Source organism: Haliotis rufescens, unplaced genomic scaffold (genome assembly GCF_023055435.1).
Source record: "Haliotis rufescens isolate VD_foot unplaced genomic scaffold, xgHalRufe1.0.p SCAF_14, whole genome shotgun sequence".
In the NCBI taxonomy this organism is placed as follows: Eukaryota; Metazoa; Mollusca; class Gastropoda; order Lepetellida; family Haliotidae; genus Haliotis; species Haliotis rufescens.
In genome coordinates this window covers 20,955,875-21,071,760 of record NW_025963824.1, presented here as the reverse complement: position 1 = coordinate 21,071,760, position 115,886 = coordinate 20,955,875, and the positions used below count along the sequence as shown (strand labels likewise).

Genomic DNA, 115,886 nt, shown 5'->3' with positions numbered 1-115,886 from the left:
CGCTAGCAATTGTGCTTTTCAAAGGAGGACTATATGATCCGCCACCTGATGACAATTTTAAACTGAGACTGAAATGAGGGTATAATAATCTGCAAGATTGACATCAATTTTGTAGGGAAACAAAATCAATTTTGAATGACTTGGGACTGCCAAGTTTAGTCTTGTCCCTTTAAAGGACATTTCCTGACACATCATTATCTCATGATATTCAACATCGGATAGGCAATGTAAGATAAGACAACATTTTAAGATGGGTCGTTTCCTGTCAAGTGTAAGAAGCATGTCGCGCATCCAGAAGCAGTAACACGTCAACTAAAGTGACAAGTCCATATTGCTGTGTATGGTTGTGTATGGATGTGTATGTTTGTATATAGATATGTATCGTTATGAGTTGTTGGTTGTGTTTGACAGTGATTATTCTGCAGGGCTTTCTATGGCCTACATTCTTCTCCGTTGATTGATGTGGCATCTCCTTTTGGTGACAAGAATTATTCATACATACATACAGACCCAGTTTTTACCTTTCGGCTTTGCCATATTAACAAGAGACAACTTATATTGGTCCAATATGATAGACCGAGGATGTGAAAACACCCATGTCTTTAGACTGTCGTATAGATAAACTACTAGGTCAAAGAGTTCAAGAAGCTTAACCAATAACAGCTCTCTGGGTCCAGTTGTTAAAAACCCGCTTACTTTAAGGCCATGTTAACGCATAACCAACCATCAAATATCTATTTTTGAATCAGCTTTTTCTATAATCATAAGAAATATGTGATTATTTTATAACATACACACCCACATTACATGCTAAATACAAAGTAATGCGGGGACTATGTGGCATACACACAGAGTACAAGCTATATACACAGCTAGGTAGGTACCATATCATACTCATCCACAGTACATGCCATATACACATTCAGGTAGGTACCATGTCATACACATACAGTACATGTCATATACACATGCAGGTAGGTACCATGTCATACACACACAGTACATACTATATACCCAGCCAGGAAGGTACAAAGTCTTACACATACAGTACATACTATATACACAGACAGGTAGGTACCATGTCATACACACAGAGTACATGTTATATACACAACCAGGTAGGTACCATGTCATACACACACAGTACATGCTATATACAGAGTCAGGTAGGTACCATGCAATACACATCCGCAGTACATGATATATACACAGTCAGGTAGGTACCATGTCATACACATACAGTACATGCTATATACACAGCCAGGTAGGTACCGTGTCATACACACACAGAACATGATATATACACAGCCAGGTAGGTACCATGTCATACACACAGTACATGCTATATACACAGCCAGGTAGGTACCATGGCATACACACACAGAACATGATATATACACAGCCAGGTAGGTACCATGTCATACACACAGTACATGATATATACACAGCCAGGTAGGTACCATGTCATACACACAGTACATGCTATATACACAGCCAGGTAGGTACCATGTCATACACACACAGTACATGCTATATACACAACCAGGTAGGTACCATGTCATACACACACAGAACATGATATATACACAGCCAGGTAGGTACCATGTCATACACACACAGTACATGCTATATACACAACCAGGTAGGTACCATGTCATACACACACAGAACATGCTATATACACAGCCAGGTAGGTACCATGTCATACACACAGTACATGCTATATACACAACCAGGTAGGTACCATGTCATACACACAGTACATGCTATTTACAAAGCCAGGTAGGTACCATGTCATACACACAGTACATGCTATATACACAACCAGGTAGGTAACATGTCATACACACACAGTACATGCTATATACACAACCAGATAGGTACCATGTCATACACATCCGCAGTACATGCTATATACACAGCCAGGTAGGTACCATGGCATACACAGAGTACATGCTATATACACAGCCAGGTAGGTACCATGTCATACACACAGTACATGCTATATACACACCCAGGTAGGTACCATGTCATACACACAGTACATGCTATATACACAGCCAGGTAGGTACCATGTCAAACACACACAGAACATGCTATATACACAGCCAGGTAGGTACCATGTCATACACACAGTACATGCTATATACACAACCAGGTAGGTACCATGTCATACACACACAGTACATGCTATATACACAACCAGGTAGGTACCATGGCATACACACAGTACATGCTATATACACAGCCAGGTAGGTACCATGTCATACACACAGTACATGCTATATACACAGCCAGGTAGGTACCATGTCATACACACACAGTACATGCTATATACACAGCCAGGTAGGTACCATGTCATACACACAGTACATGCTATATACACAACCAGGTAGGTACCATGTCATACACACAGTACATGCTATTTACAAAGCCAGGTAGGTACCATGTCATACATACAGTACATGCTATATACACAACCAGGTAGGTACCATGTCATACACACACAGTACATGCTATATACACAACCAGGTAGGTACCATGTCATACACATCCGCAGTACATGCTATATACACAGCCAGGTAGGTACCATGGCATACACACAGTACATGCTATATACACAGCCAGGTAGGAACCATGTCATACACACAGCACATGCTATATACACACCCAGGTAGGTACCATGTCATACACACAGTACATGCTATATACACAACCAGGTAGGTACCATGTCATACACACACAGAACATGCTATATACACAGCCAGGTAGGTACCATGTCATACACACAGCACATGCTATATACACAGCCAGGTAGGTACCATGTCATACACACACAGTACATGCTATATACACAACCAGGTAGGTACCATTTCATACACACAGTACATGCTATATACACAGCCAGGTAGGTACCATGTCATACACACACAGAACATGCTATATACACAGCCAGGTAGGTACCATGTCATACACACAGTACCTGCTATATACACAGCCAGGTAGGTACCATGTCATACACACACAGTACATGCTATATACACAACCAGGTAGGTACCATGTCATACACACAGTACATGCTATATACATAGCCAGGTAGGTACCATGGCATACACATAGTACATGCTATATACACAGCCAGGTAGGTACCATGGCATACACACAGTACATGCTATATACACACCCAGGTAGGTACCATGTCATACACACAGTACATGCTATATACACAGCCAGGTAGGTACCATGTCATACACACAGTACATGCTATATACACAGCCAGGTAGGTACCATGTCATACACACACAGTACATGCTATATACACAACCAGGTAGGTACCATGTCATACACACACAGAACATGATATATACACAGCCAGGTAGGTACCATGTCATACACACACAGTACATGCTATATACACAACCAGGTAGGTACCATGTCATACACATCCGCAGTACATGCTATATACACAGCCAGGTAGGTACCATGGCATACACACAGTACATGCTATATACACAGCCAGGTAGGTACCATGTCATACACACAGTACATGCTATATACACAGCCAGGTAGGTACCATGTCATACACATACAGTACATGCTATATACACATCCAGGTAGGTACCATGTCATACACACTCAGAACATGCTATATACACAGCCAGGTAGGTACCATGTCATACACACACAGAACATGATATATACACAGCCAGGTAGGTACCATGTCATACACACAGTACATGCTATATACACAGTCAGGTAGGTACCATGTCATACACACAGTACATGATATATACACAGCCAGGTAGGTACCATGTCATACACATCCGCAGTACATGCTATATACACAGTCAGATAGGTACCATGGCATACACACAGTACATGCTATTTACAAAGCCAGGTAGGTACCATGTCATACACACAGTACATGCTATATACACAGCCCCGTAGGTACCATGTCATACACATACAGTACATACTATATACACAACCAGGTAGGTACCATGTCATACACACACAGTACATGCTATATACACAGCCAGGTAGGTACCATGTCATACACACAGTACATGCTATATACACAACCAGGTAGGTACCATGTCATACATACAGTACATGCTATTTACAAAGCCAGGTAGGTACCATGTCATACACACAGTACATGCTATATACACAACCAGGTAGGTAACATGTCATACACACACAGTACATGCTATATACACAACCAGGTAGGTACCATGTCATACACATCCGCAGTACATGCTATATACACAGCCAGGTAGGTACCATGGCATACACAGAGTACATGCTATATACACAGCCAGGTAGGTACCATGTCATACACACAGTACATGCTATATACACACCCAGGTAGGTACCATGTCATACACACAGTACATGCTATATACACAGCCAGGTAGGTACCATGTCATACACACACAGAACATGCTATATACACAGCCAGGTAGGTACCATGTCATACACACAGTACATGCTATATACACAGCCAGGTAGGTACCATGTCATACACACACAGTACATGCTATATACACAACCAGGTAGGTACCATGTCATACACACAGTACATGCTATATACACAGCCAGGTAGGTACCATGTCATACACACAGTACATGCTATATACACAGCCAGGTAGGTACCATGTCATACACACACAGTACATGCTATATACACAACCAGGTAGGTACCATGTCATACACACAGTACATGCTATATACACAGCCAGGTAGGTACCATGTCATACACACAGTACATGCTATATACACAGCCAGGTAGGTACCATGTCATACACACACAGTACATGCTATATACACAACCAGGTAGGTACCATGTGATACACACACAGAACATGATATATACACAGCCAGGTAGGTACCATGTCATACACACACAGTACATGCTATATACACAACCAGGTAGGTACCATGTCATACACACACAGAACATGCTATATACACAGCCAGGTAGGTACCATGTCATACACACAGTACATGCTATATACACAACCAGGTAGGTACCATGTCATACACACAGTACATGCTATATACAAAGCCAGGTAGGTACCATGTCATACACACAGTACATGCTATATACACAACCAGGTAGGTACCATGTCATACACACACAGTACATGCTATATACACAACCAGGTAGGTACCATGTCATACACATCCGCAGTACATGCTATATACACAGCCAGGTAGGTACCATGGCATACACACAGTACATGCTATATACACAGCCAGGTAGGTACCATGTCATACACACAGTACATGCTATATCCACAGCCAGGTAGGTACCATGTCATACACATACAGTACATGCTATATACACATCCAGGTAGGTACCATGTCATATACACTCAGAACATGCAATATACACAGCCAGGTAGGTACCATGTCATACACACACAGAACATGCTTTATACACAGCCAGGTAGGTACCATGTCATACACACAGTACATGCTATATACACAGTCAGGTAGGTACCATGTCATACACACAGTACATGATATATACACAGCTAGGTAGGTACCATGTCATACACATCCGCAGTACATGCTATATACACAGTCAGGTAGGTACCATGGCATACACACAGTACATGCTATATACACAGCCAGGTAGGTACCATGTCATACACACAGTACATGCTATATACACAGCCAGGTAGGTACCATGTCATACACATACAGTACATACTATATACACAACCAGGTAGGTACCATGTGATACACACACAGTACATGCTATATACACAGCCAGGTAGGTACCATGTCATACACACACAGTACATGCTATATACACAGCCAGGTAGGTACCATGTCATACACACAGTACATGTTATATACACAGCCAGGTAGGTACCATGTCATACACACACAGTACATGCTATATACACAACCAGGTAGGAGTCATGTCATACACACAGTACATGCTATATACACAACCAGGTAGGTACCAAGTCATACACATCCGCAGTACATGCTATATACACAGTCAGGTAGGTACCATGGCATACACACAGTACATGCTATATACACAGCCAGGTAGGTACCATGTCATACACACAGTACATGCTATATACACAGCCAGGTAGGTACCATGTCATACACATACAGTACATGCTATATACACATCCAGGTAGGTACCATGTCATACACACACAGAACATGCTATATACACAGCTAGGTAGGTACCATGTCATACACACACAGAACATGATATATACACAGCCAGGTAGGTACCATGTCATACACACAGTACATGCTATATACACAGTCAGGTAGGTACCATGTCATACACACAGTACGTGATATATACACAGCCAGGTAGGTACCATGTCATACACACACAGTACATGCTATATACACAACCAGGTAGGTACCATGTCATACACACAGTACATGCTATATACACAGCCAGGTAGGTACCATGTCATACACACAGTACATGCTATATACACAGCCAGGTAGGTACCATGTCATACACACAGTACATGCTATATACAAAACCAGGTAGGTACCATGTCATACACACAGTACATGCTATATACACAGCCAGGTAGGTACCATGTCATACACACAGTACATGCTATATACACAGCCAGGTAGGTACCATGTCATACACACACAGTACATGCTATATACACAACCAGGTAGGTATCATGTCATACACACACAGAACATGCTATATACACAGCCAGGTAGGTACCATGCCATACACACACAGTACATGCTATATACACAACCAGGTAGGTACCATGTCATACACACACAGAACATGCTATATACAAAGCCAGGTAGGTACCATGTCATACACACAGTACATGCTATATACACAACCAGGTAGGTACCATGTCATACACACAGTACATGCTATATACAAAGCCAGGTAGGTACCATGTCATACACACAGTACATGCTATATACACAACCAGGTAGGTACCATGTCATACACACACAGTACATGCTATATACACAACCAGGTAGGTACCATGTCATACACATCCGCAGTACATGCTATATACACAGCCAGGTAGGTACCATGGCATACACACAGTACATGCTATATACACAGCCAGGTAGGTACCATGTCATACACACAGTACATGCTATATACACAGCCAGGTAGGTACCATGTCATACACACAGTACATGCTATATACACATCCAGGTAGGTACCATGTCATACACACTCAGAAGATGCTATATACACAGCCAGGTAGGTACCATGTCATACACACACAGAACATGATATATACACAGCCAGGTAGGTACCATGTCATACACACAGTACATGCTATATACACAGCCCCGTAGGTACCATGTCATACACATACAGTACATACTATATACACAACCAGGTAGGTACCATGTCATACACACACAGTACATGCTATATACACAGCCAGGTAGGTACCATGTCATACACACAGTACATGCTATATACACAACCAGGTAGGTACCATGTCATACACACAGTACATGCTATTTACAAAGCCAGGTAGGTACCATGTCATACACACAGTACATGCTATATACACAACCAGGTAGGTAACATGTCATACACACACAGTACATGCTATATACACAACCAGGTAGGTACCATGTCATACACATCCGCAGTACATGCTATATACACAGCCAGGTAGGTACCATGGCATACACAGAGTACATGCTATATACACAGCCAGGTAGGTACCATGTCATACACACAGTACATGCTATATACACAGCCAGGTAGGTACCATGTCATACACACAGTACATGCTATATACACAGCCAGGTAGGTACCATGTCATACACACACAGAACCTGCTATATACACAGCCAGGTAGGTACCATGTCATACACACAGTACATGCTATATACACAGCCAGGTAGGTACCATGTCATACACACACAGTACATGCTATATACACAACCAGGTAGGTACCATGTCATACACACAGTACATGCTATATACACAGCCAGGTAGGTACCATGTCATACACACAGTACATGCTATATACACAGCCAGGTAGGTACCATGTCATACACACAGTACATGCTATATACACAACCAGGTAGGTACCATGTCATACACACAGTACATGCTATATACACAGCCAGGTAGGTACCATGTCATACACACAGTACATGCTATATACACAGCCAGGTAGGTACCATGTCATACACACACAGTACATGCTATATACACAACCAGGTAGGTACCATGTCATACACACACAGAACATGATATATACACAGCCAGGTAGGTACCATGTCATACACACACAGTACATGCTATATACACAACCAGGTAGGTACCATGTCATACACACACAGAACATGCTATATACACAGCCAGGTAGGTACCATGTCATACACACAGTACATGCTATATACACAACCATGTAGGTACCATGTCATACACACAGTACATGCTATATACAAAGCCAGGTAGGTACCATGTCATACACACAGTACATGCTATATACACAACCAGGTAGGTACCATGTCATACACACACAGTACATGCTATATACACAACCAGGTAGGTACCATGTCATACACATCCGCAGTACATGCTATATCCACAGCCAGGTAGGTACCATGTCATACACATACAGTACATGCTATATACACATCCAGGTAGGTACCATGTCATATACACTCAGAACATGCAATATACACAGCCAGGTAGGTACCATGTCATACACACACAGAACATGATATATACACAGCCAGGTAGGTACCATGTCATACACACAGTACATGCTATATACACAGTCAGGTAGGTACCATGTCATACACACAGTACATGATATATACACAGCTAGGTAGGTACCATGTCATACACATCCGCAGTACATGCTATATACACAGTCAGGTAGGTACCATGGCATACACACACAGTACATGCTATATACACAGCCAGGTAGGTACCATGTCATACACACAGTACATGCTATATACACAGCCAGGTAGGTACCATGTCATACACATACAGTACATACTATATACACAACCAGGTAGGTACCATGTCATACACACACAGTACATGCTATATACACAACCAGGTAGGTACCATGTCATACACACACAGAACATGATATATACACAGCCAGGTAGGTACCATGTCATACACACAGTACATGCTATATACACAGCCAGGTAGGTACCATGTCATACACACAGTACATGTTATATACACAGCCAGTGTGGTACCATGTCATACACACACAGTACATGCTATATACACAACCAGGTAGGAGTCATGTCATACACACAGTACATGCTATATACACAACCAGGTAGGTACCAAGTCATACACATCCGCAGTACATGCTATATACACAGTCAGGTAGGTACCATGGCATACACACAGTACATGCTATAAACACAGCCAGGTAGGTACCATGTCATACACACAGTACATGCTATATACACAGCCAGGTAGGTACCATGTCATACACATACAGTACATGCTATATACACATCCAGGTAGGTACCATGTCATACACACACAGAACATGCTATATACACAGCTAGGTAGGTACCATGTCATACACACACAGAACATGATATATACACAGCCAGGTAGGTACCATGTCATACACACAGTACATGCTATATACACAACCAGGTAGTTACCATGTCATACACACAGTACGTGATATATACACAGCCAGGTAGGTACCATGTCATACACACACAGTACATGCTATATACACAACCAGGTAGGTACCATGTCATACACACAGTACATGCTATATACACAGCCAGGTAGGTACCATGTCATACACACAGTACATGCTATATACACAGCCAGGTAGGTACCATGTCATACACACAGTACATGCTATATACAAAACCAGGTAGGTACCATGTCATACACACAGTACATGCTATATACACAGCCAGGTAGGTACCATGTCATACACACAGTACATGCTATATACACAGCCAGGTAGGTACCATGTCATACACACACAGAACATGCTATATACACAACCAGGTAGGTATCATGTCATACACACACAGAACATGCTATATACACAGCCAGGTAGGTACCATGTCATACACACACAGTACATGCTATATACACAACCAGGTAGGTACCATGTCATACACACACAGAACATGCTATATACACAGCCAGGTAGGTACCATGTCATACACACAGTACATGCTATATACACAACCAGGTAGGTACCATGTCATACACACAGTACATGCTATATACAAAGCCAGGCAGGTACCATGTCATACACACAGTACATGCTATATACACAACCAGGTAGGTACCATGTCATACACACACAGTACATGCTATATACACAACCAGGTAGGTACCATGTCATACACATCCGCAGTACATGCTATATACACAGCCAGGTAGGTACCATGGCATACACACAGTACATGCTATATACACAGCCAGGTAGGTACCATGTCATACACACAGTACATGCTATATACACAGCCAGGTAGGTACCATGTCATACAAATACAGTACATGCTATATACACATCCAGGTAGGTACCATGTCATACACACTCAGAACATGCTATATACACAGCCAGGTAGGTACCATGTCATACACACACAGAACATGATATATACACAGTCAGGTAGGTACCATGTCATACACACAGTACATGCTATATACACAGTCAGGTAGGTACCATGTCATACACACAGTACATGATATATACACAGCCAGGTAGGTACCATGTCATACACATCCGCAGTACATGCTATATACACAGTCAGGTAGGTACCATGTCATACACACAGTACATGCTATATACACAGCCAGGTAGGTACCATGTCATACACACAGTACATGCTATATACACAGCCAGGTAGGTACCATGTCATACACATACAGTACATACTATATACACAACCAGGTAGGTACCATGTCATACACACACAGTACATGCTATATACACAGCCAGGTAGGTACCATGTCATACACACACAGAACATGATATATACACAGCCAGGTAGGTACCATGTCATACACACAGTACATGCTATATACACAGCCAGGTAGGTACCATGTCATACACACAGTACATGTTATATACACAGCCAGGTAGGTACCATGTCATACACACACAGTACATGCTATATACACAACCAGGTAGGAGTCATGTCATACACACAGTACATGCTATATACACAACCAGGTAGGTACCATGTCATACACATCCGCAGTACATGCTATATACACAGTCAGGTAGGTACCATGGCATACACACAGTACATGCTATATACACAGCCAAGTAGGTACCATGTCATACACACAGTACATGCTATATACACAGCCAGGTAGGTACCATGTCATACACATACAGTACATGCTATATACACATCCAGGTAGGTACCATGTCATACACACACAGAACATGCTATATACACAGCCAGGTAGGTACCATGTCATACACACACAGAACATGATATATACACAGCCAGGTAGGTACCATGTCATACACACAGTACATGCTATAAACACAGTCAGGTAGGTACCATGTCATACACACAGTACATGATATATACACAGCCAGGTAGGTACGATGTCATACACATCCGCAGTACATGCTATATACACAGTCAGGTAGGTACCATGGAATACACATACAGTACATGCCATATACAAAGCCAGGTAGGTACCATGGCATACACACAGTACATGCTATATACACAGCCAGGTAGGTACCATGTCATACACACAGTACATGCTATATACACAGCCAGGTAGGTACCATTTCACACACATACAGTACATACTATATACACAACCAGGTAGGTACCATGTGATACACACACAGTACATGCTGTATACACAGCCAGGTAGGTACCATGTCATACACACACAGAACATGATATATACACAGCCAGGTAGGTACCATGTCATACACACAGTACATGCTATATACACAGCCAGGTAGGTACCATGTCATACACACAGTACATGTTATATACACAGCCAGGTAGGTACCATGTCATACACACACAGTACATGCTATATACACAACCAGGTAGGAGTCATGTCATACACACAGTACATGCTATATACACAGCCAGGTAGGTACCATGTCATACACACAGTACATGTTATATACACAGCCAGGTAGGTACCATGTCATACACACACAGTACATGCTATATACACAACCAGGTAGGAGTCATGTCATACACACAGTACATGCTATATACACAACCAGGTAGGTACCATGTCATACACATCCGCAGTACATGCTATATACACAGTCAGGTAGGTACCATGCAATACACATCCGCAGTACATGATATATACACAGTCAGGTAGGTACCATGTCATACACATACAGTACATGCTATATACACAGCCAGGTAGGTACCATGTCATACACACACAGAACATGATATATACACAGCCAGGTAGGTACCATGTCATACACACAGTACATGCTATATACACAGCCAGGTAGGTACCATGGCATACACACACAGAACATGATATATACACAGCCAGGTAGGTACCATGTCATACACACAGTACATGATATATACACAACCAGGTAGGTACCATGTCATACACACAGTACATGCTATATACACAGCCAGGTAGGTACCATGTCATACACACACAGTACATGCTATATACACAACCAGGTAGGTACCATGTCATACACACACAGAACATGATATATACACAGCCAGGTAGGTACCATGTCATACACACACAGTACATGCTATATACACAACCAGGTAGGTACCATGTCATACACACACAGAACATGCTATATACACAGCCAGGTAGGTACCATGTCATACACACAGTACATGCTATATACACAACCAGGTAGGTACCATGTCATACACACAGTACATGCTATTTACAAAGCCAGGTAGGTACTAGTCATACACACAGTACATGCTATATACACAACCAGGTAGGTACCATGTCATACACACACAGTACATGCTATATACACAACCAGGTAGGTACCATGTCATACACATCCGCAGTACATGCTATATACACAGCCAGGTAGGTACCATGGGATACACACAGTACATGCTATATACACAGCCAGGTAGGTACCATGTCATACACACAGTACATGCTATATACACAGCCAGGTAGGTACCATGTCATACACACAGTACATGCTATATACACAGCCAGGTAGGTACCATGTCATACACACACAGTACATGCTATATACACAACCAGGTAGGTACCATGTCATACACACACAGAACATGATATATACACAGCCAGGTAGGTACCATGTCATACACACAGTACATGCTATATACACAACCAGGTAGGTACCATGTCATACACACAGTACATGCTATATACAAAGCCAGGTAGGTACCATGTCATACACACAGTACATGCTATATACACAACCAGGTAGGTACCATGTCATACACACACAGTACATGCTATATACACAACCAGGTAGGTACCATGTCATACACATCCGCAGTACATGCTATATACACAGCCAGGTAGGTACCAAGGCATACACACAGTACATGCTATATACACAGCCAGGTAGGTACCATGTCATACACACAGTACATGCTATATACACAGCCAGGTAGGTACCATGTCATACACATACAGTACATGCTATATACACATCCAGGTAGGTACCATGTCATACACACTCAGAACATGCTATATACACAGCCAGGTAGGTACCATGTCATACACACACAGAACATGATATATACACAGCCAGGTAGGTACCATGTCATACACACAGTACATGCTATATACACAGTCAGGTAGGTACCATGTCATACACACAGTACATGATATATACACAACCAGGTAGGTACCATGTCATACACATCCGCAGTACATGCTATATACACAGTCAGGTAGGTACCATGTCATACACACAGTACATGCTATATACACAGCCAGGTAGGTACCATGTCATACACACAGTACATGCTATATACACAGCCAGGTAGGTACCATGTCATACACACACAGAACATGCTATATACACAACCAGGTAGGTATCATGTCATACACACACAGAACATGCTATATACACAGCCAGGTAGGTACCATGTCATACACACACAGTACATGCTATATACACAACCAGGTAGGTACCATGTCATACACACACAGAACATGCTATATACACAGCCAGGTAGGTACCATGTCATACACACAGTACATGCTATATACACAACCAGGTAGGTACCATGTCATACACACAGTACATGCTATATACAAAGCCAGGCAGGTACCATGTCATACACACAGTACATGCTATATACACAACCAGGTAGGTACCATGTCATACACACACAGTACATGCTATATACACAACCAGGTAGGTACCATGTCATACACATCCGCAGTACATGCTATATACACAGCCAGGTAGGTACCATGGCATACACACAGTACATGCTATATACACAGCCAGGTAGGTACCATGTCATACACACAGTACATGCTATATACACATCCAGGTAGGTACCATGTCATACAAATACAGTACATGCTATATACACATCCAGGTAGGTACCATGTCATACACACTCAGAACATGCTATATACACAGCCAGGTAGGTACCATGTCATACACACACAGAACATGATATATACACAGCCAGGTAGGTACCATGTCATACACACAGTACATGCTATATACACAGTCAGGTAGGTACCATGTCATACACACAGTACATGATATATACACAGCCAGGTAGGTACCATGTCATACACATCCGCAGTACATGCTATATACACAGTCAGGTAGGTACCATGTCATACACACAGTACATGCTATATACACAGCCAGGTAGGTACCATGTCATACACACAGTACATGCTATATACACAGCCAGGTAGGTACCATGTCATACACATACAGTACATACTATATACACAACCAGGTAGGTACCATGTCATACACACACAGTACATGCTATATACACAGCCAGGTAGGTACCATGTCATACACACACAGAACATGATATATACACAGCCAGGTAGGTACCATGTCATACACACAGTACATGCTATATACACAGCCAGGTAGGTACCATGTCATACACACAGTACATGTTATATACACAGCCAGGTAGGTACCATGTCATACACACACAGTACATGCTATATACACAACCAGGTAGGAGTCATGTCATACACACAGTACATGCTATATACACAACCAGGTAGGTACCATGTCATACACATCCGCAGTACATGCTATATACACAGTCAGGTAGGTACCATGGCATACACACAGTACATGCTATATACACAGCCAAGTAGGTACCATGTCATACACACAGTACATGCTATATACACAGCCAGGTAGGTACCATGTCATACACATACAGTACATGCTATATACACATCCAGGTAGGTACCATGTCATACACACACAGAACATGCTATATACACAGCCAGGTAGGTACCATGTCATACACACACAGAACATGATATATACACAGCCAGGTAGGTACCATGTCATACACACAGTACATGCTATAAACACAGTCAGGTAGGTACCATGTCATACACACAGTACATGATATATACACAGCCAGGTAGGTACGATGTCATACACATCCGCAGTACATGCTATATACACAGTCAGGTAGGTACCATGGAATACACATACAGTACATGCCATATACAAAGCCAGGTAGGTACCATGGCATACACACAGTACATGCTATATACACAGCCAGGTAGGTACCATGTCATACACACAGTACATGCTATATACACAGCCAGGTAGGTACCATTTCACACACATACAGTACATACTATATACACAACCAGGTAGGTACCATGTGATACACACACAGTACATGCTGTATACACAGCCAGGTAGGTACCATGTCATACACACACAGAACATGATATATACACAGCCAGGTAGGTACCATGTCATACACACAGTACATGCTATATACACAGCCAGGTAGGTACCATGTCATACACACAGTACATGTTATATACACAGCCAGGTAGGTACCATGTCATACACACACAGTACATGCTATATACACAACCAGGTAGGAGTCATGTCATACACACAGTACATGCTATATACACAGCCAGGTAGGTACCATGTCATACACACAGTACATGTTATATACACAGCCAGGTAGGTACCATGTCATACACACACAGTACATGCTATATACACAACCAGGTAGGAGTCATGTCATACACACAGTACATGCTATATACACAACCAGGTAGGTACCATGTCATACACATCCGCAGTACATGCTATATACACAGTCAGGTAGGTACCATGCAATACACATCCGCAGTACATGATATATACACAGTCAGGTAGGTACCATGTCATACACATACAGTACATGCTATATACACAGCCAGGTAGGTACCATGTCATACACACACAGAACATGATATATACACAGCCAGGTAGGTACCATGTCATACACACAGTACATGCTATATACACAGCCAGGTAGGTACCATGGCATACACACACAGAACATGATATATACACAGCCAGGTAGGTACCATGTCATACACACAGTACATGATATATACACAACCAGGTAGGTACCATGTCATACACACAGTACATGCTATATACACAGCCAGGTAGGTACCATGTCATACACACACAGTACATGCTATATACACAACCAGGTAGGTACCATGTCATACACACACAGAACATGATATATACACAGCCAGGTAGGTACCATGTCATACACACACAGTACATGCTATATACACAACCAGGTAGGTACCATGTCATACACACACAGAACATGCTATATACACAGCCAGGTAGGTACCATGTCATACACACAGTACATGCTATATACACAACCAGGTAGGTACCATGTCATACACACAGTACATGCTATTTACAAAGCCAGGTAGGTACTAGTCATACACACAGTACATGCTATATACACAACCAGGTAGGTACCATGTCATACACACACAGTACATGCTATATACACAACCAGGTAGGTACCATGTCATACACATCCGCAGTACATGCTATATACACAGCCAGGTAGGTACCATGGCATACACACAGTACATGCTATATACACAGCCAGGTAGGTACCATGTCATACACACAGTACATGCTATATACACAGCCAGGTAGGTACCATGTCATACACACAGTACATGCTATATACACAGCCAGGTAGGTACCATGTCATACACACACAGTACATGCTATATACACAACCAGGTAGGTACCATGTCATACACACACAGAACATGCTATATACACAGCCAGGTAGGTACCATGTCATACACACAGTACATGCTATATACACAACCAGGTAGGTACCATGTCATACACACAGTACATGCTATATACAAAGCCAGGTAGGTACCATGTCATACACACAGTACATGCTATATACACAACCAGGTAGGTACCATGTCATACACACACAGTACATGCTATATACACAACCAGGTAGGTACCATGTCATACACATCCGCAGTACATGCTATATACACAGCCAGGTAGGTACCAAGGCATACACACAGTACATGCTATATACACAGCCAGGTAGGTACCATGTCATACACACAGTACATGCTATATACACAGCCAGGTAGGTACCATGTCATACACATACAGTACATGCTATATACACATCCAGGTAGGTACCATGTCATACACACTCAGAACATGCTATATACACAGCCAGGTAGGTACCATGTCATACACACACAGAACATGATATATACACAGCCAGGTAGGTACCATGTCATACACACAGTACATGCTATATACACAGTCAGGTAGGTACCATGTCATACACACAGTACATGATATATACACAACCAGGTAGGTACCATGTCATACACATCCGCAGTACATGCTATATACACAGTCAGGTAGGTACCATGTCATACACACAGTACATGCTATATACACAGCCAGGTAGGTACCATGTCATACACACAGTACATGCTATATACACAACCAGGTAGGTACCATGTCATACACACACAGTACATACTATATACACATTCAGGTAGGTACCATGTCATACACACAGTACATGCCATATTCAACTTCAGGTAGGTACCATGTCATACACACACAGTACATGCTATATACACATCCAGGTAGGTACCATGTCATACACACAGTACATGCTATATACACAGCCAGGTAGGTACCATGTCATACACACAGTACATGCTATATACACAGCCAGGTAGGTACCATGTCATACACAGACAGTACATGCTATATACACAACCAGGTAGGTACCATGTCATACACACACAGAACATGATATATACACAGCCAGGTAGGTACCATGTCATACACATCCGCAGTACATGCTATATACACAACCAGGTAGGTACCATGTAATACACACACAGTACATGCTATACACATAGTCAGGTAGGTACCATGTCACACACACACACACACACACACACACACACACACACACACACACACACACACACACACACACACACAGAGTACATGCTATATAAATAGTCAGCACCATGTCACACACACACACACACACACACACACACACACACACACACACACACACACACACACGCACGCACGCACACACACACACACACGCACACACACAGTACATGCTATATAAATAGTCAGGTAGGTACCATGTCATACACACACAGAACATGCTATATACACATTCAGGTAGGTACCATGTCATACACACACAGTACATGCTATACACATAGTCAGGTAGGTACCATGTCACACACACACACACACAGAGTACATGCTATATACATAGTCAGGTAGGTACCATGTCATACACACACAGTACATGCTATATACACAGCCAGGTAGGTACCATGTCATACACACAGTACATACTATATTCACAGCCAGGTAGGTACCATGTCATACACATCCGCAGTACATGCTATATACACAACCAGGTAGGTACCATGTAATACACACACAGTACATGCTATACACATAGTCAGGTAGGTACCATGTCACACACACACACACACACACACACACACACACACACACACACACACACACACACACACACACACACACACACACACACACACACACACACACACACACACACACACGCACACACACACACGCACACACACACGCACACACACAGTACATGCTATATAAATAGTCAGGTAGGTACCATGTCATACACACACAGAACATGCTATATACACATTCAGGTAGGTACCATGTCATACACACACAGTACATGCTATACACATAGTCAGGTAGGTACCATGTCACACACACACACACAGAGTACATGCTATATACATAGTCAGGTAGGTACCATGTCATACACACACAGTACATGCTATATACACAGCCAGGTAGGTACCATGTCATACACACAGTACATACTATATTCACAGCCAGGTAGGTACCATGTCATAGACATCCGCAGTACATGCTATATACACAACCAGGTAGGAGTCATGTCATACACACACAGTACTTGCTATATACACAGTCAAAGCCATTCTTAGAAGGTTATGTGTGCTGATTATGCAATTTGATATGCAAGAAGATCTGTGACAATAGTTGAGAATCGTTATAGATAAGTCGCAATTGCAAGTGGCACCACACAGTGCAGAGTTCAGCTCCTGTTATTTCGTGTACAGGAAATAGCATTCATATTCTGAGCCATCAGTGACCTAAAACTGAACCACTTTTATTCAAATAAGATAGATCACGCAACCACTTTTGAGTAAAACGAACCTAATACTTCATAATAATTCTTTACCTAACAGTGTGTACGGGATATGCCATACATCATTTTAAGTGTACGCGAGTGGGGCCATGATTGACAGCTGGTACTAGTTCCTGTGACAATTATATACAAAGAGCTTAGGTCCAAATTTAAACTGAATATTTTACATCCTTGCGCATGAATTACACACTATCACAATGGGAGTTTATCGAAAAAAATACATTGTCCTAGAAAATGCCTGGGAAAAATAATTATGCTTCAGACTGGTTAAAAACAACAAAACTGCCAGACACAGAAAATACATTGTTGCAAGACGTTTTTATCATTTATGATTTAGTATCATAGTTCTAATATAGAAATATCTGGTTTTGCAGCTGTAGCTGAGCAAAATCCCAGCTAGCCCCCCTTCGAATGCGAGGTTAAAGCCGTATCTACGACTACAGGGCATGTATATTTACTTTCCAATGCGAGGTTAAAGCCGTATCTACGACTACAGGGCATGTATATTTACTTTCCAATGCGAAGTTAAAGCCGTATCTACGACTACATGGCATGTATTTATTTACCTTCCAATCCGAGGTTAAAGCCGTATCTACGACTACATGGCATGTATATATTTACCTTCCAATGCGAGGTTAAAGCCGTATCTACGACTACATGCCACGTATACATTTACCTTCCAATCCGAGGTTAAAGCCGTATCTACGACTACATGGCATGTATATAAACCTTCCAATGCGAGGTGAAAGCCGTATCTACGAATACATGGCATGTAATTATTTACCTACCAATGAGAGATTAAAGCCGTATCTACGACTGCATGGTACGTATATTAACCTTCCAATAAGAGGTTAAAGCCGTATCTACGACTACATGGCATCAGAGACCATATAATAGATTATATGGTCTCTGATGGCATGTATATATTTACTTCCAATAAGAGGTTAGAGCCGTATCTCTGGCTACATGGCATGTATATTTACCTTCCAATAAGAGGTTAAAGCCGTATCTACGACTACATGCCATGTAATTATTTACCTACCAATGAGAGATTAAAGCCGTATCTACGACTACATGGTACGTATATTTACTTTCCAATAACAGGTTAAAGCCGTAGCTACGACTACATGGCATGTAATTATTTACCTACCAATGAGAGATTAAAGCCGTATCTACGACTACATGGTACGTATAAATACGTTCCAATAACAGGTTAAAGCCGTAGCTACGACTACATGGCATGTAATTATTTACCTACCAATGAGAGATTAAAGCCGTATCTACGACTACATGGCATGTATAAATTTACTTTCCAATGAGAGGTTAAAGTCGTATCTATGACATCTTCCCGAGGTAAGAGAGTTAACTGACTTTCAAAGTCCAGTTTCCACCCTTGCCGAACTAGACTGGAAATACTGGGATCGACTGTAGCGCCACCAGTGGCTATTACCAGTTATGTCCCTTCTAAACCTCTCCATTGGACCAATCAGATTCCACCTCTCGTATCACTTGCATTTGCTTCACTCAAAATGGTGGCGCCGAGTCAGGACGATCTGATCGATAATCAAGATCTATATTGTAATAAAACGTGTCTTACATCGCGAAATGCATCAAATCACGTGAGCACCTTGATTAAAAACATGAAAAGATTTCGAAAATATCTGCTGACAACGAGTTGGCGGTGCACATGCTTTGCAAATCCTGCAATCGACCGAAATCTGCACGACAGTTTACGAACCGGATTTCGATTTTGGTGCGCGATTTTGATTTTGATGCATAGACTCGTTAGTCCAGCCAAAATGTAACTCCGTAATACCAGTCTAGTTCGACAAGGGTGGACACTAGACTTTTATAGTCAGTTAACTCTCTTGCCTCGGGGAGATGTATCTATGACTACAGGGCATGTATATTTGCCTTCCAATAACGCGGACTTGCTCGTGGTTGGACACTTTCTCAATGTGTAAAAAATTTCTCATTTTAGCAACACCTGTCATATAATTTCAGTTAAAAGAAAGGGAAAAACATGTCCAAGAACCTGTCTTTTAAAAGTGCTCATTAATTCAACATTTGCTTGTTCCAAAAACAAACCCACTGTTTTTTCGTGTAATACGCACCAGAATGAAGTATAATGCACTCATGTATATGCTGCGCCCTGATACAATGTGTTACAAAGGCACTGTCTGTCCAGGTGTCATATGTAAGTTGTAACCTACAGCGTGCAGTGACTAAGTGAGTGAGTGAGTATGGTTTTACGCCGCTTTTAGCAATATTCCAGCAATATCACGGCGGGGGACACCAGAAATGGGCTTCACACATTGTACCCATGTCGGGAATCGAACCCGGGTCTTCGGCGTGACGAGCGAACGCTTTAACCACTAGGCTACCCGACCGCCCCGCAGTGACTAAGACACAGAGACATCTCAGAGTGTGGGTATCCTCTCATTGGTTAGACAGATAGTTGTTAGTCAGCCCAAAACAACATTTCCTCATCTCATATCTACTGGGATTTTAGTATTGATACAATTTCTATTTTGAATTGAGAAGATTTCTATTTTCGTATTCAAATTATATGATTTTTAATTTTTATAAAACGATATAATTTTTGATTATATACGTTCGTTTATTTTTATAAAACGATATATTTTTTGTTTATATACGTTCGAGTAGATTACCGCCTTTCAGAAATAGTGATAGTTTGGCCTTCGCTATTGCATCTCGTGGTTTTAGAAGAACTACGACAGATAAAGCACAACCAACTGAAATCCTTGTTATAACCGAGTCCAGGGCATGGTCTTAACATTCCACTAACAGGTGAGCAATGGATTCAAGTTGATCCTGTCATAGTGCTTTTTGTGACCAAATCGGATGCGTGATAGCTACTTCAACTTTCATTTCATTTGAGTAGGAGTCAGTCATCAGTGCCATCAACGCGGTTGTGTCATGGTGTACCCGCATACATGATGCGTCTTTAAATGGCACGTAAAAGTTGATATGACGAACTTAGGAGATGGTTCTATGGATATGCAACAATGAATGCGACGTTTCAATGTACATACTGAAACAGTCTGTTTTAAGGACCGTTTATGCCTAGAATAGTTGCGGGGAATTAACCCCGGGATCTCCACGCCTTCAAAAACAGACAGAGAGATTCCCTGGCGAGATGCAGGAATCTTTATGATATATGATCTCAGAGGCAACAACATACAGTCAAACAGCATCTAAGTATTCCATTTCATAGTTAAGACATTATAATGAGCAATTAACTAGTAAAGCATTTATATATATTGAAATTAAAAGTTAATAGAAATGATAATGAGTTATATAAGAGTTGACTCATTAAGGTACCATAGTATAAGTTCCATGGTCACTTACAACATTGTGCTCAGTGAATGTCAGTCATATTCATAACTTACATCATTCATAAATTCACTTAAAATATGGACATAAAAGATGATCTTACAATACTCTTCTTGAACAATGAATTCACCATTACAGTAGAGTAAAATACTTTCACTTAATAATTCATTCCGAATATTCTTAAACTTAATTACCTCATATTTTGAATTTAATAGTACAAGTAAAAAATAGGTGAAGTACATTACTGGTGCCTTGTTGAAAGTATTACAATGATAACATAGTTGTTGTAACCAGGGTAACTGCGGGACAGATACATGGGGCTAAATACAAACCATATGTCCGACTAAGAAGATGTTAAAGTTTTTGGCAACTGAAAATGCCAGATTTTTCACATTTTTTTTCAATTTTCAAAGAGTGTTTTGTCGCCTTAAAATTCACCATTCGAAGACCAAATAAGAATTTTGACATCTGTGGAGACTGCTCTAACGATATGGAGAATAAAAACCATATGTCCGACTTAGAAGATTTCGAAGATTTTGGCCCCTGAAAATGCCAGAAACTTTTAAATACCCGTAACCCGGCCACCACTGGTCCGATTTCGACCAAATTTTGTAAGTGTATGCCGACTATGATGTTAGATTGAAGACTACGGAGAGAAAAATAAAACATATTTCATATATAACAACATCTTTTGATCAATTGTCCCTCAGTAGGGGGGCACGGGTGGCCCAGTCGTCTAAGGTGCCGGGATTCGCTGTGGCGGGCACGCCAGAAACCTATGATTGTGGGTTCGAATCCCGGTTCGCCCGGATTATGTTTCTAGGTTTGTCAGCACCATACCCGCGCTCGTAGGTTTCACCGAAGTGGTAAACGTCTGAGACCTTCATCACTTCGGGCTTTCCTCCCAAATTAAGCTGACACGCGGTGATATAACTGGAATACTGTTAAAAGCGGCGTTAAACCCAACTCACTCACTCAATCCTCAGCAGATCATCCAACAACTGTCACACTTGTCACTGTTTAGTATTTACGTCTCCAAATCGATATTGCAATGCATCTACAAATCCTATGTATGATGTCCATATGTCCTGGTACACCAAACTGTGATCTGACATGTTTTGAACATTGTACGACAGTTCAAAGTCTTCAGAAACTTACTTTTCAACTCGTATCTTCAAGGGTTCTTTATAGAAAACATTCGTTCTTGTGTACATGTGAAAACTAAAGCCTATTGGCTTTCAGTTACATCTAAACAAATCATCCTGTACAGATACTGCACTATCCAGTGTGGCCAGTGGCTGTGTAGACAGGTGGAGTAGTATAGGTAATGATGGTTCTGGACCACTTCCACTGGAGCCGGATTTATATACCTATACTGCTACTACAGGGGGATTTTTTTATGCGTAAATGATGATGCGATTCAATGATAGTCATGAGATTAACTTAAATTGGGTCTAGCTCACCAATACCTGGGGCCAATCATTGCTTTAGATGAGCCTAAATGGTAATAAAAATATTCTTCATTATTTTTATCGATAAAGCGATATTCAACATTTTTATTAAGTTCTTCGTTCATTTTACTAGGAGACCAGACTATATAACTACACTCTTTTTGTAAATTGATAAGAAACAATTGATAACCGTATTTGGTTGGTTTGACATCACTGATATAATAAAAACCTTGTGGTAATTCTCTCCATTTAATAGCTTTTTTCGATCTCCATTATTATATATATTTATGTAAGCATTTGTCTAAATGTGATCAAACGATAGTAAGCAATCTATTTTTAATCTCCAACCAGTTCTTTGGTTTTGGCACGGAATAATTGACGCGCTTGTTGCCTCCCCTGTTCTATGAACTTTTTTTTCTCATCTTCGCTAATACCACTGTTCTTACAAGATTTTGATCGAATCTTCTGCTTCATTTCATTGTATTTGGTGAGTTCTGACAACACTAAACGAAACTCATCCTCGGATATCTTACAATCGACCATTGCTGTCGAAATATGATCCTCAATGCTGTTCAACTTTGCTTCGGCGAGTATCCGAATACTATCGTGTTTTAATGCTTTCTTTTGTAATCTACGAGAAATTAATTTTATCGCCCTTCCTGCCAGTCCCAAGACTCCAGCGGCTATTTCCATGCCGAGCATGATAGGCGCGGCGATTATAGTTGATAGTAAACCGACACCGGCTACACTGAGTCCCATGCCAGATACTAAAAGCGCGGTGTCAACTCCGTCCAGAGCATTCACGGCTCTGCGATACTTTTTATACAATCCAAGTCTCAACTCCCTTTCCTTCTCTATTCGATGTTTTATGTCGCTTATTTGATGTAATCGAAATCCATCAACCGTTTCCATCTTTCATCGAGCGCCGGATATAAACTCATAGTGTATATTACGATCATATAATAGTCTTTAATTGGTCTTGCTTAAATGTTTTGAGACTATACATCAATCTTATCAAATGCATATTATACGGCAAGAATATCTTAGTAAGAGAAATACTACCACTTTTAATAATTTGAACCCCCTCGAGGGTTGCAACGGGTGATGCTCCGACATAAATAATACTGCAACGTCGACGCTCGTGTTTCTTGAGCCATTTAATCGATAGACCTGGTAATATTTCGAAGGCATCTTCCGGTACATCTCCGAACAAGACTTCAATAATAAGAGTAGAAACATTAGGTATTGCACTCAAGTTCTGTTTAATATCTTCGAATTCAGTAACCAAATTTAAAGTAACATTTTTTAAGACCGGACGACTATATAACATATGACCTGGGTTTTCTGGCAGGGGGGTAACTAACACACTTTTTCGTTTTGATAGGATATAAGCCGCGAGTATGATGCCACTATTTATTATCTTAGTTAAATTATGACCCTTACCCATCATCGCATAAGGTGGGGTAATGACGATATTCAGTAGCCACTCGATGTTTGCTTCGACCATAGTCCATTTATTCTCACTGTTGAGAATAATATTGTACAAAGTGTTTTTAATGAGTCTACTAACGTCGACATCGCTTAAATCTTCTAGATTACCTGTGAATGTGACTTCTTTCCGCTTGTATACATTATCGTGTAAGTGTAAAGCGTATAACTTACCATTGTAACCGGGTTTATCAAATCCTTCTGTGTCTCCGAGATCGGAAAGCGCAATTGTATTACATTGTCTGAGCGTTCCAGGGCCTGATGCATCAACCATTATTTATAATATGGAGTGTTACACTTAAGTATCCTATATGTACTGGTTGGTGTTTTACATCTAATACAGAAATTTTAAGGTCTGAAATAATACCACGCTTCAATTTTTTATATTGTAATGACGAGAAAGATTCCGTTCTACCGCTATTATATTTTTCATTTTTCACTGGAACACATCTATTTTCACTGTCCCATTCGACTCATTTTGTGTTAGACTAACTCCATTAGGCTTAAAAATTTCATCATTGAGTGAGCTTACGCTGTAATACCCATCAGGTATAGTAATGCGTTTGATAATAGTACCATTAGTGGAGTCATTAGCATTATCCTATTATTATTTTTTGCAACATTTATATTGGTCCACCGTGGATAATACGTTACATCGCATAGAGCGACTTCAAGCTGACCATCCGAGTTATCGATAGTACGAAGCAGTTGAATAGACTGGCCATTTGTTATTCCCGGGAGTGTAACATACATATCAAATATACAATGATACTATATCATAACTTAAATATGGAATCAACCATTATTTATAATATGGAGTGTTACACTTAAGTATCCTACATGTACTGGTTGGTGTTTTACATCTAATACAGAAATTTTGAGGTCTGAAATAATACCACGATTCAATTTTTTATATTGTAATGACGAGAAAGATTCCGTTCTACCACTATTGTATTTTTCATTTTTTACTGGAACACATCTGAGTAGAGTTGAAGGACTTTCTTGTTGAATATTATCCGTCGTACTGATCTGATCAAGATGGATGCACAACTCTTTATAGGGAACTAAATCGGGTAATGCATATACAGTCACTGTTGTGTTGGGTGGTAATGTTACTGATACTGACTGTCCAAATCCAAGTGTAATTGCTAAGTTCTTACCAATAAGTATACTTGTTTCTCCAGTGTATATTTTCACTATCCCATTCGACTCATTTTGTGTGAGACTCATTCCATTAGGTTTAAAAATTTCATCATTGAGTGAGCATACGCTGTAATACCAATCAGGTATAATGTATTTTGTACCATTTATTTCTGTCTCATTATTATTACCCCTTGCAGCATTTATATTTGTCCACAGTGGGTAATATGTTACGTCGCATACTGCTACTTCGAGTTGTCCATCCGAGTTATCGATAGTACAAAGCAGTTCAATAGACTGACCATTTGTTATTCCAGGGAGTGTAACATACATATTAAATATACAATGATACTATATCATAACTTAAATATGAAATCGAGACAGATTACTAATCTATCAATTATGGTAAATTCCTATGGTGATGATTTTTTCGTTAAATTACCTGATATCTTTGAAAAGTACAGGGTCACGGCAACTAGCGATAAAATGATCCACGATTGGTTTCACAATCCGATGCAAATTTGGCAGAATCAGTTAAACTTTGCCGTATGGTGTGCCACAACGGGATGTGGCGTATCTGTAAATGCCCCAGGATATATGCTAAATAAGTCTGTTTTATTATTTCACGTGTACTATCAGATTAGACGTTTACTTAAAGAAATTAGTGCTCCATTACCGCAGGGTCGAGCGTGGAATTCCACAAATAATAATTATGATAGGTCCGCGTATGAGCGTATTTGTCTGGAATTTAATGTTTCTACGAGTAAAGATTGGCGTATTAAAGGAGCAAACCATGGTCTAGGAGTTCCTTACACAGAGGAAAATATATCCGTCAAAGAAGAAAGCGATTATGTATATAGAGAACTTAATAAACCTGGTCTTATTCTTGGTAAGTTGTATAGTACCAGCAAACTTTACGCAAGAATATATGATCATTGGAATAAAACCAAACATTGGTATAAAGGCTGGGAACTTTATAGTAACGATTGGAGAGGGGATATTATGTGTTTTAAGAGTGGGTTAATTTATATTGTTAAAAAATTTGTACAACTGAACGATGATGCTTGGAATGAATTTCTTAATGATAAAACGGAAAATAATTTTACTAACCCAGGATTTGTAAGATTTAATGAATCTATAAGAACTTATGTATGGGCAATTCTCGGTGCACAATCGCACACACGAACGGGAATCATCGGTACTGGGACGGCGTTCGATGCACAAAAACAGTTTGTCGCAAACTTGGAGGACGCCATTAATTCACCAGTTGACATACCATCGTCTATAAAGCGTTTTCAAGATGTATTACAGTACGCTCAATCCAAAGTGGACTACGTTTATGCGCAGGGACTATACATGTCTCCGAGTAATATGGAACTTAAGATCGGTCAAGTGATAGGTTATAATAATAAAATTGTTATCACTACCGATAAACAAAAACCAGGTATAAATTCAGATATGAATGTCGAATTAATAACGCAAACAATCACGGGTGAAAAGGGAATAGTCAAGCCACAAACACCACAAACATCTACTAATGCTCAAACATCTACTAATTCACAAGTGCCACCACATATTGAGGTTAAAAATCAACAACATATCGATGAAAAAAACAGCGCTTGTAGTGGGTGGAGTCACGGTTGGTTTACTCATGATTTGGTGGTTAAAGGGGCACTGATCTAACGCAATACCCCGGACTGGTTGTTGCCTTTGTTATTGTTTTTTCCCCCGTGAGTACCCGGATGATACGCAACGCAACTGAGCGTGACCAGAGACTGGGCTACCGTCTGCAAGGACAGCTAAATAAACTTGGAGGCTGGAGGCAATATTTGTTTTACGCATTTTTGCATAAACACTGATTGGTTAACTGTGATCTATAAAGATTTCGACAAAGGGCGCATGTTAATTAATTTCTTCAGCCTAAACAAACAGACAAAAAGAACAGCGGAGCTCATCGGATGTCGTCATTTGGAAATACCCCAGATGGTCATAGTTTAATACTAAAAAAAGTATCCATGCAAGGAAAGCATTTTCGGATTTCGGCTTGCGTCGATTATACGATTACTACTCCCTTGTTGTCATCCACGTTTTCTCGTATAACCCCTACACTTGTGTATTTGTCCTCATTCACTTGTTGCTCAGTTAATGAATTTATTACAGGTACAATTAGTGGTAGCGCCACTTAGATTACCTGACAAAAGTTCCCATTTGGCATTTATTGTGTCTGGGGTAATTATTCAATCTAAATCCAGGTTTGAAGTGAGTTGAAATGTGTGTTATGTAATATGCACGTGGCAGCCCAGCAAGAGATGAATGATCAGTTGATTTACTTCTTTTTGTAAATCAACGGATCGTTCCTAGTCATCAAAGGATTAACAGAAAATACGTTGATTGATTAATCACTGTTATCTTGCACAGTGGATATGTCAAGAGTGAGTGTTTATATGTCTAGGTTTACTAAAACAAAGAGAATACACTCATATCATGGCGTGAAGTGCCGATGTAAAAACAACATACTTTGTTCAAAGGGTTAACTGATAATACGTTGATTGATTGATCATTGTTATCTATCACTCAATGGATTTTTTAGGAACCGTGGGCTTTCTCAGCCGACCCTTGAGACTTGACACCTATGTAAAACACCTGAAACAATCCAAGTGATCAGTTGAGAAACGAACACGGGTTATAATATCCCGAAACGATATATATCTTTTAAAATATCATTTTTGATTGTTACTGAGACACGTGACATCGAATAAGTTTCTTTGTACAGCTACAGACAAGTGGGATATTGTTGCTTTGTGTGGATATTCACGGATACATTCCTCGAACAAGGAAGCTACCTAAAATTTATACACATAAATTTGGTAGGTTGTAATTATGAAATTTGCATTTTGTTTTCCTTCATTTGAACGGATTCGTTCTTGTTTCTCTACGACTTGGTTGGGACATTCTTCAATGCGCGATAGACGTTGTTTTCACAGGTCTTTTCCTTTGTAAGCGTGTATATATTACCGTCAATTTGTAAAATGTGATTCTCTCAGGCAAGTTATAAAATGTGTAAATATTTCAGTCATTTTGACTAAAAAATCTGCCCAGGTGGATTAAGACGATCAAAAGGGCCTACAAACATCCCAACAGATTATTATGTAGGATTAGAAGCCAAACAACATAGAAATGTACTTTTCAACGTAACATTTTCAGTCTCTTGGTGATGACATTACACATCAAAATGTTTGGAACTCGTCATAATAATACAGATGGAAATGTATTTCAGTCACTTTGTAAAATAACTGAATATTTAGACGTTTAATAAATTTGTTACACATTTGACAGTAAAAAAAATATACACACTATAAAAAAAGCAATGCTCAGGTGAAATATTAACTTTGTGTTGCAAGTCAAAATAGTGAAAACGAAAATCGCAAAATTACCAAGCAAGTGACTTATCAAAACTTCGTCACCATTACCGATGCTACCCACAAAGATACCTACATTTCCTTATTATCTCGAAAACTGTATTTCATTTTGTTGATCAATGTGACCATACGCCCTTATTACTACCCATAAAAGTGACTAATGCGCTTACGAATGGCGCAGCAGAGGTCGCGAACTAGTCTAGATTTCTGCTATACATCCGGGTACTCACTGGGAAAAAACAATAACAAAGGCAACAACCAGTCCCTGGGAATTGCGTTAGATCAGTGCCCCTTTAAATAGTTCTTAGTGAATACATACAACAGCCCTGCAATTGCTACGATCAGCCCCCACAAGTTTTGACTAAGCCAAGTGGTGGTCTTAGCTAATAAATTTTATATTACTCTTCTGCATATGCAACGCGGCTAAGTCGATATCGAATATCTTGCTTCTGTTAAAAGCCGGACTGGCTATAAGTTTCCTGAGTCTTTCTTCCTCATTAGATCTGACTAATTTAACATCAACACGCTTCCTTAGATTCTCCATAGTTTTACCAAATACTGAGTTATTCATGAGCTTATACAGATTCTTTTCGAAATCGCTGGTAGCTATCTTTCTTAATTCTGTGTTCAACCTTATATAGGGCTCCATCCAAGGGCTTTGATCAAACTTTAGAACTCTGTGTATTTTCTTAAGTTTCATACCTAACGATAGATACAACTGGAGATTTCTGTAGTGAACTATATATTTTGTTTTATCCATCAAATTTGGTACGAGTTTTTCTACGTTAGCTAACCTACTATTACCCATCAAGGAGCGTTGATATTCCAACATCCAATCTTTATTAACCGTTAATCTTTCGGGAGCTAGCGGATAACTGTTATGATCTTTATGTAACGAACTTGGATATTCCAAGTCAACTACTAGTAAGTACCCTTTATTCTCATCATTATTATGGATATCATTCACTTCGATATCGTTGACCCACTCAAAACCACCCGTGGGTAAAGGTTGACTCATAGCCCATCCGTACAAATTGTTGGCCTCGGATCGTATGCTTCCACTAATTTATTATTAGCCTTAGAATACCTTTTCGATGCCATCGATATACCACCTCTTAATCCTTTCTCAATAAACAAGTGCATATCGTAATCTGTGAGTAGTTTTAGTTCTACGCCGGTCTTCTTCAACAATGCATCCCACGATAGTCCGGGACTGGAATAGTACCATGCCGGGTCCAAGCCGTATTGTTTTAAACATGTCTTTCTAAATATCTCGAATATATCGGCGAGTAACAGTACATCGGTTTTTACAGATCGTGATAATCGCCTAAATTCTTACAACCTAATTTATCCCAGACCTTCAGAGCGTGTTCATAATCGGCATCTGTTATTTTAGATTCTGTTAAGTTACTATAGAATGATTCGAGGGGTAGTAATTCAGTTTCTTCGAATCTAGACCAATCATCCATATATTCGTAAGGATATACACCTTTTCTCAGCAACAAATGACGAGTTATCTTATCGGTATATTGATTTGTTATCGCGAAGTCATCGCGATTGTTCCCATTAGCTAAATTGTCCAGGGAAGATAACAGAAACTGTACGGAGTCTATGAATCTAAGCCCATTACTTTGCTTTGTTCTAGATTTCCCATCCTTGTCCCTATAATGTATAGGTTTAGTCAACGAGAACGATATGTATTTTTCCATATTATTAGGAATGCACGTTAAACCGCCGTCGGTCTTTGAGATAGCTTGCATAATGAGATGTGAATCGTATCCCCTAAGGTTATGAAACACAACGGGGATGGGTATTGTTTGAGAATTCATTTTTAGTTTCAAGTTACACTCGTTATGAGTGGCTCCCCGATAATTACCCGTGACGTGACAATGATCTCTTACGGAATCCCCATCCAGGGGTTTATTACAAACGTGACAACTCGTTGACTTCTTATGGGCCCTCCAATCATCCCTCCTCATACACATGGGTTTCTTACACGATAATTTTTCCCTGATTATTCTCTCTTCATTTTGTAGATATTCTAGGAACTTTCCCGCTGCATCGGGACCTCTGTAAATCACGGGCAGGTTTGTTTTCCCATCATACCTTACAACTATATATCCAAACCCACAAGGAATATGTTCTTGAGTTTTGTACGTAAAACTACTATCTTGATTATTATGGTTGGTATTTTCTATGGGTTTGATAAGCGCTTCGAAGTCGGCGTAAATTGAGTACGTAACTGGCATTTGATTACAATAATGTTCAAATTTTAATATATATTTTCCCTCTTTAGGCATATCGATCCTGATAGCGGTCTGTCCAACACCTCTACAGTCTTCTTTATGCGCTTCTAATAGATCTTGTCTGCTGTACCCATGCAGCCATCTTTCGCAGAAATATTTCTTTCTAGCATGTTTTGTTTGATCGTATAATAGCCTGTTTAAACTCTTTATCCACGTATAATGATATTTACCATCTTTTTCGATCAGAAATGAATTGATTATGGGGATATGTTCCGGAGTGGAGCTTATCCTGTGTACAACAATTCCTTTAGAATGTCCGAAAACATTTATAGCTAAATTATTTTGCTTTTCCACCTTATCAATTTGTGATATTGGTGTAGGTTCGTCTATACCATCGAAGTTGAGTCCATCGTTTTGGGGATAGCTAGAAGGTCTATCCAGATGCTTGTCTACGGGGAACAATGCAGATCTTATCATCATTCTTAAACAGTCATCGGATTTATTTTTTACGTTAATTATGGCTTTTTTCTTCTTATAATACGGGGGTAAATCTATATAAGATCCACCTTTGAAGGGCATATAATTTGCTATATCTAAATATAAACTATCGATTTTATCCACACCCCAACCCGAACCTCTATTAGTCAAGCGTTCTAAAGTTTCCTGTATCCTCTGAATTGATGTATCTAATGATGCGTTTATAGTATCGGTTTCGGTTATAACTTCTTGATTGCTTTGGAAATATGGTTCCGTATATTCGGTGCTATCGTCTGTGTTACTTTTACTCAATAACATTTTAATCGTAAGCTGGTATTTTATACTATGTAAATCATCTAACTCCTCGTTAATTTTACTCGATATGATGGGCTTAATATCGTTAACATCCATGTTGGAATTAATATCCATATTCCAACCTCTTAGATATTTACCAACGTCGGAGGATGTGGGTACAAATATTAATTCTTGTTGTTTATTCTCAACATCGTCATTATTATCAATATCAACATTATTATCTAGTAAAGCGATCAATTCAGCTCTTCTCATTCTGGAATAACCTCTCAGCCCGCTGTTTCTCGCTCGAGCTTTGAGTTCCCTAACAGTCTGGGGTTTGTTGTATTCCAAACCGAGTAAATCAATCAATTCAGCTTTTCTCATTCGAGAATATCCACGTAGGCCACTTTGCTTTGCCATAGCCTTCAACTCTCTGACATAAACCATTGTGGTTGAATGGTATATGCAAAATGAGACAAATGTCCAATTGGTTGTTTTCATATATCTAAATACGTATTCTCCCCAACCTATTCCTCTCATTGACGTAATCTCTCTTCCTAGCATAATTAATCTGGTTCCTGACCCTATCAGCACCGTGTTCCTTACATAAACAATAACGACCTTTGACCCCTATCCCGCATACAGAACACGTATAGTTTATGTTTCCTCGCTTGATGTAATAATTGTGTATACCGCAGTAAATTTCAACACAGCGTCGGTTACATAGAGTAGTCTTACCCATGAGTGTAAATTTGCAATTATTCATGGTTTATACATCTATCATATCATTTGTCTAAATGCAAATCACATCTACACTGGTGATGCATAGCCACAGCTGTCACTCTGACTTATGCATAATTTAAAAGCTGAAAATCAATACAGAAGTCAATCCAATAATCACAAATGCGACCTTGCGTTTTTTCTGAGCCTCTGACGGTGTATAAAACTGACTCATTGTTGGTCTCGGTATTGGGTCGAGTTTTTTCCCATAAATGAGGTAGTATACGTGCATGGCGGATTCGACATCCTTAAACGTTTGAATTGAATGTCCTTCCTTAAGCAGTTTTTTATGAATAAAGTCTAATCTCTTCATTCTCTGCCGCGTATATTGTGACTGGGCTGCTTGGAGTTGTTCTAAAGCATTGTTATGTCGTTTACACTCCTCTTCAACTTCTTTAGCGTTTGATTCCCTCATACTAGAAAATAAAAAATTACTCCCCGAAAAAGCTAGAGCATTAACAATAGCTCCACCGACCATCATCGCAATTGTTGCCATGGTATATGAATATAAAATATTCAAATCTTTATATGAATATAATACATTCAAATGTTTAATTACTTCATTATGTCTTCCGGGATAAGCCCTTGTTTGATGAGCATATCCTTCGTTGCCATTGCTAATCCAATATCCAGAATCATCATACCTATATCAAATCCATTAAAATCTAGCTTGGGAGGTGTGGCTTTAGTAATCATTTCAGCCATACGAGCATAGCCAATGGCCAAGCCGGTGACCACCGCTGAATGATACGTCGCGTTTACCAACTTTTTACCATCTGTAACTGGAGTAGTCATGCTTATTATAGCATTATATGCGGGCTAACCTCTAATTGAACTTGTTGTTGCGGCGGGGGTGACGTTTTCTCTTCTCCGGTCTTATAAAAGAACCATACAGCCGCTATACCAGCAACTCCTACTAGTGCCCATGTTTTAATCGGATTAATATTTGAATTATTTATTATATAAAAAGGTGTAAGGTAAGATGAAGGATGAATGTGCTGGGACCCCTATAGCGGAGTATGTAGGATTAAGACCTAAGATGTATTCTATAAAGAAGTCCGATAATGGAGAGATAAGAAAAGCTAAGGGTGTTAAGAAGTATGTTGTAAAAAAGCATATCAAACACGAACAGTATAAAGAATTATTATTCAACGGTAGAACGTTCAAACACGAGATGAACTTTTTAAGAAGTTACGATCATAGGATATATGGATTAAGAATGAACAAGACATCATTATCCCCCTTAGATACAAAGAGATGGATTGATAATGATGGTGTAACTACCTATGCTTATGGTTATGGTGGTAATACCGTACCGTCGGGAACTATGAACAACTCTTCTCGTACAAATGCCCTACCTGGTCCATCTTGATCTACCGGGATCTACTTGAAATAGCTTAGGCCATTTTAGCGGTCCGCGTTTATATATGTCACTCAGTGCATTAGCTACTTCTGTTGATTCTTTCGAGGTTAATGGCTCAGCCTCTTTGTATCGACTAGCCACATCCACTACTGTTAAAGCGTATTTATACGTTTTGCATATTACCTTATCGTGGGGAAGAAACAAGAGGTCAGCCTGATGAACTTCATTCGTTGTAAAAATATCAAACTTCTTCCTCGGTATATAACGCGGTGCCGGTAAATATATCTGCCACATCGCTTGTTTCTTTAACCAATCCTTGGCCACATCTTTAGTTACCTTAGCCGCGGTGGCTAATTTTTTTATTGCTCCTACACCTTTCCAATATCCTCGTGGGCTATAGTAAATTTTATCCATTTTTAATTAATATTGATGTTTCGTTTAATACAACTTATGACTATCGTTGAATCGCATCATCATTTACGCATAAAAAATTCCCCCTGTAGTAGCAGTATAGGTATATAAATCCGGCTCCAGTGGAAGTGGTCCAGAACCATCATTACCTATACTACTGGTGGTCTTATTGTGATCATCAGACGAAACAGTTCCTGACCCATGGTAATAAGAATGGAGACATCCGCCATGCATTCTTGTATTTAATGACCACGTGGTGGTCATAGATCGGACAGTTGCTGACCAGGCGTTTCCAGTTTATTGTACCAAGAACTTGTTTTGACCCCCCTAAAGATTTGAGTGTTATTCAATGACCAGGTGATGGTCATAAATCGGACAGTTGCTGACCAAGAGTTTCCAGTTTATGGCACCACGAACTTGTTATGACCCCCTAAAGATTTGAGTGTCACAGCTAATCAGCTAAGAAACCCCTATATAAACAGCACCGTCAGTGAAGTCGGGAGAGAGAGAGAGGCAGAGGAGGGCGCTGAACACTGAACAGGACTAGACCGACAGAGCAGTCCAGAAGTAACGGCATAAGAACACAAGCCAACGGCCAACAGCCAACAGTCGACTCATCAACTCATCGCTCAGAAGGCCAGCACACTGGATGCCTCTATATTTTATCTGGCTGTCGCCAGATACTTCCACTGGTGAGATCATCTTTCACTGGATGCCTCTATATTTTATCTGGCGGTCGCTCATGGCTCATCAAGCAGGTTATACCTTCTTTATAATCAAAGCTCAATCTTACGGATACAATCTCCAACCTGTCGATTGCCAGGGCACTGATCTGGAAGTCACATGTGGTATGCCAATTTGAAAAGAAAGGTGTCTGGCAAAAAGGCCACCAGTAAAGATATAGAGTAATACAGGGAAAAATGATCTCACCATTGGAAGTAACTGGTGGCCGCCAGAAAAAATATAGAGGCATACAGTGAAAAATGTTCTCACCAGTGGCGGGTACTTTGCGGCTCTATTTGATTTTCAGTTGTTTGTTATACGCTAATGCAGTAAAGATATTGAAAAAGCGCCTCACCGTGGTAGCAGAAACGAACTATAGACGTTTACGCTCGTATCTTCAACGGTTCTGCTTATAAAACATTGCAATACGGTATTACATATCAACATCGTATTTTTGGTAAAAACTAAAGCGACTTTGCGGTTTATTTAAGTGTCATAGCCAGGCTCACACAAAGGGTCACTCCCTCAGCGAACCAGTAATTAGTGAGTTAACTTCACGTCACAGGGCCGGCACACATGGTCAGTCCGACTGTGAAATAAAGGTCAGTTAGGCAATATAACAACCTACTTGAATAAATCCTTAAATAATGACACAACCATCCATGGTTACAGCCGATCAACCGCTGACACCTGGGATGTTGTGATCTTTAGTTATGTAACGTAATGAAGGCCTGAGTTGTATATATACGGCGGTCGGTGGTAGCAAACTTCAAACCCCTAGAAAATGGCACTCCCCAGGGCAGTATCCTCAGCCCCACACTCTTAAATATAATGATAAATGATCTATTCGAGGGCCTATCCCCTAAAATAAACACATCTAAATTCGCGGATAATGGAGCCCTCTGGATCCGCACAAAAAGCATTAAAATGGCCCAAAACCTACTTCAAAAGTCTCTAAACAAAATACAGCAATGGGCTGACAAATGGGGCTTCTCCCTTAACTCGGAAAAAACTACAGGAATAGTATTTAAACACAAAAACATGAAACCCGCCTCCCCAAAACTCCAGCTAAACAACAAACCAATCCAATTCCTAAAACAAACCAAATTCTTAGGACTAATTTTCGATGAACATCTCTCCTGGGACGCTCACATGAATAATCTAATAACTTAATGTAGCAAAGATCTAAATACGCTAAGATGCCTAACTGGCTCAAACTAGGGGGCCTCCAAAGACACCCCCCTTTCACTCTATATATCACTAATTAGATCTAAAATAGACTACGGATGTGCCATATACGACACCCTAAACCAATCCCTAAGCAAAAAACTAGACTCAATCCAATATCAGGCTCTAAAACTAATAACACGCACTCAACATGGCACCTGCTACACATCACTCTAGGCCATAACAGGAGAAATGCCACTAAATCTACGTAGGGAACAATTAACCCTAAATTTCTGGGCCGCGTCTCAATCCAAACCCCTAATCCAAAACCTAATAAACAAAAATATTAGCCCCAAAAACCAAGCCCTAGCTCGAAAATGGTTATATCCCATTAGTTAGACGTCCCAATTGTTAGACATGGGCAAAGAGGGAATACACCTACAGGTGTAATGGATCGGTCCTAATTAGATTAAAGTACTGGGTAGGGATAGGGGACTCACAGTTTAGGGAGTATATATGTTATAATTTCGTTTAATTAACCTAAATTACCAGGTCGCGGTCAGCAGTAGACATTGAAGACAAATGGTCAGAGACAACAGATTTACGTGCCTTTCTACTGTTCAGCGACGGCGACGATGACAAGATCCTTGCGTTCTCCACTGCAGAACAGATACAAGCACCCCAGGAAGCTGACACCCTTTACATGGATGGTACCTTCACAGCATGTCCAGGTTTATGGGATCAAGTATACATCATTCATGCCAGAGTTGGTCCCAACATCTTCCCTCTAGTGTTCGCCCTTTTGCCAGATCGCCAAGCAACAACCTATGGCCGGCTTTTTCGACAACTGAAGACAGAAGTTCAAGAGCGACTCAACAGACCTCTGTCGCCTAGCACACTTGCTTCGTCTGGGATAAATAAACTGTAAAAGTTATTAAATGTAAAGTGTACATTACCAAAAACTGTCACAAAGTGTTGTTACAAACTGTATAAAATTTATCAAATGTAAAGTGTCATTAAATGTTAAGTATAATATTAAAGTATCTATTTAAAGCTGCTTTGCTTTGTTTGTCAGATCTTATCTGGACTATTCCATTTTAAAGTCTGAGGTAACAAGCATAAGGATTAGTGTGCACTCAACCGTTTAAAGTGTTGTTATAAGCTGTCTAACTATTGGGACGTCTAACTAATGGGAGGACACCTCGAAAACACCCTCTACTTACTCCAATAGCCCAAAGAATAACCAATTACTTAAATGAACACCAATAAACAATCTTAAACAAAACTGTAAAAAATCAAATATCTTCACCCCAAAACTTAAAACACCCAAAATAGACATAACACTAGCTAGCACAATAAATAAACAAACCGACCCAAACATAGCAAAAACCACCACACTAGCATACAAACATGAAAATTGGCCAAATTGGTGTCGCATTTACACAGACGGATCCTCAGATCCGATCTCCAAACACACAGGTTTCGGAGTCCACATCACACAACCAACTAAAGCCACACAATCCTACCGACTCCCAAACAATAAATCTATATTCACGGCCGAACTAATGGGCATGGCCTCAGCCCTTCATAATCAACAATCTAAAAAACAAAACAGAATCCTAATTCTTACCCACTCGCTCAGTGGACTACAAGCCTCCCAAAATAAAAACACCAAAAACAGCCCTGAACTAATAAATCAAATACTAAAAAAGCTCAAACGATTTAACTAAGGCAGGCAAACAAATAGTATTCATTTGGATCCCCGCCCACGTAGGAATATACGGCAATGAAAACGCCGATAAAGCAGCTAAACTATCCCTTAAAATCCCAGAAATAAGCTTAAACCTACCCATCTCCAAATCAGAAATTAAAAGTGTCAACAAACAAAACATCACCAAAAAATGGCATAACCTATATCTAAACTCAAATGGCCTAATCAAAAAGGTTCTAAAAAAAAACCTAACCAAACCAAAAGTTCTACATCCGTCCAAACAAATCGACAGAGTAATCACTAAACTCCAAACAGGACATACCAACCTAAATAACCACCTCAAAATAATTTTAAAAAAACACGCAACAGGAACCTGCCCACATTGCAAACAAGAAACCCCAGAACACGCACTCATACACTGCACCCACTACATAACACACAGAACTACACTACAAACCACCCTAAATGTAAATAAGGCTCTTACTCTAGAAGCAATCCTAAACCCACAAAATAAAATAGAAAAATTCAAAGCCTTGGGCGTATACTTAGTCAAAACAGGACTAATAAATCGCATTTAAAACCCAAATAAACTACCAAAACCAAACCACATAAATAAAACAAACTTCCATACTCAGGTCCCTTAGTTCGCCCCACAAACGCTCTTGGCATTTTTTCCAAATCTCCAAAATTCTATATAACCAACCACTAAAACACCCCTACTGGATTGCCAAACAACTTTTTCCCCTTTTCGGAAACACATTAAATGGCCTGGTCGGGCCCGTGTCCGAAATACGCTGCAGTCGGAAAGCGCACGTAAAATCTCCGATATAAGTAAGCAAGTAGCAAACTTTGCTCTACTTCCACCGAATAAACGCCATCAACTCCACAGCCCTCTGCAAAACTTTTGCACTATGTCAGACAAGTGATTGGAGCAATTCAATTGTTATTTATCATGACCTGTGAAATGCATTTCAATTTATCGTTTCATACACATGCCTCGCCCTTTACATTCTATATCAATATGTCGGATATCAAATTTGACAAATTATGTAGTTATTGCCTTATTTGTTTTAGGTTTGAGAATGTTACAGGGGGACAAGTAGTATTTTAAAAAGACTAAATCAAACTTTTTAAACGAAACTTATCATTGTCTCTCATATGTATTGTCGAATCGAAATACATTAATAATTATGAAAATATTTTGTAAAACATTCCTAACTGTAACTAATTACATTAAACATATGTATGTTATTCGGCAACAATCATAAGAGGGAGGTTGTCGTATGAGGCGACTAACGGGATCGGGTGGTCAGGCTCGCTGTCTTAGTTGACGTATGTCATCGTGTCCCCAATTGCGCAGATCGATGCTCATGATGTCAATCGCTGGATTGTCTGGTCCAGATTCGAGTATTTACAGACCGCCGTCATATAGCTGGAATATTGCGGAGTGCGGCGTTAAACAACAAATACAAGAGGAAAGCACACTGTCCTAGAGCGCTTGCGCCGCCCCTCGCCTGCAGCCGTTAGGGGGCGAAATGCAGGGTTCCAGTCGAGATCTGTCTGTTGAGAGGCCTGCAGCGTGCCCTTATGCGGGAAAGTTTGACCCAGTTTCCATGTAGCGAGATATTAGCACTTTTTGACATTGTGAATAAATGACGTGTCAGGCTACAGGAGTAAACATATAACCATAAGAATGTCCGTATCCCCCCCCCCTCCCCCCCCCCCCCCCCCCCCCCCGAATTTCCCATCTCCCGCCCGGCTTGATTTTTCATTCCGACGTGAAATAATAAAAAGCGTTCGTATCGGAGTTTTCACCGCCGCTCTGGGACGACTCGATCTACGTAAAAAATCAAGACAGGTGCCATATGTCCTAAACTTTAAAATGTCGACAAACAAGTTACACAATGAATAAAATACATTTAATTTTCCTGGGTATATTTTATTTTGCCTGACCGCTGGCTGAGGTTGGAGATGAGAAACATTAATATTATCAATGGCCTTAGGGACGAAACTCGCAAAGAGAAGTTCATATGTTGTGGGTTTCTATACTGAACCAAATTAAAAACTTCACATCCTAAAATTTTAACATTTTGACCAGTTATTGTGGGCCCTTATTGTGTATTTAAACAGTAATGGCCACGTATTGTCTTCAGATAACACCCGTTTTTGTGCAGGTGAATCGATCAAAATCATGTGCACAGCACTATAGTGGCAAAAGTGTTTTTTCACGTGCAACTGGTCACGTGGCCATATAATACCGAACGTGTTTTCAGCCATACTTGTTAGCAGTTATTAACAAAAAAAGAAAAACACAAGAAAACAAAATTCTTTACGGCCATTTGTCATGCCACGCCTTTCAAATGTGCAACGTGAACGTGCCATCGGCATGTTGCAGACGTGAACGTCCGTAGCTGAAGTCGCAACGACGATGGGTTGTAGTCGACGGACTGTTTATGATTTACAGACGCGTCTACAGCAAACGGGTACCACCGCTGATCGCCCTCGGCCTGGTCGACCACGTGTGACGTCACATGCAGAGGATCGTCACATTGTCTTACGTCACCTCAGTAACCGATTTTTGACGGCTACATCAACCAGAAATGAACTATTTAGTGGTAGACTGAGTGCGCAAACTGTTCGAAACCGTCTGAGAAATGCTCACCTTCAAGCACGACGGCCATACTGCGGGCCGATTCTGACTCAATTACACAGACGTCATCGTCAATTGTGGGCACAGCGACACTTACGATGGACTCGGAGGAATAGGAATCAAGTCGTCTTCAGTGATGAATCCCGATTTAATCTTCGATTTGCTGATGATAGGGCGAGGGTGTGGAGGCGCCATCATGAACGTTACGCCCAGTGTTGTGTACGGGAAGTTGACAGATTTCGAGGCGGAAGTGTCATGGTGTGGGGTGCTTTTTGTGGCAATACACGTTCCAGGCTTCTTGTCATCCGTGGCAACCTCAACGCTGCTGCTTACCGCGACCAGGTACTGGCACCAGAACCTCTGCCTTTGATGGCAGCACATGGACCCGGTTTGATCTTCCAACGACAATGCCAGACCCCACACAGCAATTTTGACACGAAATTTCCTTCAGAATGCGGGAGTCAACGTCATGGACTGGCCGTCAAGGTCTCCCGACCTCAATCCCATCAAACACGTCTGGGATGCTCTTGCCAGAAGTCTGCGCACTCTCCAGAACCAACCACAGAATTTGCAAGATCTTGGCACCATTTAGCAGCAACAATGGCGTCGTCTTCCCAATCATGTGTTCACAAGCATCACAAGGTCCATGCGGAGACGTTGTGTGGCAGTTGTCAACGCACATGGTGGCCATACACGCTACTGAACTTGTTTGCCATCAGATTCTCGTGCTTGGGACTTATGATTTAAACTGTTGATGTTATTACCGAATACCGTAGGTGCTTGGAACAAATTATGGTTACCACGGTTAATTAAAATCCTTCTTTGGACATTAATGATTAAAAATTAGCTTCTCTGATACATTTGTCCGTTGTATATCATATATGGGATTACTTTTAAAAATGTGAAGTTTTTAATTTGACTCACTATATTTTGACAATATTTGCATGTCTCCACTGATTTACTGCAATATAACATAATATTACACCAATGTAGCTATTACTTTGAGAAGATTACTTATGAATATAAATATATATATGACTTTACCACTGCAATGTCAACATCATCATGTATACCACTATGACTGTGTCAACTTAATACCCTTTGTGCCTTGAAAACAACGAATGTTTGAGAAGTCATTGTTGTGAACATATCTACTAGTTTTGTTTCGATAATGTTTGTTTTCACATAACTATCAACACTGAAAATGTCAATCCTGATCCTGAAGGTACCACATGCAAATTACAATTTGTTTTATCTTCTGGGTTACACATGTGCGCTTTATGACAGTATAGGTACTTGCATCAACAGGTTGGCGTGCCACAAAAGACATTGGAACTGATGATACTGAAGGTGTAATGATGATATATGTCTGTAAAATTATTTTCGGACATGTAGATGAATAGGTGTTGTGTCCTCCAGGTTGGGTGACTAATGCACGATACTTTGATGGCATACTGTTGATTAACTTGCGTATGGGTGCCCTTGGTATTGCCCGCCATTTCGCCCGAAGAGTTACCCAAAGCTGGGTCACGTTGGCGTGTAGTGGGTATCTGATGGACTCTCTCGGGCTGACATCTCACATATCTGTAAGCCTTCTCGTCTGAGACAACTGGTGACGACTTGATGTGTTATCCTGCAGTTCAAAATTTCTGCTGAAAATTTAGCCAAGGAACAACCACAGCACGCAAAATTTTCGTCAACATATCGCTGGCCAATCAGATGTCCATTCACAACAACCAAATCAGTCCGCCTGTGTTAAACCGCCCGTCACCCTGACACCTTGATTATTCTATATACATAGTGTAACATCCCTGGTTATGCCTAGCATACCCTAATCTTTGCTGCCAATGTCAATCTGTTAAGGTCACACACCATTCAAAGGACGCCTTGATTTCAGGCGGGCTGCATTCAGGGTCGCTTCGGTAAAAAGACCAAAGTATAACGTCAATAGAGAATACTACACTCAATCTCGTAAGATACGATTTGTACGAAACGTGTGGTCTTCCTATGGTATCTCAACGAAACAAAAGCGAGGTCAGAAACGATAGAAAGTTCAGGAGTTTCGTAAAAATGGTATCTAACGAGAATGAGTGTGGTATTACATTTATTACCCACGTTAAAGAGTAAATAAATAACACTTTTTGTTCGTTAAAAGACCAAACTGAAACCGGTTGCAAATCTGGAATATGAATATTAATATATGTCCAAACATGGGTATTATTGACATTTCTATGCATACGCATTAACAAAATGTTCCTGTGGTTGTGTGTGCAAAACTGGTAGCACCAATGCTCAAAATCTTTTTGGTAATTCAGTCTGCATTGTTTTTACTACGCAGGACAACTGAAAGTAAACATAAGTCAAACAGCACCGCGCTTTGAATCTTGGACCAAAAGTCGGTCACAGTCATCGCCGGGATCCCAAATGTGCATTCATAATGCTTCAGTTTCCTTTGTCTAACAGCTGAAATTATATCCAGTACGTACCTTCTTGGAAGAGGGAAACCAGAGTGCTCGCCAATGACGTCCATGTTAACTGTACGACCCTGTAAGAATACCCGTGAAGGTCCAGGGTAAAATAGCCCTTCATCAACCCATGCTTGCCGTAAAAGGCGACGATGATTGTCGTAAGAGGCAACTGACGTGACCGGGTGGTCAGGCTCGCTTACTTGGCTGATGCATGTCATCGTATCGCAATTGCGTGGATCGAGGCTCATGATATCAATGTCTGGATTGTCTGGTTAAGACTCGATTACTTGTAGACCGCCGTCATATAGCTGGAATATTGCTGAGTGCAGTGCTAAACAAATAAACAAACAAACAAACCACACTCATCCCATGGTTCAGCAGTTTCTGAGAAGTATTTTGAAACATTGTCTTGATGGCCAAAGCTTGATGTTCATGCCTCATTTGAAACTATTCTGTCATTGTTACATCTTCCTGAGGCATGGGAGTTAACGGACTTTAAAAGTCCAGTTTCCACCCTTGCCGAACTAGGCTCCTATTTTGGAGTTATATTTTGGTTGGACTAACGAGTTATGCATAGTAGATGAAAATCGCATAAAGAAATCAACATTCGGTTTGTAAACTGTTGTGCAGATGTGAGTCTACTGCAGGATTTGCAAAGCGTGTGCATCAGTGTCAACAGATATTTTCCAAATCTTTCCATGTTTTCAATCAAGGTGCTCATGTGATTTGATGCAATTCGCTATACAAGACCTGTTTTATGACAATATAGATCTTGGTTATCGATCAGATTGTCTTGACTTGGCCCTACCATGTTTGATTTTTGGTTTGGTTTGTTGTTTAAGGCTGCACTCTGCAATATTCCAGCAATACGGCGGTGTGTAAATAATCGAGTATGGACCAGACAATCCAGTGATTGACATCATGAGCATTGATCCACGCAATTGAGATACGATGACATGCATCAACCATGTTCGAAGCAAATGCAGGCAATATGAGTGGTGGAATCTGATTGGTCAATAAGCAGAGGCATAGAAAGGACATTACTCGTAACAGCCGCTGGCGACGCTACGATCGAGCCCAGAAATTCCAGCCAAGTTCAACAAGGGTGGAAACTGACTTTTGTAGTCAGTTAAATCATTTGCCTCAGGAAGATGCCATTGTTTTTTATTTCAAAGTTTCCAGGGTGTCTGAGCTGCAACAATTAACTGAGCAGAGTTGCATCTCTTAGGCACACCTGAAACCTACAATTATGTTTCTTGGTTTATCAGCACTACACCTGTGTTCATAGGTTTCACCAAAGTGGCAAATGTCCAAAACATGCATCTCTTCGGCTTTTCCTCCCCCATTAAGCTGACACATTGTGAAATAACTAAAATACTAAAATATTGTTCAGAGCGGTTGTTAAACCCAACTCATTCACTTACAGTTTCCAGTCTTAAAAAATGTGCTTTCTTTCAAGATGTTGAAATATATTCGTCCTAATTTTGTTTTTCAAAAAGCTAATTCTAATGAACTTGTCAATCTTGAACTCATTAATTTTGTAAGTACATACGTACACATTTGGGAACAGTCTCTGAGAATTCTTGTCTTTTTTTTTTCAGCATCCTCTACAACCATTCAAGTCGAATATCAATCATAAATCTACTAAACCATTTACTGCATTGTAGTTTCTGAGATGTTCATAAATATCGTTTTTTGTTCTTTCTTTTGAACAAAATGTCACACAAAAAATTAAAAATTAAGTTGTCTTCAAATAAACACAATGGTGTTGATAAGCATGCTATATATCAGTTCATGTGCCGACTCAGGCAGTGTTTACAGAAGCAACGATTGACAGCAGGACAAACATGTCATGAATTCAGCTGACATGGCCCTCACATCAAGTAAGCCAAAAATGTATGTTTTGCACAGCATAAACATGATCTTGAAGATATGTACATGGACCAAATGGTTTGTGAACTCGAGATGATTTCACAATCTAGAAAAGGACCAAAATGTAATGTCAGATTAGACAGATTGTCAGATCATTTAATGTTGGGTTGATACAAAAGGTAACTGTATTCACTACTGATATAATAAAATTAGTAACAATGATTTGTTGGTCCAATACTGTGACCCTGTCTTGTTGATCAACTAGGTACCATGCCATGTTTTGCAATATCATGAGTTATTTTTGAAAAATGTACACACATCTCAAAAAGGTATGCTATTATAGGGAATGATTACTTTGGACAAGAAGCTACAGATCTGAACTGTTTCCCAAACACACAACACACTGTTCATCAACTTGGCTATCAACATGAATGTACAACTGACAATTGCCATAATAATTTAAGATGATCACAAGCCATGCATTTGTCATCTTCTTAATAATTATAAAGTTTTATGATCAAGTTATCAACCGCATAGCTGCTTTGATAACATGGAGTGAGCAAAAATGGCTAAGAGCTATCTGCTGGACACATTATTTGTAAATGACCTCATGCTACTCTTTTGTTCTTGAGTATCAGAGGAAGCACTTGAGTTTGCAGCACCATCCTGGTCTATTTGGTTAACAGAAAGGGCCTGTGACTGAAGCTGCAGTTCATGCTGAGATGAAGATTGATGTGATTGCTGTAGAGAGGGCTGCATGGTGTCTAGGTCTAGGTCAGACTGAGAGAAATACTGACTGTCGAGACTGCGAAGGATCTCTAATGTTGACTGCAGCTCCTCTTCATTTATTGTCTGTGTGGGCTGTAATGCCTGCATCAAGGTAAGTCTGCTTCGGTCACCGCCAGCACTATCACTGGCGGTATGAAGACCTCCACCTGCTCCCTGTTTGCCTTGCAGAATACTCCCTAGGTCAATATTAGGGGCATTGCCCATATAGTTGACGTTTGGTAAATCAAAAGTAGCAAATGCTGTTGGTGCCAGCTGCCTAGGTTTATTGGTAGATAACAATGCATTGGATGGAATAGAAGGCACCAAATCTGTAGAGAATGTGCGCGGATATGCTGGACTTGCAGATGGTTTTATCACAGTTGTTGATGCTTTCAATCGTGCATTTGTACTTGACACAGGCATGCTTTGGCTTAATGATGAAAGTTTCTGTGCAGCAGTGCCATAATGATGGTGTGTTACATTAGCTTTACCATGAATTAAGTTATCATTTGCCTCAACAGTGGAATCTACTTGCTGGGGATCAGGCAATTTGGTCTCTTTTGATTCATTGGCAAGTGCACTATTACCATTTGAAAAGGTTTTAAGTTCTGAGGGCATTATGTTCACTGCAGACATTCTCTGGACGGATTGCCCTTTGTTGTTATTACCTTGTTCACTTTTATTCTCCTTTCCAGGAGGATTTAGACACTTTTCTCTAAGTAATGCAAGTTGATAAGAGAAGGGGTATTCACTAGTTGAGATGTGTCTTCCATCTGATCCTGTAGTAGTTCTATCTTGGGTGTCCGGACTGTTATCTGGTTTTAGCTTTAAATCATTTTCAGAAACACTGATTGACCGTGTAAGTGAAACATTCACAGGCTTACTCACATTGACACTTTTGACAACCTGTTTTTGAACTTCTGTCTCTAAACAAGGATTTGCAACTGATGTCACCCCAGTGGTACCACTTGTGCCATTTTCCTCAAAGTTGATCCTGCCCAAGTGGTGTACAGCCTCTTCATAGCTTGGCAAACTCTTTGAATTGAGTAGTTTATGCAAAACACCAGTTTTAGCACTTGACTCCTTGACATCTGTGGTGTTTGAAGATGTCTTCATGTCCCTCTGCTTATGCTGGTTATTGGGTGTGTGATGGAAGAGGAGACTGGACTTGTGATCTCCATTATTATTTGATGTAAGCTGCATCAAAATACTACTACTGAATGTAACTGATGAAACTGTACTGGGTGAAGCTGCTACAGTCACCATGGGTTTGATGGGAGTCACCAGCTGTGGACTACTCAGTGTTGAACAGCCCGTTGTCAGTCCACCCTGAATTGGGATAAAAGAATTTGGAGAAGTGATGTTCTCACTCGGGCTTGTGTTGATACTATTATGGGATGCCATTTGTGGCGACATAATAGAACTAGGTGTGGACCGTGCACTGTGAACTTGAGGTGATGCCAGTTGTATGGGACTTTGCACAACAACTGACTCATTAACTAAGCTCTGTGCTGAATCAGATCTCACAGAATTTGTACTTGTATTGCTGGCATTATTTGTCAAATTATCACTTGTTCCTACTGGAGGAATTGGTGTAGAATTCATCACAGGACTTGCATCAAAGCTATGGTAACCTGCATCTGACATCGGAGTATGGTTACTGAGACGGTCAATTGAATTTTGGCGTTGCCTTCCAGAAGGATGACGGACACAATTAGCAAAACTTATGGGAGTTGTCGATTTTTGAAGCAAGGGCTGTGGTGAATTTGAATCTATCACTCTGTTTGGGGGTGCTGGCATATCCAGCCCTTTTCCAAGTGTCATAAGAGATGTTTGGCACTGATTATTGGCTAAAAGTGGAGCAAACATTGGTAGAGAGGCACTCCTCTGTACTGTAGCAAACCTTGGCTTAGAACTAGTTAGCTCCTTCTGGCGTGGGGGTGGGGTGGATGGAACAGTAAATTGCTCGGTGGATCCACGGATACCTGCATCATCAGTTTCACATTCGCTTTGATTCTGAGGGTGATCTGTTTGTAGCAAGTGTCTCACTTTGTTGGATGTTCCAGCAGTGTGTTTACTTTTCATTTGTTGATTCACAGGATCAACTGGCCCAGTCGAATTGTCTCTGGCAGCCATATTTTCTGTTATAAAATCTGCAACATCTGAAGGTAAATCTGAACTGTCCTCACACATATCAACAGTATTACTATTCACTTGTTGGGTATCCTTGTTCACCACTATCTGGGTGCTTACTTCAGAGGCCATTCTCTGACCTGAATTCTCAATATTCAGACAAACTTCCTTTGTTTTGCTTACAGAACTTAACACTGACTTTTTACTATCAAACACAGGTCTTTGAAGTAATGACAAGAGGTTTACTGGTTGATTGTTTGGCATTGGGGTTGATTTGCTTGGAAATGCTACACATGATTTCACATCAGGCTTTTGCTGATGCTGAATGTATTGTTGCAGTATTTGCTCAACCCTTGATTTGTCTACTACTGACAATTGCTGAGTGACCGATTCTATCTCCTTGTTGCTTTTATGACCTTTACTAAGATAATTACTGACGCGCTGATCTAGCTGCAGTTTTTGCTGCAGAAGTTGTTTTTGTGTTGATCTCATTGACTTTGCACTGATGCCAATAGAAGCAGTCTGACTTGTGAGAAGATTTGGTTTTGAAAGAGAAGAAACAAGATCCTGGTCCACTGCCATGGGTGCACTGTCAAGCAAGGCATCACTCTCCAGACTCTCCACACTCAACTTGCCACCAGATGCACGATTCTCACAGCCACAAGACACTGCCTCAGCTTGAACCAACACAGACATCGTCTTTGAGTTTGGATCAACTGTTCCTGCTGTCTGTGTTTCCCCAGGAGGAAGAAACACTTCATCTTCTTCATTTCTTACGTCGGTGGAATTCATTCTTTTGGTTTTACTTTCCACATCTCTGTCACTGGACTTGCGTTTTCTTCCTGATGGTGTGTCAGTGTCTCTTGAAATGATCATGTCCTGAGATTCATCAGATTTTTGTATATCATTGTCAGTGATATTGCCATTATCAGATAAATCTGAATTGTCCTGTGAGTTGCTGTCCAATTGTCTACTACCTTGAAATTGCATTTCTTCTTGTTTTGCTAGCAACAAAGTTAATGGAACTGAGGATGGCATTGGTGCTGTCACATTTGGGGGGAACTGAGTGTTGCTCATAATGTCAAATGCTCCCTGGGATACTGTAATTGACTGACTATTTACTTTTGATGTTCCTGCTTTTGGGGATCCAACAATAATGAAAACTTCATTTGAATTTGAACAATTCCCTGCAGGTAGTGGCAATTTAAGGACATCTGACGAAACCGAGGAAACAGGTCCAGAGACATTCATGCCTTGAGGTAAAGGACTGCTTTGCAACTGAACATTGCTTGCCAATTGAGTCAAAATTTCTTGAGCTTCACGGGCACGTTTTTCTTTCAGAATAGCCGAAACAGGTCTGCTGTCATATGCAGGACCATCACCGTTTGCATTCTTGTGGTCTTTGAGGATCGATGATACAGTCTTTGTTGGTGTTATTTTAGGGCGTATTGGTGTAAAGCGACTTCGAGACTTCTTAGGTGTCTGAGGTGACGAAGGAACAGTACTTGTGCTACTTTCACCACTGACAATAACAGGTGAGTTGCTGGATTTGTTATCAGAACTTGTTTCTCTCTGAAGCATGTCCTTTAAATAGTTTGACTTCCCATTGGTCTTTGAATCAGTGTCAAAAGATTCAGTTAGTAAAGTATGCTTGTCTTCTCCTGATTCCTCTAAGAAGTCTATCAAACCTGAATTAGGATGTGTTGTTGTGGAACAAAAATCCTTTCTTTGATTTGATACAGGTACAAAAGCACTGCGTGAAGGAGTTGTTGGCAAAGCAAAATGTCCATTTTCAGAATTTGTTTCAGAATTAGAGTTTAAAGGGTTTGACTTATGGTCTGTTTGAACATCTGTCTTCTGAACTGCTTTATCTGAAATATCTCCTAACTGGCTAGCAGGCCTTACAGCTGGCTTTTTGACAACATGGTATTGGCCATTATCACTCTGCCTTCCATTAACACTACCATTGTCAGCCTGAACATCCATATCACTGTGGCCATTACAATGGTTGTCTATGGTAGCCTCCACACCAGACTTTCTGTCTTGTTGCTTTATCATTTCCTGCAGAGTGTGGGGGCTTGTCTTGAGACAGTTGTCCCCGGCTCCTGGAGACTGCAGAAGCTTGGTTATATTGCGAGCAGCACTTTTTGCAGCTAACTGAAATGGTGATGGTGAATGACCAAGAGATTGTGAACGAAGGTGATCATTCTCACGTTCATTCTCAGATCGCTGTTGTTGTAGTCTTCGCTTCTGTTCCTTAATAAGTTCTCTCTCTTGCAACTTCCGTTGAAGCTGAAGCTGAGTCTCCTTGTGTTTGTTGCCACCAGACGTGCATGTAAACAGGCTTGATACAGGAACTGCAACACACAAAAAGCATAAAAATAGCAAGCAAACCTCAAAGCAAATTGATGTCAAACATTTCTTTTATCAAATACATATTGACACAGTTTCTGCAAACAAAAACAGCAACACATTTTAGAGACATTTTTAAACTTTCCCCTGTTTGTGGCATTTTCCCTTTCATCATGGTTGTACAATAACAAGAGGGTGAGGACCCTTCCCTGTCATACAGTAACTCACCATACACTTGTAAAGTGAGAACCCTTCCCTGTCATACAGTCACTGCCCAATACACCTGTAAAGTGAGAACCCTTCCCTGTCATACAGTAACTCACCATACACTTGTAAAGTGAGAACCCTTCCCTGTCATACAGTAACTCACCATACACTTGTAAAGGGAGAATCCTTCCCTGTCATACAGTAACTCACCATACACCTGTAAAGTGAGAACCCTTCCCTGTCATACAGTAACTCACCATACACTTGTAAAGTGAGAACACTTCCCTGTCATACAGTCACTGCCCATACACCTGTAAAGTGAGAACACTTCCCTGTCATACAGTAACTCACCATACACTTGTAAAGGGAGAACACTTCCCTGTCATACAGTCACTGCCCATACACCTGTAAAGTGAGAACACTTCCCTGTCATACAGTAACTCACCATACACTTGTAAAGGGAGAATCCTTCTCTGTCATACAGTAACTCACCATACACCTGTAAAGTGAGAACCCTTCCCTGTCATACAGTAACTCACCATACACTTGTCAAGGGAGAATCCTTCCCTGTCATACAGTAACTCACTATACACCTGTAAAGTGAGAACCCTTCCCTGTCATACAACCACTGCCCATACACCTGTAAAGTGAGAACCCTTCCCTGTAATACAGTCACTGCCCATACACCTGTAAAGTGAGAACCCTACCCTGTCATACAGTCACTGCCCATACACTGGCTGTGTGAGGACCCTTCCCTGTCATACAGTCACTGCCCATACACTGGCTGTGTGAGGATCCTTCCCTGTCATACAGTCACTGCCCATACACTGGCTGTGTGAGGATCCTTCCCTGTCATACAGTCACTGCCCATACACCTGTAAAGTGGGGACCCTTCCCTGTCATACAGTCACTGCCCATACACTGGCTGTGTGAGGACCCTTCCCCGTCATACAGTCACTGCCCATACACTGGCTGTGTGAGGATCCTTCCCTGTCATACAGTCACTGCCCATACACTGGCTGTGTGAGGACCCTTCCCCGTCATACAGTCACTGCCCATACACCTGTAAAGTGGGGACCCTTCCCTGTCATACAGTCACTGCCCATACACTGGCTGTGTGAGGACCCTTCCCCGTCATACAGTCACTGCCCATACACTGGCTGTGTGAGGATCCTTCCCCGTCATACAGTCATTGCCCATACACTGGCTGTGTGAGGACCCTTCCCCGTCATACAGTCACTGCCCATACACCTGTAAAGTGGGGACCCTTCCCCGTCATACAGTCACTACCCATACACTGGCTGTGTGAGGACCCTTCCCCGTCATACAGTCACTGCCCATACACTGGCTGTGTGAGGATCCTTCCCCGTCATACAGTCACTGCCCATACACTGGCTGTGTGAGGACCCTTCCCCGTCATACAGTCACTGCCCATACACTGGCTGTGTGAGGACCCTTCCCCGTCATACAGTCACTGCCCATACACTGGCTGTGTGAGGACCCTTCCCCGTCATACATTCACTGCCCATACACTGGCTGTGTGAGGACCCTTCCCTGTCATACAGTCACTGCCCATACACTGGCTGTGTGAGGACCCTTCCCCGTCATACAGTCACTGCCCATACACTGGCTGTGTGAGGACCCTACCCTGTCATACAGTCACTGCCCATACACTAGCTGTGTGAGGACCCTTCCCTGTCATACAGTCACTGCCCATACACTGGCTGTGTGAGGACCCTTCCCTGTCATACAGTCACTGCCCATACACTGGCTGTGTGAGGACCCTTCCCCGTCATACAGTCACTGCCCATACACTGGCTGTGTGAGGACCCTTCCCTGTCATACAGTCACTGCCCATACACTGGCTGTGTGAGGACCCTTCCCCGTCATACAGTCACTGCCCATACACTGGCTGTGTGAGGACCCTACCCTGTCATACAGTCACTGCCCATACACTGGCTGTGTGAGGACCCTTCCCTGTCATACAGTCACTGCCCATACACTGGCTGTGTGAGGACCCTACCCTGTCATACAGTCACTGCCCATACACTGGCTGTGTGAGGACCCTTCCCTGTCATACAGTCACAGCCCATACACTGGCTGTGTGAGGACCCTTCCCTGTCATACAGTCACTGCCCATACACCTGTAAAGTGGGGACCCTTCCCTGTCATACAGTCACTGCCCATACACTGGCTGTGTGAGGACCCTTCCCCGTCATACAGTCACTGCCCATACACTGGCTGTGTGAGGACCCTTCCCCGTCATACAGTCACTGCCCATACACTGGTTGTGTGAGGACCCTACCCTGTCATACAGTCACTGCCCATACACTGGCTGTGTGAGGACCCTTCCCTGTCATACAGTCACTGCCCATACACTGGCTGTGTGAGGATCCTTCCCTGTCATACAGTCACTGCCCATACACCTGTAAAGTGGGGACCCTTCCCTGTCATACAGTCACTGCCCATACACTGGCTGTGTGAGGACCCTTCCCCGTCATACAGTCACTGCCCATACACTGGCTGTGTGAGGACCCTTCCCTGTCATACAGTCACTGCCCATACACTGGCTGTGTGAGGACCCTTCCCCGTCATACAGTCACTGCCCATACACTGGCTGTGTGAGGACCCTTCCCCGTCATACAGTCACTGCCCATACACTGGCTGTGTGAGGACCCTTCCCTGTCATACAGTCACTGCCCATACACTGGCTGTGTGAGGACCCTTCCCCGTCATACAGTCACTGCCCATACACTGGCTGTGTGAGGACCCTTCCCTGTCATACAGTCACTGCCCATACACTGGCTGTGTGAGGACCCTTCCCCGTCATACAGTCACTGCCCATACACTGGCTGTGTGAGGACCCTTCCCTGTCATACAGTCACTGCTTATACACCTTCCCTTGTATACCCAAACGTATGTAGACAAAAATTGGTAACTGGAACAGATGCAATGCTGTTATTGAGCATGTTGAGAAACTATTTTACCTTTTGAATTATGAAGTCCTGCATCTTGCATGGCAGCTAACACAGTGAATGCTGCAGTTGATTTACTGTTGACGTACAGATTCCCAACCAGAAACTCAGCCAATTCTCGTAAATTGTTGAAATTTGTTCCCAAAAGCTTATGTGCCCATTCACACACAAGCTGACGTGAAGCAGTGTAAACCTCGTCTTCCTCAGTCTTTTCTTCCTAAAACAAAGAGAGTAATGAGTTGATGACTTTAGATGTGTGCAAGACCTTGTAAAAAAGCATTACTTTCATCATTGTTTCCTCAATGTGTTACTAGGTTGATAAATAGCTGGGCAAGCCCTCATGTTGTATGCAACTTCAGTCAGATCCCACACTTCCACCTTGATAGGAACATCAAATGCAAATCCAATCTGATAAGGGGATAGCATCACTTCTGGATTTAGTGAAACATATGATTATACAAGAGTAGGATTTCACACCAGAAGTCGAATGCATATCTGGAATACTGAACATTGACAGATGCATTTGTGCTCCACATTTGAAAATGATTATGAAGAAGCCTGTTACATCATATCCTTTAATGTTTATATTTGCAAATATTCAGGAAAATGAATGGAACAACGACATTTTACAATTATCTGAACTGTGACCTTGACAGAAATGCCATTGGCATACAATTAGGTAATATTTGTTAGAAACATGCACGTATCAAACAATAGTTGTCGTTAATAATTCAAAGAATACTACTAAAAAGATAGTATTAGTATCCCCCACCTGAACCCTGCGCTTGGGGGGGGGGGGGGTAAGGAGGGGGGAGTACTGGATGTATTTGAGACTAATATTCTTTGAATTGATTTTGAATTTATAATACTTGCAAATAGAAAACGTGTTTCATCAGCACCAGAATACACCCAAGTGATCGGTGGGTTCTGCCATCTAGCAATACCAAGGAAAGTTAACGTAATTCTGAATCCTACTGAAGATAAACCCAAATTCTAGCAGTAAAGTCAACCGCTGTTTGATCCAGATATAAGTGTGTGTCCTTACTCCACACCATGCCAAGGTTGGTCCACAGACGTCCTGTGCCAATCCGAATCCTGACTTATGTCACAAGCCAATGGTAGCACTATGACTAAATCCAATATCCAACAGTCTTTGACCCAAGTCATAACTAGGTTGATTGTTCTCCTTTGATCTGAAGAATCCTTCTCCTGGTCGGGCGGCAAAAGGCCAACCACAACCCATTTGAACAGTAGCATCACGCAATTCAAGGGTCCTTGGCTGTCTACGGCCCCATCCAATAGTGTCCTTGGTATAGTCAAAAGATCCAAAACCATCATGCATGGGCACGGTGGCTCCCAGGTGACCACAAGGCCATTCAACAGTGCAGTGTAAAGATCGAAATGGTTCAAACACGGAAAGGTCATCACCCATACGGTGGCCGTAGTGAGCACATTAATTCTATGATAGCAATCCTAAGGGCCTCTCACTTCTAGCAGGTGTCATGATGGTCGCCAGAAATCAAAAAGGTGAGGATGGATCCAGTGGGTCAAACATAAGTTGATAATCTAAACAGTAATACAGTGTGATAAAAAAAATATTAAATGACTACTTTTTCATGATGTTGACATCAGCACACACAAGTAGTGAGGTTATTTTTGACAGTGCATGCACAGGGTTCATGTGGGGGAAGCTACTAGTATTGCAACTATTATGGATAGTTAACAGTGAAGAGGATCACTGTTAAAAAAATTTGGATTTCATGACGTGATGATTTTTATAACTTTTAGATTTGAGAAAAACCTGAACTGTGTACTTCTTCCATGACCATTGCCTCTCACAAACTGCCCTGTAAGCATCTCACAGTTGATGCACTGACGTAACCCAATTGACATCAAGAAACAGCTAAAAAAATAAACCTTTTCCTTCTTTGGTGTGATCTCCAGTTCTGGAAGAGATGGCGGCTGCACCTCAAGCTTCTTACGCAGACCACTGTAGCAATATGTGGGTAAAGTTAAGGATAAAACTTTTTATCTTAAAATAAACAAAGAAGAAAAATCAAATATACTTTTCTACTCAAAAGTTTGCTCAGGATCAAGTTTTGATGATAGCAAAAAACATCCAACAATATAGATTGAAATATCCCTGTACACAATGATTGGGTGACCCCTATTGGCCTCAAATTTCATGATGAATGGACAGAGGCATGCAGTAATGGGCATAATGTGCACAAGGTGCTGGAAAAAACCTGTGTCAGGATGTATCATGACACAATGGCTTCACATCATTAATAGAGTGTACAACAACTTTTTCTACTGAAGATTGCAACAACTGAATGCACTTATGCTCCCCCAACGGAGACATCGTTTGACGGACGAAGTATTTAGGCAGATGCATAGGGTCAACATCACGTTGCAAACATCTTTAGTGCCAGCTAAAGTGTGTCATCAGAACATGGAATCGATACGAGACGTTTGGATTCGCTACCATTCGACATGCCAGAGGTCGACATCCTTCCACCACACAGCGGGAAGATCGGTTTCATTGGCAGGCAAGTTTAGATTGGGATGAAAATCACATCAATTGAACAGATAAGAACTGGCCTCCAGTATTTTTGACTGATGAATCGAGATACTGTCTAGACTCCACAGACCATTGTGCCTGAGTGTGGCCTAGACATGGATTCCAACATAGCCGAACATAACCGCTGTGGAGGGGGCTCAATCGTGATTTGGCATGGGATCAGTAGAGCTGGAAGAACTGATGTCCATGTCCTATATCGGAGCATGTGGACACGTGTGCACTATAAGGAGGACATTCTGGGAGTATCAGGAAACAACATGCTGGTACAATCGGACCAGTCTTAATCCTCATGGACGATAAGTTTGTTTGTTTGTTTGCTGTTTAATGCAATACAATATTCCAGCTATATGACGTCTGACTGCATATAATCGAGTCTAGACCAGGCAATCCAATGATTGGTATCATGAGCACTGATCCACGCAATTGGGATACGATGACATGCATCAACCAAGTCAGTAAGACTAACCAGATCCTGTTAGCCCCGTCTTAGGAGGGTCATGGTGCTCATGTTGTCAATCACTGGATTGTCTGGTCCAGACTTGATTATTTACAGACCGCCGTCAAATATAGGTGGAACACTGCTTAATGCGGTGTTAAACAACAAACCAAGCAACCAAGCAAATCAAGCAATGGTCATTGATGCGTACTTAGAGCAGGAGACCTTGTCTGCATGGAGCTGCCAGTCCTGTCACAAGAACTCCACTCTATCGAACACATGTGGAACAAACTGCAGATTGCCCTCTCACAATGTCCTGTCCTGGCAACTCAACAGGAACACTGCACAGCTCTTACTAAAGAGTGGAATAATCTTCCTTGGCAATTATCCAGACATTTATTGGGAGCATAAGACGATGGAGCCAGGCTCTGATCGCATTTTTCATAATGAATTTGTTTTTGTGATTGTTTACGTTTCAGTAGGATACTCTCATTGTGACAAGTGATCGGACTGATTATTGGCTACATGTTGCTTGTTGGCATGTTGTGGCACTTGACACCACTTTTGTTCATTAAACATGGCTTCACGCAAAATTGTCTTTGGACATTTCAACAGGTGCACCCAATTTGATGTATTTATGTGGTATAGTGTCAATTACCTTGTTCTACTGTGAACAACTAAGCTTTCCTGAACTATATCATCAGCCTCATTTCAAAATTACATATCATCTCCACGTGTTTGAAAGTAGAGGTAACAATGCATCAGAAAGCTGACAATGAAATACATGTTTTACAAAAACCTAAACTCTGAACACTTTTGACGGAGACATTTCCAAAGCATGACCATCTCCTAATAAAGAAGGCATCTACTTAGTTTAATTGAAATACATAACACTTTTTTGAGAAAATGTAACCACAAACTTAATCTTAACATATGGAGATATATACTGAGCAGCAACGCAAACAGATCCATTCATTTTAATTCATTTTTCTGACAGGTCAAACAGTCGTTAACAACTTTGAGGGCATGTGTTTGATTACCATATGAATGTTCGCTTAAAATATACATGCTCAACAAGGTACCCGTCGAGTGCCAAAATGGCAAGTGCCTGCAGCCTAAAAAACGTCCACCAATAGTTTTTATGGCCTCCCGAGCAGCTATACAGGCATAGCTTTTTTGAGTTGATGAGTGTCTGAAAGAAAGCCAAAGGAAGTTGGTTCCACTCCTGCACCATTGCAGCTTCGAGTTGCTGATGGGTCTGTGACTGCCTTTTGGTTGCTATTCAAGGTCAAATCTCATGTTGAGCGACGGAGAAGGTCATGACATGACATTCATAAAATTCTAGAGATGGGTATTGGAGGTTAGAAGTGTATCACAATATTTTAAAATGCACAAGGCCGTATTGCAATACGTATCACAATATATTGTATAAGTCTAAATCTTGAATGCAGAAGCAATTTGAACCATCATTGTATGAATTGAAGTTCATAATTGGAACAACACAAGATGCTAGAAAAGCATAATGTTGACCAATTCAGTAAATACGCACGAATGCACACTCAGGATGCATGCTATGGCTATCTGGCAAGTTCTTAATAAACACAAGAAAAAAATTGCTATTTGAAATAATCGGATATAATAAGCACAAAAGAATGATATTGTGAAACGTATCGTGGAAAGAGTGAACCTCAATATACCGATAAACAGGTAATGCCTCGCACCCTGTATCAGAAACTACATGGAAACCCTAGTTGTGTGGGGATGAGCATTGTCGTGATGAAAGACTTGGGAGTTGAGGATAAGCCATGAACTGAAGTGTTACAAAACCTCAAAGAACGTTACCCCATTTGACCACTGCTGATGGAAGACGTGTGGAGGACTCTTGTGGTCCAAACTAAATCCCCTCACCATTACACTCCCTCTTCCTCATTTGTTGGTTTGCAAAACACAGAAACATAAGGACAGACTAGTGACTGAAGTTGCAGACTGCAGGCATGTTAAGTTTGGCTGTTTTAGTTTTGACCACACAAGGGTGAACTAACACACTTGTCAGATACTGAAGTAACAAAGGGACATTTTGGGCCTTCTTTTTTCACTAGTTTCTCTTATATCAAAAGGAGCAATATGGTGAAACTGTCCCTGGACCATCCCACCGAAAGCCTCTCCAAATGTTGCTGAAACCAATTCTTTTCAAAGTCAAGTATTGTTTCCATGGCAATCATATGTGAAAACCTACATCAAGTTTGATGATTTGATGAAAGATTGTGGCAGGCTAGTGTGGGCAAAAGATATGGTTTTCCAATTTTGCACATACTTTGATATTTCTTGCCCATGACAGCATTTTTTTCACTTTGGTGACACCAACTTTTATGTTGTAAAGGTTGAATCTAGGTAAAAAATGTATATGTAAGGCTCCACTTCTGTCTACACCCATGCCAAATTTCAAATCCATTTTTGAAAAAGAAGGCCAAATGACAGCCATTAATGGGTTTCTAAATGTGGCAGGATGTTCCGTGAGCCTACATTTGGGACCATTAACAAAAACAGTCAGCTCCATAGGCCTTGTAGTTTGAGAACAGTTGTTGCAAATTCAGTAACACTAGAAAATGGGGTGTATGAAAGTAAAAGGTTGTAACTGGATCACAATAAAAAAATACAAAAAAATATTCTATGTAATTCTGAAAGTCACATACTTGGTGCATATCAAACTGCATAATGATACATGCAGAAATGAGTAATGGCTCAATATGACATACATGTATTCAATATGACAACTGTGGTGGCCATGCTCAAAATTAGCTCAGAAGTCTGCGAGCACCATAACTCTCAACATTTACACAGTTTCAGCGGCATGGGCCGTAGTTACAGAGATGTTGACATAGCAGTTATTGGGGGGGGGTGGGGGGTGGATGGATGGATGGAGCTCCAGTCAGTTGAGCTAAGGGGCGGTCGGGTAGCCTAGTGGTTAAAGCGTTCGCTCATCACGCCGAAGACCCGGGTTCGATTTCCGACATGGGTACAATGTGTGAAGCCCATTTCTGGTGTCCCCCGCCGTGATATTGCTGGAATATTGCTAAAAGCGGCGTAAAACCTTACTCACTCACTCACTCAAGCTAAAAACAATAAGATAGTTGAGGCCATGAATAGGGTTCTTCAATATGGCTGTTGCCCCTAATGCGCTGTGCTCTCTCACTCCATTCCAAATTCTCAAACGACTTTTCCAGTGATTGCCCGGAACTTGACTATTTTCAGGCCAACGTTACATCATGAATAGTGTTGTCTGCTGCTGCAGAATGCTATATTCCCTCCTAGTCCCCATGTACCAGTATGTGTTTTTATTATATTAAACAAAGATGCATTAAATTAATAATAATCTTCATCTAAAATATCAAACATTTATTTCTTTAAATACTTGTGTTCACTTCAAAACATGCACAAATCTACAAATTCATGGGGAAGCTGGCTTCCGTAAATGGTTTGGGTGGTTCAGGCACTTCTTTATTGGGTCATGGCTATTGTCACTGGGTCTGTCCCAGGCCTGTGAATAGATTGTTATTGTGCTCTGGTTCTGTATGATCTCTTCAATCATGTGAATATCCTTGTCACAGCATTAGCTGGCCAGTCAGTTTATTTCTCTGTTCATCTTCTGAGAGCACCTTCTCTTCACTGTGTTACACAATTTCATGAAATTATAACATTACTTATCAAGGAAATTTGTGTTTGAGAAGAATATCAGTCTGCGACGCAAGCCACTAGTCCTGAGCCCGTGTCTAGTACAACAGCCTGTCGGAATAGTGGAGCATCTTTTGTGGTAGCCTGATCAAATCGAGGTGTATGGATAAAACCCTTTGTCAAACAGGGAAACTAACAAAGTGACAAGGCAAAATATTTTTTCAGAAACATTTGTCATCAGCTGCACCTCACAATAAAGACTAACTGAATATTTGTAAAATAATGCAAACTCAATCCTTGTGTGTAAACATGCCACAGATCAATGCAATGGTTCTAAAATTGTTTCACTAAAATATATTTGCAATCTATGTTTAACTGGTGTCTTGTCTTTATTTGTTATTAGCACTAAATAAGTGACTAGAGCGGAACCCCGTTTCACCAGAACCCAGATATCAGGAAACCTCGCCTACCAGACGATATTTATGTGAAACAAAATATACACTACATAAGATGCTTCATTTATTCTGAAATCTTCCAATGACTTTCAATTACCAACAGTGTGCAAAATACACACAGGGGTGTCCCAAAAACCGGATAGTGAATAATGTGTTTGTTTTGTAATTCATCACCCGGCAACCAACATCAAAAGAGTGAGTATTGTATAATTTAATCCTGTTATTACACAATATGGTTTGAAAAAGTGTTCATTTTATATCTGGACTGTTTGTAATCTATTTTAATAAAAATTTCATTGAATGTTGTTCACATTGACTTCAGGGAACAGATGGGCAGATTGCACAAAGTCACGGTTATTTACAGCAACCACATGCACAATCCAAAGTTTTACTACAAATTTCACACTTTCATTGGTTAACATTAAGTTTGTTATCACTTTTTTGTTTACCTGAATTCGCTAAAGGGATACAATGTCTTTTTTCTTACTGCAAAAATATAAAAATCCTAGGCATATCTTTGCCTCCATAGAATTTGGGTAGGGGAGTTAACTCTGGTCAGTTGACAAGGGATTCAGCTATGTATATGGAAATGTTTTTTATCTGGAAGATATTTGAGAAAACGCAAGTTCCCGGATAAACAAATTTTGACTGTAGTGAAGTTCAAGGTGAAAACATAACACAGGAAATAATGCAAACAATGCCCATAATGACAGGGCAAGTCAGGGCAAGAGAACAGTTTTTGTAACTGGCCCACATGTATTGTTGGGTGTGTACGGTCGTGAGACTGTATCAAGCCTTGTAAACAGTCATTTGTACTGATCTAATTCATGCCAATGTGCTCTCATAATATTGTGACTGTGGGTTTAAAATGATTTTGAGTGGTAGGTCTCTTTCAAAGGATATTTTGATTGTCCTCGCTGCCCAAGGCGACGTGGCTTGACATTTGGAAAAACGCATTTCATGACCTTCCCAAAATCAGCTGGACAAAGGGGCTTCAGATTATGACTTTCACAGTACAGCCTGCAAAAGATAAGAAAAACATGAATCCCTGAAGTGTCAGTTCAAGATGGTGATCTTTGACATAATTTAAAGGATATTCTTTTGACTTAAACATTAAGACCAGAATTTTTGGTCTTTTCTTTTCAACCTGCGCAGGAAAAATCCTGGAAAACTTAACCAATGACAAAGACGTGACAAAGAAATCTCCTCAGGTAACATGGTAATGTGAGTTTCCTGAGCTTCATGAGATATCAGAATCTCTTATCTGTACAGATTGAACATATTTTCTCATCAAATGAAATTGGCTTGTGACCAAATAAACACATAAATTATATACGAGGAGGTGATGTGTGTTGTTCTTGTCATTGCAGCAGCTTTGAATAGGTTTTGATCTCGACACAGACCAGAACACTGTCTTTCCTTGTGTATAATGTACTATTGGTACCTGCCTTATTCACTGCTCTTTAGTCAATGTTACAGTATTTTGTGTATATATTGTTTATTGTCTAAATTCCTCCAAACATACATATGTATATATTTTAGATGCATTACACTTTTTGTATGTATAAACATAAACATATGTGTGTGTGTGTGTGTGTGTGTGTGTGTGTGTGTGTGTGTGTGTGTGTGTGTGTGTGTGTGTGTGTGTGTGTGTGTGTGTGTGTGTGTGTAGTAATAATTAAATAAGTGGAGTAAGATTGAACACAGTTTTAATAGGCTAGCGCTTTCAACTTGTACCACGTACGAGTCTCATCAGGCCATAACTGAATAACGGACTGAATAAGTGAGAGGTGTAGCCTAAACAGTGGATTTGTGGTCATCAGAGTGGAATGCCTATTGTTAAGAAACTTGACAATAATGTCCGTTATTCAGTTATGGCCTGATGAGACTCGTATGTGGTACGAGTTGAAAGCGCTAGCCTATTAAAACTGTGTTCAATCTTACTCCACTTATTTAATTATTACTATATTGTGCCTGAGAGTTAGAACTTTACTGTGCTTTTTATTTTTATATATCTATATCTATATATCTATATCTATATCTATATATATATATATCTGTATATATTGTTTTTTTGGTCAAAGTTACAGTATTTGTTTATATATATTGCTTACTGTACTTTCTCTCTTGTTTTATCACAAATTACCAAACCAGTATCTCGACTAACATCTACTTTTTGTGTTGCATGTATTAATTATTGGTATGGTCTGTAGGTTTGCATCAGCCAATCAGGCGCTGCACATTCAACAATCAAATCTGTAATTTATTTAGCTTGATTGGTCGAAAATATCTCAACATTGTGTCAAATAGCAAGGCACATCACGAGAATACTTAACATAGTAACAGTGACAAGCGAGATAAGCTAGTGACCTTGTATTAATACAGAATAAAGGCCAAAACATGAATGTAAGTGTTGTTTTCATTTTGTTGACTATAAATATTTAGTTATTCTACAATAGTCTATTCATGTTTTGTCTTTAAAAGTTTGTCACTTTAAGTGAAATTGACAACTCTGGCACTGTTCATGAAAGTTTGTGATTTACCTTCTTCTGTGAAATATGTCGTATCCTCATGAGAAAGTAGTTTACTGTGATCGCCGTGAACTAGCCACCATACACAGGACAGTTTAGTAAATTGCTTCGGCAAAACCGAAGTCAAAAACCGTAAATAAATGGAAAAAACCTGGTACGAATAACACAAATAACAAACCAGTTTCAAAGAAAGCAAACATTTCCAAAGTGATTGACTCACTAAATATAGTTGGTTACAACTTGACAGTTCACTTTGTATGACTTGTAATGTGTTACTGAAACCACAACCAATGCACTTACTGTTGCCTGCCTTAACAATAGGCATTCCACTTTGATGACCACAAATCCACTGTTTAGGCTACACCTCTCTTCACTTCACTTTCTTTTATTATACTTATAATTTGTTGATGTTTTGAAGTTGCAATAAGTATTGATTTTCGCAACAATTGTACATGTTCAGTTGTTTATTTTATATCATAATGCTATAAACTGGAACCATCAAATCTTTTTGTTTGGATCCCTAATTCCATGATGAAGGGTCCATTGTTTTTAGTGACCCAAAGAAAATTTAAGCCAGAGCAGACACTGTATATTGCTACATATTGCTTATATTATTTGCTATGATGTCTTTAGTTGTCATATACAGTGTTAAATGTTTCTGCTAACTAAATATGACACCGTATACAGCAACTAAAGGCACCATAACAAATTTATTATGCCGAAAAGTTGACATGGTTTACACTATCTGGTATCCATATCCCACGTCATGTCAAAACTTGACACTTACAACCGATGACGTTAAGGTTCAAAGGCAGACTACTCAAACCTTAGAGGCCAAACCTTGTTGACAATTTTAACTATATAATCTTTCTCAATAAAGTCACGAACATGATTTAAAAAAGATTAATGTCCTTGCATATCACAATTTCGAATAACAAATTTCTGTACCAAAATTTTAATGTGAAACATGTGAAGTGGGTGTTGGAAAATCCAAGATGGCCGTTACTGTTGGTATACAGTCTCATGTAAGTCAGCAACAACCATCTTGGATTTTTACTGACAGTATACAGGCTCATGTGGGGTCAGTATTTCTGCTCTCTGACTGGTCAACTCACTTTGAAGCATCATAAATATATACATATGTATATTATTCTACATATTGTACATATATATTGCTGTATAGATCACTGTATGATTCATTCACCTGATAAAGAAGTAAGCATATACACTGAAATGTTGTGTTCCTCATAATAAAGAAGTTCACATCCATATATTCTCTTCCTCATGTGTATCACTTCTATATGCCTTTCAAAGACCCTACTGTATATAATGTTTTTTGGTGAATTTTTCAGTATTTCCTGTTGTTTTTGTTAAGATTATGTGTAGTTGTCTCGAAGGTGGAAATACCACCAAGCACATTTTCTGCCATGATCTACAGGTGACTCAGAAAAGAAACACTCAACATAATAACTCAAACCGATCAAATCTAATTGCAGTGATCGGAAGAAAAGATGTCTGAAACTATCAATGACGTATCATCTATGACAAGTTCTGACATCTTGTACAGACTGCATAATAATAACTCAAAATCAGGAATAGTCTATAAAATGTCAATTCTGTATACAGCAATGAATACCTTGTACCTAACAATATTCCCATCACTGGAAAAAGTTGTTTAAAAAACTATCATGTTGTATTGTGTACAAGTTGACATCTTGAATGGAGGGGGCACAATGGTAGGAGGAACAGTGCAAACACGCATATGCTACACAATGGTACAGGGGATGACAGCATAACAGAGGTAGTCTCATGATAATTTTAATCACAATCTGACCCGCTCATGTCACAGCCCACGTCATCAGAAGCGCTTGTGTCACTGCTGATGGTCACAACTATAGGTGGGACTGTTGCATGCTGCCCTTCCTCACGTGACCAGTATCTTGACTCTATCTCGTTGACAACTTTCCTAACACAACGCTGTCATAACTCCACTGTTACCCGACCAAGAAATTTATTTACTAGCTTTTTAACATCCAGCAATCTAAACATTGTGTTCAATCGTCTAACGTCACCTTTGACGATACCCCATGTATTAGGTTCAGATCGCAGTGGTAAGGGGGGGGAAGTCATAAGACGGTGTGACCTTGACCTTTGATGAAATTGTCAACCATATACACAGGGTCAGGTTTGTTAATATTTGATGATTTCATAAGAGTTGTGGTTTTGTAGCCCTAAAAGGAAAGGTCATATTCATCTGTTGCATGTCACAATATCCCCGTTAAGGCTAATAGACGGCGGGGCATTGCTGTCTGGATCCTGCATACTGTGATATGATTCATTGTACAAGATAACAAGGGACTTGGCACACAAAGCAGGTGCCGATTTCTCTTTCACCCACTCCAGATACCTTGCCGTTCATTTCTGTGTGCTACTGAAAGTCTCTGTTGTCCTTAGCCTTGGCTCAAAAGACGAGGTCACAAGCTGTGAGTGAGTGAGTTAGATTTAACGCCGCTTTTAACAGTTTTCCAGTTATATCAAGGCACGTCAGCTTTATGTGGGAGGAAAGCCCGAAGTGATGCAGGTCCTAGACGTTTTCCATTTCGGTGAATACCCACGAGCTGGGGTATGGTGCTGACAAACCTAGAAACATAATCGGGGCGAACCGGGATTTGAACCCACAATCATAGGTTTCTGATGTGTCCAAGGGACGCAACACTGCACAGCGAATCGTGGCGCCTTAGACGACTGGGCCACCCCTGCCCCCCTCACAGCAATAAGTCTTTCACCCTTTTCCATTGGTAACTTTCTTCCAGACTCCTTTCAGACCCCAATGGGTACCCACTGACATCTGGCTGTGTGAGAGGCACTTACCCATGTCTCATCTAGGAAAACAGGATCATATCCTTCTTCACGTTTCTGCTTGATGGTTTGATTGATAATGATTTCGGAGATGAAGGATGCCAGATTGTTCATATAACACACTGTCTAATTTATCAACCGTACATGGCTTTGATATGTTCCCCCAACTGCTTTGCCTGATTGCTGGAGCCCTGTCGACGGATAACGTTTTTTAGCTTGTTAGGAGACATACCAAGAGCATTAGAAGCTTGTTTCAAGTATTTATTAATGGCATAAAATGGTTTTCTCTTTCTGCTTCACACTGAAAGAAATCTTACACCTTAAAAATCAACTGTTTCACATCAGCTGAGTAGCGCATCTTATCAGCCAACAACAACATATAAAATTTAGCATGTGCAGTTCATGTTTGCGCTGTTCCTCCTACCATTGTGCCCCTTCCATTCAAGATGTCAACTTAAACAACTTTTTCCAGTGATGGGAATAAAAATAACAAACAGCAGATATTGTTGACTACAGGGTATTTATTGCTGTGTACCATATTGACATTTAATAGACTATTCCCGATTTTGAGTTATTTTTCAAGTCAACGTTCTCATTTGGAGCCAAACAGACTGTAAATTAAGTTGTGAGAGAAGGTATGACATAAGGGACTGAAAGCTGGGACTTTGGAATCAGGAAGAAGTGGAATCGGAATCAGGAGCATAAAACAAGACAGAATTTCCGCATATTACCAGTTATTTTTATGTTTAGTAACAGTCTTGAATTGTAAGCTTCATTACAATGGTGAACAAACAGGAATACATTTATATAATCAAGTTTAAAGGCAATATCAAAACAGAGACACAATGCCATAACAATAGCTTCACCAGTTGAGCTTACATGAAACATATTCTGGCTAGTTCCTCCTATAAAGGTTTTGTATGAAAGTTTAGTGGTAGCTGAACACTGACCTGTAATCATCATAGACCTCATGCTTAGGCACACAGATCTCACTGTCCTCTTCCAAGTGACTGCGGATCCATGTGAATGCCTGGGCCTGCTCTATGCGGTTTGAAGAGTGCAGGAAGGAGGTTGGAGTTCTGAATTGAAAGTAATTTCTTTCACTCAATCATCAACTTCAAATCAAACAATCAATCTAAAGACATCTGTTCTTAATTATACCCATTAAGATTCCAACATTTAGGCACAAAGAGGTATCAGCCAACAACGACACCAGCTCAATGAGTGCCATTTCCTCTCCTGCAACATATGCGACTTCCACTGAAGTTGTTATGTAACCAGCTTATATATTACACTCATCATCATGTATGTTGCTCAGAATACAACAAGAGTTTGCCACTAACGTGGCTATATCCCCCGCCCCTGTTGCAGAATTTATGACATAATTAAATCTAAACAAACCCTAACCGAGGTGGAACTTGTCATGGAAGTTGTAAAAAAAAGATGAGTCCATCTTGTTGCCATGGAAACGTAAAAAATAAATATTTCTAAAATTCTAAATATCAAAAGGCACCAGTTCAGCATGTACCTGACAGACCTGCAAAGTTTGATGAAAAAATATTGAACGGTTTATGAGTTATGCTCCGGAAACGAACCCTACCCTCACAGAAGCTAAGTCCATCTTGTTGCCATGGAAATGTAAAAAATACAAATTTCTAAAATTTCTCAATAGCAAAAGGCACCAGTTCAGCATGTACCTGACAGACCTGCAAAGTTTGATGAAAAAATATTGAATGGTTTATGAGTTATGCTCCAGAAACGAAACGTGACGGACGGACGGACAGACATACGGCCGGACGTACGGAAGGACGGACGGAGCCCGTTTCTATATCCCCCGCCAACTTCGTTGGGCGGGGGATAATTAGATTCACCTGGGCTTTTGTAATTATACACTACCCTTTAATGCCAGTGAAACAGACAAAACAGAAGACAAACTTCAATGGAATCACTGTCACATCAAACACCTGGCGGAACCTTTTACAATTAAGGGACACAACTCTGAACAGAAAATTTCAGTCTTTAGATAACTGGACTGCATGTGCCCCCTTACATGTCTTACAAAGGGGGACTCACTCAATCATCATTTCATTTCAACCAAAAATGGCTGAATGATGGCAATAAGTTTCAGCTTTCATTATGGTTGAAGTTGAAAGGTCAAAATGCAAAATACCGGTCCAAGCTAAAATGTACCGGTCCCAAGTAAAGATCTAAGAGTATGTACAATCACTGATTTGGTCACAACTGATCATGAGAAGTAGAAACGTTTGAGAGAGAAACAGAAAGAAAATGCATGGCATGTATTAAGACATCAAACAATAGTTATCACTCTGTATAATTCTAAGAATACTACCCCTATTCCATCACAGCCATAATTTCTGTAATTTGGCTGTCATCACACTATTAAATCTTCAGATTTTTCAACAGACACCCTTTTCACTGTCAGCTATTTACCATAGTCACAGGGGACCCCTCACCTCACTCACAATGGGTACAGTTTCCTGCACAAAAGTGGGGCGGCTTAAAATACCCAGCATCCTAGATGCAGATGAATGGGGGAGGTGGGTGGGACTGCTCCTGATTAAGTAGAGGTAATGTTCTTAGAATTATGCACAATGTAACTATTGTTTAATAATTCCTTCAAATACCTTATCTCTACTACATCATGTGCAGAATTTAACAGAGGGAAAAGGCAGGATCTGGCATGTAACACTCCCAAATAGCTGACACTAGTGACAGCCTTGATTATAAACATTAACAGTAACAAATAATAGATGCAAATACTTGTCATTTTCCATGAAAACCCGTAACACTGGCATTTCTGTGACCTCACTTCCCATATTTTAACATCATATTTGGTTCTGATGAAGGATAAGAATTTATGGAAGAACAACTTCTTTATTACAATAAAGAGCGACGTTTCAATGTAGGTTCTTACACTGTTATCAAGTAACGACAGTCCAGACTGTAAACTGTCCTTACAACTTTGAGTAAGCAGTGGTCTGACGTCACATGCTTCCAAATGTTGGAGTAAGACAGCAGACACCCTCCCACTGGTCCTCGTTTTCACGTTAGTTTGAAATCCATATATCTGTTATCAAGATCCATAAACAAAGCTGACAGGAAAGGGTTTAACAAAGGGAGGTTGTAAGTACTGGTAGTGTTTTACGGCAAGTCCCACTACCTCTGGAGATGGACTTGCTTCTACCTCTATGACGATGATGTCGTCATTTGTGTCGTCACAGGAGTCTTTCTTGTCCGTCAAGGCAGGGGCACAGAAAGAATCTCATCCTGCAGTGACATATCTTCTTTTAGGAGGATCCTGATGATCTCTGGGAGTAGCGGCAGGTCACCTGTAAGTCTTCGCCCGCCACCAGGTTAATAGTGGAAACCTGGAATCTCTCTTTAGTATCCTGATTGACTTCATCAATGACTGTTCCCAGTTCCTAGGTGTTAAGGGTACAGAGACTATTTGAACCTGTAGATGGTGGCTTTAAGGGAAAGCAAGTTGGGACGACATACATACTTGAGAAACTCATAATTCCTTGAGGATGCCATGTAAAGCACTCTGAATGAAACCCACTTGACCTTCTTGATCCGCTGGCATTTCTGTATCATACTCATGAATCACAAGTAACCTATGCCAAAACTCAATTAACACAGCAATCCAATTAAGGTAGGCTCCAATGTTCATCATATGCATGTTGACACCTTCCATATCCTCAAGTTTGTTCATGCGAAAACTCATCTTGAAGAGGAAAACTTCATTAAATAATAGTAGACTTCAATGCAGGGAAGCTGAGCAAAGCAGCTTAGCTTGTTGTTCTAACTTACTAGAGGAGGATGGCCATGGCAGGGTGTGGAACTGCTGGGGGTGCAGGATCTGCGAATTCCGGTTCCATCAAATGAGGGGCAGGTTCATTAGTGACTAAGGGCTTAGTCCAAGGCATAGGAGAGTGCAATTCCTCAATAATCTGCTTGAATGAGTAGTCCTCCACAGTACAAGCATAACATCATTCCAATCCGAAATCCAAAGTGTCCCTGTGAGATGTACAAGAGAGAACTGAGTCACGTGGGGTAACCTAGCCAGATGTTGTTGGAGGATGATAATCACATGTAATAGTTCCTGAAAGCTGTTTCTTCTCAGAAATTCCTACCACACGAGTTGTAACAGTATGCACAAGGTTGTAAAGTCCGAAGGCCCTGGGTAGTTCACTCTCACTACCATTATGTAGCATATCACAAGATCTGTGTGCCCTGTCCTCAGACGAACGTGTAGACGAATGTTAGGTAAATCCCTCTTGACTTTGAAAGAATTACGTGCATGTGAAACCATCAATCACAGGAAGGTTGAGAATCTAGGGCGAGTTAAGTGATGCCACACTTGGAGCAGACGGACGGGTATCCATCCCACAACACAAACAAAAAATCTACTTACATGAAAATTGTTATACAATCAGATAAGAAAATAAAAAGAGGGTGTTTTACTTATGAAAAGCCCTGACATAATGGGCGATCTTTTTCAATTCATCTTCCCTTCACTACCCCGCTAGGTGTGCTGACCCAGACAGTCCAACCTTAAACTGATGGCGCATGCGCAATACGAGCGGACATGTGATGTCACTCTCACACCTATAGACAGTTAATCAGTATAGCCTTCACCTCTATTGGCAACGCTGGTGTATTGACAGTATATCTTTTCATCTAAACAACGATCTATCTATTGTCATGTCTGGAAATAGATGTTCCTTGATTCAAAGATACATCAGGGATGACCATGACTGCGTATATTGTATCGTTAACCACTTGGCAGCCGTTCTAAGTGAGACTGTGAGATCAGCTGATCGTTTATTCCAGATCGCTTTGTTGATGTTTTGCAATCGGTACTGAAAGCGATGCCCTTGATGTTTGGATTTCACACTCTTAAAAATCAACAGATTTTCACTGTATTCGTACCAATATCTATGTTGTAAAATCCCCGAGCAGGCTTCATAATTTGCATGCATTTCAGTACAGCGGTAAGGCGATGCGGTACGGGAAATGTGAAGGTCTTATGTAACGTGAAGTTGCCAGTAGCCCGAATGTTGTGAATTTTGACAGCAACACATGTAAGTACTTATCAGTTATATAACTGAAGGAAGTGAGAAATGTTTTCAAGAAATAGTAAAAGAAACAGGCACTGGTAAATTACGTCATCAAAAAATATTATGTTACCAAAACAAGAAGATACAACTATGATTTACATCTACACATGTATTTATGTATCATACACATCTTGTGGGGTAGTAAGTATGATTTACATCTACACATGTATTTATGTATCACACACATCCGGTGGGGTAGCAAGTATGATTTACATCTACACATGTATTTATGTATCATACACATCTTGTGGGGTAGTAAGTATGATTTACATCTACACATGTATTTATGTATCATACACATCTTGTGGGGTAGTAAGTATGATTTACATCTACACATGTATTTATGTATCATACACATCTTGTGGGGTAGTAAGTATGATTTACATCTACACATGTATTTATGTATCATACACATCTTGTGGGGTAGTAAGTATGATTTACATCTACACATGTATTTATGTATCATACACATCCGGTGGGGTAGTAAGTATGATTTACATCTACACATATATTTATGTATCATACACATCTTGTGGGGTAGTAAGTATAATTTACATCTACACATGTATTTATGTATCATACACATCTGGTGGGGTAGTAAGTATGATTTACATATACACATCTATTTATGTATCATACACATCTTGTGGGGTAGTAAGTATAATTTACATCTACACATGTATTTATGTATCATACACATCCGGTGGGGTAGTCAGTATGATTTACATCTACACATGTTTTTATGTATCATACACATCTGGTGGGGTAGTAAGTATGATTTACATCTACACATGTATTTATGTATCATACACATCTTGTGGGGTAGTAAGTATGATTTACATCTACACATGTATTTATGTATCATACACATCCGGTGGGGTAGCAAGTATGATTTACATCTACACATGTATTTATGTATCATACACATCTTGTGGGGTAGTAAGTATGATTTACATATACACATGTATTTATGTATCATACACATCTTGTGGGGTAGTAAGTATGATTTGCATCTACACATGTATTTATGTATCATACACATCCGGTGGGGTAGCAAGTATGATTTACATCTACACATGTTTTTATGTATCATACACATCTTGTGGGGTAGTAAGTATGATTTACATCTACACATGTATTTATGTATCATACACATCTGGTGGGGTAGTAAGTATGATTTACATCTACACATGTATTTATGTATCATACACATCCGGTGGGGTAGCAAGTATGATTTACATCTACACATGTTTTTATGTATCATACACATCTGGTGGGGTAGTAAGTATGATTTACATCTACACATGTATTTATGTATCATACACATCTGGTGGGGTAGTAAGTATGATTTACATCTACACATGTATTTATGTATCATACACATCTTGTGGGGTAGTAAGTATGATTTACATCTACACATGTATTTATGTATCATACACATCCGGTGGGGTAGTAAGTATGATTTACATCTACACATGTATTTATGTATCATACACATCTTGTGGGGTAGTAAGTATAATTTACATCTACACATGTATTTATGTATCATACACATCTGGTGGGGTAGTAAGTATGATTTACATCTACACATGTATTTATGTATCATACACATCTGGTGGGGTAGTAAGAATGATTTACATCTACACATGTATTTATGTATCATACACATCTGGTGGGGTAGTAAGTATGATTTACATCTACACATGTATTTATGTATCATACACATCTGGTGGGGTAGTAAGAATGATTTACATCTACACATGTATTTATGTATCATACACATCTTGTGGGGTAGTAAGTATGATTTACATCTACACATGTATTTATGTATCATACACATCTTGTGGGGTAGTAAGTATAATTTACATCTACACATGTATTTATGTATCATACACATCTTGTGGGGTAGTAAGTATGATTTACATCTACACATGTATTTATGTATCATACACATCTGGTGAGGTAGTAAGTATGATTTACATCTACACATGTATTTATGTATCATACACATCCGGTGGGGTAGTAAGTATGATTTACATCTACACATGTATTTATGTATCATACACATCTGGTGGGGTAGTAAGTATGATTTACATCTACACATGTATTTATGTATCATACACATCTGGTCGGGTAGTAAGTATGATTTACATCTACACATGTATTTATGTATCATACACATCTGGTGGGGTAGTAAGGATGATTTACATCTACACATGTATTTATGTATCATACACATCTGGTGGGGTAGTAAGTATGATTTACATCTACACATGTATTTATGTATCATACACATCTTGTGGGGTAGTAAGTATGATTTACATCTACACATGTATTTATGTATCATACACATCTGGTGGGGTAGTAAGTATGATTTACATCTACACATGTATTTATGTAACATACACATCTTGTGGGGTAGTAAGTATGATTTACATCTACACATGTATTTATGTATCATACACATCTTGTGGGGTAGTAAGTATGATTTACATCTACACATGTATTTATGTATCATACACATCTGGTGGGGTAGTAAGTATGATTTACATCTACACATGTATTTATGTATCATACACATCCGGTGGGGTAGTAAGTATGATTTACATCTACACATGTATTTATGTATCATACACATCTGGTGGGGTAGTAAGTATGATTTACATCTACACATGTATTTATGTATCATACACATCTGGTCGGGTAGTAAGTATGATTTACATCTACACATGTATTTATGTATCATACACATCTTGTGGGGTAGTAAGTATGATTTACATCTACACATGTATTTATGTATCATACACATCTTGTGGGGTAGTAAGTATGATTTACATCTACACATGTATTTATGTATCATACACATCTTGTGGGGTAGTAAGTATGATTTACATCTACACATGTATTTATGTATCATACACATCTGGTGGGGTAGTAAGTATGATTTACATCTACACATGTATTTATGTATCATACACATCTTGTGGGGTAGTAAGTATGATTTACATCTACACATGTATTTATGTATCATACACATCTTGTGGGGTAGTAAGTATGATTTACATCTACACATGTATTTATGTATCATACACATCCGGTGGGGTAGTAAGTATGATTTACATCTACACATGTATTTATGTATCATACACATCCGGTGGGGTAGTAAGTATGATTTACATCTACACATCTATTTATGTATCATACACATCTTGTGGGGTAGTAAGTATAATTTACATCTACACATGTATTTATGTATCATACACATCTTGTGGGGTAGTAAGTATGATTTACATCTACACATGTATTTATGTATCATACACATCAGGTGGGGTAGTAAGTATGATTTACATCTACACATGTATTTATGTATCATACACATCCGGTGGGGTAGTAAGTATGATTTACATCTACACATGTATTTATGTATCATACACATCCGGTGGGGTAGTAAGTATGATTTACATCTACACATGTATTTATGTATCATACACATCTTGTGGGGTAGTAAGTATAATTTACATCTACACATGTATTTATGTATCATACACATCCGGTGGGGTAGTAAGGATGATTTACATCTACACATGTATTTATGTATCATACACATCTTGTGGGGTAGTAAGTATGATTTACATCTACACATGTATTTATGTATCATACACATCCGGTGGGGTAGTAAGTATGATTTACATCTACACATGTATTTATGTATCATACACATCTGGTGGGGTAGTAAGTATGATTTACATCTACACATGTATTTATGTATCATACACATCTTGTGGGGTAGTAAGTATGATTTACATCTACACATGGATTTATGTATCATACACATCTTGTGGGGTAGTAAGTATAATTTACATCTACACATGTATTTATGTATCATACACATCTTGTGGGGTAGTAAGTATGATTTACATCTACACATGTATTTATGTATCATACACATCCGGTGGGGTAGTAAGTATGATTTACATCTACACATGTATTTATGTATCATACACATCTGGTGGGGTAGTAAGTATGATTTACATCTACACATGTATTTATGTATCATACACATCTGGTCGGGTAGTAAGTATGATTTACATCTACACATGTATTTATGTATCATACACATCTTGTGGGGTAGTAAGTATGATTTACATCTACACATGTATTTATGTATCATACACATCTTGTGGGGTAGTAAGTATGATTTACATCTACACATGTTTTTATGTATCATACACATCTTGTGGGGTAGTAAGTATGATTTACATATACACATGTATTTATGTATCATACACATCTTGTGGGGTAGTAAGTATGATTTACATCTACACATGTATTTATGTATCATACACATCTTGTGGGGTAGTAAGTATGATTTACATCTACACATGTATTTATGTATCATACACATCTTGTGGGGTAGTAAGTATGATTTACATCTACACATGTATTTATGTATCATACACATCTTGTGGGGTAGTAAGTATGATTTACATCTACACATGTATTTATGTATCATACACATCTGGTGGGGTAGTAAGAATGATTTACATCTACACATGTATTTATGTATCATACACATCTTGTGGGGTAGTAAGTATGATTTACATCTACACATGTATTTATGTATCATACACATCTTGTGGGGTAGTAAGTATGATTTACATCTACACATGTATTTATGTATCATACACATCTTGTGGGGTAGTAAGTATGATTTACATATACACATGTATTTATGTATCATACACATCTTGTGGGGTAGTAAGTATGATTTACATCTACACATGTATTTATGTATCATACACATCTTGTGGGGTAGTAAGTATGATTTACATCTACACATGTATTTATGTATCATACACATCTTGTGGGGTAGTAAGTATGATTTACATCTACACATGTATTTATGTATCATACACATCTTGTGGGGTAGTAAGTATGATTTACATATACACATGTATTTATGTATCATACACATCTTGTGGGGTAGTAAGTATGATTTACATCTACACATGTATTTATGTATCATACACATCTTGTGGGGTAGTAAGTATGATTTACATCTACACATGTATTTATGTATCATACACATCTTGTGGGGTAGTAAGTATGATTTACATCTACACATGTATTTATGTATCATACACATCTGGTGGGGTAGTAAGAATGATTTACATCTACACATGTATTTATGTATCATACACATCTTGTGGGGTAGTAAGTATGATTTACATCTACACATGTATTTATGTATCATACACATCTTGTGGGGTAGTAAGTATGATTTACATCTACACATGTATTTATGTATCATACACATCCGGTGGGGTAGTAAGAATGATTTACATCTACACATGTATTTATGTATCATACACATCTTGTGGGGTAGTAAGTATGATTTACATATACACATGTATTTATGTATCATACACATCTTGTGGGGTAGTAAGTATGATTTACATCTACACATGTATTTATGTATCATACACATCTTGTGGGGTAGTAAGTATGATTTACATCTACACATGTATTTATGTATCATACACATCTTGTGGGGTAGTAAGTATGATTTACATCTACACATGGATTTATGTATCATACACATCTTGTGGGGTAGTAAGTATAATTTACATCTACACATGTATTTATGTATCATACACATCTTGTGGGGTAGTAAGTATGATTTACATCTACACATGTATTTATGTATCATACACATCCGGTGGGGTAGTAAGTATGATTTACATCTACACATGTATTTATGTATCATACACATCTGGTGGGGTAGTAAGTATGATTTACATCTACACATGTATTTATGTATCATACACATCTGGTGGGGTAGTAAGTATGATTTACATCTACACATGTATTTATGTATCATACACATCTTGTGGGGTAGTAAGTATGATTTACATCTACACATGTATTTATGTATCATACACATCTTGTGGGGTAGTAAGTATGATTTACATCTACACATGTTTTTATGTATCATACACATCTTGTGGGGTAGTAAGTATGATTTACATATACACATGTATTTATGTATCATACACATCTTGTGGGGTAGTAAGTATGATTTACATCTACACATGTATTTATGTATCATACACATCTTGTGGGGTAGTAAGTATGATTTACATATACACATGTATTTATGTATCATACACATCTTGTGGGGTAGTAAGTATGATTTACATATACACATGTATTTATGTATCATACACATCTTGTGGGGTAGTAAGTATGATTTACATCTACACATGTATTTATGTATCATACACATCTTGTGGGGTAGTAAGTATGATTTACATCTACACATGTATTTATGTATCATACACATCTGGTGGGGTAGTAAGAATGATTTACATCTACACATGTATTTATGTATCATACACATCTTGTGGGGTAGTAAGTATGATTTACATCTACACATGTATTTATGTATCATACACATCTTGTGGGGTAGTAAGTATGATTTACATCTACACATGTATTTATGTATCATACACATCTTGTGGGGTAGTAAGTATGATTTACATATACACATGTATTTATGTATCATACACATCTTGTGGGGTAGTAAGTATGATTTACATCTACACATGTATTTATGTATCATACACATCTTGTGGGGTAGTAAGTATGATTTACATCTACACATGTATTTATGTATCATACACATCTTGTGGGGTAGTAAGTATGATTTACATCTACACATGTATTTATGTATCATACACATCTTGTGGGGTAGTAAGTATGATTTACATATACACATGTATTTATGTATCATACACATCTTGTGGGGTAGTAAGTATGATTTACATCTACACATGTATTTATGTATCATACACATCTTGTGGGGTAGTAAGTATGATTTACATCTACACATGTATTTATGTATCATACACATCTTGTGGGGTAGTAAGTATGATTTACATCTACACATGTATTTATGTATCATACACATCTGGTGGGGTAGTAAGAATGATTTACATCTACACATGTATTTATGTATCATACACATCTTGTGGGGTAGTAAGTATGATTTACATCTACACATGTATTTATGTATCATACACATCTTGTGGGGTAGTAAGTATGATTTACATCTACACATGTATTTATGTATCATACACATCCGGTGGGGTAGTAAGAATGATTTACATCTACACATGTATTTATGTATCATACACATCTTGTGGGGTAGTAAGTATGATTTACATATACACATGTATTTATGTATCATACACATCTTGTGGGGTAGTAAGTATGATTTACATCTACACATGTATTTATGTATCATACACATCCGGTGGGGTAGTAAGTATGATTTACATCTACACATGTATTTATGTATCATACACATCCGGTGGGGTAGTAAGTATGATTTACATATACACATGTATTTATGTATCATACACATCTTGTGGGGTAGTAAGTATGATTTACATCTACACATGTATTTATGTATCATACACATCTTGTGGGGTAGTAAGTATAATTTACATCTACACATGTATTTATGTATCATACACATCCGGTGGGGTAGTAAGTATGATTTACATCTACACATGTATTTATGTATCATACACATCCGGTGGGGTAGTCAGTATGATTTACATCTACACATGTTTTTATGTATCATACACATCTTGTGGGGTAGTAAGTATGATTTACATCTACACATGTATTTATGTATCATACACATCTGGTGGGGTAGTAAGTATGATTTACATCTACACATGTATTTATGTATCATACACATCCGGTGGGGTAGTAAGAATGATTTACATCTACACATGTATTTATGTATCATACACATCTGGTGGGGTAGTAAGTATGATTTACATCTACACATGTATTTATGTATCATACACATCCGGTGGGGTAGTAAGAATGATTTACATCTACACATGTATTTATGTATCATACACATCTTGTGGGGTAGTAAGTATGATTTACATCTACACATGTATTTATGTATCATACACAACTTGTGGGGTAGTAAGTATGATTTACATATACACATGTATTTATGTATCATACACATCTTGTGGGGTAGTAAGTATGATTTACATCTACACATGTATTTATGTATCATACACATCTTGTGGGGTAGTAAGTATGATTTACATCTACACATGTATTTATGTATCATACACATCTGGTGGGGTAGTAAGTATGATTTACATATACACATGTATTTATGTATCATACACATCTTGTGGGGTAGTCAGTATGATTTACATCTACACATGTATTTATGTATCATACACATCTTGTGGGGTAGTAAGTATGATTTACATATAAACATGTATTTATGCATCATACACATCTTGTGGGGTAGTCAGTATGATTTACATCTACACATGTATTTATGTATCATACACATCTTGTGGGGTAGTCAGTATGATTTACATCTACACATGTATTTATGTATCATACACATCTTGTGGGGTAGTAAGTATGATTTACATATACACATCTATTTATGTATCATACACATCTTGTGGGGTAGTCAGTATGATTTACATCTACACATGTATTTATGTATCATACACATCTTGTGGGGTAGTAAGTATGATTTACATCTACACATGTATTTATGTATCATACACATCTTGTGGGGTAGTCAGTATGATTTACATCTACACATGTATTTATGTATCATACACATCTTGTGGGGTAGTAAGTATGATTTACATCTACACATGTATTTATGTATCATACACATCTTGTGGGGTAGTAAGTATGATTTACATCTACACATGTATTTATGTATCATACACATCTGGTGGGGTAGTAAGTATGATTTACATCTACACATGTATTTATGTATCATACACATCTGGTGGGGTAGTAAGTATGATTTACATCTACACATGTATTTATGTATCATACACATCTTGTGGGGTAGTAAGTATGATTTACATCTACACATGTATTTATGTATCATACACATCTTGTGGGGTAGTAAGTATGATTTACATCTACACATGTATTTATGTATCATACACATCTTGTGGGGTAGTAAGTATGATTTACATCTACACATGTATTTATGTATCATACACATCTGGTGGGGTAGTAAGTATGATTTACATCTACACATGTATTTATGTATCATACACATCTGGTGGGGTAGTAAGTATGATTTACATCTACACATGTATTTATGTATCATACACATCCGGTGGGGTAGTAAGTATGATTTACATCTACACATGTATTTATGTATCATACACATCTTGTGGGGTAGTAAGTATGATTTACATCTACACATGTATTTATGTATCATACACATCTGGTGGGGTAGCAAGTATGATTTACATCTACACATGTATTTATGTATCATACACATCCGGTGGGGTAGTAAGAATGATTTACATCTACACATGTATTTATGTATCATACACATCTTGTGGGGTAGTAAGTATGATTTACATCTACACATGTATTTATGTATCATACACAACTTGTGGGGTAGTAAGTATGATTTACATATACACATGTATTTATGTATCATACACATCTGGTGGGGTAGTAAGTATGATTTACATCTACACATGTATTTATGTATCATACACATCTTGTGGGGTAGTAAGTATGATTTACATCTACACATGTATTTATGTATCATACACATCCGGTGGGGTAGTAAGTATGATTTACATCTACACATGTATTTATGTATCATACACATCTTGTGGGGTAGTAAGTATGATTTACATATACACATGTATTTATGTATCATACACATCTTGTGGGGTAGTAAGTATGATTTACATCTACACATGTATTTATGTATCATACACATCCGGTGGGGTAGTAAGTATGATTTACATCTACACATGTATTTATGTATCATACACATCCGGTGGGGTAGTAAGTATGATTTACATATACACATGTATTTATGTATCATACACATCTTGTGGGGTAGTAAGTATGATTTACATCTACACATGTATTTATGTATCATACACATCTTGTGGGGTAGTAAGTATAATTTACATCTACACATGTATTTATGTATCATACACATCCGGTGGGGTAGTAAGTATGATTTACATCTACACATGTATTTATGTATCATACACATCCGGTGGGGTAGTCAGTATGATTTACATCTACACATGTTTTTATGTATCATACACATCTGGTGGGGTAGTAAGTATGATTTACATCTACACATGTATTTATGTATCATACACATCTGGTGGGGTAGTAAGTATGATTTACATCTACACATGTATTTATGTATCATACACATCCGGTGGGGTAGTAAGAATGATTTACATCTACACATGTATTTATGTATCATACACATCTGGTGGGGTAGTAAGTATGATTTACATCTACACATGTATTTATGTATCATACACATCTGGTGGGGTAGTAAGTATGATTTACATATACACATGTATTTATGTATCATACACATCTTGTGGGGTAGTCAGTATGATTTACATCTACACATGTATTTATGTATCATACACATCTTGTGGGGTAGTAAGTATGATTTACATATAAACATGTATTTATGTATCATACACATCTTGTGGGGTAGTCAGTATGATTTACATCTACACATGTATTTATGTATCATACACATCTTGTGGGGTAGTCAGTATGATTTACATCTACACATGTATTTATGTATCATACACATCTTGTGGGGTAGTAAGTATGATTTACATATACACATCTATTTATGTATCATACACATCTTGTGGGGTAGTCAGTATGATTTACATCTACACATGTATTTATGTATCATACACATCTTGTGGGGTAGTAAGTATGATTTACATCTACACATGTATTTATGTATCATACACATCTTGTGGGGTAGTCAGTATGATTTACATCTACACATGTATTTATGTATCATACACATCTTGTGGGGTAGTAAGTATGATTTACATCTACACATGTATTTATGTATCATACACATCTTGTGGGGTAGTAAGTATGATTTACATCTACACATGTATTTATGTATCATACACATCTGGTGGGGTAGTAAGTATGATTTACATCTACACATGTATTTATGTATCATACACATCTGGTGGGGTAGTAAGTATGATTTACATCTACACATGTATTTATGTATCATACACATCTTGTGGGGTAGTAAGTATGATTTACATCTACACATGTATTTATGTATCATACACATCTTGTGGGGTAGTAAGTATGATTTACATCTACACATGTATTTATGTATCATACACATCTTGTGGGGTAGTAAGTATGATTTACATCTACACATGTATTTATGTATCATACACATCTGGTGGGGTAGTAAGTATGATTTACATCTACACATGTATTTATGTATCATACACATCTTGTGGGGTAGTAAGTATGATTTACATCTACACATGTATTTATGTATCATACACATCCGGTGGGGTAGTAAGTATGATTTACATCTACACATGTATTTATGTATCATACACATCTTGTGGGGTAGTAAGTATGATTTACATCTACACATGTATTTATGTATCATACACATCTGGTGGGGTAGCAAGTATGATTTACATCTACACATGTATTTATGTATCATACACATCCGGTGGGGTAGTAAGAATGATTTACATCTACACATGTATTTATGTATCATACACATCTTGTGGGGTAGTAAGTATGATTTACATCTACACATGTATTTATGTATCATACACAACTTGTGGGGTAGTAAGTATGATTTACATATACACATGTATTTATGTATCATACACATCTGGTGGGGTAGTAAGTATGATTTACATCTACACATGTATTTATGTATCATACACATCTTGTGGGGTAGTAAGTATGATTTACATCTACACATGTATTTATGTATCATACACATCCGGTGGGGTAGTAAGTATGATTTACATCTACACATGTATTTATGTATCATACACATCTTGTGGGGTAGTAAGTATGATTTACATATACACATGTATTTATGTATCATACACATCTTGTGGGGTAGTAAGTATGATTTACATCTACACATGTATTTATGTATCATACACATCCGGTGGGGTAGTAAGTATGATTTACATCTACACATGTATTTATGTATCATACACATCCGGTGGGGTAGTAAGTATGATTTACATATACACATGTATTTATGTATCATACACATCTTGTGGGGTAGTAAGTATGATTTACATCTACACATGTATTTATGTATCATACACATCTTGTGGGGTAGTAAGTATAATTTACATCTACACATGTATTTATGTATCATACACATCCGGTGGGGTAGTAAGTATGATTTACATCTACACATGTATTTATGTATCATACACATCCGGTGGGGTAGTCAGTATGATTTACATCTACACATGTTTTTATGTATCATACACATCTGGTGGGGTAGTAAGTATGATTTACATCTACACATGTATTTATGTATCATACACATCTGGTGGGGTAGTAAGTATGATTTACATCTACACATGTATTTATGTATCATACACATCCGGTGGGGTAGTAAGAATGATTTACATCTACACATGTATTTATGTATCATACACATCTGGTGGGGTAGTAAGTATGATTTACATCTACACATGTATTTATGTATCATACACATCCGGTGGGGTAGTAAGAATGATTTACATCTACACATGTATTTATGTATCATACACATCTTGTGGGGTAGTAAGTATGATTTACATCTACACATGTATTTATGTATCATACACAACTTGTGGGGTAGTAAGTATGATTTACATATACACATGTATTTATGTATCATACACATCTTGTGGGGTAGTAAGTATGATTTACATCTACACATGTATTTATGTATCATACACATCTGGTGGGGTAGTAAGTATGATTTACATCTACACATGTATTTATGTATCATACACATCTGGTGGGGTAGTAAGTATGATTTACATATACACATGTATTTATGTATCATACACATCTTGTGGGGTAGTCAGTATGATTTACATCTACACATGTATTTATGTATCATACACATCTTGTGGGGTAGTAAGTATGATTTACATATAAACATGTATTTATGTATCATACACATCTTGTGGGGTAGTCAGTATGATTTACATCTACACATGTATTTATGTATCATACACATCTTGTGGGGTAGTCAGTATGATTTACATCTACACATGTATTTATGTATCATACACATCTTGTGGGGTAGTAAGTATGATTTACATATACACATCTATTTATGTATCATACACATCTTGTGGGGTAGTCAGTATGATTTACATCTACACATGTATTTATGTATCATACACATCTTGTGGGGTAGTAAGTATGATTTACATCTACACATGTATTTATGTATCATACACATCTTGTGGGGTAGTCAGTATGATTTACATCTACACATGTATTTATGTATCATACACATCTTGTGGGGTAGTAAGTATGATTTACATCTACACATGTATTTATGTATCATACACATCTTGTGGGGTAGTAAGTATGATTTACATCTACACATGTATTTATGTATCATACACATCTGGTGGGGTAGTAAGTATGATTTACATCTACACATGTATTTATGTATCATACACATCTGGTGGGGTAGTAAGTATGATTTACATCTACACATGTATTTATGTATCATACACATCTTGTGGGGTAGTAAGTATGATTTACATATAAACATGTATTTATGTATCATACACATCTTGTGGGGTAGTAAGTATGATTTACATCTACACATGTATTTATGTATCATACACATCTTGTGGGGTAGTAAGTATGATTTACATCTACAGTATTCTACACATGTATTTATGTATCATACACATCTGGTGGGGTAGTAAGTATGATTTACATCTACACATGTATTTATGTATCATACACATCTGGTGGGGTAGTAAGTATGATTTACATCTACACATGTATTTATGTATCATACACATCCGGTGGGGTAGTAAGTATGATTTACATCTACACATGTATTTATGTATCATACACATCTTGTGGGGTAGTAAGTATGATTTACATCTACACATGTATTTATGTATCATACACATCTGGTGGGGTAGTAAGTATGATTTACATCTACACATGTATTTATGTATCATACACATCCGGTGGGGTAGTAAGAATGATTTACATCTACACATGTATTTATGTATCATACACATCTTGTGGGGTAGTAAGTATGATTTACATCTATACATGTATTTATGTATCATACACAACTTGTGGGGTAGTAAGTATGATTTACATATACACATGTATTTATGTATCATACACATCCGGTGGGGTAGTAAGTATGATTTACATCTACACATGTATTTATGTATCATACACATCTGGTGGGGTAGTAAGTATGATTTACATCTACACATGTATTTATGTATCATACACATCTGGTGGGGTAGTAAGTATGATTTACATATACACATGTATTTATGTATCATACACATCTTGTGGGGTAGTCAGTATGATTTACATCTACACATGTATTTATGTATCATACACATCTTGTGGGGTAGTAAGTATGATTTACATATAAACATGTATTTATGTATCATACACATCTTGTGGGGTAGTCAGTATGATTTACATCTACACATGTATTTATGTATCATACACATCTTGTGGGGTAGTCAGTATGATTTACATCTACACATGTATTTATGTATCATACACATCTTGTGGGGTAGTAAGTATGATTTACATATACACATCTATTTATGTATCATACACATCTTGTGGGGTAGTCAGTATGATTTACATCTACACATGTATTTATGTATCATACACATCTTGTGGGGTAGTAAGTATGATTTACATATACACATGTATTTATGTATCATACACATCTTGTGGGGTAGTCAGTATGATTTACATCTACACATGTATTTATGTATCATACACATCTTGTGGGGTAGTAAGTATGATTTACATCTACACATGTATTTATGTATCATACACATCTTGTGGGGTAGTAAGTATGATTTACATCTACACATGTATTTATGTATCATACACATCTGGTGGGGTAGTAAGTATGATTTACATCTACACATGTATTTATGTATCATACACATCTGGTGGGGTAGTAAGTATGATTTACATCTACACATGTATTTATGTATCATACACATCTTGTGGGGTAGTAAGTATGATTTACATCTACACATGTATTTATGTATCATACACATCTTGTGGGGTAGTAAGTATGATTTACATCTACACATGTATTTATGTATCATACACATCTTGTGGGGTAGTAAGTATGATTTACATCTACACATGTATTTATGTATCATACACATCTGGTGGGGTAGTAAGTATGATTTACATCTACACATGTATTTATGTATCATACACATCTGGTGGGGTAGTAAGTATGATTTACATCTGCACATGTATTTATGTATCATACACATCCGGTGGGGTAGTAAGTATGATTTACATCTACACATGTATTTATGTATCATACACATCTTGTGGGGTAGTAAGTATGATTTACATCTACACATGTATTTATGTATCATACACATCTGGTGGGGTAGTAAGTATGATTTACATCTACACATGTATTTATGTATCATACACATCTTGTGGGGTAGTAAGTATGATTTACATCTACACATGTATTTATGTATCATACACATCTGGTGGGGTAGTAAGTATGATTTACATCTACACATGTATTTATGTATCATACACATCCGGTGGGGTAGTAAGTATGATTTACATCTACACATGTATTTATGTATCATACACATCTTGTGGGGTAGTAAGTATGATTTACATCTACACATGTATTTATGTATCATACACATCTTGTGGGGTAGTAAGTATGATTTACATCTACACATGTATTTATGTATCATACACATCTGGTGGGGTAGTAAGTATGATTTACATCTACACATGTATTTATGTATCATACACATCTGGTGGGGTAGTAAGTATGATTTACATCTACACATGTATTTATGTATCATACACATCTTGTGGGGTAGTAAGTATGATTTACATCTACACATGTATTTATGTATCATACACATCTTGTGGGGTAGTAAGTATGATTTACATATACACATCTATTTATGTATCATACACATCTTGTGGGGTAGTCAGTATGATTTACATCTACACATGTATTTATGTATCATACACATCTTGTGGGGTAGTAAGTATAATTTGTTGTTTGTTGGTCAAATCTCTGTAACTAACTACTATTTTAAGGGCACGAGTATCAGATTCGGTAAGAAATGATGGATCAATGAATTAACACGTGATGACTCAAAGCACTCAAAGGTAGGACACATGTATAAGGGGCAGAATCATAGGGGTAAATCTCTTAATTCAAAGTAGGATGACTGGTAAGTATATTGCAACTGAGTGCCTGATAGATGCATGGTAGATTTTCATTTGGCATATTTCTAAAACATAATGTCAAAATTAAAATTTAAAAATCAGATAAAATAGGAAATTTGTATTTAAAAGTAACATTTAGAATCAGTTGTTTTATTCTGAAAGTTATTTCTTCTTCAATTATTTGTATAGGCATAGATGTATACTAACTATAGATCAGTGGTAAAGGCCTGTCAAAGATGTCTGTGTGCTGCAAATGTAGGCGTATCTCCTATTTTATTACACTGAAGTCCATGGTAGTATGCAAACGATTTGTAAAGATTTGAATGCTTGAATGCTTGGATTTGTCATTGGAAATAACACAATGGCTGATAAATAAAACGAGTTCGCATTAGAGAATGCTTCACTGTTTTCCGACATGGAAAATACCATGGCAATATGACGATTTTCATGGTGTTTTTCCCACCATCTTCCATCGTGATAATTTGTCTTTTAGTTGCAGCCTCAACAAATGTTGATATTTTAAACAAAAGATCACTGCAAAATATGTGCTAGTTAAAAATATTCAGTTGTAAATGATCCTTTTTGAATGAAGGTGCAACAGGGTAATGTGTTAGTTTGGCTCCGTCTCTACATGTCACTAGTTGTCGCAGCGCGCATTGATCCAGGAACCAGACCAGAAGCGAGAGGTTCGACCGGAGTGTTATTGCCCTTTGGAACAAAAAGATCGGCCATAATAGCATGGATAACGATTGTGTGCCGAGGTGTTCCCATACCTCGCTTATGCAGGAAACAAGAAGTGTTGGAAGTGTGGTAAGGGGGTCCACTCCGACTATGGTAGTTAGATGACATTGAAGAAGAGGTCTGTTGAAATATCTGAAGATTTAATAGTGTGATGACCACCAAAATACAGGAATTATTGATATGATGTAATAGAGAAAAAATATTCGAAGGAATTATTGGCTAATGTGGACAGTTAATTGGTTCAAGATAACTAAAGGAAAAAGGATAAACATTCTCCTTACTGGCGTAGGCTGTCATCTGGACTGGCTCCTGTAGGAAGCTTTAGGTAAAGCAACAACTTCTCAACATCAGACAAGCTGTTCACCTCATTCTAGGCCACAAAAGAATAAAACATATTAGCAACACATACTTTCCACACAAAAGATCTTTGGCCCTGTAGCTCATCTAACAATTCTTGAAATCATGAAATCTTTGTATGTTTATTGTTTACCACTGCACTCAGCAATATTCTAGCTATATGACAGCGTTCTGAAAATAATCCTGTCTGGACCAGACAATCCAGTCATTGAGTTGCACATCATGAGCATCAATTTGTGTAACTGGGATTCTCGCCGCGAATAGCTGCAAAATTGCTGATGCGGCGTTAAGCAATATTCACTCACTCACTCACTGTAACTGGGATTCAATGACATGCATCAACCAAGTCTGACCATCCGATCCCGTTTGTCGCCTCTCACGACAAGCATGGGTTGCTGAAGTCTTACTCTGTGAATGAACTACAGTATTATGTTGATGACATATTATGTAAAAATAAAAGAGCTTTTAATGCAGGTGAAGCTTATGAACTTCTGTAGACCTGTGTAGAGTTCAAAGTAATTATGTGAGAAAATGGAGAGAATCACAAGGTCATTTTTAAGGACTAAGTGGTCAGTCGCCAAAGAATGTATAATATCTAAAAAAACCACACACCCTTATCCTCGAGACCTCTACAGAATTCAAATTCAAAAGTTGACCATTAGGAAAACCATGTTCAATTTTTCACTTCTGTCTTACTGTGCCTTAGTGATCTAAGATGTTAAAGCTTTACCATTAACACTGAATATGATGAAAAACTCAACAAAATGTTCAACAAGCTTAAAATGTATTCTTACACTTTTACTTAACACACATTCTGTCAGATCTGGAAACTGTTCACGTTTCCTGAGACATTACAACTTGACAATAAGGCAGAAGACACACATCGCACAGGATAGTTGAAGAAAATAATCTGGAACATGGACGAAACCCTGCTCAACTTTCACATGCCAGTCACCATCAGGATCAGGGTTATTTCAACAGTGACAGTTCGCACGTGTGGAGAGGAAAATCAGAATTTTATCTTGGTGTCAGTGTGTACTGCTGTTGGCACCAAACTTATGCCCAAGAACATCTTAAAACAGACAACCATGCAGAAGGAGAGTTTAGATCACAGTACAAGAGAATAGCTTGATGGATTTAATCACTTGTGCTCGAGTGGATTGACAAAGTGTGGATGAACAGGCCTGGAGGAGAAGATGTACGTTCCTATTTTTTGGGCGGATTAGTGGGTGGGTGTCAAAAGTTGGTGCCTGCTGCAGCCATTAGATCCATTGTCAGGAATGAGTGGAACTGGAAGATTAACAGCACTCACACCTACACCAAGAGCAACAATGGAAGAAAGGCCCCGCCCCATACCTGATGTTGACGAGACAGTCTGGAAACAAGTCCCAGAAGATGTGGTGGTGCAGCACAGTTTGATCAAACACAATAGATGATTTCCAAGACAATTGTCATTACGATAATTTGGCAATGTCAAATCAGCTGACATCCCTGATGTCCTAAAAGATGGGCTTAATGACTGTTACAACTATCGCACAGATTCATCAGCATGGGATATCGTGTGAGCTGAAAACTCCAAATACAAGTTTGAGGGGTTCAAATGCAGCCAATCCATAAATGAATATTCTAATTTTGATCTAAACACCTGCATGAACACATAATGCCATTTAGAAAGTGGTCAAATGTAACAAATGTTTTATTTGGGATAACACTTTCTCAGTAAAGTACAAATGCTAGTACTTTTTGTTTTAGTTGAGTCCCATCCAGGATTTGAACCCACACTGCCAGAGTGAGGCACCTAATCACCAGCCAACAAAGTTAATGTCTCACCCACTGAGACTTCCAAGAAATGAAAGTCCAACAATTGGTAGTCTAGATCACATACTTTGTGTACCCCTCTGACAAGCGTACAAAGACTAGTCAAAAGGGTCTGAGCCTTACAACAAAACCAACAATTGTTAAACTTTCAATGTGTTTTTAATTATATTTTTCAACATCATCTCCCTGCTTTTCAATACTCTTCTCATATTGATAGTGAAGCTTTTCAATTTCAGTCAGGATGAAGTTTTCTGAAGCCACCCTGAAAATCCCATTCACAGCAGCTTTGAGGTCATCGTTGTCATCATAACGCTTTACACGAAGGTGTTTCAGTTTAGGAAACAAGTGGAAATTACTTGGTGCCAGTTCTGGCTAGTATGGAGGGTGAGGAAGCTCTTCAAACCCACATTGTTACACAGCAGCCTTTTGCAAGTTGAGGTGTGAGAAGAGGCATTATCATGAAATAGTAGAACCCCAGCAGTCATCATTCCTTGCCACTTTTCCTTGATAGAATCTCTCAGGCGATGAAGCATATCAGCATAGAGGTCACCAGTAATCGTCTTTTGACTTTCTAAGTAATCTACAAGGATCACACCCTTTGCATCCCAGAATACAGTGGCCATAACTTTCTTTACTGATCTTGAAGACTTTAATTTCTTTGGTGGCGGAGAAGTGGAATGGTGCCATTCTATGGATTGACGTTTTGACTTAAGATCACAGTGGTAGACCCCTTTCATCACCTGTTACCAATCTCTTTTTGAATTTGACAAAATCCTCCTAAATTTGCTTTAAATTTTAGATCAGAATTTAGAAACTTTTGCACCCAACAAGCAGATATTTTTAGAGCTAATTGAGGTGGATTTCATCAAATACAAAATGAGATCAGTAACAGGTGATCAAACATGGGTCTACCACTATTATCCCGAGGCAAAAACATCGATCCATGGAATGGCACCATTCCACAAAGGCTGCTGTGCGACAATGTGGGTTCCTCACCCTCATACTCGCCAGACCTTGCACCAAGTGATTTTTTCACCTGTTTTCAGAACTGAAAGAACACCTTCGTGGAAAGCACTATGATGACAGACCTCAAACATGTCAAAGCTGCCGTGAATGGGATTTTCAAGGTGGCTTCAGAAAACTTCTTCCTGACTGGAATTAAAAAGCTTTACTATCGATATGAGAAGTGTATTGATAAGCAGGGGCATTATATTGAAAAATAAAATTAAAAACCCTTTCACAATTGTTGGTTTTGTTTGTCAGGCTTATAACTTTTTGACTAGCCGTCTATATGTAGCTTGTAATGAAATGTATTGCATGTATCGTGATAACCTCTTTATCATATAATGTCATTCTTTAATTCTGTGCTTCAAAATCGCTTTCCCTCTATCACAAACATTACCGAAACATTGCGAGTTTTCCTGGAATGCGCGCATTAATATTTATTACGTCACAGGGTAAGTGATGTGTCAGTGGGACAGTGACAGTAGCCAATATAGCTCCAACTAAAATCTGTTTCTTATACACTGGCAAAGCAACATACACGCAAAACAACAGTTGTCTTTACTTGCCTTTTGCGGCAATCCATCGCTCTGTCCGCAAGAGTAACTGCCCTTTGTCAAAGGGAAGCTACTCTAACCCTAGTCTACGGCCACGTTCAGACGTTGTTGACAGTCGGTCTGTCCTGTCATAACGTTAAGTGCAGTCAGATGTACAAACAGCGACAAAACGAAACAAGGTAACAATTCAAACATATGTCGGCCAAATCCAACCATTTTAATTTGTGGAAAAGGTTTCAATCCGCAGAGGTCGACAAGCACAGATCTGGCTACTGATCCCGCTTGGCTAGGCCTAGTGCCCTCGCAAAATTGTTTCGAAATTTATATCTCCAAAGTTGCAAAAAGTTATATAATGCCTTAGATACATCACAGTTAGTTACTGATTTTCAGTATATTTGACTGTTCTTTTGATAATGATAGCAATTATCCCTGTAGTTTATCCAGATTCCCGATGGTTAATTCTGACTCGATCGCCAAATGACAAGTGCGGCGCCATGTTTGTTTGTAAACACTGAAAGTAGTCCCTACTTGACCTTTGATATTTGCATCTCTATCCGCATATGACCCCCAACGGATATTGTTTTTATCCGTTGGCTTTATCCTGCCGAGAAACCCACCCATTATATGATAAATTGAAATATTGTATCGTGGGGCTTGTATTACGATACAATATGTATGGCTGTGTTGCTACACCACTACTAAACACGTCACAACTATACCAGGCCGGTTACTTTCTTTATGTAAGTATACTAACAGCATGAGCATTACTTTTCAACAAAGTGACTTTCACATAATTAGATTCACCTCAAGTTCTTAATTGTCTGATGGTGATATACATGGTAAGGGTCATTCTCAGAAAAGTGGAACATTTATTTTGAATTTTTTTTTTTTTTATTGTAATAGTACTAAAATAAATAAAAATCGCTAACCAAGCAAATATCTGCTTTTTCTTTAATTGTTCCCAATAAACGAGAAAAATATTGATATTGTTTCTTGATTGGTTGATAATAGAATGGGTAGGGCTTGTGTTGCCTTCCTTTCTTGTGTGTTAATGATGGAATAAGCGGTCTGTTGACGTATCTATTCATAAGAATTGACATCAATATCTTATTGCACATATGGGATGATGAAAGGTGAAAAATGGTGTGCATTTTTTGTGCAAATACGCTATGCAGATTTGTAAGTTATAATAACCTCAAAGTCCCTCTTGTTACCACAGAAAAATACATATACAGAGGATTCATTATGAACGTGTTTTCATATATGGGAAATACCGACTAACAGGATAAGGTTGATATTTCCCATATTGAAATACACAAGTGGTGAATTCTCTTGATCATTCCCACCTTACATGTGCATGGGCCTCTAGTATAATGCGACAAGGGAGTTTCAGGAACAAATCAAACTGGGTGTTTTGCTGTCTTTGATTCTATGCTTCCCAAAAGTAAATTGATTATTTGTTTGCTTTTATATGACAGTAATTATTTACAGAATGTCGTTTTTGTAACCAGTCATATACGCGGTTTGATTTGGTGGAAAATTGTTCACAGTTTCGACTCAACTTTTGAAAAAATTGATTTGAAAGTCGTCCTTGTCTTTGCATAAACATCAGGAAAAGAAGAACATTACTTACATCTATCTGGATTGGATTAAGACACTTCCAGCACTCAACAGTTTTAAATTCTTGATGTCCCTGCTGTTACTTAAGAAGTCCCTCACGATTATGTTTCAAAGCAAACTGAAAACCACGATACCTAAGGAATCATGTTATTATGTACTCATTTTGAAGGACATGAAAGTCTGAGCTGTTACCACTGAAGTCCTTCTTGTTACCGGTACCTTCATTATGGTAACAGCCGGGACAGTAACAAGAGGGAAGTATTTGGCTTAAATAATATTTTGACAATTCTACCTGTTTGTTGAAAGCACATGCTCTGATGAAGGATGCATCATGACTCTTGTTATTGATTACCCCTGTGGGGATTCCGGATCCCCAGGAACCTATGCTGGTCAAAAGAGGCAACCAAATGGATCGGGGTGGCCAGGATGAGTGGCTTGTTTGATTTTATCATCGCTCAAAATATCAATCAAATGATTGTCTGGTTCGGACAGAATTATTTACAGGCCTGTCATGTATCTGGAATATTGCTGAAGGCGGTAACAATATAAACGAATAAACATAATATAAACATATAAACAGGAGGAAACAGAACAGCGATTCTGTAAAGTACTGTGAAAAGCATGAGCAATGCACACTCTCTACGCATTTAGTTTTGTAGACCAAAAACAAGCAAAAAACGTAACAAGTCATATCTGTTTTATTCACGCCCAAACATTGTTAGACTAGCCAGTAAGTGATTAAAGAAATAATCCCTCATATTCTGTTTCCTTAATTACACATTATCACCAACAGTCAACCTGTAAAGATCTGGGATAGAATTGGTCTTGAGCAACCCATGTGTGTCATAAGAGGCAACTAATGGGAACAGGTGGTCAGACTCGCTGACTTGGATGAGGCATGCCATCTTATCCCAATCGTGTAGATTGATGCTCATAATATCAAACACTGGATTGTCTGGTTAAGATTTGATTTTTTACAGTCCGTCGTTATATAGCAGGAGTTTTGCTGAGTGCTGTGTTCAACAGCAAACAAAGACTTGGAATAATTTCATGGCACAAAACTTTCCAAGTACATGTAATATTTACAGTACTTTCTTAACCTCTCAAGAATTGATAAACATGATAAAACCTGTATCTTGGCTCCAAAATCAACACTCTATTGGAAAAACAAGACAAAGAAATGACATGCTACCAAAAAGAGTGGAACTATGGATAAAAAGGGAAGGTTGAGTTAAAACATTTTCAAAATGTTCAGTGGGACAAAAATATTTTAACAGGAAAAGAGTAATTTCCTTTGTAATATGCATTAACTCAATCAAGCCAGAGCAACCGTAGATGTTGAAGTGAAATTTTTCAATTTACAAATGAATTTACAAAAGCGACGTTTCTTCTCACAAATCGCCACTCTTTTCGCCTTCTTGGTGTACTATTTCTCCTTAGAACATTTTAAACACATGGCTCACATGTTCCTGTTGAAATATGTAGAAAAAGGGTGATTCTATTGCATCCATTCAAAAAATACGTATTTTTGTTTTGGTTATTTGGAAGCACAAAATGCACCAGAATTCTGAAAATTTCTTAGAACAGGCTAGAAATTCATGTAAATATTTTCACCAGTCCGCAAAAATGATTTCTGAAGTTGCCATCTTCATAATGATATAACTAGTAAGTAGCCCACAAGGAAATGGCAATAGTCCTTCCTGGATCTTACTAGTATCGGCTTATGTTTATTTGGAACCTTGGAGAAGGGGACTGCTGCACATGCAAATATAAAAAAAATAATTTGGAAACTTGCAAAGCATTTTTACTAGAGTATTGTCTTTAAAAATCTTTAAAAAAATATGCTTAAAAGAAAGCACAAATTTGAATCCTGGGGAGATAACTCTATTTACACAAACCAGATACTGTAAATCTTGAAATTAATGCGTCTCCAAATAAATACAACTGCCACCTCCTAGCCAAAAATTTGACCCAATATCTATGTGACATCCCAACCCCATCCCCAATTAAAATGATCTATCTGTTCTAAACCAACCATACCTTAATGCTATCAAACAGCAAATAGCACTGCTTAACAGCACTGAGTAGAGCACTTTCGTAAAAACAATAAACAGTGTTTTCCCAGAGTTAGAAATTGGCACTAGTCCTATAGTCCTTGCCAAACTGCCAAATAGTTAAGGTATCATAAGGACTAGTAGAAATTGGCCCTTTTTAAGGGTTTTGCTATATGTTATCAACATAAGGACTAGTGGACTGAAAACTGTTGGTTGGTTGGTTGTTGGTTTGTTGTTTTACGCCGCACTCAGCAATATTCCAGCTATATGACAGCTGTAAATAATCGATTCTGGACCAGACAGTCCAGAGCATCAATCCAAGCAATTGGGACCGATGACATGCATCAACCAAGTCAGCGAGTCTGACCAGCCGATCCCGTTAGTCGCCTTTTACAACAAGCATAGTCGCCTTTTACAGAAGACCTGGGTTCCTGAAGACCTATTCTACCCCGGATTTTCACGGGTCTGTTAGTTTCTACCGCTGTTTCCTAAAAACAAACATAGTTTATATGTTTATTCTATTGACTAGCACTGAGGAAGTTCAAAGGCAAAAAATAATTGAACCAACAACAGTTCACTGATTGGTATGCGGAGAAGGTGTCAACAAATTGTCTGTCTGGACTGATGGAGTACCCAATGATGCCCAGTTTGACAAGAGTGAGTAGAACTCGTGACCACAGCAGTGATAACTTACCTGATGCCCATTGTGCAATTCATATTCTTTGAATGACATTATTATATACTTGTTACAACTGCTGCTAAATAAACCATGTGTAGTGGTCAAAATTTCATCGTTGTCATTTAGCTTCTAAAAGGGTATATTCATTTTTTGTTTCTTTGCAATTTGTAATATTCCCATTCCGTTTTAAGTTCTAAAATTTGTATTAACTGGTCTTAAGCCACTACCCTTCTAAATATATAACAAGGGGAGGTAAATGCTCTGGAGTCAGTTTTTCAAGCCATGTGGTAGCCAGAGGGCACAAGTCACCAAGTCAAATTTATGGTCTAAAAACAATGGTGAGCCAGTTTCACAATTTCACACCAAGCCTCAAACAATAAATGTAAATACAATGTAACATGATATATATAGTGCTAAACCTATAGTAATTATCTAGTGTTTAGAACTGATAATTGTTTCACCTGTGTGTGTTAGGTCTTCTGTAGAAGCTCACCTTGCCTTACTTGCCCATGAAGTTCAAATGTGAGCCTAGTTCTCTTGAAGTTAATTATTGTTTAATATGTATAGACATTTAATTGTTTGTTTTTGTTAAGCACTGAGACAGCTTCTCATCTGTTTCAGTCAATCTGTATGTGCAAAAGAGCAAAAGAAAATAGATAAGAAAGAATGAAAGAAACCAGAATAAAGAATTAAGAGCACAAAAGACTTGGTTATTACACCGTGTTTGTGTTTATATTCAAGTACTTCCGCTGTCCAAATTGTGCAGTGAGGCCGTTTTAATGCATCTTCCCTGAGACAAGAGAGTTAACTGACTTTAAAAGTCCAGTTTCCACCCTTGCCGAACTTGGCTGGAATTCCTGGGATAGATCGTAGCGCCACCAGTGGCTATCACCAGTTATGTCCCTTCTAAGCCTCTCCTATGGACCAATCAGATTCCACCTCTTGTATCACTTGCATTTGCTTCAAACAAAATGGCGGTGCCAAGTCAGGACGATCTGCTCGATAATCAAAATCTATATTGTGATAAAACAAGTCTCACAGCACGAAATGCATCAAATCACGTGAGCACCTCGAATAAAAACATGCAAAGATTTTGAAAATATCTGTTGACAAGTTGGCGGTGCGCCTGCCTTTGCCAATCCTGCAATCGACCGAAATCTGCATGACAGTTTACGAACCGGATTTCGATTTCGTTGCGAATTTTGATTGGACTATGCATAGACCCATTAGTCCAGCCAAATTGTAACTCCATAATACTAGCCTAGTTCGGCAAGGGTGGAAACTTAGTAAAATCTAAATATTTTTTACATTTGTATACTTATCCTGCATTACTCCTTAAAGGGGAAGTGTACACGCAAAAATCACTTTCTTTCTTTTTCAAAACAAAACGCAATTTTAGAATTAATTAGTATCTGTGTTTGAAAATATACACTCATTTTTTCACACTGAAAGTAGGAAGCTCACAATAGAGTGAAAATGATATGCCGTTATGAGGCCTTCGTTTTTCGAGCTAAACAGGCCTGAGTTATCCCCCTTAGATTATGACGTAATTGGTGCCAATTCAACTGGGTCACTGTCTATTCTCAACGCAAAAGATATCAAGTACCAGTTTGCGGTAAAACAACATGGCCTACGACACACTCCGGCGCAGTGGTGACTCAGCATAACACTATGCTGGCTGGCATCTGAGACGCTAGAATCACACACCTAGACCTACACCACGTGAAGCGGCTCTAACAAAGCATGATGACGTCATAATGTTTATCAATTGGCACCAATGACGTCATATTGCAAGGGGCATAAGCCATGGTGTTTTTGTTGTGGAAATAGAACACTTGGTAAATGTGAAAAATATAAATCGTTTTAATGCGAAAAATATGTTAATTAATTGTGATATTTTTATATTTTTGTCTATGACACTTCTAGGTTAACACTTTTAATGTGGAAAAAGTACAAGAAAAATAGGTTAATTTCCGTGTGAACTTGCCCTTTAATGCATTCACTGCTTACCTTGCGACAAAAAAACTGGGACAGCTAACCGGCGATGGTCCTTGGGTGAATGGCTCTGTTCGTAATCCCACTTTTACATCCCGCTGTCACTGTCCCTGTGACCTCACGTGACCAAAGGTCAACTCTTCACATCACTGCCTGTCGCCCGAGCTTAAAAAACATACTTTTGAGGTTTCTGAAGTTAAAGTGGGGAGGCAAGTCTGCGACGGGTGGGCCTTAAACGTAGTAATGCAGGATAAGTATACAAATGTAAAAAATATTTAGATTTTACTAAATTTTTTACTTATCCTGCATTACTCCTTAATGCATCTGTATCGGACGGTATGGAGGTGGGAAATCCTCACAATACAGAAACCTCAATAATTCACACCCTGACAACATGACACAGATTGGTCAGTAAACCATTAAGCGGAAAAGTTGAGAGAAAACGCTAATACGGTAGGGTATTACAATGCGGCAAACAATTGCACATGAGAATAAAAAAATAGTTCCCTATACATTTTAGTAATAAAGACAACGAGCTGCTCAGCCAAATCTTTACTTACTATATAATTATAGCCCTGATGACAATAACTTGTCTTCCCTTGGCGAAATCTGATCAATTACACCGAACAGGAAAAGGCTCTGTATAGGGTGCGTACATTATTTGCGTCGAGGGTTGGTAACTTGCTGAGCTACAACCAACGGCCCAAAACTCCGTACACCTTCAATGTCCTAGAGAGTCACATCGCGAAGATAATGACTAGCGAAAACTGTGTCAGACCTCCAAAAACATCCTTCCATGATTGTCTTGATAGTACAATTGCTGTGTAAGGCCATGGTAGAGGCTAATGCCCTGATCTCATGAGGATTATTCGTTCCTGGTGGATCCAAATTGGCGATCGAATAGGCCTGAAGGATGACTGCGCGTTACCATAAGGATATGGTGTTGCGACTGACCTCGGTCGTGGATGTAGTAGATACGGGTATAAATAACCGCTTCCTCGAACCACGCCTTGTCTTGGAACGGTGGATGAAAATTCGCAGTGCCCGTACCGGACATAATAGAAGTTCACCCTCATCCTCACTGCCCACAATCGTCGAGATTGGTGGAATGGTGAATGAATGATCAGGTTGGCCTGGTAATTGATTTTTGGCAATAAAATCCCAGCACAGCCCTAGATGTACCGCTCCGTGCGTCCCATGCTCAAAACGAACCCGGGTGATGTCGACTGCATGTAGTTCGCTCACCCGTGCCGCTGTGGCTAATGCCAAGAGAAACATTGTTTTCTTGGTGAGGTCATAAAAGGAGGATGCATTGAGGGGCTCAAATGGGGGTCCTCGCAAACCTCGAAGTACCACGTTCAGATCCCACGCAGGTGGGCGGAACTTGGTCTTCTGATCCTCAAGCCTGAATGAGCGTAATAAGGCCTGTAGTTCCGGGGTCTTAGTAATCTTACGATTATCCGGAACGGCCAACACTGAGTTAAGTGCAACCAAGTACGTGGTAATGGTGCTACCTTTCAAGTGTCTCTGGGTACGAAGATGTAGGAGGTATTCAGCTAAAAACTGAGGTGACGCCGTAGTAGGATCTTGACCTTTTGCCTTGCAAAAAGTTTCAAACGATCCCCACTTATCATCGTAAAGGCTTCTAGTAGAGGGACGATGAGCTAAGGTTATAGCTTTTGCTGCCCGAGCCGAATAGCCTTTTGCACTGAATGCCTTTTTAAGACGAACCACCCTCTCGCTGGCCACCAGGGCGCGACCAAAGTCAGAGCAAGTGTTCTTGTCTCTTGGATCTTTTGTATTACCCTGGGAAGTAGAACTGGTGGCGGAAATGCATACGCCTTTATTCCTTCCCAAGGAATGCTGAATGCGTCCACCGCCCAAGCCCTCAGATCTGGTAACGGGGAGACATATGTCAAAAGTTGGTGGTTTTGGCAAGTTGCAAACAGGTCGATGTTTGGTTGCCCGAACTTTCGAACCAATAATTGGAATGCTTCTGTGTGAAGTTTCCACTCGGTGGGTGCTACCCTGTCTGGGCGTGATAGATCATCGGCCAGAATGTTTCGACATCCGGGGATGTGCTGAACTATGAACTCTAGTTGCAGCCGATCCACTAGATGGAAAAACCTGAATGTCTGTTGAAGTAGCGAGTTGGAGTGTGTTGTTCCCTGATTGAGCAGGCACCACACCACAGTGCTGTTGTCTGTGGATATGGAGAGTTGGGTTGATTGTAGCTGATTCTGCCAATGGGATATGGCTAGAATTACGGCTTCCAACTCCAGATTGTTTATGTGCCATTTCCGATGAGCACTTGACCATAGCCCTGAGACTGTCTGGTCTTGTAGGTGAACACCCCACCCCTGAAGGGAGGCGTCTGTGAATAGGTGTAGATTCGGGGACAACCCTGATAAAGAGATTCCTCCTAAGACATTCGACTCTATCGTCCACCAACGGAGATAAGGTCTCAAATGCGTTGGTAGCATGATGGTCCTGAGTGGATCCTGACTCCTGATGTAGGGATTCAGGAATTGTTGTATTGGGCGTAACTGTAATCGGCCTCTGTTGGTTAGGTCCTTGGCTGAGGTGAGTAACCCTAGCAACACTTGCCATTGGTGAAGTGTGCGTGGTTGACAAAGAGCAGGTGACAGGAGGCGTAAAATCTTGTGCCATCTGTCCCTGGGGACCGACAGGAGGTTCTGATCTGTTTGAAATAGTCCTCCTATGAACTGGAGTCGAAATGATGGAGTTAACTCCGATTTCGCCTCGTTGACTATCCAACCCAGTGAATTCCCGGTGACATACTAACGTCGGTGTGTGTTGATGACACAGGAGACAGTCGTCTATGTACGACTGGAACCAAATGTTCCTCAGCTGTAGAAACACAGTTATGGGCTTCATTATTCGTGTAAATAGCCACGGAGCCACTGAAATGCCAAATGGGAGTACTGCCTAATGGTAGTGGACTCCATTGAACTGGAACCTGAGGAATCTGCGATCTTTGGGATGAATCGGTATGTGCAGATATGCATCCTGTAGATCGATACTGATCAAGGAATTGAACGCTTTTATGCTGGTTCTGAGTAGTCTCAATGTAATGAGGCGGAAATAGGGTGGACGCTTCAGATAGAGCTCGTTGAAAACAGAGAGATTGTGTATCATTCTCATCTTGTCTGAGCCCTTCTTGGGTACCAGGAAGATGTGAGAATAAAATCCCGGAGTTAGCGCTGGGGTGTGTATAATCTCTACGGCTCTTTTCTCCAATAGTAAGTCTATGTTGGCCTTTAAAAGGACATGTTGCTTCCTTGGATAATTCCCCGGAATGGGTGCCGTGGTCAACGGAGGAAAAACCTCTATGTCTAGTTGGTAACCGTGGCGTAGAATGTTGAGAACATAATCGTCCCTGAGTATGCTCCAGTTCTTCCAAAACCGATTCAGTCTCCCGCCTACAGGGGTATCGACAATTGGGACGACTGGGGGTAGGAGATCCCAGTCGTGACTGTCTAACATTTCAATGTTTGCCCCTCCTATCACCTCCCTTACTGTGGTATTTACCACGTCGGGATTGATAAGAACCCTGGGGGTTTTCGTCTGCCACGCCCTTTGCCACGAAAAGAATCTTGCACCTGTCCTTCCTTAAGCGACTCACGTCTAGGCCTGTAGTTGCCTGACTTGCCTGGGAAAAATTTTGAGAAACATGCTCCAAAGCCTTGAGTGCTGTTTCATCCCTAGCGTAACTGGAAACCTTCGCGTGTGTGTCTGAAATCTGTTCGTTGAACAGAGATGAGGAAGACCAAGGTTGACGTAGCAATCTGCGCTTAAACTCTGAGTCCCAAGTAGATAAGGCTAAATAACCCAATCTCCGAGTGACAGTTATTTCTGCCAACGCAGCTTTAAGATGATTCCTCATATGGTCAATCTGACGCTGTTGAAAATCAACTATAGTTTGGAGGTGATCTAGTCGGTTAGGATTATCCTCTGACAGATCCTGCTCTACCGCCCGAGTAGACGATGCTAATGCTGCTAAAGGTTTTAATACCCTTCGGATTTCTGTTTCAATAAACGCAACTCTGGTATCCTGAACCTTAAGAGTGGTAGGCCTTGACGAGCCTGTCATTCTCTGTATATCCTCATCCAAACTATGTGCCTGGTTTGCTGCCTCAAAGCCATGAATAGGAAATTCATCTTTCCTAAACCTGGGAGGTCTGAATGACGGCGTAAGTGTGAGCCTGGAGAAGTCCTCATCCAAAGATCTAATCATATCTGACATCATAGGGTCAATCGGAATCGACGTAGGATGTGTCCAAATAGTATCTTTTTGATCTACCCCACTACCCGGGGAAGGTACTGAAATGAGGCGGTCAGCTACCCAATCAGTACTTGAGCCAGGCTAAGGTGAGTATTCCATTCGTATGCGGAATCTCCCTCCTCACCATTAGAACCATCTGATGAATCAGAACGACGTTGATGTGTACGTCTTGATGGTGAACGACTTCTACTCCGATGTGCAATATTACCTCTGACCGAGGGCTTAGATGAACTGCCTGGTGACAAGGAATCATGAGTTGATGTCCAAGTACGGGGAGGTGTACTGGTACTACTCAACGAAGAATGTACTGTATGACTCATAATAGGAGTGTTATACACATTAGTCACTGGAGTAGGCGGTAAAATATGTGCCGTAGATGTAGTTGATGCAGGTGTCTGATACATAGGCATAGGCATAGGCGTAGGCAAAGGCGTAGGCGTAGGCATAGGCATAGGCATAGGCGCAGGATACAGTTGTGTCATAGACTGCTGCCACATTGATTGTAGAACATTTTGCATCCAATTAGTGTTTGGAATTGGCATAGGCGCCTGCGCTGGTACAGCGCTAAGCTGATCGTGCGCTGGTTGCGTAATATCATACGCTGATAACCCTTGGGCTGATGTCATTGTAGAAGCGCTTGGGTAGTAGGGCTTGGCTGCACTCGGCGCAGGCATATGAGGCGCAATGCTCAATGAAGTAGACTTGAGTCTAGCTTGGCTTGGCGCTATCCCCGACAACGCATCTTGAGACGCTGGCGCACTGTCTGCAGATGTAACAGATGTAGAATTCTCCAAATTAGGTGCAATTATAAAATACGCCCAACATTCTCCGGGAGAGAAGATTCCGGTGGCATGTGCACTTCCTCGGTGACAGTTACGGCCGACCTATTATCCCTCATAGATAAATGTTGCGTCGTAATGATCGAATCCTGTCCCGCGCTCATTCGCGATAGCGATAGAGACATTTTCCTTTTCTCACGACGTGATTGCTGCAAAATACGTTTGTGAGTAACTTGCCTATACCTCGCGAAACTCGTTGGAGAGAGGTTTCTACAAAAAACACATTTAGAATTTGGTGCACAAATTTGTGTACACGACAAACAACGTGGGTGAGGATCTTGAATAGATTTTTTTCCACGACAATTAGTACAACACGCAAGCATAAGTTACGCAATAATATACTAGAAGAAAACGGGACTGGAATTTACTGCCGTAGATAATTTCTCGGCAAAATTTTTGAATGAGTTGAAAGTGTAATGCTTGAATATACGCAACTCAATGAACCGCCAAAGCTAGTAGTATTGAAAACAACATATGAAATATGTTATACATACCTAGCCGATAATTGTAAACAATTGACTACCTTTACCAAGCAAACAATTGTAACACAATTCAAAATGGCGGGGAACAGATAGCACGTGGCGGGAAAAAAAAAGACACGTCTTTTTTTCCGCCTCAAAACATCAAATACAACTTCACAACATGTTGAAAGTAATATGAAAGGTATACATCACCCATCGCAGAAGAATTTTAGAATGGTAGACGAATGGAAGGTCTAAATAAATCTAAAAAAACGAGAGCTCCGCTGGAAACTTCCTAGCTATGTCGCGACAGGCAGTGATGTGAAGAGTTGACCTTTGGTCACGTGAGGTCACAGGGACAGCGACGGCGGGATGTAAAAGTGGGATTACGAACAGAGCCATTCACCCAAGGACCATCGCCGGTTAGCTGTCCCAGTTTTTTTGCCGCAAGGTAAGCAGTGAATGCATTAAGGAGTAATGCAGGATAAGTAAAAAATTGGACTTTTATAGTCAGTTAACTCACTTGCCTCGGGAAGATGGTTTTAATGTTGCTGGTCATTTTGGAGGCATAAATGCGAAGTTCACTTAATGTGAACACAGACCACCTGTATGTTTCGCACTTAATTCACACTCGTGTTAATTTCAAGATTTACAGTATTCACGAAAATGACTTTCAAGTGGTAATATCATTATTGGAACACACCTGCATGTGCACAAATTATTTCAGAAATTGAACAGAGTTGTATCTGATATAAATAAGTTAATACGACTGTAGTCAGTCAACTGTTTTCCAGAGCTCCACCATTATGCACAGTATTGTCGGATGTACAAATGTGTCAAACCAATTGTTTGTGATATACATGGTGTATAAGCCTGTTGTACATTGGGACCCGTGAAGATTTGGGTTAGACTAAAGTACTCACGGAAATGAAAAAAAAACACTGTTTTTTCGATCTCAGATTTTAAATCATTGCAGTTAACATGGTTAAAAAACAAAATATATAAATATTCAAACAACTCAATTAGTACTAATTGGGCCTTGGCACAAATACGTTGTTTTAAAGGTTTTTATGTCTTTTTACACGAGTAAAAGAGTGTAAAAATATGAACAAAACAGACTATTGTGAAACTGAGCATAACCAGGTGTTAGTAGATCAAGGTGAATGTCCATGACCTATGACACCTTGACGACAGGTGAAAACAGGTGCTTGAAACCCATGTGCATGTGATTTGTCAGTGGTTAGTGATTTGTGAGTGGCATTTTGGGATAGTGAATCATCGTCAAAATATCAGAACGTAAAAGTAACATAATCCCTTCTCAAACAACAACTTACATGTCATTATTATTATGTACATAAACATAGCTGTTATTTTTATTGTTGTTTTGATAACTTTTTTCCAGGCTAATTTGCATAATGCCTATAGCCTGTTTCTGCCATTTCAATTTGGACTTAGTTTTATTTTTGAATGTTGTGCCTACAAATTACCTCCTGTAAAGTACATTTTGTATTGAGCACTGAGATAAAACTAGCAAATCCAGACTAGTACTTTTCCAGTTGTTTTGTTATTTCGTATTTACATCTACGAAATGCTTTGTGTCGATTATTAAATCCAGCAAAACAGGTTTTTTTCATTTCCATGAGTACTTTAAGTCCTCAGCAAACCATGATAGCTGTAAAAGGTGACTGTGTCGTGAGAGGTGACTTATGAGATCAGTAGGTCAGCCTCGCTTACATGGTTGATGCATGTCATCATATCCCAATTGCATAGGTCGACGCTCATGAAGTCAATCACTAGATTGTCTGGTCCACACTCGATTATTTAAACTGCTGTCATATAGCTTGAGTACTGCTGAGTGCAGCATTAAACAACAAACAATATTAACAATATGTTGTATATTGTACCATCAACAGGTAAAGCAGTCCTACACAGACTATGTTAGCAAGCTGTCACTGTTTGTGGTGGAGTGTAAGTACTTTACCTTGAGCTCATATGTCATACCGAAGACAAATGCTTAACCTAACAATCTACATCTTTGGTAGACTAAGTAAGGATAAGAATTTATGTATGAACAACTTCTTTATTACAATTAAGAGCAGAGATTGCCACTTCTCCATGAAGACGACATATAATCAATCTTTTGAAATGTGGATCTCTGGTAGACAGTTAAGTATTCTATTAAAAAAATCCACATTACAAGAGATTGATGAATTAGGCACAGTAAGATATCAGTGGAGTGTTCAATTGATATTGCTGGAATATTGCTAAAAGAGGCATAAAACCAAACCTACTTTCAATTGAATGTGCCTAGTTTTCTGCCATTGACTTCATAGAAATCAGTGTTCGAAATTGGCACTAGTCCTATAGTCCTTACCAAACTGCCAAATAGTTTCCTGAGGACAAGTAGAAATTTGCCCTTTTTAATCATTTTGCTATATGTTATCATTACAAGGGATTCATAGGGTGTTAGTTTCTATTGCTGGAAGTAAGACTAAGGTGAAAGTTATACTGAAACAGATTTCACTGTATCCCAAATTACATCAGGGTTTTACACTGACTTACACATGGTGTACTGTACTGTACTTTCTGATAATTAGTGGTCATGATTGATGGATCAAATAACAGACACCCTGTAGGTAAAATGAATATAATTGTAAAATAAGCATAAAACCCTGTTACATAATGCTGGCATACTTACAAGAATCCTGTTTACCCTTTCCTTGCCTTCAGAGCTGAAAACAAAATATGTTTGAATTAATTGATAAATATTCTCTTGGGGATGTTGAAAGATAATTGTGCAAAACCAAATCATCATTTTCTTGTGTGCATCATGTTGACTTGAGTACAATGCGCATACTTCAATCTTGGGTACAAGTTTCGGGTATAATTGCGATTTCATATATTGTGCTTACTTAAAAGCTGATACATTATATGACTACTGGTGAACAAAAAGGAGATAACAAACTTTGTTAATGAAAATGTAAATTTTGATATAAAACATGACTAGACATGATCTACAATTTTAGTTCCCGTTAGGCTAATCATGCTAATCATTGTTATATGCAGAGACTAAGATCATCGTGTGCACTTATCTTGTAAACTAAGCCATAAATAGCAATCAGCTGTACAATTTCCACCCTTATCTACCAGTCATATAAAAAGATACAAAATAACTTATATCCTAACTGAAAAGAATTTTAATGCAAGAAATTGTACCTGAAACTATTACTGTTCAAGGAACAATAATTTCTGATATCTCAGTTCTCCAAACTGAGTGATATAATCGCATTTGCAAGTGAAGTTAGAGAACGTAACAAATTATTTTAAAACACTAGTCTCTCAACGAATGCAGAAGACTAGCAAAATCCTAGATATTTTTTATATTTGTATACTTATCCTGAGTGGCTAACCCTGTCACACAGCTCCCACACGACCAAGGAAGAGGCGACATCACTCACCACATAACTGCTAAAAACAGAGCATCTGAAGACAATGTTGTAAAGCAGGATAAGTATACAAATATGAAACATATCTAGGATTTTACAAGGTTCTTTAACATCCTGCATTACTCTTTAATGCATCCTTATGGGAAAGCATGGTGGAGGGCATACACTCAGATGAGACCTTCAAAAACTCTCCACAGATTCCAATCAAACAGCAACATCGATGTCTGGCATCGAGTGACCATTCTTGTCAGTTGGAAGCAAGAGAGTGAGGTATTCGTGATGTCCAGGTATCACTGCAGTAAAAGGAATTAAGTGGGGTTAAAGTCCAGAACTGATGTACCAAGCCATTGCGTGCAAAATGTAACCTTCTAGTCTGGGGTGACATGTAACAGAGAGGTCAAAAGGCTGGCTCTGGACATGTGGAAGCGTCGCTGGCACCTTGGGGTGGTGACCTGATGGGCAACCACCAAGGGGCGAAAGCTGTGGACGCCTTTCACGTTTTCTGAGGCGACATGTTGCAAGTAGTGGCTGACGAAGACTGTGTCCAAGCACTTGAAGCAGCCTTCCATAATGGCGCAGACGGAGCAGTTGCTGTGAAACGCCATGGTAGAGGCGACCGACAGGATGTCAGGTGGCTTGTTGGCTCTGGGAGGGTCCAATGCTGTGGCCTCATAGGCGTGAAGAATGAGACAGTGAGGGTGGATCAGCAGGTTTAGCCAAACTGGGAGTTTGATGAGGTCAATAGTGGACATCTCCTTGAGATCCACAAACCAGCTCCTTGCAGACCACCAAGGCGCTATCAAAGTAAGAGCGAGGCTCTGGGTCAACCTGATCTTTTGAAGGACCCTGGGAAAGAGTACTGGAGGGGACGATGAGGGCGTTAACTGTCCAGGCTTATGGATCCGTCACTGGAGATATGAAAGTCTGCACCTGAAGTTCTGGCTGGTGGCAAACAGGTTGATGTTGGGGGAGATGAGTTGTCGACGGACAAGATCGAAGGTGTCTGGATGGTGTTTCCCTGGTTGGAGTGTGGGTGCTTCCATGTCTGGTCTGGAGTGGGCATCAGTTTGCTTCAACGGAGGAGTGGGTCATCCCGATTGCGGAAGCAACACACAACGGTGACATTGTCCGGATGGGTTGATCCTAGGGCTCTGAAGTGCCTGTTTCCAGTGAGGGAGAGCCTACATGAGAACCTCTAGTTCTAGGTTGTTTGATGTGCCACTGATGCTGAGCGGCAGGCCACAGCCACATGGTGACTTGGCCCTCCAGATGCGCACCCCCTTTTCGAGAGGAATTGATGAACAGGTGTAATGAGGGCGTGATCTCTGTCAAGGAGATGGACTGGTCCGGGCGCCTAAGTCTGTTCTCCTGAAGCGACACATTGTAGTTTTTTACTGCGCTAAGCCTAATACTCAAAATATCAGTATAATGTCAGCATGTGCACGTGAGTGGAAGAGAGGGGAATTAACTCTCAGCATCCAAGCAATGGGTGAGATTGTTTACTAGACTACTGAAGTCCTCAAGTAAGAGCATCTGCACGTGTGTCGTGCATCTTGACTGCTGCCAGGAGAAAAGCAGCAGGGTGTCTCAATGAATCAATTGCACTCATGGGGGAGGCAGTGATCCTTGATGATAATCTACTGCAGAGGCCTGTCCCTTAGTATATGGTCTCTGACGTCACTTACGGTTATGGCGTCACAGTCAATGACATCACTTCTGGTTTTCTGACGACACATACAACTTTGACTACAGTCCAGACTGGTAACAATTCTGCAGAGCTGTCGATCACTTCCAGATATTATAATGTTATTCAGCCATTAACCAATGATCTGTCTAACCTAGGCTGTGGTTGCTGGAATCTTTGGAATGGAGAAGTGTCTGTGTCCAAGTGGTCTAAGAGCCGAGGACTGACATTTGGCGATGAACTCCAAATGGATTGAAGGGATCTCAGAGCAACTGTGCTCCAATCCTGCACATGCTTCTGAATCTCTGGCTGCAGTAGCAAAAGGTGCTCCCATTAGACTCATTAATACAATGGATAGGTCCCATTGGGAAAGGTATGTGGTACCTTAATATCCTCTTGTTGTAATGATTTCATAAGACAATTAAGTACTGGGTGAGTTGTTGAAGTGAGCCTAAGGCTAACCTATCACCCTCAATAGTGCCATGTCTGAAGTTCTTATCTTGTGTCCTCAACCTTCCAAAGGCAAGGGAGTTAACCAACTGTAGAAGTCCAGTTTTCCATCCTTGCCGAACGAGGCTGGAATTCTGGAGTTGCACTTTCACAGGACTAACGAATCTATGCATAGTCAAGTCAACGTGCAACGAACTAGACATCTGGTTCGTGAACAACATGGAATTCAACGTTCAGATTTCCGTCGACTGCAGGATTTGCAGAGCATGTGTACTGTCAACTGGGCGTCGACAGATATGTTCTAAATCTTTTCACGTTATTAAATCAAGGTGTTCAAATGATTTGATCAAGTGGTAAACAGGTCGAGATAAGGACAGTCTCGTGTTATCCACTGAAACACATCGGGATGAAGGGACCATTCTGTTGGAATGACTTTGTTCCTCCAGGAAAGACAATCCTTCAAGATGCTGAACTTCCCTGGAAGGTTGGCGAGCATCTAATCTATAGCTTATCGAAAAGCGTAGTCTCTTTCAGTAAACTCTGCTCCCTTGCCTCTGTGTTTCCTCACTATTGCACCCTTCAATGTAGCACAAACTCAGTTATAGCGCATGGCAACGCATGGCTCCCAAAACTTACTTACATTTTTAATAAGCTCAGGTTTCACACTGACACAATGTTTTTCCCCATCTAAAAAAACATTATCAGCTTATCAACGCGAGCAGGTAACACCAAAATATCAGTCAACAATTCTGCACTGAAATACGCAATTCAATCCTATTTATTATCTGGTTATAAAAACCTGTTCATTGTATATCTGGAATATATTTTATCAATTATATTCATAATTTCATTCAATATTGTTTACATTAATTTCGGCGAAATCGTGTCTGAAGTGATTGGTAGATTGCACAACTCACCGTTCTTTACAGCAACCCCTGTCAGATTAATGCTATTGATGCCTTGAAACAAACTTTAATGGCTAGGGAATGGATACATATATTATAAATTCCATACTTAGACTTGTTAAAAGTCATATTTGTGGAATTGACAATATATGTCATCACAACGTTTTTGCAATCGAAATACATCTAGCGTGGGAAGTACCTTTGGTGGCTAGTCAAATTGTTCCATATGTAAAAATATCCTGCAATAGCAATCACATGTACCACAGTGCTCAGTTATGGTTCTTATAATTTTAAATATATAGTAAAAGCTGCAAACTAAAGTAACAAGATATTGAAACATATTATTCCTGAAAAAACACATTGCAGATACAATTTCTTCTGACCATTGCATCAAAACTCTTTGAAGTGGTATCATTGGGTGCTTTTTGACTGAATCACCGGTAGATTGGGAGAAAACGTGTACGCCGATTGTTATTTCTGGCTTAGTGAACGAGAAAATACAAATGGTATTCTTAATCTCTGCATATAAAAAATATGCCTATGAGAGCAGGAGATAACATTGGATGGTCAATCATCGTGTCTAGTGATGTTTAACATCAAATTTCATATTTTCATAGACCAAATTTGTTACACCTCCTCGTTTACCTGAATTCGCTAAAGGGATACTATGTGGGTTTTTTTAAAGCACATAACACTTGATAAATATTTTTTTACACTATGAATCACATACAACTACTATTCTAATCTTTTTACAAACTCTGAAACCTACATCATAGATTGTGTTAGGTAGGGAGAGCATGTACTGTTGTGTTGGTCATCTACCCCGTTTGACACCACATCCGTTTAGACTCTAAAGCAAGAGATAGTCAGTACCCAGAGGGTATCACTGTCCCCAGACAATGTTGACATTTTTAATTTTTCTGAAAAAGAACCTGAAGTTGAGCTATTCAGACAGTCAAGTACATTGATTATTTTCTGGTGTTAGAAATCTGAATTGTTTTGAAGGAAAGTTATAGAAAGTTCCAGTTTGAAGCTTAACAACTTTAGTAGTCTTGTTATTATAAAAATAATTTTGACTGTTCCAAAATCATGAAAGGTCCACACTTGACATGCTTGAAATATATATATCGAATTGTGACCTTCCTGTATCATTGCTGCCCTCGTCCAAACCCCTTGGACTGTTCCACCGTCCATGTGAGCACCTCAACATGAGTTTTTTTTATCGTTGCCTATCAAGACACATATCGAATCGTGACCTTCCTGTGTCGTTGCAGCCCTAGTCCAAACCCCTTGGACTGTTCCACTGTGGTGGCATCTGAATAGATTTTGTATGGCTTAGTTCGTAGCTCCCGACTTGGAGCTGTAACGTTATGCCCAAGGTAGTCAAGTTAATGCCAACTTCACTGACCTTATGCACTGCTGGGAATTGGTTGGTGATGACTGATTGGTTTGTGGAACCAATTACTGATCATGATATTCTAACCAATTGCCAACACTAGTGAACACTGTGTAAAAAACTTTGCAACAGTCAATTAATGTTTGTTTCTGTGTGATGAACAGAACATATGAACATGAGAATAACTTGTTTTATCAGTGCATGTTCAAGTTAGATTTTTAATAAAAGCACTAATTTTAAAATTATCCCATTTGTTTTGAACAGTTAGGATTCAATAATGGTATTGTTTAGCCAGTCGATGCTATGTGATTATCTGATCCTATCATTATGATAGGAACAGTTCAAATAGTAGATTGAATTTTGTTTCTTACATTTTCCAATTTCCCCCTTATAATATTTCAGGAGAGGAAAGATCATCAAAAATGTGAAACCTTGAATACAAGGTAACCATGGTAACTGTTTCATGAAAAAACTACTTATGACGATCAAAATATAAACTTTGTATCCCTCTGACATGTGTATTGTGGCAATTCTAAATGTAAATTTAAACATACGTCACATTTGATCACTTATTAAAAGGTATAGTCTCTTCATAGTTTCCGACCATGGGAGCCGTGCCAATATACACTTGTCAGTACAGCACACAAAGTATGTGATCTAATCTTCCAATTTGTGGAACCATCTGGGGCTGAATGGGTGAGTCGCTGACTTTGAGCACTGGCAATAGGTGCCTTACTCTCAGAATATGAGTTTGAATCCTGGATGGGACCCCAACCCAAAAGGATTAAAATGTATACTTTACTTGGCAAGTGTAATCCAAAATATAACATATGCGATTAGAATAGTCCAATACTGTTAAACATGGCAGTCCATGAAATGCAGCAAACTATATACAGAAAATGTTTCCTTTTTGTAGATCATGAGATCAAATTAATTCTCATTTATTGAGGATACAAATTAAATACACACCTGAGATACAGGTTGTTGATGACAAGCTTGTGGACTATTATTATGCTTAAAATTGCCAAAGCCTGAGAAGCTCTCTAGAAGCCGATGTATTTGTTTTTGACGATGGAAAGGCTATTTTCCTTTCAACTATCTGACACGCCATTAGCGAAGAGGCCCATTTTTCAGACCCCAACAATGATTGGGAAAGTCATGCGCCATCAACAATTCACGCATAAATTTATAAAATGGCACATTAGAAACTACAGTAAGGGTCATGCATGAACAATAGTTTTCTTAGCTGTGTCATCATGTTTACATTAGACTGACGGATCACAATTTAATTTCATCATAACGACCAATGAACATGTTGAGATAACTAACAGTCTCTTGAAACACTGAAACCATTAGCTCTCTTGACAGTGTGGAAAGCATTGTGCATTCTCACACAAACATGTTGGCTCTTAATCAAACAGGGTTTAAATGTAACCAAAGCTATTTACTTATTTAAATTTGCTAAACATCGCATTTCCATTTGAAGCAAAAAAATGCAAACTATTTACTCATAGGCCTAGTTCATATCATTTCAAAACGAAATAGATCACCCATGGATTAAATTCGTACAAAAACCTAATGTCAACTTGATTATAGACATAGCAAAGTGGAGATGTAGATATTTGCTGGCAAGTATTATTATGACAGCCACAGAAATTGTATGCGATACTTTGCTGCCTCTACACATCATGTGACATCAACAAGAAAAAGATTAGATTTGCGTAACCACTTACGTAATAGATGATTCAAGACCATCTTGTATATTACTGAAACGCGTCTCTGGTTGTTTACTTGAGTTTTGCAAATTATTGCCCGCAAAGTGTCTTTCGTTCGTATCTGTTCCACTGTAAACATTGGTACCCTCGCCTTTGTTTTCTTCCCCGATCAGGCCATTCCTCGGGAGGAATTTGTTCCATTCTGGTTGATTGTTGTTGGCTACATCATAATCAGTGTTGTACTGCTCAGCTAACTCCTGACTCATAGTAGATCAAGGTATTATGCTGAGTGTCAACCACACTACAAACAAAGCACATGTCGACATTTTGGTTTTAGATTTGGTATTTAGGTAAGAGCGCATGCGCGGATAGTTATGCGTAAGTGCTATTTTCCTGTTACGGTTTACCAAAATGTTCAGCCAATCTGATGATGTGTAAACGTGTTAGTTAAGTAAAACGTGTAATGCATAACATTGAATGAAACCATTAATATTACGTTGTAGTCTATGACTGTTTTCATTTAAAGAAGCATACTGTATTTAAATCGTAACAATAAAGATATGCTTGTTTTGGTAAGGTTGTAGTCAAAACAGCCTCATGCCAGAATGGCCTCAATA

The 115,886-nt window shown here is 39.3% G+C and overlaps 1 protein-coding gene across 2 annotated transcripts; it reads right to left on the bottom strand.

The window, feature by feature from the left end:
• Positions 1-46,908: 46,908 nt before the first annotated feature.
• LOC124116676 (flocculation protein FLO11-like) lies at positions 46,909-115,605 on the bottom strand. Of its 2 annotated transcripts, XM_046478107.2 has the most exons (8): positions 115,288-115,605; positions 108,372-108,405; positions 90,267-90,355; positions 68,698-68,826; positions 63,261-63,377; positions 57,131-57,215; positions 55,226-55,430; positions 46,909-52,036 (listed from the first exon to the last, which is right to left on the bottom strand). In XM_046478107.2, exons 1-8 carry the CDS (start codon positions 115,533-115,535, stop codon positions 47,355-47,357), a joined length of 5,589 nt encoding a protein of 1,862 aa, XP_046334063.2. In that variant the 5' UTR covers positions 115,536-115,605; the 3' UTR covers positions 46,909-47,354. The 2 variants fall into 2 exon arrangements, with proteins under 2 accessions (XP_046334063.2, XP_048251072.1); XM_048395115.1 differs by lacking the exons at positions 90,267-90,355; positions 108,372-108,405; positions 115,288-115,605 and adding an exon at positions 71,579-71,597.
• Positions 115,606-115,886: the final 281 nt, after the last annotated feature.

Coding starts and splice junctions, on each gene's coding strand:
- LOC124116676 (XM_046478107.2), bottom strand. CDS start 115,535: ATGAGTCAGGAGTTAGCTGAGCAGTACAACACTGATTATGATGTAGCC. Junction 68,827..90,266: donor CCAGATGACAGCCTACGCCA/GTAAGGAGAATG, acceptor CTTTCAATTCAG/AACTCCAACCTCCTTCCTGC. Junction 63,378..68,697: donor GAGGTCTATGATGATTACAG/GTCAGTGTTCAG, acceptor TATCTTTTGCAG/GCTGTACTGTGAAAGTCATA.